The 121896-nt window shown below is 46.3% G+C and overlaps 3 protein-coding genes across 3 annotated transcripts; 1 reads left to right on the plus strand and 2 right to left on the minus strand.

The window, feature by feature from the left end:
• Positions 1-10780: 10780 nt before the first annotated feature.
• On the minus strand, positions 10781-21233 carry LOC127223251 (major histocompatibility complex class I-related gene protein). Its single transcript, XM_051185738.1, is given in 8 exon segments — positions 10781-10878; positions 10881-10955; positions 11997-12275; positions 16094-16136; positions 16139-16240; positions 16242-16266; positions 16854-17115; positions 21224-21233. Coding segments are annotated over 8 exon segments (894 nt in total).
• A 20433-nt stretch (positions 21234-41666) lies between these two features.
• Positions 41667-80315, plus strand: Stx6 (syntaxin 6). The gene is made up of 8 exons (XM_051186004.1): positions 41667-41890; positions 52716-52885; positions 55934-56028; positions 64657-64719; positions 67689-67814; positions 69331-69437; positions 73234-73328; positions 78407-80315. The coding sequence occupies exons 1-8, from the start codon at positions 41856-41858 to the stop codon at positions 78481-78483; spliced, it is 768 nt and encodes a 255-aa protein (XP_051041961.1). The 5' UTR covers positions 41667-41855; the 3' UTR covers positions 78484-80315.
• A 12380-nt stretch (positions 80316-92695) lies between these two features.
• On the minus strand, positions 92696-120965 carry Kiaa1614 (KIAA1614 ortholog). Its single transcript, XM_051186005.1, has 10 exons — positions 120558-120965; positions 117666-118597; positions 116898-116961; positions 110004-110147; positions 103256-104793; positions 102042-102177; positions 100069-100321; positions 97300-97427; positions 96439-96623; positions 92696-92979 (listed from the first exon to the last, which is right to left on the minus strand). Exons 1-10 carry the CDS (start codon positions 120599-120601, stop codon positions 92786-92788), a joined length of 3618 nt encoding a protein of 1205 aa, XP_051041962.1. The 5' UTR covers positions 120602-120965; the 3' UTR covers positions 92696-92785.
• Between the last annotated feature and the right edge of the window lie 931 nt (positions 120966-121896).

Raw genomic sequence — 121896 nt, forward strand, 5'->3', positions numbered from 1 at the left:
CGGCTCAGCAAGGGAGTTACTGATGAGGACCAGGCAAGTAAGGGAAGCAAGAGGAAACTAAAGAATCAAAACTCACTGTCTCAAGAACATCTCACCGCAGTAGCTGCCTGCGGTCCTGGGAGCCCAGTCCAGCTGCTGCAGGGAGGAAGTGACACTCAGCTCTCCACACCCCCCCCTTCCTCATTAGTTCACAGTGTAGTTAAACACGAGCCCCTCCATTTCATGTTCGATAAAGTCTCACCAGCCTGTCTTTTTTAAACATTACCATAAGAACACACAGAGTTGTATTCCTTCTATTGGCCAAACTCCAGGGGTTACCGTTTAAAATAGAAATGCACCAGTTGGCAGTCTCTATGAGTTCCAGGGCAGCCTGGTCTACAGAGTGAATTCTAGGACAGCCAGGGCTACAAGAGAAACCCTGTTTTGAAAAATAAAACAAACAACTGAGCATACCCCTACATGACTTAGGTATCTTGGTACCACTAGCCTGGGGACTATGCTCCAAATACTCAAGCATTTTGGGGGACAAACAACATTTGAACCATAGAAACCTGTGACCTTGTCAAGAAATGTAACCAGGAAAATGGGACAATGGTATCTGCTGACAAATACATGTGTCTCTGAGTATATTTTGCATTGAAACCACCACAGTCTTCTGAATAACCAGCTGTTGCCCCCATGAACCTAACTTAATGCTTTTCTATTTCTTTGTTTTAGCTATCAAATTTCACCTTTGGATTGTAATCTTTAAAAAGTTACATTTATTTATTTATTTATTTAGAGAGTGTGTGTGTGTGTGTGTGTGTGTGTGTGTGTTGACATGCAAGCCACCAGGCATGTATGGGAGGTTAGAGGACAATTTGCAAGTTTGTTTTGTTTTCTTCTACCATATGGATCTGGATCCTGGGGATCAAACTCATGGTGTCAGACTTGGTGGGAAGTACCTTTCCCCACCGGGCCATCTTGCTGGCCCTGAATGTATTCTTAGAAGGCCAATAGTTTCCATCAACCCATAGACAAAGAATGTCATCAGATAACAGAAACCTACAGCTTTGCGGTACCTTCCAGTATGTCTGATGAGTGCCTTGATTTGAGAGTCTTTTGTTGTATGACTACAAGAAATTCAAGCAACCGCCTTGACAGTGGGGAAGATCCACCCAAATCCTTGTTTCTGGGTCATGGCCACTCCTATTTTGGCGTTGAATAAGCTCTTCTATCCCCTTTGAAGTAGCAGCTGTGCTACTTTTGTTCCACACCATTTTCTGGCTCCCAGGAGGCTTTACAGCAACTCACTGTCAATATGCATGTGTACAGAGTACCTTTCTTGTCCCAGACACTGGACTCCTAGGCTTCACAGAACCTGCATTTTATGAATGGCTGAGAACTAATGAAGGCCATCAGAATATCAATAACTGTGGCACATTAAGGAATTGGAATAAACAACTGTGGCGCTTTAATGAGCCAGACTGCCTCCATCTTAAACTTGAAAACCATTTTATAGTAAAGACTAGGCTCATTCCTGTTTATGATTAAATCTCTGTTTCTCAAGGATTGGGTTATGCTCCATCTATAACCTTAACTACAAATGGTTCTGTACTGCCTGTTCCAGGAAATGGCAACCATATCTTTCTTTTAAAAAGTTGTAATGACCATCTTGCAACCCTACCTTTGCTTCAAAGGCTTGTTCTGACTACCTGTTGTTTTGACCTCCTTGTTAGGTTCTGCTTCTGTAACCCCACCCATTTGCCCACCAAATCCCCCATTTGGAAACCCCATACCCCAGCCAATAAAAACCTTGTCTTTCTCATATCCAAGGCTTCTAGAGAGAGACTTTAGTTAATTAATTCCTCACTTTAATGAATTTGGCTATGAGGATTTGGGTTGGTGGTCTTTCTCCTCAAATCTTTGGGATTAACAATATTGTGCTATGAACAGTGCTAGTGAGAAACTAATTATTCCTTGTGGTAGGAATTCATCTTCCTGGAACTCACGGGGCTGGCATTGAACTCACAGATCACAGAGATCCACCTGCCTCTGCTTCTCATGTGATGAAATTAAAAGTGTGCACCACCATGTCTAGCTAAAGTCTTTGATGTTTGATTTCAGTTTCACTTGGAAAGGCCAAATTGGATTAAAGCAGCTTGCTTTTTCCCTTTGGGGATCCACAGGGACCAATGACTAATTCCGTTAGTTTTTAAGTAGGGCCAAAGGCAACCCATGGACTCAGCCTCTGGGCCTTTGTCTGGTTTGACAACTTCCTGTTGTGGGTAATACACAGATTATATATCCATAGCTGTCTTGTGAGTAATGAGCAGAGCCTGTGCTTAGGTATGTTTCAGCAGCGGATGCAACTCCAAATGATTGCGTTTTGTTATTACAACCCCTTAAAATTTCCCAGAATTGTCACCTCTTAGAGCATGTTTCTTCTCAGAGTGTTCCTGAAATTCTCTATTTATTCTACTGTCGTGTTGCTCAGGGGAAAAGGAGAGAAACAAGAAACAACCATGAGCTTTTTTTTGAGTTTAACATTTTTATTTCAAATTCAGGCTTGGTGGCAAGCACCTCCACCAGTTATTCAATTCCCTGGCCCTTAATTACTTTTTTCTTTTTAAATTATTATTATTATTTTTATTTTACATGTCTCCCTCCCTCTTACCCTCTTTCCCCCCTCACATGCACCCCTCCCACCCTCCCCTCCCACCCCCCACCCCCATTCCACATGTAGGGCTATGCTATCCAGGTGGAGTCCTGTTAATCTGTCAAGTCATTTGAAGTAGGGACTAGGACTTCTCTCCTGTCTCTAGATTAAGGCAGTTATCCCTCCATGGGGAATGTGTCCACAAGGTCCTTTTGTGCACCAGGAATACATCCTGGTTCCACTCTCTGAGGTCCCTTAGACAACCATGAGCTTTTACTCAGTTCCGGTAACCATAGCTTCCACCCTGATACCCAAGAAGGAAAAAGACTGCTCTAGCTCCGGTCTGTGCACCTTATTTCCCATCGGGTAATACTTCTTTTTTCATTCTGGTGGCTTTTGGTCTCATCCAGTAGGCTCCACTCCTTGACTGTATTTTCTGTAGGCGAGCTTGGTCTCAAAAACCTCCTCCCTTGCTCCCTCTCTCACGGCTTTTGCTTCTCCGAGGTCTGGCTGCTGCCCCCACACTTGCCTCAGACCCAGACTCTCCTAGCCAGGGGCTCCAGGCCAGTGCAGCCTTCCAGCTGCCACTCTGTCATTCAGCCCCTCAGCGCCAAGACTCAGAACCTTCACACCCAGCCCCCACAAAGGGACACATGCAGAGGCCCCTGCTGGGTTCGGTTAACCCTGAGAGGGGGGAAGAAGGAGAAGAAAAGAGCAATGCTCTCGAAGGAGCAGTTTCCCATAGTTACTCCCGGACCCGCGTGGATGAGAATTGAAATGTTCCGCTTGGGCATATAGCTCAGAGGCAGAGCCCTTGCCCAGTATGCTTGAGGTCCTAAATCCAATCCCCAGGAACTCACCGGGTTGTGGGGAAGAGAGAGGGAACATTGATGATGAAAGGTTTGGTCTGGAGTAACTCACAAATCTAGAACTATGGATTGTTGTCTTTCATCCTCTCCATTACCCTCTCTTGTCACTCTTCCCTCCTTCGTTTAGATCTCTTCCTCTCCCTCTGTCTCCCTTCTACTGTCCTGTCCTTTATATTTGTGTTTTTATCCAGATTTTGCATATGAAAGAAAGTATGTGATATTTTCCTTCTGAGTCTGGTCAAGCACCTCTTACAGCATTCATGAAGAGCAGTGCCTTGGGAAGATTGAGTTTGAGGCTGGCCTGGGCTACATGAGACCTTGTGTCAGAGAAAATGAGAGTGCAAACCTTATTCCTTATTGGGCATGGGGACACATACCTAAGGATATTGCAAGTTCGAGGCAGCTTGGACTAACCCTGTCTCAGAAAAACAGAGAGAGAGAGAGAGAGGAGAGAGAGAGAGAGAGAGAGAGAAAGAGAGAGAGAGAGAGAGAAGAAAAGATATCACCGCAAGGTCTGTCCCTGTCTTTAGTATGTTTACCATGGAGGAGGGTAAAAGTTGGTAGAATCTTTGGAATCTAATCTAATCTCATAGACAGGGCACAATCTAGATAAGATTGTGACTGGAGTGACGCCTGCAAGACCAGCCCAGAAGTTGAGGCAACAGGAGCAAGTCTGGGCTACATTGTATAATTTGGAGGTGGGGGAGCGTGTCATATTGAAGTTTTTTGTTGTTGTTGTTTTGGTTGTTGTTGTTGTTGTTGTTGTGGAAGACAGGGTTTCTCTGTATTGCTTTGGAGCCTATTCTGGAACTAGCTCTGTAGACCAGGCTGGCCTAGAACTCACAAAGATCCACCTGCTTCTGCCTCCCAAATGCTAGGATTAAAAGCATGTGCCACCAACGCCCAACTCATATTAAAGTTTATTAAACAAAGAATGTTGAGCTTACAAGACAATTCACCAGGCAAAGGCACTTGCTACCAAGGATAACAGCCTGAGTCTGATCTAGATGGTAAAGAGGACCAAACCGTTAGTTTAGCCTTTCACATGGACATCATGGCGTGCACCTGCCCTGCCCCCACCCCACTCATATAAAAACCAGTGGCTATAATTTTTAAACAAGTTAGTGTTGTTGAAATCCATCAAGAATTCAGATGAAGCCGTGGCCTGTTGAACTGCAGGCACTGGGGTGGCTCAGGCTATTTCTCCTTTCTGACTTCAGCTGTAAGATGACACTGTTCTTTTGATTCAGTACATGAAGGCTAGCTAATCAAAATACTGTATTGACTCACTTGAGAAGCATTTACTGAGTTTCTACTACATACAAGGCATCATGCAGGCAGACCTGAAGTGTTATATAAAGATTTTAAAAATAGACTGTTAGAGATAAACACTGTGATTATGTAAAATGGTTGGAATAATTTTGGCTGGATGAACTAAGGAGGTCATTCACTTCTATCCTGTCAGGTGGACTGACATTTTTATTCCCACCAGCACTCCTCCCTTCCAAATGAATTGGATTACTTCCATGTTGAGTCTGTTTGGTTTCCAATGGTTCGGTGAGTTGCTGGGTAAAGAGCAGCTTGCATAGGGATCCCCCACCCAAAGGGCAAATGAGGTCAAAGCCCACTCTGTGTTTGAGAGGACAGACCACGTGACCTGATCTGGCTGGTTTTATGTCAACTGGACACAGCTAGAATCACCTGAAGAGAGGGAACCTCAATAGAGAAAATGTCTCCATGAGATATAACTGCAAAGCAGTTTCTTAATTGTGATTGATGGGGGAGGGCCCAGCCCATGGTTGGTGGTCCTGGGTCCTATAAGAAAGCAGGCGAATAGCCTGGTGGTGGTGGTGGTGGTGCACACCTTTAATCCCAGCACACAGGAGGCAGAGGCAGGCAGATCTCTGTGAGTTTGAGGCCAGCCTGGTCTTCAGAGAGAGTTCCAGGACAGCCAGGACTACACAGAGAAATCCTGTCTCAAGGAAAAGGAAGAAAGAATGAGAGAGAGAGAGAGAGAGAGAGAGAGAGTGAGAGAGAGAGAGAGAGAGAAAGGAAGGAAGGAAAAGAAACGAAACCAGGCTGAGCAAGCCATGAGGAACAAGCCACTAAGCGGCATCCTCCATCAGTTCCTGCTCCAGGTTCCTGCCCTAACTTCCTGTTCTGACTTCCTTCAGCGATAAACTATGATGTAGAAGTATAACTCAAACAAACCCTTTCCTCCCCAAGTTGCTTTTAGTCATGGCGTTTCATCATACTAACAATAACCCTAACTAAGACATTTGGACAGGGTCTTGACCACAATTATCCTTTAAGGGTTAGCTGTGGCTCTGCTGGTTCACAAGACAGAAACCAAAAAGCTGGGCAAAGTTTTGTGTTTTAATCCAACAAGACCTACAACAAACTTTTAGTGGCAAATACAGACAGCTTCTCTTTCTACATGAAAAGCTACTAGTGTATATGTTGCATTTTCTTTCAGCCCTGCTAGCTGTGGGAAGAGGGGGACTGGACAAAGGAGTCCACAATGAAAGCCTCAATATGTTCCCTTGGTTCAGGGAGCCTACACTCTTTCCAGAAACCTCATACCCAGGGCATCTAAGAACCCTAGGGTCCTAGCTCATTTAACCCACTGGCAGGCATCACCATTTGCCCTCCTTGACCTTCATGTTCCAGGCAAGGAAGGAGGCACCAGAGACTTGAGGCTAGCAAAGCCTGTTAGGCAAATAGCAACCCCTGTCTACATGCGCTCTTCAAAATGTTACTTTAACAATCTTCCCACTGAGTGTCAGGCTCCTCTGTGCCTCTTCACCTTGAAACTGAGCAGGCTGCAGTTACTTTCTTAGCCAACTAAGAGTATGTCAAAAGTGATACCAGGTGAGGGGAGTTTACTACCACCTTCAGAATGATTGCTCCAAGGCCACCAAGTTGTGAGGAAGCTCAAACTAACACACATAGGAAGTCAGCACAGTTCCTGTAGCAGAAAGTTTTATTGTTATTAATAATAAAAACTTAAGAGTTAGATGGTGGGGTTAATGCTGAAGATCAGAGAAGCAAATCATTCAGTCACTAGAGAGTTCTTACCTCTACGTGGTCAGACCAAAGGGTGATCCTGCCCTCAGACTGCACTGTTCCTCAGACTACATCTCTCTCTCTCTCTTGTCTCCTCCTGTTTATATGCCTCTCTCTGCCCAGCCACATCATTCTGTTTCCACCTCCTTAGTTCTGGGATTAAGCAGATGGGATCCCAAGTACTAGGATCCCCTTTATGTGAGCTCTGTTTCTCTTTTAGACTGGATCAATCTCTTGTAGCTCAGGGTGGCCTTGAACTAACAGAGATCCGTCTGCCTCTGTCTGCCAAATGTTGGGACTAAAGGTGTGTGCCACCACTGCCTGGCCTCTATGGCTAACTAGTGTGTTTAGCTTTGCACTCTGATCTTCAGGCAAACTTTACTTGTTAGATCATAAACAAAATATCACCACAAGTTCCCTCCTCCACACCCCCCCCCCCCGGGAGGGATAGGGCAAAGCTTGCCTTAGAGACAGGCAACCTGTTGTACCCACAGCTTCCCTAGTCCTTCACTGCTTTACTTCTAGCCACTGATTGTCTAGAATTCCATGAAAGGCTACAAGCCAGCATTGCCTACCCAGGTTCTACCCAAATCCCTCACCTATAGAAGCCATGAAAGATCCTGGAATGACTGCTGTGTTAAGCAACTATGTTTGGGGGTTTGTTATATCGCCTGTGGGTTTGGAAGCTAGAAGGACTGTGAAGAAAGGGAGCCCAAAGTGAAAGGGAGCTGCAGAGATTTTTACAAGGAGATAAAGCTTAAATGAGGGCAAGCATCTGAGGAGAGGTGCTTTGGAAGGGCCAACAGAGGTTATCATCTAAAGATGGTAATGCTGCCAAGTGAATGGGGAAGACTCAGGTTTGGAGATGACACCCTGAGTTCCTTTCTGGCCTTTGCTGTCCACTGTTTGTGGCTTGAGATAAACCCCTTCTCCCAAGAGGACATTCTAGGAATTAATATATTGTTATGGAAATATAGGCGGTAAAAGAATGTGTCCCTGGGCCCCCAGGAGACCCCTTTCTGTGATGTGCTTGTTCTCATGTGAACCCTCCCACTAGAAGTTGTACTGCTTGGTTGGAACTAGTCCCTGACCCATTTGGCAGTTCTGCTCCTGACAGCAAATAAGTGCATTGGCATTTGGCATTCCTCCTAATGCATCCATCTGATTCCCTCATGGGGATACTTGACCTGCACATATGAGGACAAAGCCTCAGACTAGGGTGACCAAAATATGACTTCCTCATGGGACCCTGCCAGAAAATGACCAACTAATGGACCTTATGACACAAAGCAAAAACATTCTTCTCCCCATCCAAAAACATGGAGAAGAGGAAAACGCCAGCAATTCCTGTGAGACAAGGGAGGGGTCAGAACATGAAAATTGTTGGAACAAGAAGAGGTAACGGAGGGCATCAAGAAACCTGTCACCACACTGCTTTTATTTTATTATTTTTACAGGGTCTCACATATATCTATCTGGCCTCAAATTCCTTATGTAGCTGAGGATGACTTTGAACCCCTGATCCTCCTGCCTCCATCTCCTAGGTGTTGGGATTACAGGCATGTGTTGTCATGCCCAGTTCTATGTTGCCCTGGGAAATGAACCTAGGGCTTCTAAATGCTGATCCAGCAGTCTGATAACTGAACAATATGCCCAGCACCCACACTGCTCTTCAACTGGTTCCCGTTTGCCATTTTCTGGACAAAACCTTGGTCTGTACATGCTAAAAAGAAGACAGGTAATAAATGTAGTGAGTTTAAAACAAAACCAGTCAAACAGGTCCTTCATGTAGTGTTCTTGATGTAAAATATTCAGCACAGACAATTCAAAGCGAAACCATAGTTGAAGTTGTCTGTCACACTTAGATTATGATGCCACATTGTTCATAGACCTTGGTTGCTGATCATCTATAGTCAGTAAACATGAATTAATTAAATGACAAGTCTACTAGTATCCAGAAAGAATATAATTTTAAACCACAGAAAAAGAATAATATAAAGTTTTAGTTTTTGTTTTTGTTGTTTGTGTGTGTGTGTGTGTGTGTGTGTGAGTGTAAGTGTGAGTGTGTGTGTGTGTTTTGCAGTGCTGAGGATTGACCTCAGGGCCTCATACTTGCTAAGCAAGCTCTCTACCACTGAGCTATAGCCCCAGCTTCCAAAAGTTCAGTTCTAACTTTTGTCTTTTCTGTTGCAATTCAGTCTCCAACACCAGAGAAGGGATGGGGGTGGGAGGAGACAGGGATGACCCTTTATAACATTTATTTATTTATTTATTTATTGTATGTTGTGTGGGGGCACTCACATGGAGGCCAGAGGACAATTTTCAGGAATCAGTTCTCTCTGTCACAGTATAAATCCTGATGGCTGATCTCAGCTGATCAGGCTAGGCAGCAGGCATCTTTACCTACTGAGCCATTCCCAGACAAATACTATTATTTTCACATCCAAATATTGCAAGTGAGTCTAGGTCTCTGTAGTTCCACTGGGGGTGATAATATATCTGGTAATTACTGTTTTTGTTCTGTTAAAGGTTTTTTTTTTTTTTTTTTTTTTTTTTTTTTTTGGTTTTTGTTTTAGATAGGGTTTCATTGTGTATGTAGCTCAAGCTAGTCCCAAACTTATCTGCCTCAGCTTCTTTATTATTGAGCTTATAGGAGTCCCATCACAGTCAGCTTGACAAATTGTTGATCTACTTTCTCACAGAAGTGAGAAAAGTGAAGCCATTACCGAAGACCTAGCCAGACACACCTCCAATATTCCAAGCCATCTGGCAGAGCTGCCAGGAACAGAGTGCTTCTGTTTCCTGTTGGGCCTCGATATGTATTTAATGATTAGTCCATTCACAGGCTGCTGTAGGAACTTGCTGGCTGTCCTTACAGGCTGCGCCAACCCTCCTTACAGACTCACGATAGTCAAAGTTCTTCCACGGCAAACACTCTCACAAGAGAAGATGAAAAAGAAAGGCTGTTTTGTGGTGGAATGGGGTCCCCATGACTGGGGATGCTCAAGTCTATGGCATTATAGGAAGACACCTGCTAGGATGAGGAAGTTCCTTGCAGCTCTAAGACTCTGTAATGTAATCTACTTGTAATCACCACAGAGAAAGAAGATGTTGGGAAGTATTGGGTCATGAGACAGACTGTATTTAAAGCCCACTGTGATAAAGGAGTCCCTCAGGATCCTGAGAGTTGACAGCTCTTTTGGAGCCAAAGAACAAAGACAATTTATAATTCCTGTCTATCACAAATACTCAATTCTCTAATCCCATTGTGTCAGGAGTATGGCTGAGACTTCCGACAACAGACATGTAGGTGCCCTCCTAAGAGGGAAAGCTGCAGTCACTAACTGGAGTGGGGTGGTAGATGACTTCTTTTTGCTCTGAAAATGAAAGTTTTTAGTCAGTTACATGTGTTTTTCCTCACAGCTCAAAAATTACGCAATGTTCAGCAAAATCTGGAAGCAGACACTGACAGTTTTAGCCTTTCTCAAGATTCTCTCAGAACTTGACAAAATTTAATTCAAAATCTACAAACTCCAGAAAATATAAAGCAGGAATTTTCTTCTTGAGATGCATGTATTAATTGGTTTAGGATTCATATTATACTCTATTTATAATGGAAACATTACTCACCCACCCACTATCTGAGCTGATTTTCTAGCAAATGGATTGGTCCTACTGGTACCTAGTACCACACATTTACAGTATCACTTAGATTGGGTTCAAGTTCATGACTGTCAAGAAAAGATAAGCTCCCTGCCCACCCAGCTTCTGAGCTTGATCCAGTTTCGCTGATATTTGCTATGATTTGCTATAGTAACCAGTAAACTAGGGATAGAAAATGATCTTTCAAGACTATGCTGTCAGCTCTATGACATGGGGTCATACCTATCTTTTTCATGGCTGCCTCCCATGAGTTGGTATGGTATTAAAGCACAACAGACATCTGGTACAGGTTTAATGAATGGATTTATTGTTTATGCCATCATATCTCCTGCTTCTCCTCCCCTCTTTCCTTATTTCAAGTCCTTTTATCCAAAGGCACCTACCTACTTTTAAAGATTTCATATTCTGAGAAATGTATTTTTAAGGAGGACATTCATATCATTGGGATAGAAAAATGGCTGTGAAAATGGGAAAATTAACAGACAGTTTCTCTATAGAGGGGGGAAATTGTTCCAGGTCCTCCAACATGAGAGTCGATCCATTGCTAAATGGACTCACATGGCAGATACAGTAAGGAGACCACAGGGATCCCCAACAGCCCTTCATGCCTCTCATGTCCTGACCTTCTTCTCCAGGTCAGAACCCATCTCCAGCCAGGACAATGGTAAGGGTTATGGTTCTAGAGATCACGCTCACCACTGGAAGAATGTTTTCTGATTCTGTAAGCAAAGGATAAAAATCTCCAAATTTCTTCTCCCATCTGCATCAACTGTGTCACTGTGATCATCAGGAAGCGCCACCATCATCTTGGTTCCTTCTCCACATGTTCCTATGCTATCTCCTATTTATTTGCTTATTTAGTCCCAAGACAGGGTTTCTCTGTGTAGCCCTGCCTATCCTGGAATTTGCTCTGTAGACCAGGCTGGCCTCAAACTCAGAGATCTGCCTGCTTCTGCCTCCTGAGCACTGGGATTAAAGGTGTGTACCACCAATTTTTAATACAATAAGCAATTTGTAATATAGTAAGCAGAAACAGGTATGATCTATACAAGTGATAGCTGCTTGAGGTTCTCAGTAATTCCTAAGAGTATGGAAGAACGTGGGTGGGAACTAAACACTGAGAAATACTGATTGAAAAGAACCATGTTGGATCTGGAGAGATAACTCAGCTCACTTAAGAGCAGTTTTTGCTCTTAAAGAGGGCCTGAGTTCAGTTTCCAGCTCCTACTTGGGATAGTTCACAGCCACCTGCAACTCCAGCTCCAAGGGATCTGATGCCCTCTTCTAAACTCCTTTGCACCTACATTCACACACACATACCCACACACAGATACACACATGAATAAAAATAATGAAATAATATTGGGGCTGGATAGATGGCTCAGTGGTTAAGAGCACAAGCTGCTCTTCCAGGGGTCCTAGGTTGGATCCCCAGCACACATGTAGCTAACAACCATTTATCATTCTGGGTTCAGGAGAATTAATATACTTCTGGTCTTTGTGGACACTGAACACATGTGGTGCACCACCATATGTGCAGGCAAAAAAAAAAAACCCATAAAAACAAAACAAACAAACAAAAAAACCACACACATAAAATGAAAAAAATCTTTTCAAATTAAAAATAATTTTTTTTAAATTAAAAAAAAAAGCTGTTGCTATTGTATTGTTCTACCCACCTGGGGCAGTAACCTAGTCTCAGTTCCTTGCAGGATTCACAGCTTCCTACCTCTTTCCTCAGACAGCCATTGCCCACACACTTACCCCAGGAGCCTCAAGAACCATTTGGAGGCCACAGTGCTCCACATGACAAGAATAAACGTCTTTGCTCTGAGAATCCGGGTCAACTGACACCCACATTTGATAGGTTCCATCCGCACTGGGAAGCACACCTCCATAATCCACTTGTTGGACAATTTCTTCCCCATTTTTCATCCACGTCATGGAAATTTCTGGTGGGTAGAAGCCATGAGCTCTGCAGAAGAGAGTTGTAGTCCCTGGCTAAGTTTCCTTCTTACTTGTTCTTACCACTGGAGGCTCTAGAGAGAAGTCGGCACAGATAAGTGGGGGTAGGGGGGTGGGGGAGTCTTGGGTACTGAACACACAGTATTCAAACACAGAACCAAGTGTGTGGGAGTTCATTTTCTTTGTTGCAAGAAATATCTAAAACTGAGAGTGAACCAGAACCCAGATTCAACAGCAAATTTGGATTTTGTAGACTTCCTGCTATGGAATAGGCAAGGGAACCCATGAAGCTGAACCATATTTTGTCCTCTATGGGGAGAAAAGACATATAGTATCAAGTATTTGAAGAGTGTATTAGAATTGTTAACTGTTCATCTTTGAAATACCCTTATGTGTCAAGGAAAAGGAAGTCACAACATGTGTAAATGATTATCTTGATAAGTAATCAAGATATTTCATCAAGAAATTGGAGATTGGAAGACAATAGATTCCAATTCTTTGTTAAATGACAATAAAACACACACAGCTAACTGGGGTTAGTGGGGGGTTCTGAATTGCATCGTACTATCAGATTGTAATCAGATACAAACACATGCCATAGCTCATGTGCCCTCAGAGAAGCTACAGAAATGAATATTACAGAAAGGCTGTAACAATGATGAGAGAGGGAGAGAGGGAGAGGACATCATCTCTATGTCCAAAGATGGCCTTGAGTTGCAGTCTTCCTACCTAAGCCTTCTGAATGTTGGGATGACAGGTATGTACCACCACCATGCCCTCCTCGGGGTTATCCATTGGTGAGCTTGCGTCCTCATGACTTCATACATTCATTTTCCATATGTTGCTGTCTTAACATTTCCAGCACAAACTGGTCATGGAGCCAAATCAAAATCAACCGCACTATCATCTGTGAGACTTACCTCCTCACCTCCACCGTATTGTCTGACATTGTGGACACAGGGGAGAGCCTTCATCTCAGATATGCCTCCCTTGTCTCTTCCCTGAGGCATGTAGCAACAGACTTTGCAACATTCAAAAGAAAATACTGCCAAGAGATTTTTTTTTTAATTTCACTTTATTTAGTATTTATTTATTTTTTACTATGCTTGCAAGAAATGATTCTACCTCCCAAGATATGAGTTTTGACCAAAGGCCGAGACACCACTATGACACTCAAGATAGGAAATGGGAACCACGTACACTTAAGTCAAACTTTCCACTTTCTTCCCACACAACTCAGGTTCCTCCTACTTGATCCAAAGAGCTTTTGAGCCAGGACGAATCAACAGAATTAGCTAGTGACTTCTAACCCTCAATCCTAGCGACTCTGATTGTGTTTTTCTATCTTTGCCCAGTACTGTACTCAGGACAAACATCAGGCCAGGTGACTCGGGGTAAATGCTCCTGGTGCGCTTTGAATATAAAATGTCCCTCACAGGCCTCAAGTGTTAAATCCTTGCTTTCTAGATGTTGGTGTTATTTTGGGAAGTTCTGGGAGGCAGGGCCTAGCTAAAGGAAGTAGGACCCTGTGAGGAATCCCTGGGGGCTGTTATCTTGCCTTTGTCCTTCTCTCTCCCTCTGCTTCCTGTCCACTGTGATGTAAACCGCTTCACCATGCCCTTCCCACCAGGATGGACCCAAACCTCTGAAATTGTGAGCAATTTTTCCTACTTTTAAGTTGTTTTATTCATTCTGTTATAATGATGAAAAAGATAATCAACACAGCTATGTGGCAGACATTCCCAAATCAGAAAGTAAACCCATATTTTCCCCTCTCCTATCTGATGAGACCCAGACTAACATATCTTAGTGGTTAAGGGTGGCCCAGATTGGTCATAGATTTCAACCATATTCAGTCAGGCGGCAGTAATATTTAACATATAAGCAAAGCCCAAAAGCTTAGCAAGCGTTTCATCTATATATTTTCACTAATTTCTATGAAGTAGACACTATTATACTATTTTACTTCACTTTTTCCTGTCAAATAGCTTCATTTTTTCCTGCTAAATAGCAGCTTCTTTTGAGACATGACTCTAACCCTCTATAACATGGGCTCTTATGAAGTATTTACCTTAACTCCTCCTCTTCAGCCATCACTCAAACAGGGTATGTCAGCTAGTGTCTCTTTGTGAGTCCCTAAATCTAGCCTCTGACCCTCTGCGGTTTGCCTAGGCCTTCATACTGTATCTCTAGAACTGCTCTGCCCCTGGTTTCCAGATGTACAGCCTCAGCCAAAGAGCAGCAAGTTGAGTACTGTCCCGGGCCACATTCTTTCACAGTCAGTCACCCCCTCTCATGGTAAAGATCCCCTTTCCACACATCAACTCCTGCTGGGCTCTGCTGGCTAGGTCTTCTCTTCCTGCCCTTCAGCTCATGCTGCTGCAATGGTATTCCTTATCACCCCTTCCTGGATCCCCAATAGACTTTTGTAAAGGATCCCTGTTGAATCTCCTCAGTTAGACCATGTTGGCTGTGCCATTAGTTCTTGGCAGAACTTTGTTGCCCAGTGAAAATCCTTGAAACTTGTTCTGATGGTCTCAGTGGTTAGCTAAAGAGGCCACATACAATCTGACTCAGACCAGTCACAGTTCTTTTGTGATTTATCTATTTAGGCAACAAGTACTCAGAGACAGCAGCAGCCTGACTTGTGGAATGGAGAAGCCATGAAGATGTGACATTTGTGCTGGTAGCTTCAACCCTCCCCCTGCCCCCATGGAGCATTCAATATTGGTTTTGGTTTCTTAGGTCCCCATGAAGTTCTGATTCTTGCTTTCAAGATCCTACTAGAAATGATCTTGTTTGGGCAGTGGTGACACACACCTTTAATCCCAGCACTCAGAGGCAGAGGAAGGTGAATCTCTGTGAGTTCAAGGCCAGCCTGACTTACAGAGTGAATTCCAGGACAGCCAGGACAGTTACACAGAGAAACCCTGTCTTGGGGGGAAAAATCAATTATTAAGAGGTAGAGAGATGGCTCAGAGGTTAAGAGTACTGATTGTTCTTCCAAAGGTCCTGAGTTCAATTCCCAGCAACCACATGGTGGCTCACAACTATCAATAATGAGACTTGGTGCCCTCTTTTGTTGTGATACACAACAGAACACTATATACATAATAAATAAACCCTTTATAAAAAAGGAAAGAAATGGGTTTGTTAATTGCAACCATAGAGCATATGATACTTATTCTGCAAGTAGGGAGGAAAGCCAACGTGAGGCTCTAATCATTGGCCTGCAAACCCTGTACATTTAGACGAACAACATATATTTACAACCATGGTCTAGACCCCTCCTCTCCATCCCGGGCTTGTCACAGCTCTGGAAAGTCCCTCTGGCAGGACATTACTCTTGTGGGAAAAGGTCTACAATGTTCAGGGATTTCCTGAAACATTTGAATCATCTCATCAAACACGAAACATTCTGCTGAAGTTGACTGGTAGGACCATGTATTTATGGCAGAAAATGAGCCATGCACCCAGGAGAATCTCGTGTTAATCCCCAAGTAAGGAAAAGCCAGTCTTCCTAAGCTCCTCTTCACAGACCAGCTTTCCCTCACACTGGGATTGTGTGAACCCTTGCTTCTTAAATAATTTGCAACAACTGTCCCATTCTCAAAAGCTTTTCCCACCCTCTCCCTGACAGGAGATGGAGGACTTTTCTTGATAGAGGTGCCCTTGGAGGCACTACCTTCTGTTAAGACAAGTGGCATTGCTAAGGCTTGTCAAGATGCTGCTAAAAATATAACTAATGAGAGTTCTCTTGGGGGTTTACAGGTCAGAACAATCCAACCAAGACATGGATTTCAACACAGGGTGAATATCCCTGCAGAGAGGAACTTAGATACAAAGAGTGTTTTTCTAGGGATGTGAGAACAAAGTTCTCTCTTCTCTTTACCTGTTCTTTCTGGAGTGTCTTTTCCATCTCCAAGAATCTTTTGGAGAGGGTGTCTTTATTGAAGATGATGAACTCTTGCCCACCATATGCATATTGGAGAAACCCTGCAGTGCTGCCATCTTCTAGCAACTTGCAGCCAATCATTTTTCTGATAAGTGTGAAATCCTGAAACACTGAAAGCAGAGACAGGAGGCTCCTCGGATGATGTAACTGGAGCATGTCTGGAAGACACCACCACACAGGTGGTTTGGGTTCCAGAAGGTTCATGTTTTTCAAACCCACCTACTAATAGACATTGATGGGATACTTATTCCAAGCCAAAGGGTCATGATGATGCCTGCTTTGGTGGAATCAAACTATCTTTGGAATGACTCATTGATAAATTTCCCAGCTATTCTGAATGTAGTATTGGAGCCAGAAATATCTCTGGGACAATTCATATAGTATGTTTCTATGCAGAAATAAGCAAATTAGGATGCCTAACCATCAGAAAATGAGACCTAAGATGGGCAAATTTAGAATGAGAAAGGAGAAAACTGTTGGATGCCAATGGGATAGGAATATGGGGACAAGGGATAATGGGATTTCATAGAAGGCCGGTGTGGAAGAGCCACAGGGAAGACGGTGGGGACTGAACTCCATCCACCTGATTTTCTGGGTTTTGCCAGGGACTACAGAGGATATGAGCAATATTGGCCACAGGCAGCCCAGGGCCTTTCTTCGTGGAGTAGCTAGCAGTGCCCATCTGCTGCAGTCACACCTGAGTGCTTGCAGGTGCTTCTGGAGTTGACTCAGCTCCATCTTGAATGTCTGCTGCCAGCTCCTCAGCAGCTGAGTGTACCTGTCCCACTGATCAGGTCCCAGGCTCTCCGCCATCCATGGAGCCCTTGGCTCCTTCTGTCTAGTGACACTGTCGTATGTAGTGTGATAGGATGTGAGTTCACATACCCAAGAGGTAAATTCATGGACTTCAGGGCCAGGTTCCGAAACAGCCAAACAGAAGTATCTCAGAGAATGAGTCCCTGAGGAGGAAGCAAAGAGAGGTGATGGGAATCACAGGTGACAGAAGATATTAACTGCATTCCACTGAATCCCCATACCAATGTCCTGGGACCATATTCAGTGGCATCCATCGCACTGCTTTCACAAAAACAATACAGTCCTAGGAATTACAATCTGGAAATCCTTCAGTCCTGTGATGGATGATGAAATTTACAGGTTCAACTTGTGAGCAATATGCAGTGTGATGCTCTGGTTTTGGATGAAGGTCCAAAAACCATTCATCAGACTGGAGAGCGGGGATAATGCCTGAAGCCTGAAGAATCTCTGAAGGAGCAAAGACCCTGACAACCCAACCCCCTTGCATTACCACTAAAGCCTCTGGATGATAACCGAGGACTCTCATCCTACCCCTTCTCTCTCTACACAAAGGGCTGCACACCCCTCCTCCTCCTGGATTAGATAGAGCTAGAACAGCTGGCCTTCTAAAATGACACTTCACTATACAGGGATGTGGCTGACAGATGTGAAGTCAGTAATTCAGAAGGGAAGACAGGGGAAGTCCACTCCCCTTCATAGAATGTCAGGCCTTGTAACAACTTGTACCTTACCAGAATATGTTGCCCAGATGTTCAAAGATTTAATATAACTATTAAGGTTGAATCATTTGAAAAGATTAACATTGTTCTACACAAATGGCTATTTTGTACCATTTTCTCTGATCCCTTTCTTTCTCCAATAATTATGAAATCAGGGTTGGTTCTAATGCTCAATCAGCATTAGTCACTTGAGCTGAAATCTATGGTCTAGAATTTGGCCCTTTGTCCAGATGGGCCAGTCAAACTGCTTCTCAGGGGACATTTGCTGCTTATTCACTTCTGCTAGGTATTGATGAAGAACCAATGCAAACCAACAAGCAGCTCTCATACCAGTGCTTGCTGCTTCACTGTCCTGAGCTTTGTCCCTTTAGCTTGATACAGTAGCACTTTGAGAAACATTAAGGAAAGTTACTGGATTACAAAACAATTGAACATGTGTTTTCAGGCATTCATCCATGGAGAAGAATTCTGCTTATTGAATATCTACCATGGACAAAATATAGGGCAAAGTAGAAAGAGAATAATGAATCAGATACCAGTTTTTCCCTCCAGGAATTAACAGTATAACTGGGAAACAAAAAGTTTATAACATAAACAAACGCAAGTGTTGAAACAGGGGCACCAATGGAATTCAGTAGAACAGGAAAGGAACTCTGTACTCACAGAAGTGGTCCATTGAGAAACCCTCCAAGGACCAGGCAGTAGTAGTGCACACCTTTAATTCCAGCACTTAGGAGGCAGAGGCAGGTGGATCTCTTGAGTTCGAGGCAGCCTGGTTTACAGAGTGAGTTCCAGGACACCCGGGGCTACACAGAGAAACTCCGTCTCAAAAAAACAAAAGAAAAACCAAATAAATACAAACAGAAATCTCCAAGGAGATGAAGGCAGATCAGGTGAACTTTCAATGAATCCTAAAGGACAGCAGGTACCTCCATCATAACTATTAGAATTAAATTTATTTGTCGAGCAAGTACCAAGTGTTTGGTATCATACTAATGAGAGACATTGGTTTCATTTGTTCCTCACAATAATTAAACAAAACAAAACAAAACATAGCATGGTCTTGTGTATCCCAGGCTGGCCTCAAACTCTCTATGTAGGCAAGGATGACCTTGAATTTCTGATTCTCCTACTTCTAGTTCCCAAGTTCTGGTGTTGGAGACATGAATCACAAAATCTGATTTTATGTGGCACTGGGGATTGAACCCAGGACTTGGCACAAGCTCAGCAAGTATCTATTGGGCTACCTATCCAGCCCTCCCGATAACCCTTTAAAGTAGATCCCATACTTCCCATTCCACAGATGGAAAGTGCAGAGAGATTAAGTACATTGTTCAGAATTCTGAGGTTGTCCTAATCTAAATTAAGTAAGGACAACCTCAGAAGCCACGATGAAAGAACCCTGAATCAAAATCTGATCTCTCATATAGGAAGCTTCTCTACCCATGACTACCCAACTCTGCTTGAGAGGCACTTCCCCAGTTCAAGACTGTACAGCCTTCTAGACTCTGGATTACCCTGCCCCCTTGTGTCAAACATGTTTCAGTCTCTGATTTTCCAGTCCTGAAGGCCCACATTCCATATCTTCCTCAGGTGGTATAGGTTCAGGTCAGATAATCATGTCAACAAAGATCGTTTTATTGTTACCCTGTTCAAGTAACCCAAATGCCTTAGTAAGGTAAAACTGATTCCTGATGACTACTCTTTGGGATTCCGGGTGTTATGGGAGTGAAGAGAGAAGTAGGTGGTTGTATTTTTAGTTAAAAGAGCTTGTGGACTCTTCTCAAAGTATACAGTAATGTTGAGGGCTCTACATTTAGCTGGAACCATTAATCCTTTTTCCAGGCAACTGTCAAGTGACAGGGTCTTATGGGAAGCCTAAAATGACAAATGTCACAGTCTGACTTCTTAACCACTGTCTTAATTACTTTTTTTGTCTCTTTGGAAAAATATGTGATAGAAATATAAGGAAGGAGAACTTACATTGGCTCACAGTATAAAGGGATACAGTCCATAATGGTGGGAAGAGAAGGTGGCTGGGTTCACTCTGGTCTGGGTTCCCTCATATCTGTCAGGGTCAGGAAGCAGAGGGCTCAGGCTAGAAGTGTGCTGGACTACAGCCCTTAAGTCCTAAGTGTAAGGCCTTACATCTGTTATGTAGGCTCTGCCAAAGGCTGCAGTCTTCTCAAGAGTGCTGCCAGATGAGCACTCAGTGCTTAAATATACAAGTTGGTTACGCATTTATATTCAGACTAAAGCATCGCACCCTGGCCCCAGAGGCTCATGGCCATTTCATAATGCAAGATGCATTTTACTACTGTAAAAAAGTCCCCAAAGTCCTAAGAGTTCCAACACTGATCAAGAGTCCAAAGTCTTGGGGCTGGAGAGATGGCTCAGTAGTTAAGAGCACTTGCTGCTCTTGCTGAGGACCCAAGTCTGGTCCCCAGTATCACAAGACAGTTCAAAACTGTAATTGTAATTCCAGGGGATTCAGTGCCCCTTTCTGGCCTCCCATGGACACAGCACACATGTGATACATACACAAACATGGAGACAATCATTCACCTATAAAATAAAATAAATATGTCTTTTAAGAAAAATCCAAAGTCTGAAAAGAAGTTTCCCAAGAATCAGGCAATCTTTTAACTGTGAACTTCTGTAAAACAACAACACAAACAAAACAAAACAAACAAAAAACCACAAATGTATTTTCAAAGTATGCCGGCATAATTATAGGTTTAAAGATGCTAGAGAAATGTCCAGAGACCTACAAGGATGACCCCAACAATATGAGTGATAGTGGAGAGGCTACCTTAAATGCCCTTCCCTGATAATGAGATTGATGACAACCTTATATGCCATCCTAACGCCTTCATCCAGTAGCTGATAGAAGCAGAAACAGACACCCACAGCTAAACACTGAGCTGAACTCCTGGAATCCAGTTGCAGAGAGGGAGGAGTGATGAGCAAAGGGGTCAAGACCAGGCTGGAGAAACCAACAGAGACAGCTGACCTGAACAAGGGGGAGCTCATGGACCCCAGACTGATAGCTAGGAAACCTGCATAGGACTGACCCAGACCCCCTGAATGTGGGTGTTAGTTAGGAGGATTAGGCAGTCTATGAGGTCTCTGGCACTGGACTAATATTTATCCCTAGTGTGTGAATGGACTTTAAAAGCCCATCCCACATAGAGGGATACTTTCTCAGGGCCTAGGCCCTGCTCCAAATGATATGACAGACTTTGAAGATCCCCCATGGAAGGCCTCACCCTCCCTGGGAAGCAGAAAGGGGAAGGGATGGGGGTTGGGGAGGACAGAAGAGGAGGGGAGGGTGAGGGAACTGGGAATACATTTGTGTTTCCTGGTAACTAGCCTTGAGATTTCAGGCATTGTGGGAAGGAGGAAGTAGATAGTTATTAGTTTTCAGTTCTCTGTCTAGTACCTAGGGGCTGTGGTAACGTCATTTGTGTTCCAGCAGGTTTGGGGAGTCCAACCTGTACAGCTCTTCTGTCAGCGGTATGCTTGGGCTCACTCTTGCCCATGGTGCTTACAACTTTCTAAAGTGGATGTTCTTCAGTCATTCAACATCCTGGGATCTTCATTGCATCTTAGGCTTTACCCTCACTGGTCCCATACATAGTCCACTCAGAAGCTCCGTGCAGGAATCCTCCCCTTCTACACAATGCCTAGCATCAGTGGCTTTCTAGGACCTTGGTGCAAGCCTCTTTAACCTGATTACTATTAAATTGTGCCTGCTTGCAAAGCCAGCACCACATGGATGCTGTTGCTAAGTTCTGCTACTAGCTTGAGATGTCTCCCTTTCAACATAGTTTTAGTGGCATCTAAGCACCTGCATAGCTGAACCTGAGAAAAGAACATAAATGGTCCTGTTGGAATGGGGTGGATGGAACCTTTGATGAGTGAGATCTTGCCTTCAAGAAATCTTACCATTTCTATTGGCCTTATGCAGAATGTGAGATTTTCTTTAATTGTGCTAATGCCTTTATTAACTATCCTAGCTTTTCCACGGTTGCTTTTAGCCACAACTGTACTTATGTCTCTTTACTTGTCAAAGTATACACTTTTCAAATATTTCTTCTCTACTTTGTGCTGTCTATCACTGTAAAATGGCTAAAAGCATGGGATAGTAACTGCCATAGTCTGAATGCTGTGCTGACTAGAAATTCTCTTCACCAACAAATTGGTATGTTACTTTTTAATTCAGCCTCATCTCGACTTTCAGGACACAGGAAGAACATAGATTCTTTGCCTGAATGTAACACAAATGTCCTCTAGTCCAATTCCTGATAAAGTCCTGTTGCTGTCTGAAACTCATAAGCAAATATCCCTTGTCCTCACTTATATCAGCATCTGGTCTTCCACATTCCTGCCAGAACATCCCATGAAGCTCTATTTAGAGTGTTCCAAGGTTCTGCTAGCCCACAGCTCCAAACCTTTTCATATTACTCTTTCACACCACTCCCAAAGCCCTACAAACTGCACAGCTAGGTCTAATGACTCCACCTCTGGTACCCATATTCTGTATGAGTACCTTTTCTCATTGCTTGATTGGCAGAAACAACTTAAGGCAGGAAGGGTTTATTTGTGTATCAGTTTAAGGGGATACAGTATAATACAGTAGAGGAGGCATGGCAGCTGGGATTATCTGGTTAGGGAGGGAGGACCTCCAGAACACTATTCACACACTATAAAGTCAGGAAGTACTGGGCTTGGGATAGAAGCAGGGTCAACTCTTATACCTACATTCTCAACTCTTGCCTCTACAGCAAGCTAAGTTCCATGTCCAAAAACTCTACAATATCCCAACAGTGCCACCATCTGGAAACCAAAGGTTCAAACACATAAGCCTGTGAGGAATACCTATTGAAACCATAATAGCTACTCTTTCATGGCTACTTATCTTAGTTAGGGTTTTTATTGCTTCTATGAAACACCATGACCCAAAAGCAAATTGGGGAGAAAAGGGTTTATTTGACTTACACTTCAGCATTGCTGTTCATCACTAAAGGAAGTCAGGACAGGAACTCAAGCAGGGCTGCATCTTGGAGGCAGGAGCTGATGCAGAGGCCATGGAGGGGTGCTGCTTACTGACTTGCTCCCCATGGTTTTTCTAAGCCTACTTTCTTATAGAACCCAGAACCACCTGTCCAGAGATTGGCACCACCCACCATGGGCTAGGCACTCCCCCATCGATCACTAAATGAGAAATGACTTATAGCTGGATCTCATGGAGGCATTTCCTCAACTAAGACTCCTTCCTCTCTGATGACTCTAGCTTGTGTCAAGTTGACACACAAAAACAGCTAGTATACTACCCTTTCAAAAGTCACCAAGATCTCATTTCACATAAGTATTATCCTCTGAGATAATTTCTAGAAGGGATATTGCCAATCAACAAATATATAATACAAGGTCAAATGGTAATAAATTATATAAAGAAAACTAAAGCAGAGAAAGGCAATGATGTGGAGAGGGTCAATATGTTAAAGGGAGTGGAAAAAGCTCCTATGACCAAATAATATTGAGCAGATATGTCATTAGTGAAGGAGGAGTACCTGGGCAAAGACCCTTCCAGACAGCTAAGCCTAAATCCTTGAGGGTGCATGTTTTCCATACTGGAGGATCACCACGAAGACTGCTGTCATGCTCTGTGGAGGGAAGGAATGAGTGAGATGATATGCTTTTTTCCTTCCATACACCCCTGGTACAATAATGACCACATGTCTTGTAGTTCCCATAAGAGTCTCAATTTATTATTATTATTATTGTTGTTGTTGTTGTTGTTATTATTATTATTGGTTTTTTATTATGTATTTATTTGTTTTTTCAAGACAGAGTTTCTCTGTGTAGACTTGACTGTCCTAGAACTCTTTCTGTAGACCAGACTGGCCTGGGACTCAGGGATTCACCTGCTCTTGCCTCAGGAATGCTGGAATTTAATCCCTGTGCCACCACTGCCTGGCTTATTGTTGTTTTTTGTTTGTTTGTTTGTTTTGTTTTGTTTTGTTTGAAACAGTTTCTCTGTGTAGCCCTGGCTGTCCTGGAACTTCCTCCAGAGATCAGGCTGGCCTTGACCTCACAGAAATCTGCCTCCTGAGTCCTGGGATTAAAGGCATATACCTGGTGAATCTTATTCTTCAAAGGATTCATTGAAGTTGTAATAAAATGTGATTTGACACATATATTCTTAAAAGATTGTCTCTAATATAAACTTAGATGTCAGAAATAATGTTCTTTGTCATCTATCTCAATTTGGGCTTCATAAAATAAAAGCATTTAAAGAATTATGTGTTTGATCTTTAATCTAGACCTCTTCCCTCCAATTTTCAGCAATCCTCTGGAGGAAGAGGACTGTGGTCAAGCAAGAATAGACAGCTGTTCTGTCTAGTTAAAAGAAAAATCTATAAAATAGTTGAATTTATCAAATTTAGATACATTCAATGTCACCTATGAAGAAGATGTCCTTAGGGCAGTGAAATATTGACTTGGAGAAATTTCTCCTGCATGGACCTGGGCAAGAACTCCATGGAAACAGACTGACATCAAGTAAGGTTTTTAGCAAATGACTATATTTTCTCATGTTAACTCTTTGTACTCAAGATTATTTCTAAGAAGATAGTCTACAAGCCTATCTTCTAACACTAACACAACTGGCTTATCTGTGACCAGTCCTTGTCTCTGAAGCATTCATAAAGTAGATTGCTGTAGCGGGCTGACACATCTATTAAATTATTAATAACATCAAGAGACTCACTGTGATTATATCAAAATGAAACACACATACCATACATGGCCATACGATGGAAATCCCATGCACGATGTCCCCAATTTGAGTGCAGCGACACACATCATCAGTTCAGTTTCACACCAGGTGAAGTGAAGAGCAAGAAGGGCTGGAAAAGCACAAAGCACTCACTTTTACATAAATTCTGCCACTACAGTAGACCGAGGTTTTAAACTCGAGGTCATTGTCATTGTCTAATCTCACTGTAACTCAGGCAGGTGATTTCAATGTTTCAGGAGTGTGATTTTGAAGTAGGAGGCCTTGCAGGAGCATTTACACGCCTGTTGGGAACTTGATAGGGTCACAGAAGCAAAAGGAAAATGGTGCTGTCTCTTCCTGCCTTTAAGGGGAACAGCTCAGGGAAGAGTCTGAGGAAAGAGACAAAGGACAAGGAAGAAACAGGGGCAGACACTTGTGGGCTATGCAGCTTAAGAGACTGACATGCTGGCAGTAAGAAGGGAATTATCTTAACATTTCTTCTGGTTTTTCTTCCCCATATCCTCTATTTATCTATAGCATAAAAGTATCTATTTATATGGGTAACACTGGGAGCAAATACCAAGTAGACCTTAAGCTATTTTCCATAAATCCGAAATCCCTTCATTGTCCTCAAAGCTCATTTAGTGAGAGTCACAACAGGAAACAGCCTTCACCAGATAGGTCCCATGGAGAGACAGTAATGAAGCAACTATAAAAAAACCACTTTCACCCCTAAGATCGAAGGGAAATGAACACTAAATAAGAGTTACTGAAGCCCATAAAACTGCAGAGAAGAAGGATTTTCAGGAAAAGGAAAACAAAACCAACCTACCTTGCAGAGAGCTATCACTACCGCCAGAGATTCAATGACCATCGAGGCACACTCCAATCTCTTCTCTCTGTGTTCTGGTCGCTCTCTAGTGTCTCCTACCAAGTGAACCAACACAGAAAACAATCTGCAAAATCAGCGCTATAGCCTGTGGCAGTCAGCCTCCAGAATGCAAGCAAGCAACAGGGCAGAAAGTCACCCAAGGAGTCAAAAGACAAACAGTGACAGCACAAAGTGACATCCCATCTTATAATTTCCCACCGAATATTCAGAAGTCCTGTGGCGTCACAGAAAAGGCCTGAACTGAAGGTGAAAGACCTTGATTGCTGTGTGAGCTCTGCCAATCTCCTTAAGCCAGAGAAAATACTTTATTGTCTTTATTGCGCTCTCTCTCTCTCTCTCTCTCTCTCTCTCTCTCTCTCTCTCTCTCTCTCTCTCACTTTCCCTTGCTTTCTTTTAGGTAGGGTGTCATGCTGCTCAAACTGGCCCCAAACTCACTGTGTCCCTCCCCCAAGCCTCTAGAGTAGCTAGGATTGCAAGTATGCATTACCAGCTCCAGCTGTTGTATTCCTCAGATCATCTAGCACATTCCAAGCTATCAACCACTATTTGTAGAGTTAATACACAGATGATTTGAAAGAGCTCCTTCCTGGCATGCCCATCAGTCAGCAGCTGAGGTAGTCTGGTCTGAGTTCTGGAACTCTCCAAACCTTTAGAAGCACCAGTACCAGTTAGAAAGCAGATGCTTAGGCAGAGAAAACAGGCAGCTGCTGGCAACACAAGCTCCATAAACTGCGAAGAAGTTTTGGGGTTTTGTTTATTTTTTAATTTTAACTTTTATTTATTTTTATGCACATTGGTGTTTTCCCTACATGTATGTCTATATGAGGGTGTTGGATCCCCTGGAACTGGAAGTACAGACCCTTGTGAGCTGCTGCCATATGGGTGCTGGGAACTGAACCCGGGTGCTCTGAGAGAGCAGCCAATGCACTTAACCCTGAACCATCTCTCCAGTCCCATCAACCCTACATAAAGTCTTTTTCTTTCTAGACCCCTTTACTTTGGATAGAGATAGTCCCGACCTATACTCTGCTAGGCTTACCGGAAATTTGGTAATTGAGAAATATGAAGGCTTTCTCCAATAAGAACTGGAAAGGTATCTTGTATCATCAGTTGCTAGGTTGTATAGACACCTGCCAATTGAAAGCAATGCAATTTAACCCCTTGTTGGACTCAGACACTGCTTGCTCCAATTGGTCAGCTTCTTCCCACCCAGTTCCCAGCTGTTGCACAATTACTTGTAAGGCATACAGAAACAAAGATTAATAACTCAGATTATTGCCTTTGGTTCTTTCTTGAAGTTTAGACTTTTTAACCAAGTAACAAAGAAAATGACACCTGGTTTCCAGGATTTGGAACTCTCTGCTCAGTCTGATTTCCTCATCTGTCTCGAACAGCATGTATCGTTTAACCTGTCATGTAATTTTTACTTATGTCTGTCTTCCCTCTCCTTTTTCACCTAGAACAATGGACCCCAAACGTGTCTGGTGAAGTGGGAAAAGAAAAGGCTTTGTGGGGGAGATTCAGAAGGGTTGACGATCCTCTTGCAAGGAAAGCAATCTCCAAGACCAAGCTGGAGTCACACTGTCATTGGAAGCTCGGGGCAAGTTAGGGAACAGCAGCTGAAGTTGGGAACAGGTCTAGACATGAAAGAGGAAGTACAACAGAATGAAGAAGAATGGAGGCAAGGCAGTGAGGCAGGCAGGCTTTGGCTTGGGGCCAGGCTTTGGACCTGGGTTTGCTTGTTTGTTTGTTTTTGATTCTGCAAAGGTCTTTACTGAACTGTTCCTTCCAGGATGAGGGGACCTAGCCACAGGGCCACAGCCAGGCACCCTACACACCTCCCCAACATCTCAGCTTGAATTCAGCATGCTAGCCTGTCCATGGCCAGCAGAGGAGGCGGGTAAGCTCCAGCAGTCATTTCTCTAGGGGAGCATGGTTAAGTAGCTTTTCAATCAGGTCCACATGTGCTAGCAGCATGCAGCGGCAGCAGTAGCGCTTCAGGCCCAGAGCATCCAGGGCATCCCCTTCCGTGCACTCGGCCTGCAGCAGACCCAGGTAGGTTTCCCATTTGTTGCCGAAGGTGAAGCAGTGCACCGGGATGATCATGGTGGCTCTGGCGTCTGGACCTGGGTTTGATATCAGCTCTCTGACATGGGGCAGAATCTCAAATTGCACCAAGATTGGGTATCTTCCACTTTAAAAGGAATCTGGCATGCATTCCACAGGACTGCTGGAAGACTTGGTGAGGCTGTTTATTATGCACATGAGGGGTAGTAGAATCAAACGCCCTGGTTCCCTTAAGGGCTGGGAGTGATGGCTCACAACCTGTGAATAGAGCAGCATGTTACACCGCAAAAGGCACTTTCAGATGTAACTGAATTAAAGACACTGAGGTGGAGAGATGATCCTAGAGTATCTAGTAGACACAGTATAGTCATGGGGTTTTTTTTGTTTTAAAAAACATAATTCTTTATTGATTTTTTGAGAATTTCATATCATGCACCTCAATCCCACTCACCTCCAGTCCCTCTATATCCTCCCCTCACCCCTGCAGCATACCCTTCGTCTTTCCAACACTTTGTTATTCATCCTGGCATGGGGAGCTGCAGTGTGTCACCAAGTATACCCTTGTGTCCAATCAGCTCCACCCATAAAATGTTCATTGCAATGAACTGGTCTGATTCAAGTCCCCTGGCACATCATCATCACTTGACTCTCACCAAAACTCCTCTTGGATATCCTAGTATTGCCCCAGGTCATGGAGATCCTGTGGTTATCATTCCACAGGACTAATCCCTTCATGTACTCCAGCAGGTCATAGATAGGGTAGATGTTAGGGTGGGCCAACCCAAGGCCCAGGTTGTGGGTCTGGGTTGCAGTTGAACTGGTAGGTCGAGGTCACTGGAACTATCGCCTCAGACAAGGGGTAGAGCCAGCTCTCCTAGGCCCATGCCATTGGGGACCAGCTCTCCCATACCTGTGGTGAGGATGGGGCCATCTCTCCCAGTTTCGGGTGGGGGGAGATTGACATCTCTCCCATGGGGGGCAATGTCACTAGAGGGTTCTTATTACTGGAGGCAAAGGGTCAGAATCTGAGAAGCAGCTGTGACAGCAGAAGTAGAGATGGCAACAGTGCATTGCTGAAGTGGGCGTATCAGGAATACAGGTGGCTGATGGGAGATGTCATTCTGTAAATATGTTTCTCTTAGTGGTTAATGAATAAAGCACTGTTGACCAATAGGAAAGCAAGATGGGTGGGACTAGGAGAGAAGGAGGTTTTGGGGAGAGGTAGACAGAGATTCAACATGTAGGACAGAGAGAGAACTCCGGACCCTCTCTCCAGTAATATAAGACCACATGGGAATACTTAATTAATAGAAATGGGTTAATATTTAAGACAAAGCTAGCCAATAAGAAACACTAAAACAGGCCAACAGCTTTATATCTAATACAGCATCTCTGTGTGTTATATGGGGCTGGCATGGCTGTGGGTCCTGGCTGCCAGGAAAAACCTGATCATAACAGGTGGCCCCCCAGTCCTGGAATGATAAGGCACAGACTCTACCCTAGGACATTTATAGAGAATGCATGTGTTAACATTTGATTTTCTTTTGCTTGTAAATCCTGTCTTCAGAACCTTGGTATCCTGAATTATAAGGGAGAAAATTCATACTGTTTTCAGCAACTTATTTTTTTTTTTGTTTGTTTGTTTTATTTTTATTTTTTGAGACAGGATTTCTCTGTGTGGCCCTGGCTGTCCTGGAACTAGCTCTGTAGACCAGGCTGGCCTTGAACTCACAGAGATCTGCCTGCCTCTGCCTCCTGAGTGTTGGGATTAAAGGCGTGAGCCACCATTGCCTGGTTTAGCTACCTAATTTTTGCTTTTCACATACATAGGGCACTGTTAGCTATGTCTTTCTTTCCCCACAAAGGGCCAAATGAAATTATTTGAAGACTACTCCTTGGGTGCATATAATTCGTCCTTCCTTTCCTTCTTCCTCCCCCTGCCCCTGCTTGGTCATCCATCTAGAAAATATAGATACCCATGTTCCTCTTCCAGAGACCTCCATTGGTGCTTGAGTTCCATGCCAATGTATTTGTTCCCCCCCTCCATTAATAGCTTGCTCTCCAAATGCATACTGTACTCTTTAAAAAGAAGCATATAAAGCATAGGTAGATTAAAATCATTTTATTCCAATTGCAAATTAGTGAAAGATAGGAAGGGTCATTCAACAGAGAATACCATTCCTGATCTATTTTAGTATTTGATTCATTGATGACTTTGCTGTGGATATCCATGTAGGTGCATATATATATATATATATATATATATATATATATATATATGTGTGTGTGTGTGTGTGTGTGTGTGTGTGTGTGTGTGTGTGTGTTTCTCTTTTTAAAAGGGGTTTCTGTGTTGTAATCCTATTTTATAAATTGTTTCTCAAATTTCTGTTTCCCAGGACTGATATACTGGGATTAATGACATAACTTTAATAGTTCTTATATTTTTTCCTTTTATTAGTTTTGAGATTATAAATTGATTACATCATTTCTCCCTTCCCTTTCCTCCCTCCAACTCTCCCATATACCCCCTCCCTGCACTTCTTCAAATGTATGCCTTATTTTTTGTATTGTTACCACATGCATATATTATATATGTATATACACACATGTATAATACTAAATATAACCTGTTCAGTCTATATAATATTACCTCTATTCATAGTTTCAGGGATGACTATTTGGCAATGGACAGCCTACTGGTGTGCTCTTTCCTGAGTAAGGTCACCTCTCCCATTCCCAGCCTTCCACAGTTGCTTATAGTTCTTTGTGTAAAGTTGAGACTTCATGGCCTTTTCTCCATCCAGTTTGGCATGTTCTTTGATGTCCTCCTTATTCACTTCACATTTGGGCAGTATAGTGGTTTGAATGATATTGGCTCCACAGGCTCATATATTTGCTTGCTTAGTCCCCATCTGGTGAATTGTTTAAGAAGGATTAGGAGGTTTACCCTGTTGAAGTAGGTGTGGCCTTGTGGGAGGAAGTGTGTCACTGGGGGTGGGCTTTGAGGTTTCAAAAGCCCATGCCAAGTTCAGTGTCACTCTCTGGCCATTGCCTGTGGATCAAGATGTAAAGCTCTCAGCCATAGATCCAGTGCCATTCCTGTCTGTTTCCCACCATGATGATAATGGACTACCTTCTGAGACTGCAAGCAAGTTCTCAGTTAAATGCTTCCTTTTATAAGAGTTGCCTTGGTCATGGTGTCTCTTCACAACAATAGAACAGTAACTAAAACAAGATGATATCAGAAGTGAGGGTATTGCTGTGACAGGCCTGACCATGGTGCTATTTGGAGGAATACAGAAGACTTTAATACTTTGGACTAGAAAAGTGGTTGGTTGCTTTAGACAGTGATGCTGAGAGCCATGTTTAATGTGAAGGGCCAGCTCAAGAGATTTCAGAGGGGAAGAATATTATGACTGGCTTAGAGATCATCCTTGTGACATTTTGACAAAGAATGTGGTTGCTTTTTGCCCTAGTCCTTAAAAAAAAAAAAAAAAAAAAAGTGCCTGAGGCAAAACTGAAGAGTTTTTGAATAAATAGCTTTGGCAGAGGAGACTTCAAGACAGCCTAGTATCGGCTGTGTCATATGGTTAATAGTGATCACTCTTATGCAGCTCTACAATAAAAATGAACAAGCAGGGCACCAGGAATAGTGAGACCCTGTCTCAAACAAACAAAACCAAAAGCAAAACAAAACAGTCCAGGCATGGTGCCTTTAATCCCAGCACTGGGGAGTCAGAGGCAGGCAGATCTGTGAGTTTGAGGCCAGCCTGGTCTACATATTGAGTTTCAGGACAACCAGGGCTACATACTGAGGTGCTGTTAAAAACAAATCAAAACAAAAACATCAACGAAGAGTTCTTGAAAGTGTTGGTACCAAGTCTTGTGTTCAAGGAGATAAAAAGTTTAAAGAAAAGCATAATGTTAAATAGAACAAAGGGAGTGGTGACTTCAGGGCAAGACCCCACCCAGCTATGCTTCCAACTTGTGAAAAGGAATTAAAGGAAAGCTTAAGCAGCAAAGGAAATCAACAACAATAGAAAGCTTATGCAAATGAAAGTCAGGGAGAGGCCCTGGTTCCAGTCCCAGCAAGCAGAAGAACTTGGCAGCTTCAAGGAGATGGTTATGGTTTTATCAAGAAAGAAGAAAGGGGTTATAGTCTCTTCCCCTCCCCGATGGTTAAGGAAGGCAGCTGAGGCCAGGTATTTGGCAAGACAGTCCCTGAATGGAGGCTTGGAGAAGCCCTTGCATGAAACTGAAGGCTAAGCCTGGATTGATTTGGAGACCCCAAGATGGAGATGCCAGAGCTGTGAGGGGATGCCTGCTAAAGAGAGCTGGTAAAGAACCAGCCTGGAGAGGGAAGGAGAGAGGGAGAGAGCCAGAGCCAGGGCCAGCGTCAAAGACAGAGAGTAGTAGTAGTAAACAAAAATGCTGGAAGGAGTTGGAGTTCTGGGAGCTTTGACATTGGAAATGGAGAAACAGATTTTGGAGTTTGTCCTGCTGGGTTTTGTTCCTGTTTTGGTCTAGTGTTCCTCACTATGTCCTCCTTTCTCTCTTTTGGAATGGAGTAGATGTGGCCTTGTTAAAGGAAGTGTGTCACTGGGGGTGGGCTTTGAGGTTTCAAAAGCTCACACCAAGCCCAATGTTGCTCTCTCTGCCTGCTGCCTGTGAATCAGGATGTAAAGTTCTTAACTACTCCTCCATCACTATGCCTGGCTGTGTCATGTCATGATGACAATGGACTAACCTTCTGAAACTGTAAGCAAGTGTCCAATCAAATGCTTCCTTTTGTAAGGGTCACCTTGCCTTGCAGTGCTGGCACATCCCAGCACTCAGGAGGCAGAGGCAGGTGGATCTTAGTGCTTTCAAGGCCAGTCAGGTCTACAGAGAGAGTGCCAGGACAGGCTCCAAAGCTACCCAGAGAAACCTGTATCGGAAAAAATAAGAGTTGCCTTGGGGGACTGGAGAGATGGTTCAGGGGTTAAGAACATTGGCTGCTTTTCCAGAGGACTCAGGTTCAATTCCCAGCATCCACATGGCAGTTCACAACTCTCTGTAACTCCATTTCCATGGGATCTTGCATCATCACACCAATGAACATAAAATAAAGTTAAATGCATTAAAAAAAAAAAATTGCCTTGGCTGTGGTGTCTCTTCACAGCAATAGTACAGATAGTCATGTTGGTGAGACTCTTATGTGTAAGACCCTCAGAATGAGGAGTCTTCCAGGTTCAGTCGATACCCCAAGAACTCAATGTCCAGTCCAGCTGCTGCAAACGCAAGAGGCTTTAATGAACAGGAAACGTTTGCGCAAACGGGCTCCTCCAGCATGCAGGCTAGAGAGAAGCCTTCTCCCCTGGGCCCAGGTGTTTTTAAAGGCAAACCCACAAGCTTAGGGAGGGGGTGGGACCCTTGGAGGCCAGATGGTCTGCTATTAGGGTCAACAGACCTTAGGGCCTCAGGGTGTGCTAATTAATTTTGTCTGGGCATACCAGAGTTGCAGCTATCTCTTTGTTTCCTAAGGACCCTATTCACCACCTGTTGACTCACAGGAAAGGAGGGGCAGAAAGGAGGGGCAGTGTGAATTCTTGTTATCTCAGGGCCTTGTGAGAGGAAGTTAGCAAATTCCAAGGAACAGATATTGGTTAGCTTTCCAGGTCAGACCGTCCTTTATTAACTTCACTTTTTGGTCTTTCATTCCCCCTTTTTCTCTTGTCAATTAAGAAGCAGCCTCCTCTTGGCTCCAGAGGCTCCTGTACTGCTATCTAAGCACCAATCTGGACAGCACTCATAACAAAAGTAACTGTTTTTCCAACAGTAAGCATTAATAGAGGAATAAAAATGGGCAGTTGTAAGAGGCTGTCCCTGGGTCCTATAACCTGGTGTGGCGTGTCCACGCTCACTGTCTCACCCATTCGAGCACCTTAAGCCTAGCAAACAGAGGCTTAAGAATGGGCATAGCTTCTAATATTACCAGGAGACACAATATCATAGTCAACTTCCTAATCATTTGACTCTTATGATCTTTCTGCCCTCTCTTCTCCAATGTTCTTTGAGTGTGGGGTGTGGGTGTGTCTTATAGATATATCTATTGGGACTGAGCGCCATAATTCTACATTTTGGTTGGTTGTAGTTTTCTGTAATGGTCTCTACCTATTGCAAAGAGAAGTTTTCAAATGGGGTGGTGGCACACACACATACACACACCTTTAATCCCAGCACTTAGGAGGCAGAAGCAGGAGGATCTCTGTGAGTTTGAAACCAGCCTGGTCTACAAAGTGAGCTCCAGGACAGCCAGGGCTATTACACAAGAGAAACCCTGTCTCTAGAAACAAAAACATATCAAAGAGAAGTTTTTTTTTGTTGTGGGGTGAAGACTTTTCAGATATCCTTATTGTTATTTTACTTCCTTCCCCTCCCCTCCCCTCAAGAGCCCACCTTTTCCCATTTCTCCTATCACATATGTATGTCTTGATATTTCCTTTTACACTCTATGATAGTTTGGAAGAAAATGGGCCCCAAATGGAGGCATGGGCACAAGTAAGAGGTGTGGCTTTGTTGGAGTGGGTGTGGCCTTGTTGGAGGAAGTATATCACTGTGGAGGCTGGCTTTCAAGCCTCATCCAATGTCTCAATTCACTTCCTATTGCCTGCAAGGACCATGTCTGCCTGCATGCCACTATGCTCCACTGTTGTAGGATAATCTTTTTATACACTGTGAAGGTGTCTCTGCCAAAGTACCTTCTGATTGGTTTAATAAAGAGCTAAATGGCCAATAGCTAGGCAGGAGAGGATAGGTGGGACTTTCAGAGAGAGAGAGAGAGAGACAGAGAGAGAGAGTGTGTGTGTGTAAGGATGGAAAAATTTAGCCTAATTTTCCCTAGACTCTGTCCCCTATCAGTGAGTAGGCAAAAGGTCATTCTTGAATGTTGACGACAGGGCGGATGTACAACAGCACCTGTGAGTGAATGAGAACAGGAAATGAGCCTTGTCCCACTACCCAGAAGCCCTAGTGAAAGCAGACTTCCTGGGCTAAGCGCAGGCTTGGATAGTTTAAATTGATTGGTCTGCACTGGATGCTATGAAATGATTGGTTTGTGATGCATGGGCTTTGTTGTAACCCTATAAAAGCTGTCTGAACCCTGTACCCAGGGTTCCCAGTCCTCTACCCCACGTGGAGTATGGCTGTGGACCCAGGTGTGCTGGAACATAAAGACCTCCTGCTTTTGCATCAAGACCGCTTCTTGTGAGTGATTTGTGGGGGCCACCTTTCTTGAGTCGAGGCGTGAGTGTCCATGCCCTCCGCGGGTCTTTGAAGGGGAACTCTGGGAAGAATCTGAAGCAAAACGTGAGCTGTGGAGCAAGTCATGCACACAGTATGAAGAAGAGGTAACAAGCCATGTGGCAGAGTGTAGATAATATAAACAGGTTAATTTAAGTTATAACAGTGGGGAACAAGCCTAAACTAAGACCATGCTTTCATAATTAATAAGAAGTCTCCATGCCTGCTGTTCACATAAAGTCCAACTATATCCCACCATCATAATAATGGTCTGGACCTCTGAACTGTAAGTGAGAAATGGTATAGTCACTATGAAAATAATCCCTCCAAAGTTAAAAAAAAAGATTTACCATATAATCCAGCAACATTTAGTTATTAATAGATAAATGCAGAGTGTTGAAGAAATATCTATACATTTGCACTCAAAGCATCATTATTCACAAACACCAAAACTTGAAAGCAATCCACTTGTCCCATGATGGGTGAATGGACAAATGAGAGGCAGCAAATAGCAGTAGAATGCCATTGGCTTTGATAGTGGAACTCTGAAATTCATTACAACATGAGTATACCTTGATGACACTATGCCTGGAGGAACAGAATGCTCTGGAATAATCCTCTTGTGTACTGTGAACATGTGTTGCTCTCATTGGTTTAATGAAGAGTCAACTGGCCAATAGTTAGGCAGGAAGAGGATGGGAGAACCAGACTGAGAGAACACTGGGAAGAAGGGCAGAGTCAGCAGCCAGACTCAGAGGAAGCAGGGGATGAACTTGCTATGCTAAAAAAATGGTACTGAACATGTGGTTGAACATTAAAAAAAAAAAAAAAAGTTAATTTAAATTGTAAGAGCTAGTTAGTAACAAGCCTAAGCTATAAACTGTCTGTGTGGTTATTTGGGAGCTGGCTGGCAGAACAGAGAGAAAGTCCACTTACAACAGAAAATCACAGATCCTGAGTCCACTCATTGGAGGTGCCTGGAGCAGTCAATTCAAAGACATAGGAAGTAGGGTGGTTGATGTCAGAGACTAGGGGCATCATTTCACGGGTACAAGATCATAGTATTTCTAGAGCTGGGTTGGGTTGGACCACTCTACACTTCAAAATGTCTGTGAGAAAAGCTAGAGAGTTGACTTAGTTGGTTAAGCACTTACTGTGCAAGCATGAAGGTTTGAACCCAGAACACGTGTGGTGGCATGTGCTTATGATCCTAGAGCTGAGAAGGCAGAGGCAGGCAGACTCCTGGAGGTTGAAGGCCAGCTGGCCTAGTCTAATTGTCAAGGTCCAGGCTGGTAAGAGACCCAGTCTCAGGAAACAGGTGGACAATACCTGAGGAAGGACACAAGCTTGTCTATTGATCTCTATGTGCACTTGTATTAATATGTACACATGGACCACTGAACACACAAAAACATTCATACACACATTTAAAAAGATAGATTTTATGTTTTAAGCATTTTTATCACAATTAAAAAGTAATATTAAAAATGAATGTGGATGTTCTCCAGGGTTTCATACTTTGTAAAATGCATTCATGTATATGGGCACATTAGATATTTACAACAAAGTATAAGGGAGAGGGCTAAATGTTATAACTTCCCTTCCACAGGAATTGGGATATTTTAAAGAGACATTTTCATCCCTCCCTTTGGTTCTCAGACTATGGAAACAACAATTTCCCAAGCAGTAGGAATTTCCCCTGGCATTTCATGCTGAAAGAAGGAGAAGGCTGAAACCTGGTGCCAGTTGCAGGAGGTTGTTTCCAGGAAAGAGATTTCATATGGTCTGACAATGTATCAGACCATCTTGTAGGAAAGGTTGAGCTGAGACAATGATGGGATCAGGGATGCACAAGGCTACACTTTGAAGATGACTACTTAGCTATGCACACCTCCGGCCTTGTGTTTAAACCTCGGTGCTGGTATCTGTGGTGGTTATGAGTCATGATCTCCCCTGATCTTCATCCCCTCAGCTCTGTGCCACTGACACCTGCCCCCTATGGTTTGCATTGTCATATCTTTATTTCTACACACCCTATCTTGCAGGGCCCAGTGAGCTCTCCCCACTGTTCACTCTCCTAACTTTGGAGACCTACTCAGGGACTAGAGTTTCCCTGGGAAATTTTCTCAAGGGCTCCATACAAAATGGAGTTAGCATGTTAGCCTCCCTCAGCAACCTGAACAGACTTTTAGTGTCTTGGTTGGGTGAATTCTGAGAAATGCATTCACCCATACTCCACACCTTGTCAAAACACAGAGTAATTTCTAGCAACCCAGAAAGTTTGCCACTCTACCCCAAAGCATCTACCTCCCCTCTGGGTCTTTTACTTATGTGAAATCTTCCTTGTTTTGGAAAGGGTGGGGGCAGGACTGGGAGTGTGGCAGGAGGTGCCTATTTGCTGAGCATTGTCCCTAAGCTATTGTTCTCACCCAGGACCTGGGACCTGCTAAATGGGGGTGGGAGCACAGAAACACAGAAAACAAAGAAATAACTTCCTCTCATTCTCACATCTGACCAAAACTTCCCTTTCCTTGGATAGTGGAGGCCAAGTTCTAGTTTGTGAGAGGGTGAAGGAGAACAACCCCCACCCCACACACACAAAGCTTTCTCAGTCCTCCACTATTTCCATTACTAGTACTTTTCTCAGACCCTAATTACTAAGCTTCCTTAAGTGTCTGTCCTCTATCCTCTGTTTCCACTTGTAAGACTCTTATGTCTTTATAGTTCAATTAATAAATCCATAAGCTGGATACCAGGGGTCTGCGCTAGCCCTTAATATGGTAATAACATTTACATAGTACCCAGACCCTCCAGGAGTTTACAGTTTGGTGGGAAAGACCAACATACATGAAGCTAATGTATACATACCCTAAATCAGGTCACCTGGAACTAGTTCTGTAGACCAGGTTGAACTTACAGAGATTCACCTGCCTCTGCCTCCAGAGTGCTGGGATTAAAGGCTTGCAATACCTGGCTGACTCTCTTTCTTTAAAAAAAAAAAAAATTAGCAGTTTCTATTAGCATATATTAGACATAATTTGTTTCATTGTGACATTTTTATATATGCAGATAATGTACTTTGATCATATTCCTCACTCTCCCATTAGCCCCCTTTGTCCCCTACTTGCTCCCACTGATTGCCTCATTTTCCCAAATAATATAAGTCTCTTTCTTGGTAATGCAACTAACTACCAACCACTTACTGGCAGCTCCAAACCCTGCAAGCTTTCTCCCTGGCCTCTTCATGCTCTTTTTTACCACCTTCTCTGCATCAGGAAACAACCATGTCAATCTCTGTGGTCTCCATTCCTCTTCTGAAATGCATCCTCCCTCCATGTCTTCATTTTCACATTGGCTCATGACTTCTCATCCACCTTCTGGACTGACTTTCTAGCTACTGCAACATCTGTCTCAATGCCAGTGTCTCAGTTACTTTTTTTATTGCTATGAAGAGACACCATGAACAAAGCAACTTATAAAAGAGAGCATTTAATTTGGGGCTCACAGTTCCAGAGGATATAGAGTCCATGATCATGGTGGGGAGCACAGCAGCAGGCATGTAAGAATGGTGCTAGAGTAGTAGCTGCGAGCTTACATGTTGAGACAACAGCAGACACAAACACACACACACACACACACACACACACACACACAGAGAGAGAGAGAGAGAGAGAGAGAGAGAGAGAGAGAGAGAGAGAACTGGGATAGTGTGGGCTTTAAAATTCAAAGTTCACACATCTCCAACAAGGCCATACTTCTTAATCCTTCCCAAACAGTTCCATCAACTGGAGAATAAGCCTTCAAATGTATCAGCCTATGGGGGCCATTCTCATTCAAATCACCATAGTCAGTGTGACCCAGCCATTTCTCTCAGTTCCTAGGCCTATAGGACAGAGCACACAGCACTCAACATTCCTACCCAGCTAGTCCTGTGTATCTGCAGCCTTGGCTCCTGCTGCCTGTTCCTTCTGAGGCATCGCAGAAATACAAAGGAAATTCATGGATCATTGGAGAAAGACTCTCTCTACCCTGGGATCTAGTTTGCCTTTCCTGCTGACAGAATCAAAGAACTTCAACACAAAGGATAAGAGAATTACCTACAATGATGATGTGTGTTTTCTTAAACATATCTCAATACAGATGTTAAAAACAGCAAATGAACTAGTCTGTTAATTTTAATTTTGTTAGTTTAAAATTTACATGTGTGTATGTACTTGAGCATACACATAGCACAGTGAATATGTGATGGTCTGCTGTGGAGTATCAGTTGAAGATGTGTTACATTCATTCATGCTGTGGAATATTTGTTTAATGATGCAAAGATGTGTTACATTCTTTTGTGTTGCATTTGTTTAACTTGGTAAAGCTATGTTACTTTGCCTGAATGGTCTAATAAAGAGCTGAATGGCCACTAGCAAGGCAGGGGAAAGGATAGGCAGGGCTGGCAGGCAGAGAGAATAAATAGAAGAACAAGATGAGAGAGGAGCAGAAAAGGAGGAGAGGAGGAAGCCAGAGGCCAGCTACCCAGCCACACAACCAGCCATGGAGTAAGAAAGAAAAAGTGGTATATAGAATAGAGAAAGGTAAAAACCCAGAGGCAAAAGATAGACTGGATAATTTAAGTTAAGAAAAGTTGGCTAGAAATAAGCCAAGCTAAGGCCAGGAATTCATAAGGAAGAATAAGTCTCCATGTGTTTATTTGGGAACTGGGTGGCAGGCTCCCTAGTTAACTTTTAAACTTTAAATTTTAGACTTTGCTTAATCTTTAAACCCTGTAAATTACAACCAGAGAGAAGTTCAAACTTGTTAAAGTCACAAAATCATCCATATAGACATCCAAGTGTGACAGACTCTGGGAGAGCCCACATTCATGTCTGGAGATTGTGCCTGCTTTTTTCCTGTACTAACTTGATTTCACTACATTTCATTCTGAAAAATCTTTCCAAGGTATAGTTAAGATTTGGTCTATGCCTGAGTGGAGGTCCCAAACATCAAATGGAATGAGTCAGGCTGCTGGTAGGCACCGTGTGGGGCTGTGTCTCCCTGATATAACGACACTTCTATCTCAGCAATCCTCTTTGCTCTGGCTCCAAGAGGCTGCTCTTCTGGTCTACACCACTGACCCCTCCTGCCCTTAGTCACTGTTTAGGAAAATCCCATACCAGCCCCGACACACCCACAAATACACTGGTATCTAGGCTCTGTTCTCTGGCTAGCGTATTTCTCTGATTATCTGTGTCCTATCTTATTATCTGTAACCGAATGCTCCTCCCCCCAAGCCTGAGAGTTCCTTGAAGGCTAGGGTATTCATCTCTAAATCTTCCTTGAACAGAGAATAAGCTCCAGTGTGCCAGGCTTTGTCCAAAGACCTTTTCACATATCACCTCAGGCCTTGAGATGCTGTAGGAGAAAGACGTTACTATGGTGTTCATTCACAGTAACTACAGTGAGCAGTTAGGAACTTCCCTCAAACATGGCTGCTGAGAGTAGCAGAGCTAAGGTTTTAAGCTCAAGGATCAGGCTTCAAGTCACTTGTAATCCCTGGGCTCATCTGCCCTTCCACTTACCTGTCATCTCCCCACCTCGGTATGTAGGTAACCAAAGCTTGCAACTCTCCCAGCAGCCCCCTTTCTCTACATCTGCCATCCACAGCTCCTTCGGTTCAGCGAAGCTTGGGATCTTCTACTTTCACTTCTCTCTTCTCTCCTCATCCCTTCTCCCATTATGTCCAGGCACTATGCTTTGGATTCCAAGGGAAACATCTATCACATTCACTCCTTTCCCTTCATTCTCTCTTGCTGTCATCTGGTCAACAGCTTCCTTCAGGTGTCTCTGACTAGATTGTCTCTTTTTGGGGACCACAGAGTTTACATACCAACACAAGAGCTAGATATTGTTTACCTCTCCCCCTACCCCACAGAGTTGCTTTGTGTAGCCTTGGCTGTCCTATAATTAGCTCTGTGGATGAGGCTGGCCTTGAACTTATAGAGAATTGAGAGATTAAAGGTGTGTGCCACTACTGCCTGGATTGTTTACATCTTAAAGATGAGGAGTTGATCGAGGGACTACAGGTTCAAAAGAGATTTGTTTGATGCAAGCTCCAAAGAGACTAGAGCCTTTGGGCAAGTCACTTAACCTCACAGAATCTCAGGAAGTTCATTAATAAAATGCAGCAATCACCTTACTGAAGATAGTGAAGTCACTTAGAACCCTGCCCCACACACCTCGGTAGTTACTGGCAGTGAAAGGTCACAGTATTTAACTATGAAAGAGATGTATAGTGCATCAAGTTTTCAGTTCACTAACTGTGTCAAATAAAATGCTTTCTGGACGTTTTGGAATCATAGTTAAGAGGAAGTTACCCTGCCTGGTTCCATTGCCTTTCAACTCTCTGCTGGGAAGTTCATTTTCAGAATGTATTTCAAAAGATAATTCTGTCCATTTTGGGGAAAGTGCCCAGAATCTGTGGTTCTGTGATGTCTGGATCGTGAGACCCTGTACAAGAAAGATAGAAGCCTCTCACAAAATAGAAAACAGTAGGCTCGTCCCCCAAAGAGTATTGATGTTTATACACCATTTACATACTACATGACTTAAGACTTTACCATAATCAGCTTATTTGAGAATCCTACAGTACAAGTCGAGGATGTGATAGGCACGTAAGTCACATGGCGTTGAAAGCAAGTCTTAAACGTTGAGGAAAGGTAAGAGGTCTAAGCAAACAGACCCAGCAACTGCTAAAATGCCCATAGCCTTCTCCCAGCAGAGGCAGAAGACATCGCCTACCTCCCAGAGCCCGCCTCTCCGCCCAGTGACGCTAGCCCAAGCCCCGCCCCTCCCAGGCCCAGAGCCTGAGCGATCGGAGTCACGTGAGCGTGAGTGCGGAAGTGGAGCTGAGATACGCATTCTTGATTGGTCGCAGAGAATGTCTTGGGGGCGGGGCCAGGCGCCGGAGGTGCCGGGGGAGGAGGCTGCCGTGGGGGCCGGCTTGGAGTGGGATTCGGCCCACGGCGCTGACCGAGTGCTGGACCGGCGGCCGTCCGGCACCCAGGTCTGCACGCACCGCTGCTCCTGGTCACTCGGCCGAGGCGCTGGCCACGGGAGCCATCAGGGAGGGCTCGGGCTGCCGGGCCGGGCGCCATGTCCATGGAGGACCCCTTCTTTGTGGTGAAAGGGTGAGTGTGGGCCGAGGACTCTCGCCGCAGGGGTAAGGGAGGGAAATCGAGGCAGGGCGGCACAGCCTCTGCGCCCCGACACCGCGTGTCCTCCGGGGCTGGGTCCCCGAGAGTCCTCCTTTCGGCCCGCACGGCCACTTCGTCGGGGTTGCGCGCCGCAGGTGGGGAGCGAAGCGCTGGAGAGGGCGGACAGCATCTGGGCAGGAAAAGGGAAATGGCACTCCTGGAGTGGGCGTGCGCGGGGGCGAGCTCCATTGTGGAGTCGGGAGCTAGCCCGGGACAGTCACCCCGCGGCTTGCCCAGAGGCGTCCAGCCGGTGCGGGAGCCGGGTGCGGGAGGACGCGCGGATTCCCGGGGGAGGAAAAGTCCTCCAGGCCCGGTACTGATGTTGGAAGAAAAACAAGATACAATCAGCCAAACCAAACTTTCCGAGTCTTTCTGTGAGCCACCGGGATTTTCCCACCGTGTCGAAGGAAATTGTTTCTTTTGAACTCCTTGGTTTCATCCTGGGTGCTTGACAGGTTTTCCTCGCTTCACGTTCTGTCTTTCAGAAGCCAACTGCCCTCTTTTTGCAAGGGAGCTGTCCTGACTCCATCTTTGATTGTCTGTTGGGAGATGGAAACATCAGTTGCACTTCTATGTATCAACTTTGTAGCCATTACACAAATGCAAGAACGCACAATTACGATGTCGCAACTTATTTCTAATAACATGCCAGCTTTATGCTTTGAATGTCAGAGAAATGTCAAAAATCTGAGAACTGCAAAGACAGGATAAGTTCTACTGACTGTGAAGTGTTCCTTGTTTTTCACTAGTTGCTACTTGCATCTTATTTGTGGAGTGGCAAAAGCTGAGCAGTTGTGTGGGCGTTTGTTTTTACACTAAGGGTACTGGGAATATTTAAATGGTATTTTAGATGAGATACTTAATAAAAGGGTTTTTCTTTTACATTGCTTTAATTTAGATGGGAGAATAGGAAGGTATAGATTTAACAGTAAAACTTAACCTATATGGAAAATATATTATTTATTAGGGAACTGATTTAGGGTGTTTTGTTTTTTAATTTAGAATTGTATACTTTTCCCTTGAATGGACGGCTTTTTTTTTTTTTTTTAATTCTCTCTCTCTCTCTCTCTGGTGTGTGTGTGTGTGTGTGTGTGCTTGTATGCTGTGACACACATATGGAAGTCAGAGGACAACTCTCAGGAGTCCCTTCTCACCTTCTGCTATTTGTGTTTCAAACTCAAGTTTTTAAACTTGGCAGCAGGCACTTTTTTTTCTATGCCTGCTGAGCCATCTCATCAGCCCCAGAATTGAAGTTTTTAACACTCAAGTTGCAAAAGTTATCTCTGGCAGTGAGTAGATGCTGGTAAAAGCCAGAAAATGTTTATGTGTTTGCCTTTGAGTGGAATTTTTGACAATTTTTCATTGCTCGGCCATAAAGATATCCACCCCCCCCCCCACATATTCTGCCAGCACTAGATGTTACTACTTTATTAGAACACTGCTGTAGGTCTTTAAGGTGCCTGAAGTAAGAGTAGTTGTCTGTACTTTATCCAAGAGGAAAGTGAAGTTAGCCACATAGGTGTTTCCAGATGTGTGTTAGCATTTTCATGCATGCCCATTTGTTAACAGTATTGAGGGCCAGTGAGATATCTTAGTAGATAGGGGCACATGCAGCCAAGCCTGATGAACCCACATAGCAGAAGGAGTCCTGCTTTGTTGTCCTCTGACCTCCACATGCAGGAATTTACACACACACACACACACACACACACACACACACATACAATGGAAAAGTTTAAAAATCAAGATTATTGAAAATATTACAAATAGGAAAAGTAAAGATGTCTCAAGTATGACATTTTTTTCTCCCGTTGGGTTTTTGGATTTTCCTGACAGGGTTTCTCTATATAACAGCCCTAGATATCCTGGAACTTGTTTTGTAGACCAGATTGGCCTCAGACTCACAGAGATCCTCCTGCTTCTGCCTCCTGAGTGCTGGGATTAAAGATAAGTGCTACCTAGCAACCTAGTCAATGTCTTTGTTAATAGATGCAAAATAATACTGCCAGCTGTGATTTTTTTCTATTTTCTTCTTCTTCTTCTTCTTTTTTTTTTTTTTGGAAATAGGGTCTTGTTATGTAGAATTTGCTGGCCTGGTACTTACAGTGCAGCTCAGGCTAGCCTGAAACTCAGCAGTCACTGCTCAGTCTTCTGAGAGCTGAGATGGTAGGCATGCACTTGGCTTCAATGTGCAGTTAAAGATTATTTGTATTAAGTCTTCAAAATTTGTCATTTTAAACTTCTAGCTCATTTCAATTTGACTATTAAAAATTTGAACATATTGTCCTATATTTAGAATTCTTTAAACTTACAGTTCAAAAGATATATTCAAAGTCTGGGTTGGTAGGGAACACTTATAATCTCAGTACCTGGAAGTTAGAGAGAGGTACCGGGAACAGATGTTCAAAAGCTAGCCTCATAATTGGTTTGAAATTAGCCTGGGCTACATGAGATCCTGTCTCAAAGAAGAAAAAAGAAAAGAAGGAAAAAATTCATATACCCTAATTGCTCCAAACATAATACCACTTCTTTTGGCAGTGTACCAGTTTTTAAAATAATTAAATGTTAGTTTCTCAGTGACACCACTTTTAAAGACCTTAGTCATGCCTGAATAGTCACATGTGAATTTTATATTGGACAGCACAATATAGCCCTTCAAGGCCCGAGTGGGTGTAACCTACTCAATCATTTAGGCTGCCCATTGCCTAAAGAATAAAATGCAAAAATCAGAACATTCTTCACTTAGTCTTCCTGACAACCAAATTCAGAAAAGGTCTCCACTTAGTTATCTATGGTTATAGACATTTGACCCTAACTCACTGTCTCACACTCACTGTCGCACACTCACTGTCCATTACTATAAACAAATACTAGAGAGAGAGAACAAGAGAGGAAAGACCCATTTCTGCCTCAGGATCTCAGAAGGCTCACTCCACGGTCTTTTGAGCTCACATGCTTGGGCAGAACATGATGTCAACAGGAGAGTGTGACAGAGGGGAGGAGTTCATGCATGGCAGGCAGCAGCAGAGAAAGTGAGGCAGGAAAGGCCAAGGTTCCCCAAGAACACACACACACACACACACACACACACACACACACACACACACAGTGACTTACTTCTTCCACCAGACCCTCCCTGCTAAAGTCTTGAGAACTTCCAAACAGCACCACTAGCTGAGGCCCAGCTGTGGATACAAGGGCCTCTTGAGGTGGCCCTTCATATCCAAAACACAGCATGCTGCTCCCATAATGCCCCTTGGTAGGCCTGACACCATTGACACTGCAGGTTGGGTCAGGAGTGAATCTGACTTGTCCTTCCTTCAATTTACTTGACTCTAGACCCATCACACATACTTCCTTGGAACAGCTTTTGTTTCTGTGGCCTGGTGCTTTTCTAGGATACACCATTTTCCCTTTCTCCACTTAGTCCCAGCATTCCTCAGGGTTCTTGTACAGCTTCTGGGTGCTTACCAGCATTCGGGGGTTCAGAGTACCTCTTGTAAGCTGATGACTTTCCAGCTGTGTTTCCAACCCTAACTAACCACTTATCCAAGGTTAACGCTGTTCTTGTTAGCCACCTACCGAACAGCACCTGTTGGAGCACCTTCTTTGAGTCTGTACTCACTCTGCTCCCCTTTGCTTCCATGCTCCAGCTTGCCAGTCCAGTCTGTCACTGCTACAACACAAGGTGCTCTTACTTCACAAACAGCTACACTGCCTATTTACACACTCAGCATCTCTGAGTCACTGTGAGCATCTCCAGGGCCTCCAGGAAGGGCTTCTCTTGGGGACTGTCATTCATTATTATGCTACTACTTCTCCATGTCTAAGTAGACAGTGAGTAAAGGGTTGGACTGTTCTTTTGTTTTTGTTTTTCTGTATTTCTGGCCTAGTACCTTAAAGCACAGACAGATGCTAGCATGCACTTTTTACTGGTGGTGGTGTGGGTAGAGGTAGGATACTTCGTGGAAGACAGCATCATCAGTGGAGGTCCTGGAAGGGGGCAGGGCACTGTGTTTAGAAATGTGCCAGGGTGTCTTAATAGGCCTATTTCATTAATCATTTACTAGTACATAAATTCAGGACTAATTTGCTGGGTGAAAAAAAAATACACTATAGGAACTTAGTATTTGATGAGTTAATTCAGTTAAGTTTTCAGTTCTACACACATACACACACACACACACACACACACACACACACACACACACACACACAATTACCAAGCTTTCAGAATTAGCTTTTTTGAAATTTCAACTTCTGGTGAAACAAGACACCAAGAAAACCACAAAATTGAGCATGTTGAGATATGTCAATATAGTCACGCGTTGCTTAGTGATTGGGCTACAGTCTGAGAAATGCCTTATTAGACAATGTTGTCATTGTGAGGTAACACAGATGTACTTACAAGAACTAAGAAGGCTATACCACTAGGCCATAATTGTATTTATTTTGTGTCCATGTGGAAATCAGATTGTGGGAGTCAGTCCTCTCCTTCACCATATGTTTCCCAAGGAAAGCAGCCTCTTCCACCACTGAGCCTTCTTCTAGGCCCTGCTTTTGGTCTTGGAGACAGTTTCACTGTATTGCTCAAGATGGTCTGAAATTCAATATGCAGCCTAGGCTGACCTCAAAACCATGACAATCCTCTGACCCACGTTCTGTGATTACAGGCACATACCAACCACATCTTGCTTAGGAGGGGTTTTTGTTGTCGCTGTTGTTCATTTTTTCTGTTTGTTTGTTTTGCTATCCTCCCTCACTGGGTCAAGGAAGCTTTTGTGCTATGTTAAGATCAATTTTTTTATTTTATGTATATGAGTGCTGTGCTCCCATGCATACCTGGTTCCCATGGAGGTCAGAAGATGGCATTGATTCCCCTGGAACTGGAGTTATGGACAGCTGTAAGCTGTTATATGGGTTCTGAGAATTGAGCCTGGTTTCTCAGCAAGAAAAAGTGCTCTTCACCTCTGAGCCATCTCTCCAGCCGCCAGCGGGTGGTTAGAGAGAAGTTCCTGTTCACTAACTTAAAGTCACCTTTGCAAGGGCTCAGACTCAGATCTTGTGGTTCCATAAGGAAAGCAGATTTGTCTGGAGGCTGAGATTAAACGGCTGTAGTAGTGGAATGCTTTCATCCTCAAGGTCAACAGAGTTGAGGCAAGCAGCCAAAATGCTTGTGTTCTGGATCTCTTTAGCTGTTCGTGGGTGAAGGCTCGGTTATCTTGAAAGTTCCTTACAGGTCTGAAAACTCAGTGGTTGACTTAGTGCAGGCTGTACAAGATGAGAAGTGAAGCAGGGGGCCAGTGACTCACACCTAGAAGGTTTCCAGGCTTGTGAAGTGGTGGCACTGTTGGCTGCCCTAAGAGTTAGAGAAGGAAGTAGGCTTTCTTTTTAGTCTATCTTGGCTTGCTTGTTTGAATACTTGCTTTTTCTGCAGGAGGTATAAAGACATTTAGTCTTAGCAATGGGAATGTTCCTCGGTAGCTATCAATGTAGGGGCTGACCTTGGATAAGTGGTTAGTTAGGGTTGGAAACACAGCTGGAAAGTCATCAGCTTACAAGAGGTACTCTGAACCCCCGAATGCTGGTAAGCACCCAGAAGCTGTACAAGAACCCTGAGGAATGCTGGGACTAAGTGGAGAAAGGGAAAATGGTGTATCCTAGAAAAGCACCAGGCCACAGAAACAAAAGCTGTTCCAAGGAAGTATGTGTGATGGGTCTAGAGTCAAGTAAATTGAAGGAAGGACAAGTCAGATTCACTCCTGACCCAACCTGCAGTGTCAATGGTGTCAGGCCTACCAAGGGGCATTATGGGAGCAGCATGCTGTGTTTTGGATATGAAGGGCCACCTCAAGAGGCCCTTGTATCCACAGCTGGGCCTCAGCTAGTGGTGCTGTTTGGAAGTTCTCAAGACTTTAGCAGGGAGGGTCTGGTGGAAGAAGTAAGTCACTGTGTGTGTGTGTGTGTGTGTGTGTGTGTGTGTTCTTGGGGAACCTTGGCCTTTCCTGCCTCACTTTCTCTGCTGCTGCCTGCCATGCATGAACTCCTCCCCTCTGTCACACTCTCCTGTTGACATCATGTTCTGCCCAAGCATGTGAGCTCAAAAGACCGTGGAGTGAGCCTTCTGAGATCCTGAGGCAGAAATGGGTCTTTCCTCTCTTGTTCTCTCTCTCTAGTATTTGTTTATAGTAATGGACAGTGAGTGTGCGACAGTGAGTGTGAGACAGTGAGTTAGGGTCAAATGTCTATAACCATAGATAACTAAGTGGAGACCTTTTCTGAATTTGGTTGTCAGGAAGACTAAGTGAAGAGTATTCTGATTTTCCCTTAAATGCAAAGGATATGTGTAGAAGTCAAGCTATGGGAAGAGCTCCTCTTTTATCCGTGATTGGCGGTAGAGTGAAGTGTGTGGGGTGCAGGGCAGGAGGGAGCTTGGGGAGTGTGGGTGGTGGGTGAGTAAAGTGTTTGCTGAGGCTTGCAAGCTTGCAGCTTGTGTCTTTGAGGTTGCACCTCTGGATCAGACTGTTGTTGCCTTTTCTAGTCTCTTGTATGTTGTTGAACCAGAAAGTTCTCATTAAGTCCTTACAGGAAGTTTGCTGTCCCAAACACAGAGTGCACCAGTGTATGCATTGTCCCATTTCTTCTTAAATTGGGAAGCTGGCATTCATTTCTTTCGGTTAGTAATTCATGCTTCCTGTGTTACACCTGGCCAGACCTTTGTAACTGCCTTGACTAATAGGACGAAGTGACACTGATTTCTGAAGTTCTTCAGCTAGTGCAGCTTCCTCTGGGTCATCTTCACTTAGGACACAAGCTTAGGGTGCCTCAGCTGACACATAGGAAGTCAGCTGCACTGAAGCCACTCCACCAGAGGGATGCGGAGAGACCTCAGAGAACTTGAGAGAAGTGACTGGGAAGCCCCGGTTTTTAGCATTCTTCAGTTCAGACCTGAGATGTTGTGGACCTGGAACAGGTCATCCTTGTTGTGTCTGATTGCTTGTCCACAGAGACTGTGAGCACAACAAATACTATTTTACAAGGAGTTGGGGAGTAATGTTGCACAAGCACAGTTAAGAGGAACAGTTGCCAACCCAGAGTCTGTGTACATGGTAAAAGAAGCAAGGCAAAATCCAAAGGGAAGTTGGAACTGCAATTGTGCAGTTTCTTAACATAGCCTAATAGCAGCTACTAAGAAACAAAACCCTTTTCTGTTGGTGTAAGGCAATAACCAAGGCTGGATACTTTGTAAAAAGAAGAGGTTTATTTGGCTCATGGAAAGTCTAAGACTGGGCCCTGTAGAGAGAGGCCCCTGGGCTGCATCACACCATCATCAGTCATCTGTGAGAGGGACAGATGCTGTGGAGGTGGGAAGCCAGAGATCAAGGAGGGGCAAGCTCTGTCTTTTGTAGAAATTTTCTTTCAGGAGCTAACTGGGATCCCACAAGAACTACTTTTATGACTTGAGTGCCATGACCCAATAACCTAATCACCTCCATCTGGGACATGCCTCTTAAGGCTTTCAACACCTCTACTCTGTCATACTGAGGGCCAAGCCACCAACATGCACATACCCATAGAGACACACTCCAACCATAGCTATTAGCTGAGCTATTCCTCATTTCTTTTCATACTTGGCAAACTTTCTTTTTCTTTTCAAGATGGGACCTCATTAGACCAAGCTAGTCTCACAGTCACAAAGATCCTTCTCCTTCTGCCTTCAGAGCACTGAGATTAAAGGCATGTGCCACCATACCTAGCCTACACTTGGCAAATTTAATTAGATACAAGTAAGAAAATGTGATTTATTTTGGGAGAGTGATATTTGGGAATATTCTCTGTAGCCCTCCTAAGCTAGAGTGGTTGGGGTGGTGACCCCTTTACTATGGTTTAACAGATTGGAATGGTGTATGGAAGAGGCTTTAAAATCAATAGCAACTGGTCAGCATTGAGTTAGCTTCTAAAGGTTAGTCCTGTGGCTGTGAAGTTTCGTTTAAAGGGGGTAAAAGAATCTTGTTTGAAAAGTTTGCAGGAAAAAAGTGCTCTGTTACAAGTGGTCCTGTGGCCATGTAGTAGGTTGGTGTTAGAGTCTATTTGTCTGTGGTTATGAGAGCTTGTCAGGTCCTAGGGTTTTGACAGTCCCAGGGTTTTCCAAGTTTTACTAACACAGTGCTTTGTTGCCTGTGACATGGTATGTAAGACTGACTCTGAAAGCTATGAGCAGAAAACTTCCCTGGCTCACAAGGAGATACTTATTTTTCTTCATCAGTGACTTGATCAAGGCATCAGGAGCTCCAGTTCATAGAACATAGTGAGTTTGGATTGAAATGCCAGATACCATTCCAATGCTATCGGTGAGCCAACTGTTACTTTCCAAGAAGCTTGCTTAGCCGAACCCTGAGAAGTCACAGTGTACCTTTACTCTTAAATATCCTTTAATTATTACCATTGCATATTTGAAAGAAAACCTGAAAATAGCTAAGCTAGACTGTCCAAATAAAGGTATGTTTTTTGGTCACAACTGTTCATTCAATACAGGGCTCGCTGTGTAGGGCAGGCAGTTTCTTGGACGCCCTTCCTCAGCTGGTTTGATTGAGGCCCCTCCCTTTCCTTTCCTGGGAAATCTGAGAAGGATAAAGGGGCATTTACTTTTCCTTCTGCTATCCAGGATGGCAAATGGATGGGTGGCAGGATTATATACTGCTGGGGTTTATGGGTTGACCCAGTTGAAATGCTAGGTACTCCTCTGTGTTTATTGCTAAGTGATTCTGTGCAATTTTGAGTGGGGAGGGTGTCCTTGTTGGTTTTGTGTGTTATTAGAGTGCCTTGTGGCTCTTGGCACTATATAGAAATTCAAGTTCTTTGGGAAGTTCTGAATAGTGTTTCCAAAAGTTTCTTGCAAGGCATAGTTGCTTATGCCTACAATAAGCTCAGCCTTCAGGAAGCTTAGGCAGGAGGATTATACATTCAAGTTTAACCTAGGTTGCATAAAATATTGAGACTCTTTGAATATCTACCACCAGCTAGGCGTGGTGGCTCACTCCTTTAATCTGAGCTCTTGGGAGGCAAAGGCAGGTGAATCTCTAGGATTACCAGTGCTACACAAAGAGACTATATCTTGAAAAACAACAATCAAACCAAAAAACCCTACTATCATTAGAAAACTTGGTTGTGACCCACATTATTACCTATTACTTATTCATGCCTGGAAAATGTTACTAGCAGCAGGTTGGGCTCTTGGGAGCTCTGGCTTTTCTTTCAAGGTCTGAGCCATTGATGACAGTACCTACCTTTGGGTCTCTTGAGACATCTGTTATAGAAATGATTATTTTACCTTTCTTCTTGTTTTGTTTTGTTTTTCTAGACAGGGCTTTTCTGTGTAACTGCTCTGACTGTCCTGGGACTCACTTTGTAGACCAGGCTGGCCTTGAACTCTGAGATCTGCCTGCCTTTGCCTCCTTAGTGTTGTGATTGTGGTGTAAGTCAGGGTTTCCCTGTGTAGCCTTGGCTGTCCTAGAACTTGCTCTGAAGACTAGGCTGGTCTCAAACTCAGAGATTTGCTTGCATCTGCTTCCTGGCTGGGGTTAAAGGCATGCACCACTACACCTGAATTTCTTTTCTTTTTTTTTTTTTTCTTTCTTTTCTTTTTTTTTTTTTTTTTTTTTTTTGTTTACCTATATTAAAATCCACCCCTTTTTGTGTCTGCTTCTGTATAATTACATGGATTTGTGGGTGTGCAATTACTGTAGTTAGGATACCAGACATGGCTATGGAGACCGTTCACTTGGTAAAGCGCTTGCTAGGCAAACATGAGGACCTCAGTTAGCTCTCCAGCAGCCACAACTTGTTATCCCAGCTTGGTTAGGTGGAGACAGGGAGATTCTTGGGGCTTGCTCCCTAACCAGCTCAGCTTCATTAATGAGCTCCAAGCCAATGAGAGACACAGTCTCAAAAAACAGAGTGGATAGCTGCTGAGCAATAGCGCTGGAGGTTACTGTTTGGCCTTGGCATGCATGTGCACATATGTACATCTACATATTGATTTTTTGGTACAGTAGTTTCAGGATATAATGTTACAGTGAGATTTAAGCTCTGTGATAGTGAGGGGTATTCATAGACCCTTTTAACCACATCTGCAAGGTGGCCTGATCCCATACTCTAAACAAGAAAAGCATTAGACTGTTACACAGTGTTGCTTAATCTAGGGAAGCGGATACTAGCAAGTCTGAAATGTTTACAAATCTTCCAGTGAGATTTTGAGTTTAAAATGTGTCAGGTTAAAATCTTTTATAAAACACAAGCCATGGGAGAGTAGTTCTCCACACCTCCTCCCCAAGAAAAGAAAGATTGACTATCACACCTAATGAAAGCTAAATGAATGTGAAGGACCCTTTAGTTAATTTATAGGATCACTTCTTTGTGTCACTTTAGTATTGTCTGTTTAAAAAAAAACAGAACTGTCTTCCTCAAACAAATGTGATGTTAAAGTTGCTTAAATAATGGCCAATTTATTCTGCATCTGCTGGGAACAAAATAGTCTGTGTGTTTGGGCCTTGTTCAATGCTACTGTTTGGGCTTTGTTCAGTGTGACAGGGTTGTGAGGGTGTGATGGAGTTGTGAGGGTGGTGATGGGGTTGTGAGGGTGATGTGTGGTCATGTGACAGGGTTATGAGGGTGGTATGTGGTGCTGTTGCCTTAAGTCCTGCTCTCATTCACAGAATGAGTAATGTGTGACCTTGCCTTCCTTTCCCCTTGATTACAGAGAGGTACAGAAAGCAGTCAACACTGCCCAAGGATTGTTTCAGAGATGGACAGAACTCCTTCAGGGTCCCTCTGCAGCAACAAGGGAGGAAATCGACTGGACCACCAATGAGCTGAGGAACAACCTCCGCAGCATAGAGTGGGATCTGGAGGACCTTGATGAAACCATCAATATCCTTTCTTCTCTGTGATGTCTGGGTGTAGGGACTCAGAGCATAGGCAAGAGGACAGTCTGTCCAGACCTTGAGCCATCAGTAAGAGGTCTGCTTTTACAGTAATTGATCTGGCTCCTGTTTGTACTGTGACACATTTGAGGTCTGCCCAGTGAGCTCAGGTAGGACAGCCTTGTTCTTCCATGGATAGCGAATCCTGCATTATCCAGGCTGCATAGAGCAGTGATCATCACTTAGGACACTGGAGTCAATCAGTTGATGGTCAGCTTCTCACTCTACCATTGTAAAAGTAAAAGTAAACTTATTCCTCGTACACAGTAAAATACTAGTACTTGTGATATCTGTGCAGATTTCCCTCACACACCAATCTGTTCTCCAGCAGACACCAGCTAAGTGTCCTACAGTTTTGACACTATTTACCTGGAGATAGCATGATGGTATGTTGTAGCATTCACAGCTCCCACATCAGATGCCACATACCAACCCCAGGTTCTGGCCTGTGCTTCAGAGCCATATCCTGTTTGTTTAATTTTCAAGAGCAGCTTGTAGAGCTCAGGAAAATGCATTGCTTAGGTTAAAGTCTGGGTGTGGGAGAGGAGTGCAGGAGATATATGGCAGAAAAGTGTGTGTGGCCTCCAGGAATGCTGTCCTATGGCACTCCACAGTGGCCTGTCCACCTCAGGGTTAGGAGAGCTTCATCACAGAAATGTTATTGATTAGGTCATTAGCTAGTAGTGTTTAGCTCAGCCTTTAGTCCCTCCTCCTCCAAGGGGTAATTGTGGGTAATTAGTTCTTATCACTAATTGTAATGTTGGTTTGGTGATCAGAGGAGCTGTGTAGCAATTATCTGCCATCTACTAGCAATAGCAATAGAATCTAGAGATTCCAAGGGCCGTGGGAACTCTGGGCCAGGGTGTTGAATATATATTTGATAATAGTGTCACAATAATAGTGAGTGGCTTTGCCCACATTAGTAAGCTTCTCTGTGCTTTAGTTTCCTCTTCAGAAGAACACTAGGACGATGAGAGTGCCCAACTTACAGTGTCAAGAGAGTTAGATGTATCAAGAGCTAGAATGGTACCTTCCCAGAGTTATTAGCTGTAAAGGATTATCAGTTGTGCTGGGCATGCTGCTTGGTAATATAGCACTTGACTAACCTAACACACAAGGACCAGGGTTCTGGCCCTGGAGAAACATATGTGTGAGTGTGTACACCACACAAGCAGTCATTGCTGTATAATGGAATATAGAGAACAGTGCTGCAGCTTGCTAGTTAGAAGAAAATCTCTTCAAAGATTCCACTTCCCCTTAAAGGGGGATTTTAAACTGCCACTGTCCATCAAAGAGCTACCTGTATCATGAGAACTATTTGGTGAGAGCTGATTCAATATGCTGATCTATGCAGTTGATGCTGGGGGAAAGGCCTGACTGATAAACTAGAGATCTGTCGGAGCTGAATTGTGCAGCATTCTGTTTTCAGCCAGAAAATCTCCAGAACCAAAATTTTAGTTAGTTTGAAAGTACGCCAGTTCTGTGTCTGACTTCTGGTTTGTGTTTTTCTTTAAAATAACACATCAAAGAAAGCGGCTTCTACAAGGTGCACTCACCAGGCAGCATGGGTTTATAGGAAGTTGATAAGCAGAATGTTTTATCGCTATTCTAGTGTCCATGATAGTTTTTCTTCATTAATTTTTTTTCATGATACCTTTTAAGTCACTAAAAAACAAGTAAAATGTGAGGGGACAGGATTACAAGCAATTTCAAGGACTATTGCTTCCTTTGAGACAGATTGGGGGGCATGAATTGTGAGGCACAAGAACAGAAGGGCAGTGGAGGGCCATGAGCAAAGTGTAATGGTACAGATGTGTGGCATGCTGCAGAGAAGCCATTGCTTCTCATGTTAACTAGATTTTAAAAAGGCTACACAGATAAATAAAATTGTAAAACCTATAAGACAGAAGGTTTTAAAAGCTGTTAGTGCTAGGCATGGCGATGTTCATCTGCAAACCTAGCACTCTGAAGGATGAGGCAGGAGAATCACAAATCAAATGCCAGCCTGGACTTTAGGGCTATATGGTGAATTCTAGGCTGGCCTTGGTTACATAGCCTGCCCTTGTCTCAAACCATGAGATAAAGGACAAAAGTTTTGGTATTTATCATTCATTCACAATCATTTATTGAGTATTTTATGTACCAAACATTTTCTTGGTTTTCAAGATTAGGTCAAATGAAACTAACTACTAGGCCTCATGGAATTAGGGTTGGGAACAGATAATAAATAATAACACAGATAATGTAATTAGAGGCTATGAGAGAGACCACAAATTTTTCTAGTATCTGTCCTAAGGAATTGAACCAGGCCTAAAGATAAGGGGAGCAAAGGCAGTTCCCTGATCTCTTTAGGTTGAGGAAGAGGATTACCATGTTGGCATAAGGAAAACAATTTTGGAATTATGATTTGAAAAGGTTTGCAGAAGCTAGCTGAGGTGACTCTATGATCCAGAACTAGGGAGGTTGAGGCAGTGCTATCATTACAGGTTCAAAGCCTGGCTATGTAGTGACTTCCAGGCCACTCTGGGTTTCCTGTGTCAACTAATCAATAGGCAAAAAAGAATAGACACAAGTGTTGGCAAGCATCAGGAAGATCCTAGCTGACCTGTGGCGAGACAGCCACGAATCTATGGGGAGCCCCACAGCTCTTTTCTACCCCTCTTACCCTTTCCCTTCCTTCCTTCCACCCCAGCTTCATTCCTTGCTCCTGGTTTTTGAGACACAGCTTGGCCTGGAACTCAGGATCCCCTGCTAAGTGCTAGGATTACAGGTGTGCTCCATTATGCCTAGCTAGCAGAGGCTATTTTTAACTTGCCAGGTCGTCTCTGTCTTGGGACAGAGCTGTGGTTGGAGAGAAAGTTTAGAGATGTTTATGTAAGGTTGGGTGTTTCCAGGAGGTTTGGGCTGTTTGATTTTCATTTCAGTGTCCTGTGGTTTAACAAGATGCTTATAGCTTCTGATGGTGCATTTGTTTTACCTTAACTTTTTGGTTCACGCATAGTTGAAGCAAATCCTAGAAAATTCAACCTGGATGCAACAGAATTGAGCATAAGAAAAGCCTTCATCACAAGTACTCGGCAAATTGTCAGGGTAAGGCTCACTCCTTATGGTATAAGCTGTATAGGAGATAAGCACACTTCTCAAAATCCACCCTCAATCACAGACTAACAGGCTGACTCTGAAATAGCCTGTTAGCATGAACTCAATGTGAATGTTCCATATACAACTTCTCTGGCTCAGCAGAGGTGAGGTGATGGGGTGGTGGTGGTGTCTACTTTTAATATGATCTGGTTTATTACACTGAACATGAGACAATAAGCTGCTGGCTAAAAGGTTATCATAACAGCATGATCTCACTTGCCTGTATCTCCTATTTCTGTAAAGTAGTGATTTAAAAAAAATCTAATGTGCTTTATTTCTGGACAAAAGGAAAGTCTCTTATAGAAGCAATTTGGTTTCCTGATTGACTGGTAATCATGTGCATTGTTGAAGAGTGGCTCTTCCTGGGTTTGGCTGGTGGCCCTCTCTACCATCTGAGTTGCTTCTGGAACTCCTAACACTCATGCTATTACTGTTGCCTATACAACTGCTTGACAACCTCTTAGGAATTGCCCAGAGCAGGCAAGCCAAGGTGGCTTGTAAAAATAAGCCATCAAGCAGACATATCTTTAGTACTAAATTATTTAGAACACTACCCACTAGTAAAGTATAAAAAAGAAAATATAGTTTAGGTACAACCTTGTGTCATTCAGATATATTTTGTATTTTGAAACTGTAGGGCTAAGCCATTTGATTAGCATAACTGGATGTAAGAGAAGCAGCTGCCATTAACATATGTCCTCGAAAGTAGTTTCCTTGAAGAAAAAGACTTGGGATCAGACCAGTGCTGACATATGGCAGGAACCTTGCTGTGTGCTTGCCAGAGACTTTCATCATGTGATTTCCTCTTGAAAAGATCTGAAATGGTAGATTATCATGAACTTTATACACCCTTGTTTCTTGTTTCACTCAGTAGTTGGCCTTTCCCGGTACTTATAATTGAATTGTGTGTATAACTCTCATATGTTGTAGAGCAGAGATCTTTTTCACTTTAGGTGCCCTTTGGAGACATTGGTATTTGGATTCAACATTCTGACTTTCTAGTTGTAAATGTTGCTCTGCTAAGACACTGTTGGGTGACATCTTTTGTGTGTAATTCCCTCAATTATTTTATTTACTTATTTAGACAAGATTTCACTCTGTAGCCCACACTGGCCTCAGACCCATGGTGATTTCCTTGCCTGAGCCTCCAAGTACTAGCCTTGTAAACCACTGCATCTGGCTGTCTGAGCCTACCAGCGTGTGCACCTGAACCAAATCAGGGACAGCAGCAGGTGCTGGTAACTGCTGAGCCACCTCCCGACCTCATTTATCTCTTACATACAGTTCGCTTTCCTTCTCTCCCTCCCTCTCTTCTGTCTCGTGCTCTTTTCTTTGTTTCTCCTCTCTTTTCTTCCCTTCCTTCCTTTGTTAATACTGGCTTTTCTGAGGGATGCTACTGTTGACCCTGATATTTTATGGTGCCTTGCTGTAAAGTATACATTCTTTTATCAATGCATTTATTTTTTTCTGTAAGGTAGTATTTGTGAGTTTTGAAAATTGGAATTCCAAGATCTCAGTATATTGAAAATTAAATTGGTATAACTATGACTGGAGGTAGATACCAAAGTTCATTTTCTTAATATTTGAAAATCTGTTTAAAGTATATCTTAGAGTTATTTTAATTTTAAAGATTTATTTATTTTATGTTTATGAGTGCTCTCTTGACTTTATGCTAGAAGAAGGAATCAGATCCCATTATAGATAGTGGTAAGCTACCATGTGGTTGCTGAGAATTGAACATAAGACCCCTGGTAGAGCAGCCAGCGCTCTTAACCACTGAGCCATTTCTCTAGCATCCTTAGAATTTTTTAAATCATGGAAGTACATCGGAATTTTACTATCCTTAGAGAGTGTGAGATCTGAACCACACTCAGCTGTGCTTTCAACAGAATAAGTGATAGACTTTTAGTTTTAATTTACCCTTCCCCCCATTTTGGGAAACTGTTAGTAATTGCCAGGTTTACTAACAGTAACTACACCTGAACTTTTGCAGATTTGGTTTTAATAACCTTTAATTGACAGTTTTATGGAAAAGAAGAAAATAGGAGTCACCTTCGCTAAAAACAAAAAGTTCCCTGGCAATGGTGGCACATGCCTTTCACAAAACAACCCCAAACAGTTGCATGTATTGACTTCAGTTGTTCTGTATTCAGCTGAAGAGATCTCTGGCTCTTGGTAGAAACTGTGGAGAAGGGACAGGGAGGTAGCAGATTTGGGAAATGGGACAAGACAAAGTTTACACAAAGACTTTGAAACCACAGGCTCAGGTAGCACTAATCCTAGTAACCACCATTCACTTAGTAGTGCCCTACTTTTTTTTTTTTTTCTTCATGTTTTAACTTTTTAAATGTTTTTAGAATTTCATATATAAGTGCTGTATTTCCATCATTTCTATTCTCTTCTCTCCTTTCAACTCATTTGTCCTCCTCATTTCTCTCAAATTTGTGACCTCTTTGTTCATTATATTGTTTTACATACATACATACACACACACACACAGACACACACAGACCACGTATTATGTATGTACATACATATATGCATTTATAAATATTACCTGTTGTTACTGTTTAGTGTTGTTTGTATATATATTTATGTAGATCTGACCACTTGGGATTGGGTAGCCTGTCACAGGCTTGTCCCTGGAGAAGACTGACTCTCCCTCCAGCAGCCATTCATAGTCTATATAGGAGTGGACCCTGTGACATTTCCTCATCCATGTTAGGATGTCAACTGGTGTTGTCATTGTGCAGGTCTTGTTTAGATGACTATTGTTAAAATTCCTTGGATGCATTTCCCTGTCATATATGGGAGACAGTGTCTCACAGGAGACTTCCCATCCTCTGGTCTCCAGTCTTCCCAGCCCCCCTTCTGTGATTTCCATGAACCTTCACTGTAGGGTTGTGTTGTAGATTTATCAGCTGGGGCTGTGACCCCACAGTCACTTGTTCTCTGCATTTTGACCAGTTGTGGTTGCTGTAATGGTCTCCCCCAGCTGCAGAGGAAGCTTCTGTGATTGGAGTGAGAGCTGTGTGTGTGTGTGTGTGTGTGTGTGTGTGTGTGTGTGTGTGTGTGTGTGATAAGGATGAGCACTTAGAATGCAGTTGGGAGTTACTCTTGTTTAGAAAAGTCTTTACCATATGTATACACACACACACACATATATATGTATATGTATATGAATATATGGATACACACATACACACACACACACACAGAGTCTCATTACATAGCCCTGGCTGGCCTTAAACTCATAGAGATCAGCCTGCTTCTGTCTCCCAAATGCTGGGATTAAAGGTATGTGGTACCACATCAATTCCATCTGCTTTCTTTTTATTTAGTTTTGGTTTTTCAAGACAGGGTTTCTCTGTGTAGCCCTGGCTGTCCTGGAATTTGCTTTGTAGACCAAGCTGGCCTTGAACTCAGAGATCTGTCTGCCTCTGCCTCTGCCTCCCAAATGCTGGGACTAAAGTCACCATCTGGTTTCTAGAGCATATGTTTACTTGATTGTGTCACTCTTTGTCAGACAGAGGGCTCAAAGATATATAGTAATTTTTATGTGAAGAAGCAAATCTTTCTCCTGTATGATTTGTGTGTGTGCGATTTGTGCATGCTAAACAAGCACTCCCAAGTGACTTTCTGATTAATAATAATTGGCCACACACTTTATACTCTTCCCTTGTTTGAAGAGTTTTGTGTTATGTTTTTCTAAGCATCTTATAAGGCTGTCCAATTTTTATTAACTTTTCATCGTAAGTTTTAGCTGAAAAAATCAATTTTGGTTTTCATGTAATATAGCCCCTTCACCCCCTCCTTTTCTTTTGGCATAGTGCTGGAGATCAAACTGAGGCCCTCATGCGTACTAGATAAGCACTCTAGCACTGAGCTACATCTTGGCTCATTTATATTCAGGTAATATTATTACATTGTGGAATCATCTATTCGCTACTCAAGGCTTCACATGGGAAAGTTTTGTTGTGTAAATATATCCTGCAAGTAACTTTGGATTACTCCAGCGATTCAGTGCATTTACTTTTGCAGCATATACCAGAAGAACAGTAAGACCCCAAGAAACCTGACTTGTTGGTTAAGCTCTACCTTAATAGATTTTCATGAGAAACCATAAGCCTCCCTGAACTTCCATTTTCATCTAGAAACAGTCTTCACTAACATTCTATGATTTTAACTTTGGGAGAAAAATCAGAACTACACCTGCACCCTGTTTCCCAACACCCAACAGTCCACAATATGTTTTTACCCAAGAACTGTTTGCCATCAGTTAGAGCTGCCATCAGTTAGAACAGAAGTGACTTTGGGTTAGTCTCACAGGTTAAGATAAGTACGGGTACACAAATAGCTTTGGGACAAGGGGCTCGTGAGTGGGAGGTGTTGCCATTGACAGTGTCTCATTCATTCAGCTTGGAAACAGTTGAAAACAGGAACATAAATAACCAGGACATTTGTTGTTCTTTTGGCAGATGGATCATGTTTTATTGGGACTAACTGCTGATCCTAAGCTTCATGTGTTAGAAAGATGATGAGTAATTATGTTTTTGGCATGATAGATTGTTACAAGATGTTTAAAACTGTTTTGTAACACAGCTTAAAATTCCATATCCCAGTGTGAAGGTAATCTGCTGTGTGGTGTCTGGTGACCAGCCTACATATATAAAATGCCATCCACACGTGAATGCTGTGCTCCCCACAGCTGTGAGCATGTATAGGGTACACACCACCACACAGCCATTAAGAGAATGTACCCATCAGCACTCTGTCTCTCTAAAATCTAAGATTAAAGCATATTTTGTTCAACTACTGCATGTTTATTAAAGAAAATTAGAGTAGCCTTTTAACAAGATGAGAAAAAAAGACCCCTATAACTCAAAATAATCCCTGATCCAGTACTGTGTTGTAGTTTCCTCTTGATGAATAGCTGGAACCCTGTTGTTAATCAAGTGCATGTTTATGTCTTAAGAATACTCTCAGCCTGGTGTGGTGGTGCACACCTTTAATTCCAGCACTCAAGAGGCAGAGGCAGGCAGATCTCTGTGAGTTTGAGGCCAGCCAGGTCTACAGAGTAAGTGCCAGGACAGCCAGGGTTGTCACACAAAGAAACCCTGTGTGAAAAAAACAAAACTCTCTGCTTGCTGTTTTTTAAATGTAAATAATTCTGTTTGAAAGGGGAAAATGCCCCTCCATTCTGTAATTTACTGTCTAGAAATAACCATTTTCCAGGGCTGGAGTTTAGTCCTCTTCCAGAGGACTTAGAGAATTGTCTGTAAGTACAGTCCCAAGGGATCTGACACCTTCTGCCTTGCTCAGGCACCAGGCACACACAGTGCACAGACATACAAGCAGACAAAACACCCAAACACATTAAAGAAGTATGTAAGTAAATACTTTTTAAAAATAACTATTTTCTGTCTGTTTTCTGGTATAGGGACACACAAATCCTTAGAAAGAAATGATATGATATCCTGTAATTTTTTTTTTTCTATGAAGAGTTTTATTTTAGAGCTTACCTAGTATGTGTGATATCCTGGGTTCAATCTCTGGACCCATCCGAGAGTGAGGAGAGTCAAGAAGAGGGGAGAAAGTGTGTTTGTGACTTGAACCTGGTGCCTTAGCATTTGAGAGGTAAAGGCAGGAGGATCATGAGTTCAAAACTAATCTGGGCTACATAGTGAAAACTGTCTCAAAACAACAACAAAATACATGTGTGTAAATACAGATAGATGTAGAATGGTTCTGTCTAGTTAAAATACAGTTAACCATTTATGACTAGTACCCTCATTAAAAAAAAGTTTGTTTAATATACTTTATTTAACTTAATATATTTAAAAAGTTATCATTTGAACATACAACCAATATAAGAAATATTAGAGGTTAAAGTTGTTTTAACTTGTTACAGTAAAAACTAAATTTTTAGTTTATGTGAAATTTTTATTAAAAATAACAGCCTTTGCTAGGCAGCGGTAGTAAATGCCTTTAATCCTGGCTCTCGGGAGGCAGAGTTTGAGGCCATGCTGGTCTACAGTGAGTTTCAGGACAACCAGGGCTATACAGAGAAACCCTGTCTCAAAAGACCAAAAAAAGAAAATAATAGTCTTCCTTTAAATTTTATAAAACTTGCAATTGAAAAATAGATTTACACACTCAACTTTTTGTGGCCATGCTTGAAAGTGTACCAATGACAGAATTTACATTTTAGTTAATTAAAATAATGTACTGACCTTGCTTGCCTGTGTGGCCCCTGTGTTGGAGAAGGCAAAATTTGATAATCCTTTTCAATGGCTGCATACTTATATACGTGTCCATTTCAGTGGTCACTGTTAATCACCACAGTGGCCTTGTGAGTTACTGAAAAAATGGAAATTTAGCAACTGCCTAACTTAGCCCAGCCACCCATTGCTAGGTCTTGAACTCAGCTCGTCTTTCCTGGTCTAACTGGGAAAATGCCTGTAGCTTTGCTCTGGTCACTGGTGGGCTGGTGCCTCTTTCCATGCTCGATTGTCTATTGTCTGCTTTTGGAAAGGAGGCTTCTGATGAGTGTGATGAGTATCCGCAGTACTGTAGTGCATAGGTTTACGGTTCTTTCCCCTTATTTGGACATAGTCCTTCTACTTTTATATTGTAAATGATACTGCAGAAAAATTTTTACACATCCATTTTGGTTAATTCCTTTCCATAAATTGCTACACTTTTTTTTTTTTTTTTTTTTTTTTTTTTTTTTAAAGACAGGGTTTCTTTGTGTAGCCCTGGCTGTCCTGGAACTCCCTCTGTAGATCTGACTGGCCTTGAACTCAGAGAGATCCACTTGCCTCTGCCTACCAAGAGCTGAGATCAAAGATGTGTGCCACTACTTCCCAGTTGGCAGTAAATATTCTTAAGTTGTTTGGAACAAAACAACCGAATTCATTTTCCAAGAGTTTGTCCTGTTACCATCCATCATATGGGAGCAGTATTCATTTATTTATTGACATACAACAATATAGAAAAAGTCCTTCTGTAGTCTAGGTTGGCCTCAAACTCACAGAGATCTGCTGCCCCTGCCTCCCAAGCACTCAAGGGCATGCATCACCATCTCCTGGTTCAAGCTTCAGTCTTCAGAGACTTGTTAATAAAGACTTGCCATAAAGAACCTGTGGCATAGGTCACAGGGACTGAGAGAAGTGCATTTTTAGTAATGTCTTGGATGTCTGAGTCGGGCACTTCACTATGTGAGCTCCAAGGGAGCAGAGAACTAAACCATGCCGCCTGCTGCATGCTTGGTACATGTCAGATGTCAGTAAATACTTGCTGAATGAATGATCCGGTCTTTGAAAGTTGAAGCAAGGTGGTTTTTCAGAATTAACTGTAGTAGGAATTGTAAAGCCAGGGCATGCCCAATCTAGCATTTGATTGTCACAGGTCTTGATACCTAGCAGGGTGTGATGGTGCACACCCTAATCCCAGCACAGGGAAACAGAGGTATGCAGATCTCCGATTTCAGGATTAGCTTGGTCTACACAGTGAGTTTCATGTCACTCAGGGCTACAGAGTAAGACCCTATTTACAATAATGAAAGTTGAGTACCATAATATTTGCATCTGTAAGAATAAGTCCACTTGAAATTTCAGAAAATTCAGAAGAAAAATGCAGAAAAACAGAAAATTCCAAAGTATCTTGACCAATTTTTTTAAAGAAAGAAAATTGTACTTTAGATTTTTTTTTTTTTTTTTTTGGTTTGGTTTTTTTGAGACAGGGTTTCTCTGCCTGACATACATTGTGTGTGTGTGTTCCATTGTAGTTAAATGTAAGCATTAAAGTGACTCATTTATTTAATGAAGTTTTGCTTAAGATTAAATAACATGTCCCCTGATTTTTTATAATACTTTAGAATCACTCTGTTGTTAGAAATAGTCTGTACTGCTGGGCTTTGGTGGCACATGTCTTTAATCCCAGCACTCAGGAGGCAGAGGCAGGCAGATCTCTATGAGTTTGAGGCCAGTCTGGACTATAGGGTCCAAAGCCACAGAGAAACCCTGTCTCAAAAATCCAAACCAAAACAAACAAAAACAAAACAAAGAAGTCTGTACTGTGAAGGAATGCAGCTCAGCAGTAAGTCACACGTAAGGGTTTCTAGGTATTAATGGTAGGTGCACTTTAAGAAGAGCAGATTTTACATGTGTTCTAAAGGATGCTAGTCCTGAGCACAGGCTCCACAGGCTTTTTACCTTCACACTGACCTGTTGGCTGAAAGACTCTGAGATCAGTTTTTCTGGACCCAGGGCCCCTTCACCTGAAAACCAAAATCACAGCTCATTCAAATCCAGGAAAGTTTGAGAGAGCCCTGATTCGGTATGGTAGTTGCCGCCTTCTTTGTAGTTAAATTTAGTGTCTGTATTACCTGTTTTTAAGGAAAGATCTTTCCAATTCCCCTTATGTTTGAAATGGAAAATAAAAGCCAAAGAAGGCTGTCTTTTTTGCTTAAAGATAAGACAATCAATTGTGCATTTTGCTGATATGGGAAATACTAGCCATGATTTTCTTTAAGGGTATTTTCCCCTTTATTTTCTGTCGTTTCTGTCTGATTAGGACATGAAGGATCAGATGTCAACTTCATCCGTTCAGGCACTGACTGAAAGGAAAAACAGACAGGTGAGAAAGCATCCAAATGTAAGTGTCCATTAATGAAAATATGTGTTTAGATACTTGGGATTTGAAATTGTTGGCCATCCCTGGATCATGGTTCAAGAATACCCATGTACACTGGCCCTGGGGAGACAGGGTAAGTATGGTGACTGCCTTTTGTTTGTTAGTGCCTGTTCTTATTACTTGCCACTGTAACAAACTTTGGCTCATTGGCAGGTTTTACCCATGATTGGTTAGCCCCAGTGCTTTTGGGTATGTGACAAGACATGGTGACAGCAGGACACAAAACCCACTAATTGCACTTCTTTAAAAAATTTTCATACAATATATTTTGTTCATATTGTTTGCTGAAAGATCACAGAAGCAGAGCAGCCAGCCACTAGTCCTTATCTCCCCCTCAGACTGAAAGGGCACTTATGTCTCTAGGAATCTTTGGACTGAATGCTGTGAGTTCCTGTTTCCTCCTGCCCTGTATTCCCCTCTCAGCCCTGCCATATCCCTTCCTGTCTCCACCTTCCTGGTGCTGGGATTAAAGGCTTGTGGCCCCCAAGTACTAGGATTAAAGGTGTGAGTCATCACTGCCTGGCTCTGTTTCTCTTTTAAACTGGATCAATCTTGTGTAACCCAGAATGACATTGAACTCACAGAAATGTGTCTGCCTCTGCCTCCCAAGTGCTGGGATTAAAGGCGTGTGCCACCTCTGCCTGGCTAACTAGTATGGCTATCTCTGAACTCTGATTTCCAGACAAGCTTGTTAGAGCACCAACAAAATATCACCATACCCCAACTCTTTCCAGCTTTCCCCTCCTTACCTACTCCATTTCATATTCTTTCTTTTTCTTAAAAAAGCAAAACCAACAACATGTAGTTCCTTTTGTATTGATGAAGTCTTCCTGAGCATGTGGCCTCCCAAGATTGTGGTTAAAAACGCCCAGTGTCACGCCTTTGAAGAGAACAGATTTTCACTCCTCCAGCATCATTTAGTGGCAACTAGCCTACTTCCTCATCTCCATGCTGGGATTTTGTCCAGTTTGAACCTACCTGTGCAGGGCTTGTCCATGCTGTCAAAGTCACTGTAAGTTCATATGTACATCAGTTCTGTTTGTCTAGAAAAATGCTATCTCCTTGGAGTTGCCCACTATTTTTGGCTCTTACCATCTTTCTACCTCCTCTTCTCTGTAGATCCCTGAGCCTTGAGGGGAGGGTGTGATGCAGACAGTTAGGACTGAGTGCTCCAAAGTCTTTGACTCTGCCTGATGTCCAGTTGTGGTCTCTACGTTAGTTCCCATCTACTGCAAGAGGAAGCTTCTCTGTTGAGGGTCCGTCTATGTAGTGATCGATGGTATTAGCTATACGTCTAAAAGATTCCATCACCTTTCAGGGTGCCACAAGTTAGGGCCAAAGGCTTTGCTACCTGGCCTTCAGTAGACATTTAGACAAACATTTAGCTTCTAGACAGCTTTCCTCAATACTGCCAGTCCCCACCCCCAATTTCCCTGCTCCTGCCAATGGACCCACACTACCTTCTGCTCCTCCAGCACCTTCTGTGAGCCAAACATCTGCTAAAGACTCTTAATAACTTACTGTCTTTTTACAGGACTCCAGGCTCCTTGATAATGGCATGGTTGTGTTTGAATTTTGATGTAGCCAGGAGGTTGCTTGTGCCCCTAAGATGTCCACAATTTCAAGGCCAGTCAGGTCCACATAGTGTGAGCTCAGCACCAGCCTGGGTTATATAGTGAGATTTTGTCTCAAAACAAATAAATAAATGAAATTAATGTAGATATTTGAATAATTATTAACATGTTTCAAATTTATTTTTGCTTTTTTGAGGCAAAGTCTCTACATAGTTGATTGTCCTGGAACTCACTATGTAGACCAGGCTGACCCTGAACTCACAGAGATCCACCTGCGTCTTGCTTCCCAGGTGCAGGGATTAAAGGCATGGGCTACCACGTCAGGCTGCACATTTCAAATTAAATCTCTTCATTTAAAAATGTTGGTTATTGATTTTGGGGAGGGGACTTTTTTGTTTGTTTTGAGACAGGGTTTTGCCATGCATGTAGCTATGGATGGCCTATGTAGCCCAGGTTGTCCTGAAACTCAAAACAATCTTTCTGCCCTAACTTTCTGAGTGCTGGGATTACAGACCTGAGTCATCATGCCTGGTTGTTGATAGTATTTTAAGAAATGGCACACTTTTGTATAAAAGAAACTCCTCTGGGGGCTGGAGAGATGGCTCTGTGATTCCAAGCACTTGCTGTTCTTCCAGAGGACTGAGATTTGCATCCAGCTTTTGATACCTGTAACCCCAGCTCCAGGGGATTCAGTGCTTTCATTCATATGCACATAGCCACATATAGACACACACTAACACAGAATTTTGATTGTTAAAGCAATCCTTAAAATATATACAGCTACCGCCTAGAATTTAATCTTGAATTTAAGTTCAATTTTGTTTGAGCTTCTTTTGGTGAGGTAGAGTATTCCTTCAAGTCTGTTTTTCTTGTTTGCTTGGGTTTGTTTATATTGGTGTTTTTGTTTGTTTTGATTGTTCTTATCTACTTATCTACCTCTCTTGTGGTTTTTTTTTTTTTTTTTTTTTTTTTGGGAACTATAACTAGGAAAAGCTTTTGGTCAGCTTGTCCCATCTGCCTTGAACTGTTCAAAGAAGCTCGTGAGTGGCCTTTACCTCACGGGCCTTTGGCAGACACTTAACTAGACCTTAGGCAGCCTGCCCTAATGCTGCTCCCCACTGCTCCTTCTCATCTTCCCCTGGCTGCTCTCTTTTTTGGAGCAGAGTATATCTGTGAGGTCTTGGAGACAGAGAGCCCTTCCTGGTTTTGCTCAAACCATTTCACCAGGCAGCAGCTGGCACTGCCACATCAAAGCCTGGTCCAGGTTTGAGGACCGTTTAAGTTACTCAGCAATAGCTCCTGAGTATTTCTCCCGACTGATTGTCCCTGTCCACACAGGCACTGCTAGGAGACAGCAGCAGTCAGAACTGGAATACTGGAGTAACGGATCGATACGGGCGCCTTGATCGAGAGCTGCAGCTAGCCAACTCCCATTTCATTGAGGAGCAGCAGGCACAGCAGCAGGTACCTGAGAACGGCCAGTCAAGGACAGGGTAGCAGACAGGGTGCCTCCCCTGACTCTTCTGCTAGCCACAGGCTTATTACTTAATGACAAGCAGGTTAGACCTGAGCGAATCCTATGCTTGGTTGTCTGGGTGCAATGATTGTATGCATTGTTTAAAGTCTTGAGAGCATGGGGTCCCAAAGAACTAGACTTGATCAGATCTCAGGAAGTGTAGAGCTGACATCAAAACTGACAAGGCCAAGGGTTTATGCAGGTTTTGTTTTAGTTGCTGTTTTGAGATGGGTTCTTACTGAATAGCTTCGGTTGGCAGGCTGGCCTCCCATCACGGAGATTTGCCTGCTTCTGCCTTCCAGGTGCAGAGTTTAAAATGTATGCTACCCTCAAATAAAGCCAAGGATTAAAACAAAACAAAACAAAACAAAACAAAACAAAACAATCCTTCTTCCCCTTTGTACATTCAGGTTTTGTTTATTAACAAAGATATTTTCAGAAACACTGAGTTCTTGTTTTTTCCATTGAAAGTTGTTAATTTGTTCCATTATATATACATATGGAACCAGTTGCTTTGATGGAGGTTGAGGTATAGAAAGAAAATGAACTTGTCTCCATGTTATTACATCTTTTATGTATTTATTTTTATTGTTTTATTGAGGTAGAGTCATGCTGTGTAGTCCAGGCTGGCCTTGAACTCATGGTTGTTCTGACTCTGCTTCATGTGTGTTGAGCTCTTAGGCCTGGACCACCATGCCAGTGTGTGTTCTTGCTTTAAGGATAGTAATGCTAGTAAAAGAAAGCTAACAATTACATTACTTATCAGGATGTGAGAATCACCTGTCCATTGAAACTTTGGTTCATAAATACCGTGTTTCATGTATATATGTAGATTGTGTTATTTTGTTCTATTTGCATTATCACATTAGCCTAACTAGTTATCTGCTCTCAGAATGTTACGATGAAGCCAATTTTTTAACAGAGAGTAAGGGAAGCAGGCACAATTGACAGTCTGTTTTTGTCAGCCAGCAGTTGTCATTGAGGTAATTATTGTCCTTGAAGAGAAGGAGACGGACTCTGTGCAGTCCTCCCACATCCAGGGATTTGCTAGGCTCGCTTTCACTGTTGCTGTGGCAATGTGTTGTGGACTGAAACCTTGATCTTGGCAGTGGGCTTCCTCTTCCTCACCAACTCGTGATGTGGTGGTCATATGCTTGTGTGCTTTCGGCCATTGTCTGTTCCCTTACTGGACCTCAGCCAAGCAGAGTAAATTTATCTCTCTTGGTGGTTTCAAGCCCTGCTGACTGTTCACAAGTTGGATCAGCAGGCAATATGGGTAGCTTGACAATCCAGTCTTTGGAGCAGTGTGTTCTCAGAGGCAGTGGTCTGGTTCTTTGATTCTGGGCTTTGCTTTTGAAAGTGAATTGTCCCAAGCTGGCAAAGAAACTAGCAGCTGCTGGAGTGCTGGGCTTGGAACCAGGTAAGATGGATTTTAATTGCTTATTTCCGTTTCCCTGGCACCAGTTGATTGTGGAACAGCAGGATGAGCAGTTGGAGCTGGTCTCTGGCAGCATCGGGGTGCTGAAGAACATGTCCCAGCGCATCGGAGGGGAGCTGGAGGAACAGGCAGTGTGAGTAGTGAGATGCCCTTGTCTGCAGTGAGGATGAGGGGGGAAAGCCATCCTATGAGACCCTGAAGGCCTAACTGGGAATTACATGACTGGTAAAGAGAAAAGGCAACTTAATTTAGAGCTACAGTTTTTACTTTGTTGCACAGATTAGCTCCCACAAATCTACCAGATAAAATTCACAATGGTGGTTTAGGCATAGCTGTTACTTTAATAGCCATTTAAAAGCTAGACAAATTTCTTTGAGCAGATTTTTTTGTTTGTTTGTCTGTCTGTATGTCTATGTATATGATTTGACAGGGTTTCTCTGTGTAGTTCTAGCTGCTGTGGAACTCACTCTGTAGATCAGGCTGGCCTTGAAATCATTGAGAGAGAGAGCCTCCTGCCTCTGCCCCTGGAGTGCTGGGATTAAAGATCTGTGCCAGCACAGCCTGGCTGTCTTAGTAGATTCTTTAGGCATAGCAGACAGAGCTGTAGACTCTGGAGACAGTGCTCTGAAGAGGGTAACAGGCATGAAGGGAGCCATGTGGAGGTGGCATAGGGCTCTCAGCTGTCATCCCTAGACACTCTTCTACAGTAAACACAAACGATCATCTCTGCCCCCTTCTCCTGCTCCCCATTATAAGCTTATAAAAAATTTAAATTGGATTTTAACTACCGAAAACAATCTTCCCCTCAAAACAAAGAAAAAAAGAAAACAAAATCTAACTCTTAAAAGTTGCTTTTGCTTAAGAACCTGGTCTTTCACACTCTAAAAGTATGATAAGCAAAGAACGCTTTCTTGAGTGCTGCCAATATGATGTCATTCTTTTTTTTTTTTTTTTTCCTGGGCGGGTGGGGTGTCTACTAAGATGTTTCAGAAACTACCCATTCCTAATGTTCATGGTCACACATGCTCACTATCAGTTTCTCCTGGGCCCTTGTTCTGCACCAGGCTGTCTGGGAGCTCAAGGGACCGGAGTGAGCAGAATAGACTGCCAGCCATTCAGAAAGTTTGCCATTCCCATAGTACAAATGAAGTACTCCCGTGGAGGTGGTGGGGACAGAGCCACTATCGCTGTGATAGATCAGTTCAGCTGGCTGGAAAACCCCATCTCTTCCAAGAAAGGGTGAGCAGACAGCTGTGGGATGTTTGCAAGGTGGGTGGTGAGTGAGAGAGAGCCTGTGACTGCAGAGATGTCAGCAGGGATGCCGAGGGAGCTTCAGAGGTACAGGTGTGCACAGAACAAGGTAGAGGGGCAGGGCGTCAGGGGACAGCAGGAAGGGCCTTGTCAGTGTGATGAGAAGGCAGGACTTTGACTTTTCAGTGTGATGGGAGGGCAGGGAGACAGAGTTTGGAGAGATGGCATATGAGCAGGCTCTGGGATTGGGATGTTAACCCAGAGTGGAGTGGAGTGGGGAGGGTGTGGAATCTAGAGTAACAGGAACCCAAACGCCCAGGGTGGTTTCTATTTAAAATGGAAAGGGGCTTGAGCCACTTTGTTGGTGAGGCAGCTTGAGAGTGGAGACAACCTGAGAGATAGCTAGTTAAAGTGAGAAAAGTCTGTAGCTCCATTCCCTTCAAAGTCACCAGAGCCGTAACAGAAATGGTTTTTTGTTTTGTTTTGTTTTATTTTTGCAAAGATATAAACACTCTGGAGAACACATAACAGGAGACATCAGTTATACCAATTTAGATGATGGACAGCGGGCAGGCAGCTGGTTGTGGATTCAATAGGTCAGAGAAAGCTGAGCTCTGAGCCAGTGGGGTGTGAGCCAGAAGCAGTGTGAGTCCTACCACACACCTCTCAGCTGTGACTAGCCTGCATTTAGGTGACTTAATGTTGAATATTGACCTAATGCAGTTGTGACACAACTGTATCAACAAAGTGGGAAGGATTCAGGGATGAGAATGACATGGACTAGGGCCAAATCCTAATCTAACAGTGCTGCACCATCAATGAAGTCTGAGGACAAAAGTCAGCATCGTGGAGAAAGTACCAGAAGAAGCTGAAGTGGTGGGAACAGAGAGAACTTTAGTTTAACATAAAATCCTTGTCAGCCTATTTCCTACTTAAAGAGGGTGTTCATGTATCTGGTAAAAATAAGAGGGACAAGGTATGGGCTTTGAGCTGATCAATATATATGCTATATAGGAAACTAGCCACCAACCTCATGTACCTACTGAGCATGTGGAATGTGGCCAGACTGAGCTAAGACGTGCTGTGAGCGGAAAGTGAATGCTACAGTTTGAACATTGTTAAAAATGAATTTCAGAGGCGGAGGGGGATGTAGCTCGGTTGGTGTAATGCTTGACTAGTGTGCACTAAACCCCGCAGGCAGTGCCCAGCAGTGCATTAGCCAGGCATGCAGGTTCACACATTTGTGGGGTAGAAGCAGGAGATCAGAAGTTCAGGAGCATCCTTGTAAGTTTGAGACCAGCCTGAACTACAAGAGAGATTCTGGCTCAGTGTAAACCCTTTTAAAAGCACAGCTGCCAGAAAATGCAAAGTGTCATTGTGACCTGCATGTTCTTTCTGTTGGGCAGAACCTTGGCTGTGGCTGTGCTTGGCTGAAGATTGAGTGGCATGCCTGTTTTAGCTTTAGCAAGAAAAGTTACGCCCAGCACATACAAGTAGCCCTTGTTTTTCAGTGCTTGGCCTGGAGATGCCTGCCAGTTTCCGAGATGAGCTAAACATGTTTTAATTTGAAAACTCAGGTATAGAACAAAGACTTATTTATTTAGTTGTTAATGTGGACTTTGAGTTAATGAGCGTTTGGTGGCTTCAGGTCCTGAGGGACTGTCGTGTGTCCTTTGTGGACTTGCACCCAGACCAATGGTTTATAGCCTCCAGTGACACGGTAAATAAAGTCTTTGTAGGAAGGCCCTGGTACTAATTGGTGTGTTAATTTTAACCTCAAGCTAATCATGTTCTAGTCAGAAGTTGAAATCTGGAATGTGCTGTAACTTATGAAATAAGGGTTCCTAGAATACAAGTACAGTATTCAGTGTTGTGTTTTCCAGCAGATGCTGGGTAACAGGTAGTGGAGGTCTCCTCAGCTGCTTCTCCACTTCTCCTTGGAGAAACCCCTGCTTGTCTGAAGAGATGGCATGTCTCCCTCTCTCTCACACACACCATCCATACCTTACCCCATACCCCATCAGTGATGTCAGGCCTCTGGCTCTTAACTTACAATAAGAGAGTGTTTTAAAGGAGAATCTGACTGATACAAGTCCATTCCTTAACTCACATTGACATAAAATACTTCTGTATGTTATGAGGTTCCTCTCAACAGGAATTGGGTTGGTAGAGTCACCTATTTAAGAGGCAACAAAAGAGTCTCAAAGAATTGTATAGGCTGGCTCTCTGACTGCACTGTGCCAGAGTTGGGAGTGTCATATAGTCAGAGCCTTACCTTGTCTGCCACTCTGAAATCTACAAATCTTAAGTGTTTAATTTGCAGCAGACTCATGTGATAGAACCCCTCAGCTAAATTAACTGAAGCTGTGATTCCTCGTGGGTTCTGCAGAAATACAGGCATGCTTGATTTTGGTGATTCCCCCAGACCTTGCTAAGGGGTGTTAACTAATCTATAGCACATGTAACATACTTTAAAATCAATCAAACAAACAAACAAAAAAAAAACCCATAGATTTCCCAATTATAAAAATGCAAGTTGTCCAAGGACTGGGGGTAATAGAATGCAATCCTGAGTCCCAGAGACCCCTTTTTGTCTTTACGGAGACAGAGGCCCTGACCCACCATAACCCACAGCAGATACAATGCCCTGCTTACCACCTACTTTCTCCTCCTCTCAGCATGCTAGATGATTTCTCTCATGAGTTGGAGAGCACTCAGTCTCGACTGGACAATGTGATGAAGAAACTTGCAAAAGTGTCTCACATGACCAGCGGTATGTATGTGTGACTCTTGGGAGCTCTTACTTAAATCTCTTCCTGTGACATTCCCTTGCCTGTGCTAGTGTAGGGTCAAGAGAATGGAATGTGTAGAGAACATTATTTCTGCTCATGATCAAACTTTGGAGAAGGGTCTTGTACCTAACACTTGTTGATTATTCTCCTGGTGCAGAAACTTCCTTGCAATTACAAAATCCAGCCCCCCCCCACCCCCACTCCACCCCCCCACCCCCACCCCCCCCACCCCCACCCCCGTTTTCTGGTTTTCTGTTTCTCTTGTCTCTTGCCATATTAGAGAACTTAAATTTTTTTCTTTTGGTATTTTTTTTTTTTTAATTTTAGCGTGTGTATGTATGTAGGTGCACACTTACCACATGGCAGTAGGCACTTTTGTCCACCAAGCCATCTCACTAGCCCTAAGGAACTTACTTAAAGCCATACATAAGTTGCTCCTTTCTTTGAACTATCTTCCTTTCATCATTAGAAAAACACCTACTACTTCAACTATAATAGCCTAAAGTGTGTGGGGATGGAGAAGTAAGTTTTCAGGTCAGTTTCTTGTGTGTGAGGATGTTTTCCAATGAATATGTATGTATGTATGTATGTATGTATGTATGTATGAATATATTACTACAAATTGCCTCCCTTGTCAGACAGGAAATGACACATTTTAAGTCAATACCCAGTATCTCCTCTTTATCTGGAAGGGATTGTTTGGTCCAGGGAAGAACCGAGATGATTTGAGTACTTTGGGGCCATAGGGTGCCTCTCTCATTAAAAGATCTCCCCCGTCTCCTGCTATCTCCTTCCTTGGTTGATTTTCTGCTGTCAGGTACATGTGACATGGGAGATGAAAGTGGAAATGCCTGTGTACACTGACATGGGAGATGAAAGTAGAATGTGCTCTTTAGCAGTTTACATTCCAGCTCAGTTACAGAACAGTCTCTGGGGCTTCATTTCTTCACTAAATAATCAAGGGTAGCGCACTTGATCAGGTGTGGGTGAGGCCCCGTGTTCTACGCTAAGCACCACAGAAGGGTGAGCATTGAGTGAAAAATAATGCAAAGGTGTTTAACAGTGTATGCATACTCTGTAAATTACCTTCAAGTATTGCAAGGTATAAAAAACAAACCCAAAAGAAGCACACATCTCCAGTTATTTCTTTCTGTCTAGGCCAAATGCCTTTATGCTTTAAGCAGGTATGAAGCTCAGTGTATCTTCCCCATGATTAGAGAATGCTCTGAAATTTATTTTCTGGTTCCCTATGTTCTCTCTTCTACCTGTGTAGTCCTCTACTTTATTTATATATCTATTTCTAAATGGTATGTCTCTGTGTATGTGGATACACATGTGTGTACATGTGTTTTTGCAGGTGTGTGCATGTGTGGAGACCAGATGTCATTTTAATTTTACTATTAATTTATTTATTTATTGTGTGTATGCATGCATGTATAGGTCAGAAGACAGTTTGAGGAAGTTGGTTGTGGGTTCTGGAGCTCTAACTCAGGTTGTCCGCTCGGCACCTTTCTCCACTTGGCTGTCTTGCCAACCTCTCAGCCTTACTTTTTTGAAACTGAGTCTCTCATTAACCTGAACCTCACCATTTCAGCTAGATGGCTGGCTAACCAGTGTGAGCCCCTGATTTCTGTCTCCACCCCCTTGCACTCCCCTACCCCAGCACTGGGGTTACTGGCACATACTGTTGTACTGGGGTTTTACATGATGTGGGGATCTAAACTCAGGCTTTCATGCTTAACCCGGCAGACACCATACCCATAGAGTCATCTTCTCAATACCTTTGTATTAAAAAAAAAAAAAAGGTTGTCTTAAGGCAATATCACATAAAAAGTTTAAACAGCAGCCTCTCCCTGGTGTGTGAGCTGCACTGTCAAGGAGCTGTGTCAGCATCTCTTCTGTCAGGGAAGTGGGTGAGCAATGGTGGCCTGTGTCTTTTATTTTCTAGCATTCTGGGTGTGAATAGTTTAGGAAAGCCCTGGCAGTGTGTTTGTAACACTGAGGATTTCTTATCCTTTATTCTACTTTTTCTGGAAAGGAAAGTTTAGGGAACAACAGGAGATGCTTGGTCATATTTGTATACAGAAAAGAGCCAGGTAACAGCCGTTAGCATCCTTCATTTTCATTTTTGCTTGCTACCGAAGAACTACTGCTACCAAAGATACTTGCTTCGGTTTGTTGCCCAGGCAGTTTGTAATTATTTCTTTTCTCTCCCATAACTTTTGGCTAATTAAGTTCATTGCTTTGTTATCAAACCTTGTATAAAAACAGTCTGAAAATAGCAGAGTTTGATCGAGCAGGCCTGAGCACACATCAGCAGCCCCTGAGAGCCAAGCCCTCCTGTCCATTCTTGGCTGGCCACTTCTTGTGAGAAATGGGCCAAGACTCCACACTCACTTTTGTAAGTGACCCAAGGGAGACAATAATTTGCTTTCTCCTACCCAGAGAAAAATTCTCTTTTGAATAAAGCCAAGATCCCCTCCCCGATCAACAGTCTGTGATTCATCTTTTTCTCTCAAGACAGGAAAATATTTCTAGAAGGAAACTACCATTGGAGTTCTTTTGTCCTGCTCAACAGAAGTATGCTCTGTGCTGTAGGTGTAGCTCATCGGTGGAGCACAGGCTTAGCTCAGAGTTACTGCCTGATACTGCAGTTAGGACCCATTCCTGGTGTGCTTGAAGCCACACAGAAAGAGCTCAGTTGCTGGCCAGGGTAGTAGCTCCCTAGGGTTGCCTAGTTCATGCCTAGTAGAAGCAATTTACCACTTCAAAGGGAAATAGCCTTGGAAGTGCAGGCCTGGGCTGTGTTAGCTCCTGTGGTGGTCACTTGATTAGTGCCTCTGGGCTCTGTCAAGTTGCTCAAGAGAAAGCCATTGGCGAAATACAGAATTTGGACTGTCCGAGGCAGAGTGGGTCTAGGAAATCTGGCATTTAGAATGGTGGGATGCTGGAGGGGGAGGGGCAGGAAGAATGGGTGAGGTTGTGGAAGAGGAAGGAGAAAGCAATTACCTTTTCTGGGTGTCAGTTTTTAATAAAAGTGATTTATTATTTCATTTTTATCTTAATAAGCTTACTGCTTTTCTTCTTCTTCTTCCTCCTCCTCTTCTTTTTGTCTATTTTTTGAGTCAGGGTCTCTACAGAGCCCTGGCTATTTTGGAACTCACAGAGATCCACCTGCCTCTGTCTCCCAAGTGCTGGGATTAAAGGCGTGAGCCACCACACCTGGCCTAGATGATGTAGATGATTCTTCTCCTCCTTGTTTGTTTTTGAGGCAGGGTGTCATTGTGCAACTTGCTCTGTAGACCAGGTTGGCCTCCAGCTCAAAGAGATCTGCCTGCATGTGCCTCCCAGTGCTAGGATTAAAGGCATGCACCACACCAGGCCTATTGTATGGGTTTTGACAAAAATATATCTATCATCATCCCATCATACAGGAGAGCCTTGCTTCTCTCTAAAAATTTCTGGCTAATTTAATTTTTAGAATTAACACATAGTATTTGTACAGATTAATGAACTACAGTGTGATGTTTTGATCCTTGTGTCCATTCACTAGTGATCAAGTGAGGAAAATGGCATATACAGCACTTTACTATGTTCCCATTTCTCCCATATTCCCTGACAGGCCAGTTGAGCTTCTGAAGTAAAGCTTGCCAGTGTTGGGCCTCCCTTTTACTGGCAATATCTTAGACTTGTCCACAGGGGCTCCTCAGCCGCTAGTCGGTTATAGCTCATGGTCCCAGCACCACGCTGGCTCTAGTGGTGGTTACTGTTGGGGTATATGTGCATGTGGAGGGTAGAGGTTGACTGTGAGTGTCTTCCTCCATCACTTTCCTGTATTGCTTTTAGTTTCTGAGATCTAAAACTTGTAATGTTTGCTGTAATGGCTGGTCAGCAAAGGCCCAAGGACTCTGCTCCTCTCCAGCCTCTGGCTCCAGGTCATGCTGCCATGCCTCATTCTTACCTGAGTTCAGGGAGCTGGAACTCAGGTCCTCATGCCCGTGCACTGGACGGTTTGCATATGCAGCCATCCCCACATTGTTCTTTGCTTTTTGTTTATTAACAGAATTTGTATAGCTCTGGCTGATTTGGTACTTGTGTAGTGCAGGCCAGCTGCCAACTTATGGGAATCCTCCTGTGTCAGCCTCCCTAGTGCTGACTTAACAGGCATACCCAGCATGCCTAGCTCCTTAATGACATTCTTTTGTAGCTTCCTTTGTGGAGGACACTGGGATTTGCCAATGGAAATGCCACTCATGTGGTCCACATCTCTCCAAGTTACTCATATGTCCCAATGGTCAAGCTTGGGCCCTGCACAGCCTGTGATTCAGTTGTTACTTAACCCTCACAAGGGCCCTGTGGGGCAGCTGTTATATAGACGACCAGGACTGTGGGCTGCAGCAGGCATCCCTGGGCCTATCTGTCCTTCTGTCTTGGAGAGGGCTTCCCTGCTGTCATCCACACAGAGGACAATCTAGCCTCTCTGTTTCCTGTGCCAATCATTCACAACTGTTGGTAGGGCTGAAAGTTTCAGAAGACATTGCCCTTATTCACAGATACACTGTAGAAGTCATTTGAACACATTTACTGTTTAAATCATCTCACCTGACTAAGCGTGACGTGAAGTTAATCATTCCCTGTCATGGTCGCTTGCCTATTCACTGTTCATTCCTCAAGTGACCAGCCCTGGCTTTTATCTCCTTCCCACTCTCCCAGCACTCCTAAGAGCAGAGCCTGGGCACTGCTGAATTACAGTTCTTTGGTGGGAGATTAAAGCAGGTGGGCTTTGATCTGCCACACTAGTGCCAGCAGCCTTTTCACTGTCCCACAGACCACCAGCAGCAAGCCAAGATCCCTGGCCTTCACGAAGGGCTTGGACTCACAGCCTGTCCTTAATGACTGCCTTGCACACATGCTTGAGTGCTTGAAGTGTAGCCCCAGGCAGTCCAGCATGGGGCCTGGTGCCTGGGCTGGGGCAGAATCCACTCTGCCCCTCCTAGCTTCAGTCTCAGGGAGGGAATGCCTAATTCTGGGAGGGTCATCTCTGTGTCCTGCCTTCCAGATCGGCGACAGTGGTGTGCCATAGCCATCCTCTTCGCAGTCTTGTTGGTCGTGCTGATCCTCTTCCTGGTGCTGTGATGCCCCCCCCCCCCTTCCAGGCCCTTCTGCACAGGGACTCAGGGGAGAGGAGAAGCAAGCACTCGGCCACTTACATTCCTCTCCCAGAAACACGCCTCTGCCCTGCTTCCTCCGTGTGACGCCGCCACTGAGACAGCTCTCTCTCCCAGCGCTGGAAGGGCAAGGCTGGAAGAGGAAAGAGGTCACCACACTTGCAGCTGGAGAGCAGAAGACCTGGCAGCCCATCCTTCCGAGGACAGCTAGCCACTGCTTTGCCTTACTGGACCTTGCTCCTGGAGGAAGACTCAGAGTCATCAGAGGAAATAAGAGCCCCACTTACTCTGTTGCTCATTCTGTTGGTCTCTGGCAGCTCCTTCCCTCTGCTCAGACCCTTTCGCTGCTTAGATGGGTGGCATTGTCCCTTCAAAAGAAACCTGGCAGAAATGGGGCGTTTGGGGGTGGACGTTTCCCACTGCATTGTATTTTTTAGCCCCCAAGAGCTGGCTGTTGAGGAGGACAGAAGGCTCAGAAACACTTTGTGACAGAAATGCAGTGTTTTCATTTTGTTGGGTAAGAGCTGAGATTAAATTGCTTTTCCAGGTGTGTTTGTGGCAGGGCTAAGCAGTAGGAAACAATGAAATCCCTGGGGGCTTGGGAGTGCCGAGGACAAATGGCTTTAATGGACAGGGGCAGTTGAGAGCAACAGCACCAGTGTTGTTCAGCTTGATGAAGGGCTGGTGATGTCTGCAGAGGCCGGGCCAGCCCTGCTGACTGTCTGTCCCAGGGATTTCTCCCCAGAGGTGCAGCTGCATTCTTAGAGCACCCCTCCACACAGTGTTGAACAGCACTCAGTTGGGTGGGGCATGCCTTCTCCTCTGGTGCCTATTCCAATGGCACTCTGAGTGAGGTGGAATGTCAGACATATATTGCATTTATGCAGAAGCTGTCCTGACACAAACAGGCTGGTCCTGGATCAGACATCCCTTACTCTGTGAGTAATAACTTGGTGGGTAAGAGAACTTGATTCTTTGTTCTCTGAGATGACACCTTGACTCCATCATGCATTTGAATAGCTGAGCCGGTCCAAATCCACTGACAGATGGTCTATTGGGTTGAAGCAGCTGAGAGCTGCTGACACTAAACTTCAGGCTTCGGGTAGCTTTTTAGATGCTTCGGTTTGCTCATATCCAGAGGATTTTTTATAACGTCCCTGATGTATAACCTGGTATTAAAGTAGCTGTCAGGCCCAGAGCTAGCCCTTCACAAAGGAGGCTGCTGCCACTCCGTTGTCTTCCGTGCTGGGAAGAGCAGCAGCTGGACAGAGTTTGACCTTTGACCTCTTGCTTTGCCTTTCTGTGCATTCCTTAGCATACCAACTTTAAAAAAAAAAAAAAAAAGAAAGAAAGAAAGAAAGAAATCCTGGGTTGTTCATATTCCTTGGGATTTGATTTAGGATCCCTTTTTTGTTTTGTTTCCCAATGATGTGCTTGCCCAGCTGACTTTTAAATTGCACTTTTAAATAAATATTTGTAACAATTTTTAAAAGAAGGATATTTTATCTCATTTAGGATCATGATAAGTAAGGTAATCTACCTGTTGGTGAAAGCTAAAAGAAGATTTGTAAAACCAGAAGGGTCGGCACCACGTTTACATTCTGCCCTGGTGTTTGATAGAGAGATGTTATTTCTTTTCAGATTGGAGAAAAATGTGAATATTACAAAGGGCTTCAATGTAGGGTCTGTGTTATTTATGTTTCACGGAATTTTAAGGTTTTGAATAGTCTTCTGTGAACTTAGGCCACAGATAGTTCTTAGATTTGCATTAAAATATAGAAGCCTTTTGTTAAAAATCAATGTGGGCCTTGTCTGAGTACGGTAACCCACACTCCACATTACACAGCCATGAGCAGTCAAAGAATTAAAATTACCCTAGTTACAGCCGTGTTCTTCTGCTGTTAGAAGAGTGTCAGTCTGACCCCTTCAGAAACGCCCACTACTTTAGCAAGATTCCCCCATCAGTTTAGGGAGGAAGTTTGTGACCCTGGGCCTAATTGTGTTGGCTCTGTTTTTGAATTGGTACGCCGACCTCACTGATTTACTTGCTGAACAGTGTTGTAAGCCTGAGACAGGCTGGAGCTGTGTGTGGAGTGTGTAGAGAGAAAGTCAACTTCATATTCAGGTGTTCCCTCCCTGGAGCACATCGTCCTCAGCAACTGGCTTAGCCCAGATCCATCCTTTTGTGCCTGGGCAGCCACTTCAGAGCTAGGGCTCCTTTGAAATTGTGGCGGACATGGCTTTCTTCCTTAGTGACCCAGAGAGCTGAAGAGGTCCTAGAACAGGGGGGGAAGCAGGTGCACCACACCGCTCAGGGGTGTCTCTCGAAGATCCCCGCCCCCCCTCCAGGCTTCTGCACTTGGTGGCACATCCGTCACATTTAAAGAACTGGCAGAACATGCTAGATAACAGAAAGCTCAGCTTGTTTACTGGAAGAACACTTTACTTAACTGCTTGGGGGTGAGATGGAGAATGATCCATTGAGAGCATTTGCCAGAGTGTAGATCTAACTGAAAAACCAAGTTACCTTTAGTTTGCGGCCCACGTTTTGGGTCTTATCTTTGTTTGGACTCGGAAATCCCAATGCTATGCATGCTCTGGACAGTAAGGCAAAGGGAATTGTCATGTGTGCCTGAGTGCTTTCCTTGTATTTTCTTCAATTTCAGAATTCAAGCTTTCAAGCTAGAGCTGAAGCAGGGAAATTTGGTAACTTGCCCATTATTCTCTGCTTTTAGCCAGAGTTAAACAGACTGATGGGTCTGCTAGCCAACAACTTGGCAACTCCCATGCCTTCTCACCTCGTGCGAGTAAGGGCTGTGAAGAGAAATCCAGTCCGACTCCAGCAGGAGTCTGTCTCTGTTAGTGTTGTACCTTCTGTAAGGAAAGGTGCTGAAGCCAAGGTTTTCCTTTTGGTAGTCTCTGCCCACAAAGTAAGGCCAGAGGGGCATTCACAGCATCTGCAGATCCAAAGCTCAAGGGAGGAATGAGTTCACCTCAGTGGACGTGGTTTGGTTTGGCTTCACCTTATGCCATAAAGTGAATTTGTAAACAAAGTAGAAATAGAAGATCTGGAAATCGAGTTATAAAATGTGGAGTACAGCACCTGTCATTTCCCTCTGCCTTTCTCTCACTGCATAGCCTTCCTGGCCAAATTTGTAGGGATGATGGATTTTTGTTTATTTTTAAAATGTGTACTTTGCCCATTAAAAACAGAGAGAAGGCAGAATCAGAATTCCCAAATGCATCAGCTCTCCATCACTGTTCCCGCCTTCCACAGTCAGCTCCTGAATGTCAGGCTCCCCAACAAGAGGCCTTACTAGGCCTCCGGGGACCCGGCCACAGAATCCTCCCTGGACCTTCGCTTCCAAGAGGGCCTGGTAAGACAGGAAGTGGTCCATCCGAAACGCCCAGCCGCCTACACTCAACTCCCTACCTTCAAAACCATGCTAACCCTGACAATGGTCTCTCGAGAGTGCAGCAGTGGGGACCGGTGAGATGGGAAAGGCAACCTGCTGCCAAGCCAGGCGACCTGGCTTTGTCCCCCAGAACCCACAGCTGTCCTCTGACTTCTACGTTCATGATGTATTGTGGGTGCGTGTGCACACACACACAGATAAATTAAGTATATAAACGCACTTTTTAAACCCCCGAGACAGGGTTTCTCTGTGTAGCTTTGTAGTCCAGGCTGGCCTTGAACTCAGAGATACGCCTGTCTCTGACTCCCAAGTGCTGGGACTAAAGGCGTGTACCACCACTACCCGGCTTAAACGCACATTTAAAAAAAAAAAAAAAAAAAAAAAAAAAAAAAAGGATGACATTGGTCTGTAGTATATAAATGTGGATGCCACTGTCACCCATCTTACTGAAGCTTACTGGGCAGCTTTGCTGTCTGGTTTTAAATCCAGAAAAGTGTGAGTTTGGAGCGAAACAGCTCCTGTGACCTGAGCAGCAGGGCTGTGACCCAGGCCAGGAACAAAGCTGTGAAAGAGCCACCTCTATATCACAGTGTTGAGACCAGAGCCACTACAGGCAGTGCTTAGCCATTGCTAGTCCAGGTACTGTTAGGACCAGTCAAGACACTTGAAGCTGGCCTTGGTACTCAACTCCTCACCATGGGTGTTTGCCCTGGGACAAACACTGGAGCTCTCAGAGTTGCATGGTGCCTGCTCAGGTGGCTGCTGACTGGCTGCATTTGGAGGTTCTTCTCCATATGTTACAGCCTGTCAAAGTCAGCTGTCAGGGCAAGGTGAGAAAGGAAGAAAAAAGCGTGTGCATGAGTGTCCGTGCACGTATGCATGGTGCGTGTTCATGTGTCTGTTGTGTGCGTGCGCGCACACTCGTCCCTGCTGTCAGCTAACATGTTGGTGCTATTTTTCTTCTGACTTCAATCCAGAAATGCTCTTCCCCTGGCTGTGCATACTAGCCGCTCAGACAGCACCCACCCCACTGCTGGGGTTCCACAACATTTCATGGACCTGGTTGCCAATTGCGGCCAGAGCTTTATGAGAAAGTATATTTTACAGTTTGCTTTCTTATGGTTATGAATTGCTTACCGCAAGGCCACTTGGTCCCCGGGGGCCGTTAGAAATGAGACCACCCAGCTTCGGGCCCTTTCTTCTTGTCTTGATGGAAGCCCAACCCCGTGCTCCATCTGAGCTTTTCATTCCACCTCAGCGGAATGTAGATTCAGCTGGAATCAATTAGTGAACAGCAAGTGTGACCCTGAAGCTGAGGTCTGTCCGGGAGAGGCAGGTGTCTTTATTCCAGGGGAAGGCAGGGTACCTGTGCCCTGGATGCCTGGAGTGAGGGCAGCCAGCCACCCACTGATGAGGCTTTGGAGTCTCTTTTTATATTGTTGTGCTCTTTGTGGGTTTTGCTATTGGCGTGGCCCGGGATTGAACCCAGGACCTTGCACATACAGCACACTGAGTATCACTGCGTCATACCCCGGCTTTGACAAGAGTTTTCAGCTCCTGCTGACTTTTCCCTAAATGGCACCGGCTGGAATTAGCCCTCAATGTGCTAGCAGATATGAGGGCCATCTAGGAAAAGGCCAGGGGAACCATGCTGTGCATGAGGTAGATTTGAGTTGTATATGTGGAAGTGGCTTCCCTGGCTCATTTCAAACCGAGATTGGTATAATGTAAGTGATAAAATAGTGGGGAATAAACCCTTATATATTTTTCCAAGGATGAATAGCTTTACTGGGCTTTACTTTCAAAGAATAGGATGCACACAGTGACATGGGGTCAGGATCAGAACTTTATCTGGTGACTTCCAGGTCATGCTTCCTCATAGTGTGGCAGGAGTGAGCCGGATCCCTGGGACTAGAGTTGTGTCATCTCTGTCACAGGTAGATTTATATGGTAGCTCTCCCAGGTTAGGAAGCTTGTTAGAGCCAGGCAGTAGTGGCATGTGGCTTTAATCCCAGCACTTGGGAGGCAGAGGCAGGTAGATCTCCATGAGTTTAAGGCTAGCCTGGTCTACAGAGTGAGTTCCAGGACAGGCAGAGCTACATAGTGAGACCCTGTCTTGAAAAACAAAGAAGACGTTTATTAGAGATGCATTTTCTGTGGAATCCTGGAAATGAGGCCAGTGCCTCCTCTCCCCCACCCCCCAGGTTCCAATGCATGCCATTGAGGACCACTGCTGCACTGTGGGAAACAAACATTCCTCAAAGTCATCCCTGCTTTGATAATCCTTTGGTAATCCTAAAATTCAATGGCATCACACACTTGAGAACATCTAAAACATACTGTAAGATACCTAGCCATCCATACAGTGATGTTCTTATTTCTTGAAGTCTATTGCTCACATTTCTTCTGCTCTTGAAGTTGTTTTGCGGCCATGTAAAAGACTTCTGTATTAAAGCGAGATGAAGAGATAAGAGCTTTGTCCTGGGTGTTTCTTTCTCCCTTTTGTTTTTTGTTTTTTTTTAAATGGAGGCTTGAGCTTAGGTCACCACCCATGCTAGGCAGGCACTCTACCACATCCCTGGCCTCTCTCTGGTTCTTGTTTTTGTCTTTTCGCACTTCATTACAGGTTATTACTCCTTCCCCTGTGCACCAGTTAATAGAGCATGTGGAGGCTGGGGAGGCAGCTGTGGAGAAGAGCACTTACTGTGTAGGCATGAGCACCCTCGAGTTCAGTTCTTCGGTTCTCACATAAAAGCGGGATGTGTCTGGGTGCTCATGTCTGAGGGTCAGTATTGAGGCTGGGAGGCATCACTGGCACTAGCTGGTCAACCTAGCTGAAAAGCAGCAAGCGCTAAACCCAGTGAGAGACTGTGTAGAGGAGATCAAGGAGACTGGTAGAGGAGGACACACATACCGCAGGCACACAACACATATACTTAAAAATTACCAACATATAAAGGAAGCTATTTGCAGTTGATACCTGCTGGGTATCAGGAAAAACCACTTTTCTTCTATGGAGTGGTAATGTGTTTATTATCTACACTCTCAGGCAACCCCCATGCCCAGGAGTAGTTGGCCAACACAAAATGAACTCCATATTGTTTGATTTTTTAAAAAAAAGATTTTATTTATTATTTATTATGTATACAGTGTTCTGCCTGCATGTATGCCTGCACACCAAATCTCATGAAAGATGGTTGTGAGTCACCATGTGGTTGCTGGGAATTGAACTCAGGACCTCTGCAAGAGCAGCCAGTGCTCTCTCAACCTCTGAGCCATCTCTCCTGCCCGTTGTATGTGATTCTTGGTTTGTTTTGTTTTGTCTGTTTTATTTTTTTCCCTCCTCTTTCTAGTTTGTTTGGCTTTTTTGTTTTTTGTTTAGTAGGGAGGAAGTGGGGAAGCTCTGGGAGAAATTGGGGGAGAGGAATTGTATGATCAAAATAGATGAAAAAAAATCCCTAAATAAAAGAACTTGGAAATGTTGACATAGACATCTGCCTGGGAAAGAGAAAGCTGACTGCTGCTAGAAGATGAGAATTATGAATTGTGGGAGCTAAAGATGTAGAGAGGTTAGTGGAGAGCTTGCCTAGCTGACTTCTTGAGCTCCTGAACCAGAATTATTATTTTGGGTATCCCAGGCTGGCCCTGATCTCACCTGGATCTGATCCTCAGCCTCCTGAGTGGCTGGGATTACAGGCCTATGCAACCATGCCCGGTCTCAGTCCTCCTGCCTCGGCTTCCTCGGTAGCTTGGATTACAGGCCTCTGCCTGCAGACTGCATTGAAGCTACTAAGAAATGCACCCACATGGGGCTGGAGAGAGGAGGGCCCAGCAGTGAGAGCACTTGCTCTTGCAGAGATCTGGTTTCTCTTCCTAGCACCCACGTGGAGGCCAACAACTGCCTATAGTTCATTTTCAGGGGATCCGACCTGGGCACCAGGTATGAACAGGTGTGCATACATACAAACATACATACATACACACACACATGCGGAGATTCACATCTATACATAAAATAAATAAACTTTTTTTTTCCATGACAGGGTTTCTCTGTGTAGCCCTGGATGTCTCATTCACTTTGTAGACCATGCGGGCTTTGAACTCACAGCGATCCACCTGCCTCTGCCTCCCTTCTGAATACTGGGATTAAAGTCGTGTACCACTATCTCCTGGCACACAAAATAAATCTTAAAAAAGAAATTAGCCACAGTCTAGTGTCAAAAGCCTATAATTCCCAGCTATTGCAAAGACTGAGGCAGGAGGATTTAAGGATGAAGACCAGCCTAAGCCACATCAGTGAGACCTTACTCCCTCCCCCCCCCAAAAAAAAAAATGAAAGAAAGAAGTATGAAATGGTGCTTGCCATCAAGCCTGTGAGCCCTCTCAGTGGAAGGAGAGGTGGTGGCACATGCCTTTAATCCCAGCACTAGGGAGGCTGATCTCTCTGGGTTTGAGGTCAGCCTGATCTACAGAGCTAGTTCCAGGACAGCCAAGGCTGTTACACAGTGAAACCCTGTCTCAGGTAGGGGAGGCTGGTAGATGCCTGGCTACTGTGTGTGAGAGACCAAGTTCAACCTCCAGTACTGAGAAAAATCCATTCAAGGATACAGCTGGAGCCGAGTCTGCCTGGACTACAGGCTTTGCTTTAGGGGAAAGCTGCCAGTCAGAGCTCAGTGATGGCAAACAGGTGCTCACTAAGCTGTCTCTAACCTGACACCAACATGGATGCCAGCCAGCCACGTTGGTGTTGGAAGCAAGGTCTCCAGCTGGGGCTTGGTCAGCCAGCAAACTCAGAGCTCCTCCCACCTCTGCCCTCTCAGCTCTGGGGTTGCAAGCATCCAGTCACCATCGCTGGCTTTTTAAAAACTGTGGGTACTGGGACTCAGGTCCTCACAATTTACATGACACTCTACGGATGGAGCCACTTCCCAGCTCCTAAAGCACCGAACCCCTCAGTGCCTAAGGTGAGTGGATGTCAGTTGCTTTGGTCTTGACTGTGCCTCAGAACCTTAAATTCTACTGTTATTGTCAGGAAATCTGATCTAAGCCCGGGCATGGTTGCATAGGCCTGTAATCCCAGCCACTCAGGAGGCTGAGGATCAGATCCAGGTGAGATCAGGGCCAGCCTCGGATACCCAAAATAATAATTCTGGTTCAGGAGCTCAAGAAGTCAGCTTCAGTGGTTATGTGGCTAGTCTATGTCAACTTGACACACAGACTAGAGTTACCTAAAAGGAGGGAAACTTAATTGAGAAAATTTGCCTCCATAAGATCTGGCTGTAGGGCTTTTCTTAATTAGTGATTGATGCAGGAGGGAGGGCCCAGCCCATTGTGGGTGGTGCCATTCCTGGGTTCTATAAGAAAGCAGCCTGAGCAAGCCATGAGGATCAAGTCCTAAGCAGCACCCCTGGTGGCCTCTGCATCAGCTCCTGCCTCCAGGTTCCTGCCCTGTTTGAGCTCCTGCCCTTCAGTGATGAACAACAATATGGAAGTGTAAACCAAAAACACCCTTTCCTCCCCAGCTTCCTTTTGGACATGCTGTGTTCAATGCCTCAATAGCAACCCTAAGACTCTGGTATTTGGATCTTGTTTATAAGAAAGCTGAACCCAACTGCTTACAGTAACCCAAGAAACCCTGGAGACCGATGTGTTCATGAGGGCAATGGTAGCACCACAGCAACATTTCTTCCTCCAGACTGAGCCCCAGAGCTGGATGGAGGCTGGTGAACTTGGAAATCACAGGGCCAAAGCCAGAAGCCTTTGTGGCCCCCTGGGGGGAATGGACCCCCTGCCTTGGGGTCTCTTGTAGCCCATGGCATGCTGTTTTGCCTTATCTCACAGTTATAGCTGATTCCATTGTGGAGGTGTTGGTATCCCAAAGGGCAGGGCAACTGGCCAGAGCCCCAAGGGTAGCCCCATGCTGTCATAGAGGCCTGGAGCCCAGATTTCAGAAGGACAAGACAAAGGCAGGCCTCCAGGTGGCTGGGCATCTGCAGAACAGCCCTGGGTACCCTCCAGGATGGGCAAGGGCAGCTGTTGAGCCCTGGCTCCAGGGGCACTGTATTTGAGCCAGTCCCAGCAATCCCCATCCTCGGGCCCAGCACAGGGACCTGGCCAAACCCACAGCCTTTGAAAGCTGGGCAGAGCTTGCCAAGGAAGGCTGCTGCCATTTCTGAGCAGGTGCTGTGGCTCATAGGAAAGAGATGCCACAGAGCATGGTGGGAAGGGACTCGGGGATAGTAGGGCTTTTGAATAGTTTCAGAATGAGCCTGAGGACGCAGTAGGGCGGAGCAGTTGCCAGGTAAGTCTGAAGGATAAGCCAACACAAGTATGCCACAATCTGAAGTCCCTGATTGCACGATCGTGAGAATTAAAGGAGGCAACCAACACCAGCATGCAGTGTCATGTTTGCTCCCCAGGACGGAGACACCTCTCTAGTCCTTGGAAAGGTTGCCAGGCAGTGGGTAGGTGGGAGAGCGGTCCAGCAAAGGCCACAGATAAACAGAATGAGAGGGTAAATGAGTGTGTGGGGCTGGAGCCCCATGAAAGGGCAGCCGGCATCCAGAGCCTTGTCCCGGATCCCCACAGTGGTTAGCCCCCTCCCTGGGGCCAGTCAAGGGCCCGGAAGTCCAGCTGCATTTACACATCTGCTTCTAGGTGTCTGTCTTGGCGACTTGGGTTTAGAACCAAAGATGTCCTTCTCTAAAGACTGCACCTGGGTTCCATCAGTTCTACCAACTCAACCCAAGGTGGTAGAGAATTTGTCATTGTCCTGTGGGAGGCACTCTGCTTCCCAGCCCTTCCCCCAACACACAATACATTCCACTTTCTGACAGACACTGCCAGGGTTGGGTGGTAGCCCAGCCTTTAATCCTAGCACTCAGAGGCAGAGGCAGGTGGATCTCTGAGTTCCAGGCCAGCCTGGTCTACAGAGAGTTCCAGAACAGGCTCCAAAGCAATACAGAGAAACCCTGTCTTAAAAATCAAACAACAATAAACCAACAACAACAAACCAAAACAAAAAGGAAAGGAAGACCATCTCTCCTGCAGGTGGAGGGAGGCTGGACCTCAAAGTTTAAAGTACAGCACCCTCCCCTATAAAGGTCAGTAGAATGGGCTGGTGCCTCTGCCTGCCCCTGTCCCCCAGCTAACTTCAAACTGTAAGCCATGCCTCCTGTGGCTCCCCATCATGCTTGAGATCTGGGGACCCTGCACACTTGGGCCCAGGGTGTGCAGCCCAGCATTTGCCCTGTGTCAGCTTCAGCCAGCACCCCCGCCCTCCACTGCATTGTCCTCGAGAGCAGACTTGGATCTTCATCCAGGTCAGTGAACACAAGGTTGTGGTGTTCTCAGTTTGGCAGGAGCAAGCCCTCTGGGACTTCCCTCAATGGCCAGTGGCCTTGAAGGTGCAGCTGACAGCTAGCCTGTGGCCTGCCCAGACCCTCAGGGACTTGCACCTCTACTCTTTTGTCTTAGGATGTGTGTGAGTGTTGCAACAAAGATGCTTCTGGCTGGCTGGCAGAGTGACAGTTACCTATTGGCCTCAAGGCCTACAGTACACTTTCTACTCTCCAAGGTGAATCCCATACCCACAGTGCCTAGCGTTGGGAATCCTGCTCTCGGTTCCTGCCAGCTTCTGTGTTACCTCAGAGGCACACTTTAGGGGTTACCAGTGTCCTCTTACTGGACGCAGAAGCAAGGCTTGATTTATAATAGTGCCTTCTGAGGTCCTCTCCAACCTCCACTCTTCCCTGCCCCACAGCCCCCTCAGGAGACTGGCTTGTTTGAGACCAAACTGGGCACTTGTTCTGTGGTCCCCAACTCCAGCTGCCATCTGTGAGCTTAAGGGACACAGGTTACTCAGGGGGAAACCCACGTCTTTGCACAAGGTGTGTATTTTCTTTTTTCTGAGACAGGGTTTCTCTGTGTAGCCCTATATGTTCTGGAACTCTCTCTGTAGACCAGGTTGGCCTCGAACTCAGAGATCTGCCTGCCTCTGCCTCCCAAGTGCTGGGATTAAAGGCATGGGCCTCCACCACCTGGCCGTGGTGTGTTTCTTTAATGGCCGAGTATCCTTGCTCTCACTTCACCACACCCTGCTTGGGCGCTCTGGGTCCCTCCCCATCTATCACCAGTCCTCTCTGGCTGTGTACCAGGCTGTCAGGCTCTCAGCCACACTGCCTGGTGGTGTGGTGCACTTGCCCCTTGCACTGTGCTCATGGAGTCTTCCTCATTTTCCCAGGCCCCCCTGGCCTTCACCAGGTCTTGCTTATGGTTATTAACTAAGTTCTAGAAGTTTCTGGTGCTTTGGTATTTGGAGAAGGGCTGGACCGGGCCTTCTAGGTCAGCAGCTCTCCAGGTAAAGCAGATGATGAAGATCAGAGAAGATGCCGGGGAGAACAACCCCTCCCCCCATGTACACAGGTCAGGGACCTCAGCATTGCTTTACCCCAGGCAAGAGCAGAGGCCACAATCGGTACCTCAGATCCAGGTCACAGGCTGCAGAGCCATTATTGCCCTGGATCTGTCCTTTCCTGGCACTGGGGGAGGAAAACTAGGGGAAGGCTAGAGAGTGACACATAGATCGCACAGCAGGCAGACACCTGTACTGGCACTGGCCTGGGTTTCCCACCCCGGAAAGGACAGGAAGCAGGGTGTTCCTGGTAGGACCTTTAAAGACTAAGTAGGATATGCCTAGCCAGTGCCTGCCAGGACTGCCCACCCCACCCCACTCCCTCCCAGCCCCAGGCCCTCGATACACTTCTCCAGAAGCCAAGTGACCTAGAAAACAGGTGACGTTCTCTACTGATGCTTTTTCCAAGGTGAAGTTTTTCCAGCTGCAGCTCCAGGCCAGGAAATAGCCTGCAGGGGCTGCCAGGTTCCCCAGAGCTGTAGTTTCCTGCTAGGGGTGCTGTTTCTTTAGGGAAGGGGTCGAGGGGGGCAGGGTGTCTCTGGGGTGCCCCAGTACTCTCCTTACTCCATGAAGCTTCATGCACTTGCTTTACTTTCTCCAGCCTGGGGTGGCCCTAGCCAACCTCTCCTGCACTCTTGGGGCTCTGAAACATGCCCCCCAACTTCTCTCCCTCTCCTGCCCCCTGTCTCCTCAGCCTCTGGGGCCGAGGTTTTTAAATGATTTCTGCTGAGAAGGTCCCATCTCCTGGCCTCACAGACTGAGGCCACACTGTCACCTCTCCACAGGCCCATGCCTCCCTCAGTGTCTTCCTTGTCCCATGAAAGCTGCCTGTGACACACCTAGTTTGGATGAAAGTGGGTTTTGTTTTGGTTTTTTGTAATCTTTTCATTTTTATTTCATGTGTATTTGTGGTTTGCTTGCATGTATGTCTAAGTGATGGTGTTGAATCCCCTGAAACTGGAGTTGCATGCAGTTAAGAGGCACCATGTTGGTGCTGGGGATTGAACCCAGGTCCTCTGGAAGAGCTGCCAGTGCTCTTAAGCACTGAGCCATCTCTCCAGCTCCTGTTTTGGTTTTTTAACCATAGTTAGTACCATGGCAAATTTCAAATTAATAGTGAGCTCTACCCCTCCATGCACCTAGTCAACATTCTTAGCTGTTCTCGCCCATGCAAAGGCTCCTCTCTTTACTCAAGGACTACAGACCTTCTCCATCTACCCTGGCTCTGACCCTACCCCTGCAGCCTCCCCACCTGCCCCCACCCAGTGTCCTCTTGCCATACCTGTACCCTTCTGCCCCTGCCCAGCCCCAGGCCTCTTAGGGCTCACAAAGGTCAAGAGAACACAGAATCCAGCAACTCCAATGGAAGCAGCTTTGCTTTGGCTTTGTATTTTAAGAATTTAAGGCTGACACCTGTCCATGCATCTATAGGGTCCTGAGCCCCTGGGCAGGCTCTAAGGCGAGCAGGCTGTGGCTAGGTGGGATGGCCACCCCCAGCACACAGCCTCCCTGCCTGCTGCCCACCCACAGCTGCCACCAGGGAGGTCTGGACAGGAATTCTGCAGCTGGGGGACAGCCAGACACCAGCTGCAGTCCTGTCTCCAAGCTGGACAAGAGAACAAAGACCAAGGCCCGCCCAGGCCAGGCTGCAACAGCCACGGGGCCCTCTAAGCAGGGGTGGAGGCAAAGGGCTGGCTGAGCTGGCCTCCACCCCTGCACCCTTAGTATCACTGCCACACTTACTGAAAATGGCAATAGTCTCATTTTTTTTTCAACATTTGAGTTGATCATAAAAATTTCCTAGAAATTCTTAACATTCTGGCTCCCAGAAGCTCTCTGATGTTGCCATCCCAGAAGGGGATAAGCTCTCCTCACAGGCCATACTTCCCAGTGCCTGGTTTGGAATGTGCACTCTTGGCTGTCGGGCTCTGCCAAGACACTGAACCGCTACTGGATCAGGAGCGAGGGTGTGGTCACATGGAAACCAGGCAAAGCCTCAGCTGAAAGAGACAGGCACAAGGCCAGTGCAGCCACTTTGCCTTTGGTGTGCTGGGGGCTGGGGAGGTTTCCAGTGAGTGTGACCAGGCGGTGAGGCCAGCTCTCAGGGACCAACTCAAGGATCTAGTCAGTGGCTGTCCCCTCCCTCCAACAAAGAGACACATCCTGTTGCCACCACTTCTGTCATGGAAGAAGACCATTATTTTCTTTCCCCAGATCTGCATAAACTAGTGACCTTAACTGAAACACAGGCTCTTCGTCTCTCCCTGCAGGTGGCCAAATAAAACAGCTCTGCCACATCCCAGGCAACTAGATGCCACCCTGATCTGTGAATTGCATTTTCCATCCACAAATTATCTCTGAGCGGTATATTTCAGCCCCTTTTGCTGTGTGGGAGTTGGGGCTTCTAAGGGAGTACCAGTGAGAGCAACAATACATCCGGGTCACTGGGGAACAGGTCTCTGTCTCAAGACACGAACCGACAAGCTCTCCACACGAGCCAGGAGCTTATTGATGTGAGCCAAACCCAGCCCAGCAACTTTGGCCCCGTTCACCTCCAGGATCTCATCCCCCACCCCAAGCAGCCCCGAGTACAGCTTGGCAGTATCCAGGTCAGCCATGGCCTGCACATAGAGTCCTGCAAAGGAGAAGAGGAGGGGGTATGAGAAATCACCCAGGACGACGTGACACACACCCCTCACAGCTGGCTTCAGAGAAACATGTCACTGGCTCCTCCTGCCCGCCTCCCCGTGCATTCTCTGTAGCCTCTTTCAGAACAGGACAATCCGTGCAAATGATGCTTGAAGACGTTATTCATCTACAGTTTAGTAAGGATAAACCAGCCTACCTTTTTCTGATAGCAGCTTTTAGCATAGAAAGGAAGTCATTTTAAAAAGGAAGACCAATGTCTGCTCTATGTCCTGCCTATGTTGCTCAGGACTCAAATAGATGTAGTTGATGGCTCAAAAGTCCCAGACTCAGCCCAATGGCCAAGGTGGGGGACAGTGTCACTAAAGTGTTAGATGTAGCTGAGACCAAATTTGCTTTACAGTACTGTCCAGGACTTGCCCTGGCCTCAGCCTCACTCAGGATTTGGGGGCATTGGGGCCAAGGTCCAGAAAAAGAAACATTCTGCCCACATTTATGGTTTACTTGTCCCATTTTCTTGCACCCTTTCATCTCTACCACTCCAAAAGACTTGGCCTAGCCAGCACAATCATTCCTTGGGTTGTGAAATGTACAGACCAAGCCTCTATTGGGGACTTGTGGCTAACTCTCAGGAAACCAATGTTGTGGGAGAGGCTATGGAGGCCTGGGCCTCCAGCCACTGCTGCCACAGGTCAGGAGTGTCCAGCTGAGAGCCCGACACCTCTCAAGTTCTCTGTCAGCTGCCCCCATCTGACAGAGTATACTGGCAGGTTCCTCTGGAGAAAAATGAAGCCCACTGCCATGTTCTGCTGTGTGAGCATAGCCAGCCTGCTGGAAGACAGTGGGGAACAGCCTTTGTGGGTGACTTTCCTGCATCCGATAATACAGTGGGATTTGGGGACAGTCTTGACCCCTTCACCAGCTGGGCTGAGAAACACAGCAAGCACCTACATGATAGGTTCTCCATGGCCTTCAGTCAGTAGCTCAGCACAGACTGGGCAGGATGTCTGTTCTGGTGCCTCCTTCTCTGGCTTGAAGCACCATGGACTGTGCAGAATGGTACTTTGGCTCATGGACCAGGAGGAACGCCTTCATTGCAGCCTCTGGTCCCCAGAGAACCCAGACTCTAAATACAGCTTTACTCTACAACTTCACCAAGGCATCTAAAAGTTTGCTGCCATTTGGCCAATCTGAGCTGCATACACACTTCCTCTCCTGTGTGGGGTGTGGACATCCCTTTCTGTGCTTCTTGGCCAAGATAGTCTTTCCAGTGATGCTCAGTCTCTAAGTGACCAAGTGTATACCACCCTTTGGCAGAAGGCTTTTCCACTGGGGCCCTGCCCTATCCTTGAGCTCCTTTCTCTGATGCTTGAACAACTTACCTGCTGGGTATACACACTGTTAGCATGGAGAGAGGAAGCCACCCCCTACCTCCCCACATGAACCCACAGAAGTGTTTGGTGTGCAGGAGGAGAGGCAGGTGGGGAGGAATGACAAAACCCAAAAGAATGTAGCCAAGCCAGACCAGACACTGACGTCACTCCAGCCATTTTGGGGAGACTTGGGTAGGCTTCCCAGCTGAAATCGTGACTGCAAGGCAGCTCTGGCATTTGTGGTCTGCTGGAGACAGCCTTTGTTGAGGATGTTAGATGTCTGTGGTGTAGCCAGTTAGAAGCCAGAGCCAGGGCCTGCTGTTTTCGTAGGTGTGGTGTCAGATGGGACACATGCTGGCACCCTGACTGATCTTAGTAAGGACCCAGAGCAGCCCCAGGCCGTGGCTCCTCTGAGGTTCAGGGGAAGTGTCCCTAAGCAGCTAGAGGAGGGCATGCGGTGGGGGCAGCAACAGCCACCGCACTGCCCAGTGTGAGATCTCTGGGTGACATCTGGTGGCTAAAAACAGCCACAAGCGCTTGACACCAACTGGACAGGACCATCCAAACGAGGGACACGGAGACAGCCTGGATGACACTGTTTCCCCAAATGTCAGTTCCCTGAGTGCACTGGCATGTGACTCTCCCTAGGCAAACTGGGGGAGGCCTACCCCATTCCCAGTCTCCCTCCACCCCAAGAAGTTCAGGTCACACTAATTGTAAACCAGCCAGATTAAAGCCTCTCCTCACCCCAGTACCACCTGCCATTCTGTCTGTCTCCTGAACTATGGCAATCAGTGCAGTGCCTGTCCTTGTCCCACAGTGAAATCTCCACACAGCTGGCATCACCCATCTGCTTTAACATCTCTCTCGGGGTAGACGGTTCCTGTCCTACTCCATGAGGAACCCCAAGTCCCTCAGGACAGCATAGCCTGCAGCCTCTCTCTGAGCTCAGCTCTAGCCTGACGGACAAACATCATGGCTCTTTAGGACCTTTGTCCTTGAAACACATCTCCCTTCTTCGTCCCATATCCATTCATGTCTACTCAAGTGGGTCTACATGGCACCTGCCACACCTGCTTTATTTACATTTGCTTCCTGGTGCCTTTCACTATGTCACACCCACAATACAAAACATGTAAGTCAGGTTGTAGAGCTGGCCCGGCCGGGCACCCTAGTTCATGAGGTCAGAGGTCTGTGTGCTCCACGCGGAGCTGTCACCCACAGTACTGATGAGTCGGAACCTGGAAGATGCTGAGTGATGAACAAGTCAGGTGCAAGAGCACAAGCTGTGCTGCAAACCCCACCACCAGGAGGGCTTTCTCAATTAAATAGCCTTGACCTTGGAGACTCAAGAGCAGGGCAGTTACTCCGCCTCTGCTGGACCCAGGAGCACTGCCTGGGCTTGCCTTTCCAAAGCCACCCCTCCCTCCCTACCTCTGCCTGCCCTCCCTTCCTCTGTCCTTTCTCAGCATACCTCCCAATCTTCCCTACTTAGCATAGCCTGTGCATAGGTTTCAAGATCTCTTGTACCCAAATGCATTCTGGACCACAAGCTTTGGCCTGGGCAAGTCAGGTGTCTATGAAGGACCCACGGATGTAAAGGGACCAAGAACTGGTCAGAATTCAGTGACAGTGGGATTGAGTTAGGACACAAAAGGCAACCCAGAAAGGCGCCTGGAGCCAGAATCCATCTGAACAAAGCCCCCAGGAGCTGGTGGGGGTGGTGGTGGACAAGACTGCAGACAGGCAGGCCCACTCCACATGCCCAGACACACCAGCAGCTGGAGGACAGGAACCGTTGAAATACATCAACCACATCAAAGGAATAGCCGAGAACTGGCAAGCGCAGACACACAGTTTTCCTTTGCCTCTCTGAAAAAGCCTCGAGGACTCTGATTTCAAGATGTTACAGGACAGCAGGGGGACAGTACAGTCAAATCTGCCAGTTCAACCCCCACAGCAGCAGGGGCTCCTGAGAGCCGGTGCCCAGTAAAAGTTTTTGGAGGGAAGGAAGCGCTTCTCCATTGCTCAGCCAGACACAACGGGGGACTCTGCTGAGGATCCCAAGGGCCTACCTGAATCTCGACGGCCATTGCCGTAGGCCACACAGAAACCAAAAGTGCCCTCTGGGGGTCGCTGCAGCTGCAGCTGACTCGTGCCATCTGGGAACACCTCCACCACACGGCCCACGGTGCGAGCCAGGCTAGGAGCACTCACATCTTCCACACTGAGTGCCCGATGGGGAAAGGCCTTGGCCGGCCTACAAGGAGACCAAAGACAGTAAAGGCAGGGCCAGGCACCAGGGCTGGCCCTGAGGCGACCCGTGCCTCTGACACAGGAACCTGACGCTAGGGGTTGGGGGTTCTCTGATCTCAGCCAGGGTGAAGATGGGAGTTTCCCCATTGGTTTGCAGCTCCTCATGGCAAAGTGACTTGAAGTAAGGACTCTGGTTTCTAACTTTTTTTTTTTGGAAGAGATCTCTGAGGGTTAGAGGGAAGCTATAATTTATACAGTGTTTTCAAGAGTTAACCCTTTCCCTCCATCCCAAAGTCCTTCCACGAAGCCCTGGGTAAAAGCAGATAGGCAAGAGAACCTGGGCAGGGGCCAGGAAGCAAGGGCCTCTTGGGGTTCTCTTCTCCGGGTGTTTAAAGGGATCTTTATCTGTGATAAAGAACTCTGAACATCGATTTTAGGATGTCACGGCACAGCCAAGGGAGAGAGGCTTCGAGCTTCCCAATGCCATCTCCAGCAAACCTGCACCTCTCAGGGCTCACCCGCACAAGGCAAGGGCAGAGGTCACTTGTCTCTCATCTGCCTCGCTTCCTTTTAATGGGACAGACTAGCTCACAGCTGTGGTGCCCAGGGAAGAATGGACTAAGTGTCTAGCTCCATTGGCCACTCTGAGTTTGTCCTTCAGGTTCTTGTGCCCCGTTTACCTGCTCGGTGTACTGGAGTCCTCTGACCCCTCTACCAAGTAGAGGCTGGACCGGTCTCCCTTGCCCCCTAGCAGAGAATGGAGGTTCTGAAAGGAAGTTGCTTTCCGATGCTGATGAGAGGGCGACACCTAGTGGGAAAGATCCAATATTGCAGGTGAGAAAAGCAGCCCAACAGAGGATTTGAAGTCACTCTAAGAAAGCAATGTACAGGTTTTGGTCAGCATGTCCAGTCAGCAAACCTGCTCCAAGAGATGGGACTGCACAGGCATCCAAAGCCATAACACCTTAGCATTATGCTAGCTCTTACCTCACTATGAAAGTCTATCTACCCAGCACTCAGAGGCAGGAGGACCAAGTAACATAGGCAACCTTGTCCAAACGGGAGGGCTTGGGGGTGTGGCTCACTGGTAGCATACCTGATGATGTGACACACCTTTGGAGCAGGGATGAGTGTGGGTACCCGATAGCTCCAGGAGCTTGTATCAAGTTCCTTGAGCAGAGACGTTTTGGTCCAGAAGATATGGGGACAGAAGAAGAGCACTGGAGTCAGGCTGAGGGCAAGAGCTCTCCAGCTGAAAGGAGGGGCACAGGAATCCAGGCCCCCAAAAGACAGTATGAGGCCTAGGGACATGATAGGGGACATGGGGACATCAGAGAAGGCATGGGGACATGAGAGGGGGCATGGGGACATGAGGGAAAGCATAGGGACATGAGAGGGGGCATGGGGACATCAGAGAAGGCATGGGGACATGAGGGAAAGTACAGGGACATGAGGGAGGGCATAGGGACAGGAGAGGGGGCATGGGGACATGAGAGGGGGCATGGGGACATCAGAGAAGGCATGGGGACATGAGAGGGGGCATGGGGACATGAGAGGGGGCATGGGGACATCAGAGAAGGCATGGGGACATCAGAGAAGGCATGGGGACATGAGGGAAAGTACAGGGACATGAGGGAGGGCATAGGGACATGAGAGGGGGCATGGGGACATCAGAGAAGGCATGGGGGCATGAGACAGGGCATAGAGACATGAGAGAGGGCATGGTACGTGCTTGTGTGTGCTTGGTGAGGGACAGATGCTCAGGCATTTGCACTGGGAGAGACTGGTTTCTTTCAGCTTCTTGAATGTTTCTTTTCTTCTTCTTTTTTTTTTTTCAGTTCTTGAGAGGTCCTGCACCATCCTTTCTGCATGTCCCATCCTTTCTTAGCCAGGCTGCTCTCTACCTTTAGCCACCTGGCTTACACTGCAGCAAGACCTCTGAGACACACGTGGCATTGTCATTTCCCTTGAGGGCTTTCTGGAGACAAATGCAAGTGCTACAGCCCAACACCAGACAAGTTTAACCTGAGACACTGTCCAAGGTGCAATGACACCATGCTGTCTTCCTTCCCAGCTCACCCTCTGCTTCTTCTTCCCATCTCTACTCATCCAGCCAGTAGACACTTACTACATGTGGGTCTCTGCTCCTAGGGACTGTCCTGAGTGACAGAAGTCCATGAACTGTCAGTTACCCTGCATTCTCTTCCCACCTCTGCCTTTGAAATGAGCCTCCAACAGCCCAAACCATGGCTCTCTACCTTATTCTGCACAGAGGAGGAGGCGGAGGACAGAATAAACAGAATACCCACATGCTCCTAGAACAGAGAAAGGTTCCTGGTCAAGGCTTGTGTGCTGGGGTGATTTGCTAAACACATTGAGAGGGAGATGTCTGCCTTGTGTTCACTTGGTGTGAACTGGATCCTACTGAGACAGGTATTGGGAATATAGACACCATACTCCAGTGAGGGAGAGAGACATGGGTGAGAGGGCAAACAGAGCAGAAGACCTTGGCTAGAGGACTGAGATGGCTTCTAAAAGAGACACACCTGGGGTGTTGAGAAAATAGCAGGTGTCAGCAGGTGAGACACATTTGGGTGGAGATTCAGTCAGACTATGTGGTCTGACTGGAGAAGGGTGGGCAGGTCTGTCCAGTGGAGGTCGAGAGTGTTCTGGAAGTGATGAGAAATAAAAGCAGCTGGGCCACAGATCCTCTCACAGCACTAAGTAGTCTCAACTCTATCCTGAACATGATAAATAATGGATGCATTCTCGGCAAGGGACAGGTGGTTTGGCCAGGTTTATGCACCCTCAGAAATACCACGATAGAAGCCACATGGAGGAAGACCAGACAGACAGGCCAGTCAAGGCTTGCTGTGAAAATACAGGCGGAAATTAATTGTATTGGGGGGGGGAGATGCCTCAATGGTTAAGAGCACTGACTGCTCTTCCAGAGGACCCAGGATCAATCTCCAGCACCCACATAGCAGCTCATTACTGTTTATAACCCCAGTCTTAGGGGATCCAACACCCTCTTCTGGCTTCTGTGGGTACACATGGTACACAGACATACATGCAGGCAAAAATATACACAGAAAATTATTCTTTTTTAAAAGAAAGCAAGAAATTATGTTTGGACTAAAAGAGTCTCCGTGGCCAAGGATAAGGTTAAAGAAACCAGGCCATGAACTCTCCAGAAAGTAGAAGCAACAAATTTAAGGAAGAGGGAGAAAGAACACACAGTAGGTGGTGGGTAGAAGAGTAGAATTAAGGGGTACTGCAAACACAGTGAGCACAAGTCCTGTGGCTCGGGTGTGCAGACACCAGCAGGTCTCCAGTCGTGTGCTGTGGGCTACAGGCAAGGGCCCTCAACACTGCCTTTTTCCACCCTTCATTCCAATAGCCTGCAATACTGGGGCCACACCCCACTGTCCAAGGCCCTGGGGACTTACCAGATGCAGGATTTGTAATGACGGGGCTCTCTTCACTTTGGAGGTACTGCTATGGGGAGCCAGTGCTGAGGGTTGCAGCTGTTCTACACTGTAGCTTCGGGATGTGCCAAGTCTGGGCCGGGGGCTGTGGCCCAAGGCTGAGAGGAGTTTTTTGAGGCCCAGGGTGGAGGTGATACTACTCCTCCTTTTCTTGTTCCCATCAGAATGGGCAGAAGAGGGCAGCTTGTGCCCTGCACTGGCCTCGGGTGATACTCTGAAACACAAAGGGGTGAGGCATAATGTGGCTGGAGATGGCTGAGGAGCTGGCAAGAGCTGGCTGCATCCTGCATCCCAGATGGACCAGTGCCGATGTCCCCAGCAAGGCACTATCAGGCTATAGCAAGGGGAACCATGTGAAAGCAGCTGCAGGATAGCCCCTGCCACAGCACACAGCATGAGTCCAGGATACCCCTGCCACAGCACACAGCCATGGGCTCATCATCCATTCACTCCACTCTGTTGGGATGTTGCATGGGCCTCCTATCTGCCCTTAGCTAAGGTTGTATAGAACCTTATCGACAACATACTAATACATGAAGGGGGAAAACCATTCACAGTGGTGTGTGGAGTGAAGCAGAGTGTGACAGGCACTTGTTTTAAATAGTTCCCAGGGAAGGTCTCTTTGGGAAGAAGACAATCTTTATGCCAAGGGCCAATGACAGGCAGGAGTCAGGCCATTAACCCTGGAAGTGAGTGCCACAGGCACACAGAGCAGCTGGGTGTCTGCCAGAGCAGAAACAAGTCAGGTGTATTCAACAACAGCAGCCAGGTAGTGAGAAAGGCTGGAAGGGGCGTGATATGAGGCCAGGCAGGCAGGCCCACCACACTGCCAAGCTCTGTCAACCCCAGGAAGAGAAGAAGAGGGACTACTGTGGGCCTTTAAGTAGGACAATGATTCCATTTAATTGGGTTTTTAAAAATATTCCCTCGTGCAGCTAAGAAGTAAGGCGGCTTGGAGCAGATAGTAGAAAGGGCTGGGGCTGGAGAGGGTTGCCAGAGGGTGGAAGTGGGGAGCAGGAGGAGGCACATACAGGGTTAAGCCCTGTGTGGATAGCAGTATGGCTGCCAGGAACGGGGCACGGGGAAAGCAGCTGTTCAGCTTTTCTTGAGGGGACAGCTAGATGCCTGGGAGAGGTGTCCGGGAGAAACTGGCCAGACAGACCTTGCATTCTGGCAATCACCCAGGCCTGACTGGGTCATAGGAAGGCTGTGTGCTGCTGTGTGGAAGTAAGTGCCAGGTTCATCAAGGCTTTGGAGGTCCCTAGCAAGGCCTCACATGTCTAACCCCAGCTGAAGCAAAGGAGGGAAAGAGTTTGCACCCTAGAATCACCCTAAGGCCTGTGGCTCTCAGTTGTAGCATTAATAGCTGGGTCTCAAGGGTGGGCAGATAACTCAGTGGCTCCACAAGGTCTGTCAGCTAAAGAGAACTGGGAAAGGTAGGGCTGGAGGTACATAAAGTGCTTAGCACACAAACATGAGGACCCGAGTTCAGATCCCAGCACCCATTTAAAAGCCAGGCACATGGCAGAGCATGTTCATAACTCCAGTTCTGGGAGGCAGACACAAGTGGATCCCTGGGGATCAAAAAACAAGGTGCAGAGCAACTGTCAACTAAGTGTCACTCAGTGACAACATCTGGCCTGTACACATACTCACATCCATGTGTCCCCAGACATATGTACCCCCATGAACACATATGTAACACACGTGCACGCACACACACACACACACACACACACACACGCACGCACAGAGAGAGAGAGAAAGAGAGAGGGGAGTAGTAAAAAGGATGGAGAATGGTGAGTTGGGGAGCCAGGACATGGTTTAGGAGACCCTCAGGGTCTGGGAGAGAAAGGTTAGCGATGCTACCACTCCGAGTGGGATTTCCCCATCCAACACGCTCACTGTAGTCAGGGTTTGTTTCTGCCACTCACCCAGTGGGCATGTGGCCTCCAGAGCTGGATTCTGTCCTGTGTAGCTCTCCTCCCAGCTCCGGGCTGCACTCAGGCTCCTCTGAGGTGAGGGAGAGGGTGAAGGCATCTGCTGACTGGAGAGAGTCCTGGGGTGTTCCTGTAACAACAGCACAGCGCCCCCTACCGCCACCAGCCCCAGTCTTAGGGACAGGAGACAATGGGGCAGGTGGGAGCACGGGAGCAGAGGCAGGGGAGTCCCGGGAGGCAGTCAGTGATGGTGGCCAGGGCCCATCCTTGAGTACCCTCTAAACTGGAAACTGTTTGAGGACTGACAAGTATTTGTTAAGTGACAAGTCATTTGTTATATGTCAAGGGACACAGTCAGAAGCAGGGCAAACACATCTAAAGCTGTCACAGCTTTGGCAGCCGCTCCCATCTTGGGAGCACTGCATGCATTGGGTGATGCTGAGCCCTGCATAGGTTTGACCTTGTGGCCATGGCACAGGCCCTGTTTTAACCCTTACTTCCTGGATAAGACAACATGAGCACACAGAGAAGAAGTGATCCTCAGGGGCCCTGTCACTAACAAGATAATCCTTGCCATGCTTCCAAGGAGGTACAGACCCAGGCTCCCCAGAAAGGTCACTAGATCTCAGAAGCCCCGCAGAAGCGGCTAGATGCAAGCCAGCCACAGACACGTGTGGCCACAGGACCCTGTTTATGTCATTTTCAATGCATTTCCCACCGTTCCCAGGACAGGTCGAAGTATGCACAGGTGTTAGCAGTAAATGGAAGAGTGCCAGGCACAAGAGAAAGATGGTGGAAGGGAGGGTGATTAGAGAATAGTTAGTTTCTAAGCAATAGTGGATTCCAGGGCTGCTGACTTCTTCATACTTTACAGGAGTCAAATCCTCACAAAGCCTGGCCTCCAGCAGCTGTGGACAGGAGCTTCCCTACACATCACCTTCCCAGCAAAAAGAGGGTACCTTCCTCATCTTGCCCATGGTCCAAGCCCTGCCTCCCCAAGCACAGAAAACTGGCTAACTTGCTCCATGCTAATGCTGAATCCTGAATCTGGCCCACATCGCATCCCCCACCTCCCTGACACGTGCTGCTGATGTGAGGGATCCACAGGGATGCTGGGGGTGGTGTGTGGACTTACCATATGGAGATCAAGATAGAGAGCAAGTGAATGCCACAGACCAGGGCTGAACAAGGAGGACAGCAATCCTTACCATCTCTATCACTCTCCAGGGGCAGTCCAGGCTCCTGGCTGTGGTGGTCCATCTCAGCTCTACTCTTGTGGGAAGTTGCTCCCCAGGGCTCCTGTAGCCCCAGAGGGACACTGCTGTTGTAGTTGTAGTTGTTGGTGGACAAGCCCAGCAGTGGATGCTTGACACGGGGGCTGCAGGGCTGGGGTGGTGTGAGAACCAAAGTTCTTGAAGGGGACAGAGGCAGGGGGGTATCCATATGTTCCACCGGATGTTCCTGCCCATGATGTCCAGTCCAGGTTGACTTCTTCGGAGGCACTGGACAGAGGGATTTCCTTGAAGAGGGAGGGGTTGGCACCCAGCCTTCAAGGGAGAGGGGCAAAGTTGGCTGGAGGGCTGGGTGAGGGGCAGAGGGCTCTTCGTGGCTCTGTTGGATGGAAGAAGTGCATACAGTTTCCGGAGACTCGTGGATTTCAGCAACTTGGTCTGGTTGGCCTGACCCTGAGGACCCAAGTTTCTTGGAAAACGACACAGCATAAGCTGTCTTGCATGGAGTCCAAGAGGTTTCAGGGTGGGCCCAGTGATTTCCTAACTGTGCTCCAAGTTGCCCCTGGGACCAAGGCCCCTTAGATTCCAAGGCAGGTTTAGGCACAGCATCTTCATTTACCAATGAAGTCCCTTGTGGTATGTGTCCTGTGGCTCCTTTTACCTCCCCTGCCACAACCACATCACCAACCTCATGTAGGTGAGGCCAGGCCTGAATGCCCCAGGGCAGCTCCACCTCAGCCTTTCTGGACCACCTGGGGCCTTCCCGAGGCTTAGAGCCATGCTGCCACTGTTGGGGGCTGCTGCCTTGGGCCTGCCCACCTGCCCTGCTGGGCTGAGAGGTCCTGGCATCCTTACTGTCAGTCCAGCTGTCTGAACCATTGGTGCTGTCCAGGGCAGAGTTCCTCTCCTCTGGATGTGTGGCAATAGTGTCTGTGATGTGTGTTTCCTGGATCCATTCTGTGTGGAGCCCTGGGAATGGCGAGTTCAAGCTGTGGGAATTACAGGGCCCCAGGAGCAATGCCTCTGCCTCACAGGCTGCCTGGAGACCCTGGAGGACCCTCAGGTCAGGGGCTGCTCTCCTCTCAGCAGGATAACGCTCCTCAAGACAGCTGCCACAGGCTGGGCACTTCCTCTCACTGCCCCATGTAGACGGTGGTACAGGGAAGTTACTGTGGTCCAGGGAGCCCACAGGCCTGTGGCATGAGCTGTTGCCCATGTTACCATTAATGTAGTTGTTCAGGTCAGGCTTGGAGCTCAGAGGTCCCTGGCCCACAGCATGTAGCACTGTGCTTAACCCCTGACGCTGGCGCCGCCGTAGCCGTTCGAGGTACCGGAACTCAGCCTCATGGGCAGACTCATCTTCAAAACGGACATGAGACAGGGGCATTCCCTGCTTGGGCCATTGCCCATCACCAGACTCTACACTGGAGGAGTCACTCCGGTCCCCATTCTGGAGGCTCTCTCTGGAGGCAGAGGCTCTCCTGACATCCAGAACTGGGCTTCTTTGGCCATTTCTAGTGAGGAGACAGGAAAGAGGTCACAAGCAAGAAAGTGGTGAGGAAGGGAAACATGGCCCTGGATGTGCTCTGGCCCAGGCCTCATCCACAATGGGTACACCCAGGCAAGCTCCTGGGAAGTCAGACGCAAACCCCAGGCCCACCCTGTGCATTCTGTAGAATGTCCACATCCCAAGTACATCCTAATACACCCTGTTCAACAAAACAGATGCAATCTCCTTGACTTTTAACTTGCTTTCTGTTGCTGGGGTCAGTATGAGTTCACAAGAAAAGCTACTAAACTAGGGAAGGCACAAAGGAAGGTAGCAGAGCTTATATGTGCACTCTGTGTGTGCACGCACGCGTGTGTGTACACAGTGTATGTGCACTCTGTGTGTGCACATGTGTGTGTTCCGGTGGTTTGACTTGGCAGGGATGAGTTGCAGAAACATATGCAACTCAGTCATGTGTGAGTGGGCTCCACATCTAGAGAGTCCAATCATGTAATAAAAATATTTGAAAATAAAATCCCGTATCTATACTGAACATGCAGGGATCTCATTCTCCTTGTCATCCCCTAAAAACAACAATATACCAACCATTGTAAAGTACTTCCATGATGTTAAAGGTTGTGGGTAGTCTAGGGATGGCTTAATATGTACAGGAGGATGCTTGACCATTCGTGGGCTCTGGTACCCAAGGGGGTGGGTCCTAGAACCAGTCCCCTGTGAACACCAAAGAGCAGTTCTAAGTGCTGCAAGGCCATCGTGGGTATTCTGTGAGCCTGGAAGTCTGAACGCCAGCATTCTTGACCTCACAATCCCACTCAGGATTCCTCAGGTCTTGCTAGGATGAACTGCATACCAGTTCCCCCAGGTGCTTCCCTTAGATAGCCCCAAAGCCGCTGCCCCCCATCCCACCTCCACACCCACATCTGTCTTCAGATGTGCATGGCTGTGATGGAGAATCTTCCTATCTTTTATTAGCTTTGGCTCTGGAAAACACTGGCTGATAGCCAAGTCCTACTCAGATCCATACAAGCTAACAGAATTATGCAAATGGGCCCAGGTCCAAGGCCCATACATCTTCCTGTTCCCACTGGGGCCTTCCCCACTGATCTATGGGCTGTCTTTGAGGCTGACTGAGTTTCTCCCACTCATTATTTTATCTCACAGAGCAGTGGCCTCTTAGCCTGTTTCCTTCGCACCTCCTGACTTGTTTCCTCATGGAGCATAGTTGGCATCTCATCACATTACCAACCAGGGGCATAAGTGATAGCCTTTGGGGTAAGCATATAGGGCCACCACCTCTGCCCTCTCCAGCTCTGCTCCTACCCACTGAACAGTGGAACTTCAAAGGCCACAAAATCCCACACATAACTACTGCTGGGATACTTAAATATGTACCTTTCTTGACGTCTCTTTGAGCATGTGCCACCTCTGTTTAATAAGCTCCAGTTTGCTTCATGAAGACGTATCCTAAAATTCTTTTCTACAGAGTTAGTCAAGAGCTTGGCTGTACCAGAGTGGAGATCTCTGAGAAGTCCTCAGATTTTGGGGTGGGGGAGGTGTGGTAGGCTGGGGGTGGGTTGGGGGTGGTGGGGGGTGGGAGGTAGCACCTCCCACGGCTGGTAACAAGGTGGTTAATCTAATGTTAACACGGTAGGCCCACAACCTAAATGCTCAATCATTATTCTGGATGTTACCACACAGAGGCTTTTTGTTATTGTTTTTGTTTTTTTTTTTAAAGACAAAATTAACATTTAAGATGACAGATTTTGAACAAAGATCATTACCTTCCACTATGTGGTGGCTTCATCCTGTCAGTTAAAGGCCTGAGGAAAACCAAGGCTGGTCTCCCTGGGGCAAAAAGGCATTCTGTCTACAGGCTGTCTTTGGAATTGAGCTGGCCGGCCTAGACTTCGGGTTCAGGATTTACCAGGCTTCTACCAGTCTGCAAGCCAACTCCTCACAGTAACCCTCTCCTTCTACAGATACATCCCTATTGGTTGTGCTTCTCTGGAGTAAATAACCTGCATGATCTATTCTTGCATTGAACACCTGGACCACCCTTTTACTGTCCTGGAGGAGCTACTGAGCAACAGCAAACAAGTGCGACCTCATCAGGCACAAGTTCTAAGCCCAGCACAGAGGTGGGACAGGCGGGCAGCCAGGTCTGTACTGCACAAGTGTGGTTCACTGGCTCAGAGCCACCCTTCCACCTCCTGGGCTCCAGGGCCAGCACCCTGTTCCCTTGGAAAGGTGTGAGTCCTGGTAAGGAAAAAAAAAATGAATCTGTTTTCAGGGCAGTACAGTAATAGTCTGTGTCACATGAGCTACAGCCCTAGCCTTAAGTTTACACACAGATCAGGTGAACTGAGCCATCTTAAATTCACTCCAAGGAGAGAAATACAATTTTTGTTTTAAAAGAAAAACAAAAGCTGGGTATGGTAACACATATCTCTAATCCTAGCATTCAAGAGGCTGAGGCAGGAGGATTCTGAGTTCAAGGAATGCTAGACTACAGAATGAGATCCCATCTCAAAAACAAGAACTTGATGGATATGGTGGTGTACACCTTTAATTCCAACACTTCGGTGAAGGGGGCAGGCAGAGACATGTATGTCTACAAATTCAAGATCAACCTAGTCTACAAAGTGAGTTCTAGGCTAGCTAGGACCACACAGTGAGACTCTGTCTCAAACAAAACAAAACAACAACAAAACCCCCACAAAACCAAATCGTTGTCATAATAAGTAGAATAAAATAAAGAACTAATCATGTAAGCATCAATGCAATTATTCAGATGTCAAGGCTCCAAGCAGCAACACAGACAACAGCACAGGGAAGCAGGGACCTAGGCAGACACACATGAGGCAGCTAAGCCAAAAGCAAATCCCAGAGCTGCTTTGCCTCCCAAGGTGATGCCCCTCAAGGACAGGGTTCCAGCCAAGCTCAGAGCCTCTGCTGAAGTTGTGTGCACTTTGGGGAGGCGAGTCCCTTTCCATAGCCTCACTTTCTAACATTGCTATCCTCACTTTCTATGACAATACTATCCAATTGATGTGATATTTGCAAGCTCTGCAGTCTCACACAGAACAAAACTTCCCAGGGTGCAGCCTGCTGACATGACCTATCCTTTTGTGATTAAGTGACATGTCCTATGCTCTTGCCTATCCCAAGTGGCAATAGCTTCTGCTGCCAGGAACTGCTTAATTTCTATGTGGACTGACTTCCAGACAACACACCTGTCTCCACCTCTTCCTGCCTGGGCAAGGCCTGCATCCAGGCTCACCTGGCTGCCTCTAGGTAGACCTGGGCTAAAGAGGGCCTTCTGCAGATTGCTCTGCCTGCCCCTACTCTTTGGGGCTGGGGGGGGGGCACCTCCTGCTTCCAGCTGAGTCCTGGGACCTGCATGGCATCATTATGTTAGCTCTGCCTACCCTCCAGGGTGATCTGCTGGAGCATAACCTTTCAAAGCAGCTGCAGCAAGCCATCTGGTATGGATTTTTCAGCTCTGCCCTCTGAGGATTCACCAGCGCTGCCAAGTCATAGAAATTCTTTCCTGGACATAGCAGCTGCTGAAGTAGGTCACCTTGCATTCTTATAGCATTTTTATGGCCAAGACAGGGGAAACCTACTTTACAAGAGCTATTGGATGCTAAAACCAGGTGTAATGAACTAGAGACAAAGCACACGCATGTTTTGCAGTCTTGTCTATGTGTGCCTCCCCACTCTGATGTAATTCCTATAGAAAACTGCAGGAGTGCCTTGGCTGTCTAAAGCATCTCTCTGCACATGTGGGGAACAACTAGGACACCTAAAAGAAGCCATGTCATTCCAGTGAGTACTCTGTAGTGAGGCATACATGTAGGAATGAGTGATCTGATGGGCACAGTTTACTAGGATTTGGGGTCTCTTGTGCCCCTGTCCTAAGGGTCACAGTGACATTGAGTCCTCTGACTGCAACAGAGTCATGGCAGTGGTTCTGTAAATGGCCAGGACCTTTAGTGAACAGATACACCATGCCCCATCAAATCAAAGAGCACATAGTTCCCTTCTACTAAGAATCCTCATTCCCCCTGGTACCACATGATGACTACAAAGATGAGCAAACCCAGTGTGTCCATCATGCCTGTGGAGCCTCAGGCCTTGTCAATTACAGAGGTGGGCCTGCATGGCCTGACAGTTTGGAGCATGATGAGGGTCTGCGTCTCTGTGCTGGAGAGTTCCACGCGTAAGTAACTCTTTAAGGTGTGCCATAAAAAGAACAAGCACAATGCTGGGGACAGGCATGTGGTTCGGGCAGTCACATAATGATATGCTAGTCCAAGAGCTCCCAGCCCTCTTTTCAGCTCCACACCCTGGATGCTCCCTCTTGCAGCTCCAGCACGACGAACTCACCATGGTACCCACATCTCCTGTTCTGGCCTCACCTCTAATGATCCTGTATCCAGCTGTTCACCGGGCATCTCCAGTGGCTGCTTTAGGAGTCCTCCTCCTAAAGCCTGCCCCTGAACCTAGGCATCCCCTTTGGCTAGGGGCCCATTCGCACACTAATATAACCCTAACCCTGTTTAACCTACCTGTTTACCCATCTTGGTGGTCCCATACCAGTACAGGGACTTATAAGCCTGGCGTTCAACAGGCCTGGAGTTCCTCCACGGCCGATCTCTATGCAGGTCTCTAGACTTCATGCTACACTTGATAGATTCTCTCTTTCTGGCTGACTGTGCTTCCTCTCACAGCTCCCATCCCTTAGAATAGTGTCCCTTCCTCCCTGCATCTGCCCGGTGAACATTCACAGTCCCTGTAAACCCCATCTGGGAAGCCACACCCATTTGAGAGCTTCACCTGTCCCTTCCAGGTGGAGCTACATGTCGCCAGCTCTGCACACATGCTTTTCCTCTCCTCCACTATAACCCACGGAACTGATTAGGTGTTTGGTTGTCTCTCTCCCTGGAGACTGTGATTGCTATGCCCCCGGAGAGCTCAGGTCACATGTTATATCTCAGTTTATGACACCTTGGGTAATGGTGTGCTGACTGATCACAGCAAATGCCTAACACAGGAAACATATGCACACGTGCACACATACAGAGAGAGAGAGAGAGAGAGAGAGAGAGAGAGAGAGAACAAAAGCATTTTAGCTATATTTGAACTAGTTTTGCTGTTGACCCTTCCCTGCCACAAGCCCTCCCAGGCCAGCCTGGCTTAGGCCCCACTCACCCACAGTGCTGAGCAGTGGCGGGCACAATATCATGGCTGGCTCGGAGCGGTTGGGTCCTGGCCTTCATGCGAGCACGCTGTATCAGATGCTTGGTTCCCTCATACCTGGCACTCAGCGCAGGCTCCAGCTTGGGAACAAAGGTCCTGCAGGGTAGCACAGGCCAGGATGGACAGTGCGGGGATTAAAAGAAAATAACAGGGCTTAGGAGGCTTTAATGGTATTAAGCCCAGCTCTGCAAAAAAAAAAAAAAAGAAAAGAAAAAGCCTCGTATACACAACCTTCCCCTTCTAACTCTCACACAGGGTTTCCTCCTCCCCACTCCACCCCAACCCCTGAGGCCTGGAAACACCCTGAGCTCAGACGGGAGCTGGGGAGCCAACCTGACCTTGGACATCTGCCGGGAGGGGCTGGAAAAGGGGCAGGGGAGTCTGGCCATCCTATTGTCCCTCCCTGGGCAGAAGCAGCAGCTTTTGGAGAGAGGAAAAGGGAAGGCCCCAGGGTTATGGATCTGGGCCTGTGCCCAGACAGATGGTCTTTCCATGCATGGCCTCCCTGTCTAGTTCTGTCTCTCAATGCCCACACACCCACACCCACCAGAGCCCACACAGGACTGTCCCCAGCTCCCACCACAAACACAGGGCCAAGGCGCTGCCTGTCACAGTCTTGGTCCTTTGGGGGATAATGTTTTATAAACCCTGGTGTTTTCTTGTCATAGTCTCAATCCAGACCAGTCAGGGGTCAATTCGGGGCTCAGAGACTCAGGGCAGAGGGAAACTAAGCTGGATTCAAAGCAGTCAGCACATGGCTCCATCTTCACAATAATAAGGGTCCCCTGCTGGAGAACCACCAACCAGATGTGCTGCCTCCCTGGCCAGTCCAGAGCTGCAGGGATGACAGACACCTCTTCCCAAAGCTGTCTTCGAGCCAGCGACACACCACCTGTTCTGGGTTATGGAAGTAAGAGTAGCCCACACTTCCCTATGACAAGATGGCTTTCTCTGCACAGTTTGCTTTTCACAGCCAGGCTGGACAAGGGCAGGTGTTCCCGAGCTTGACAGATAAGGGTGTCTGGACCAGAGAGGAATATTGACACATTGCTCAAGGTCGAACATCAATTGTGAGCTGAGCAGAGTGATGCAGCTGACAGCCAGCCCCAGTCTCTAGCCTCATTCCACACCCTGCCCTCTTCCTCCATGGACACCAGATGAGCAAGGATGCCCACAACTGAGGTCAGACACTCACATATGCTTGGCTCTGCTCACAGGAAGGGTCCCCAGAAAGAGAATTTAGCCAAAGGCTCAGCAGGGCTTAAAAATCTCACACCTGGGACACCCCTAATTCCGTCCATATGCTGCATGGGGGAAAGAGCCTCACCCTGACCTCAGGAAGTACTAGGGACTCTCATGACAGGAGTGGACAAAGGCCTCCAGGACAAGGGCTCCTTGGGACACCCTTGAACTGGCTCTGAGCAGATGATGGCTTTTTGTTTTCTTCTTGTCATGTGCTCTGAACACTGCTTTGGGGCAGAGGGGGAAAGGCTGCTAGCATAAAGGGACCATCTGTGCCATGAGTTCTGGCAGGGCGAGGCCGGGCTTGGAGAGAGAGCTTCATCAGAACGATGCAAAAAAAAAAAAAAAGTTCTTCCCCAGGCCTGCGGCCTGATGCCCCATGAGGCCTCCGTTGGCAGGCGAGGCTCCCCTGACATGGCTTCCAGAGCAGGCAGCTCCCAAAACCGCAGCTGAGAGCAGCTGTGCTCCCGGGGGCTCCAGTTTCCAACGGCAGAGATAATGAGGATACCGGGCACAGAGGTTCTCCTGCAGCCGCGGGCCTCTGGCTGCCAGCCGGCATGCTCACAGCCTTCCGGTGACAGCTGTGCTTCTGTGACTGTCGGAGGGCATTTGTCACAAGGCCTGGTGGGCAGGCACGAGAGGGCCCTCGGCAGCTGGCTGGATGCTGCTTCGATCAGCCTTGCCCACAGGTTTCTAAGCCATTTCCAGCTTTGCTGTTTCCTTTTTGGGACAGCTGTCCACCTCCCTGCCTCCTCCAGCAACTGCCCCGTTTCAGTCTGGCAGACAAAGCTAGTTTCTCCACTGATTAGAAAGGCAGGCTTTCTGGCCGCCTGAAGGCATCTATGCAGCAACACTGCAAGCAGGGAGGAGAGTGGCAGCCACCTTCACAGACTGCAGCCAAGGTCAGCAAAGCAAGGACGTCATTGTGTACCCTGGAGATGGAGGCTCTGGCAGCTCAGGAAAAGTGGGTGGTCTTTCTCTCCCAGGCGGAGGAGCCAGCAGGTACCACACACACCAAGCAGGTATCACCACACCAGAGGTGACCCTCCATTCCAGAAAGATAGGTTCAAGCTTCCAGCTGAGGAAGACTCCTTTCTCATTTGATCCTGGACCAGAGAGAGACACGTAGCCCCAGAGCCAACCCTTCCTAACATGAATTAAAACCCACAATCCCAGTTCTTCCAATTCCTTTGGAAATTTCCTGGCAAAGCCAGGCAGTGTGCAGCCAGGCATAGGCAATACTAGCTACAAACAAACTGCATTCATCACCACCTTGAAGCCTGAGTTTCTGAAGCTCATTGGGCGTAGGAAGAGGCGGCTGAGTGCTTTTCCTGCAGGGTCTCAGTTCCCATCAGAAAGCATGAGCCTTTATAAAGGAGAGGGAGGGCTCACACTGCCACCCTGAGTCTGGGTCTTTGGCCAGACAGGCTTTGGTGGGGCGGGAGTCCTGAGGTTCCCACCTAGGGGGCATTTGGACCACAGGACTGGCTCTTGTCCAGTGGTCGTCCAAGGACTACTTATTGGGAAAGCTAGAGGTCCACAGGTGTGAGTTCCCACCTTTGCCTCTAACCCTCACACCACCTGCATCCTGAGGACAAAGGGAGCCTGTGAGCTTTGCCCTCTGCTCTAGACCAGGTTCTTGGAGAGGGGACAAGTTAAGCAGTGGCTTTAGCACCCTTCCAGCTTGGCAGGTCAGGAGAGTCTTACCTCTCACAGGCAGGAAAGCCAAGGGGGAGAGAGATACATTTCTCTGCAGCTATCATGCTCCTGGATTACAATGTTAGACTCCAGCATGCCTGCAGTTAACCCCTTCATCTCAGGAACATGAATCAGGAAATAAGGAATAGACTCTAGGATGCAAACGGTGGAGGGAAAGCATGGAGCATGCTGAGCCTGTCTAAAGCCTTTGTTTTATCTTGCTCCATTTGTGTATATTAAAGTCTTTGATAGCCAAGGACAGAGGTCTTTACTACTGCTTCAAAGGGAAGGAGGGAGGAGGGAGGGAGGCAGGGGAGAAGGGAGGGAGGGGAGGAGGGAGGGGAGGAAGGTGGAGGGAGGAAGGAAGGGAAGAGGGGCAGACAGCGGGAAGGAGTAAAGGAGGGAAGGGAGGAGGGAGGGAAGAAGGGAGGGGAGAAGGGAAGTAGGGGAGGAGGGGGTGGGGAGGAGGGGGGAGGAGGAAAGGGAGCAGGGAGGGAGGGAAGGAGGGGGAGGGGTGCAGGGAGGGAGGGGAGGAGGGGGGAGGGGAGGAAGGGGAAAGGAGGGAGGGGACAGGGAGGGGGAAGGAGGGGAGGGGCAGGGAGGGGAGGATTCTGTGGGGGGGGGGTGAATGTGAGTATGGTGACCAGTGTGGCACGGGACAGTGCACCTGAAGGTTCCAAAGCTGATTAAGCATTAAAGGCTTGGTGTGTTGCTCTGCTGGTTTTTCTTTTCCTTTGAGTCCCTTGGGACTGCAAGTGCACAGCTTTCTTTGTGTCTGTATCTATGTGGTGGGCACAGGATAACGGTAAGCAAGCCACTTGGGGCTCAACCACTTTCAGTGACATCAACCTCTATGGCCCAAAGAATGCTGGAGCTGACCAGTGTCCGTGCACAAGTCTATCTACATGACTCCTTGCTGCTCTAGGCCCAGAAGAAAAAAAAAAAAAATCAAACGCTCTTCCCAGGCTGGATGATCTCAGCCCACAGGACTCACACCAGGAGATAAGGGCCTCCTCCTATGCAGGGGGAGGCAGTGGGAGCAGGAAGGAGACCACTGAATGAATGCCTCTGCACTCAGATGAGATCTCAATTCCAGGCTCTCCCCGGGCGGGCGGGGCAGACGGCTACCTCTACGGATCATCACACATTCCACCTCAGATGCTCCCAAGCGTTTCTAAAGCCTCTCCCATCTGGAATGCTCCTTCTGCTTCCAACCAGACCCTTGCAAGCCCACACAGGCTCCAGCTGTCAGGGAGCCCTCAATCAGCTCTTTCCTGCCTGCCTTTGCCAGGCATTTTATGAACACCTGTCCCAGAATGGCACAGTTCCTGCCTCCAGGAACTCGAGGAGAAACACCAGTAATAGCATTGGTGGCAGTAGGGGCAGGCAGTTCCTGTAGGCAGTGACAATGGTAAAGAGCCGGCGATTCCTTCTGAAAGCACACTGACACACACTCTGGCCCATACACCTCTCTTCCCACAGCAGACAATACACCAGGCTGGAGGGAGGTAGAAGACCCTAGATCCCCAGCCCAAGGGTTGCTTATCCAAGGGATGGCCTGTCGAGGCATAGAAAGGACAGCTCAAGGCAGTGCCCCATAAGCAGTCAGAGCATAAGCCCTGGAGCCAGAGTTCAAATCCTAACTCCAAGCCCTGGGCAAGTCACTTGGCCTCCTCTAGAGACCTCTGCCTGCAAAGCAGGAACAATAGCTACAGTCTGCCCAACGGACAAAGTGAGATGCAGTAACAGCGCCTGCACAGCACCTGGTATATAACCAGAGGGGGAAATGGCAGTTTCTGGCCTGCTCTTTCAACTGGCCACTAGTATGTTTTAGCCCTATAGGACACAGCAAAAGCCTGGCCCTTAATAGAGAATAACCCTGGACAGGCACAGGGGACAGAGGTCTCCTGCAGGATTTGAGGTCCTGAATCTTTAGGTGGCTCACCTCCATGGCTGACTCCTTAAGACCACCTTGCAACAAGCTGGTCTGGATACACGAGACTCAAGCACAGAGCTTCGCAATCAATGTCATTCCATGAGCTTGCCTTACCACCTTGTAGAGCAGTAACAAATAGGAGCATGATATGCTGGGTTAACCTGGTTTGATATGCCAGGCACTCTAAGGGGACATTTTACTAGTCTTTGAACAGGGCCCTAAAACAAGTTTGTCAGTCTTTCTCTCTGTGTGTATATGCCCTCCCACAACACACAAATATATATGTGAATCATACAATACACATGCACACATGTCATACCTGAGATCTGTTTGTCTGTCTCTTTTTTAGACAATGTTTTACTCTGTAGCCCAGGTGGGCATGGGACTTACGATTCTGTTGCCTCAGCCTCCCAAGAGATGGGATGCCAGCTATGTGCCATCACATCCAACTCTCATGCTTGAATCCTGCTAAAGATGGTCTGTCAGGTTAAACTAAACTAGGAGTCTAGTCCTGAGAGTGTGTGAAAATCCTTCCCTTCCCTGGCTGAGTGGCTCCTTTATGAGAAGCAGGGTTTGTAATAAGAACTTATTACAGTGCAAGCCAGGGGCTGCCTTCATTCTGCAAGGACCTCTAAGCAAACCCCCAGCAGTTGCACTTCCTTTGAGGGAACTAGGGTGGGCTGGAGGGCTGAGTGGGAGAGGGCAGCAGCCGCAGGGAAAGTGGTTCTGTCTCCACAGTAAGCAGATACCTTTCCCCAGGCTTTCTCAGAGGGCTCCACAGGGATGAAGCTAGAGAGAGGACAGGAGCAGAGTAGAGGTCCACAGGGGCAGGGCCAGATAAGGATGTGATGGGAGGCTGAGGACAGCAGTCAGGAAGGCAGAAGAGACCAGGCATAAATACAGAGGGACTAAAGAGCCAGGCATCCTTCTTTCCACACGCCAGCCCACCCCCACTGCACACAACCCAGATAACTTGACTCTGGGTACCTCATCTTGCTAAAGTAGAAGCAGAGATGGGCTGTTTCCCAAAATTCATATATTGAAATCTCACCCCCAAAGGGATGAGATTAGGGGGTGGGATTAGGAAATGGGGGCTGATTACCACTTTTGAACTGCAAGAATGGCATTCCTGTGGTTTGCAAGTTACCTGCTGTGTCAGTTATAAGGCAGAGGTCTTACCCATGCTCTGGGGAGGACAATGGGACACACAGGGAGCAGCCTGATCAATAAAAACAAAGCTGTGGACAGACATCATGGGACTCTTCAGAGACTGATGTCATGTGCAGCTGTAGAAATGGGAGCAGTCCCAGGGCCTAGCTCAGCCTGGGGTGCCAACATCCCAGCAAAGGCTGAGGCTGAGGTCAGCCTCTTAGTGGACACCAGCAGAGGCTCAGACCTCCACATGGCTCCCACCACACCTCTCTTTCCACTCTTCCAGGCTCAGGACACTGCCTCACTCCCCCGCTGTACTCTGGACACCAGCTTCCCCAAACAGCAATGGAAGGACTAGAAAACAACCTGTGGGAAACCCGAGATCCTGAGCCCAGCATATTCCTCTGATTAGGACAAGAACAGATGGGGTTAAAGTTTTGGGTTCCTATACTTTCCCTATGGAGTTTCACATCCATTTCCTTTAGCTTCACAACAACCCATGCAAACTAATCAGACAGCTGTGACTTCTCAGTTTCTCCTGCTTGAAAGAGACAGAAGCCTAGGCAGGGGAAATGACCTCCAGGACACAGAGCAGGTAATTGGAAGAAGGCTTGTTGCAGACCTCTACACCCAGTGGCTTTGTTCAAATGACAGGCAGGCAGCAGCCTAGTACCTTCTACAGGAGCTCAAGGACAATGGTTGGCAGTGGCCACTATCCACCGGTGAAGTTTTGGCTTTCTCTCCTCTGGCCTTTGCAAGGTTTCCTATTATTCTGGTGCAGAGTATGTGGAGGAATGGTGGTAAGGAAGAGCCCTTACCTGCTCTGACCTGAGTCTTGCAGGGGGGTGCCCGAGTCCCAGTCCACGTCTCCAGCTGGTCGCTCTAGGGCCCAGAGCAGAAGCAGAGATCAGGACAGAGCCACCAACTGGGCTCTCAACTGCTACTTGGTGAACAGAGGAGAGATGCTCTACTCCCTATGTGAGCTGAATGTCTATGTTCCCCAAATTCACACACTGAAATCTAATCTCCGGTACAATGGGACTAGAAAGTAGGGACTGGGACCCATGTTCTGGGCTGAGGAGTGGAGGCACCAGCTGCCACAAAGATTGAGTAAACCCAGAGTAGGTGAAAAGGACCCCATACACGCCCTCAGGTAAGGTAATAAGAAAGCTCAAGAAAGGATGTCTTTTGGAGTCTGAGCACACACCTCCAACAGTGTTCCTGTGGTGCTCTCTGCCCAACCTCTGCAGGGAGGTGCTCCTGCCTGCCAGCCCACCAGAGAGTGCAAAGCACAGTGGGGATGACATCATCAATGGGGGCAACGTCATTCGAGGGAGTACATGAGGGCACTCTACAAGGCATAGGGAAGAGTCACATGGCCTCTGTCCCCAAGTACAAAGGATGTCCTCCTACTGATACGGAGGACCACAGGGTTTGTGGCAGTTAAGGCTGCCTGTGAGGTATAAAGGACTTCATGTCGCAGCTGGAAGTGACCATTTGAATGACATTATGGTGTTCTCCCCTTTTTTCCAGCTTCCATACCACTTCCCATTTGCTCCAACCCAGACCTGCAAAATAAGGCTCACCTGACACAGCCCTGACCCAGGGAGGAGTCCAGTCTGGGCTTTCCACCTTGGGAGGACTCTGTCTGGAAGCCTTCAGCATCTCCTGCAGCAGGAGGCGGTTCCTTTCCACCTGGTCAGACAGGGACAAAGCATGTGTCCCAGTGCCCAGCGCCTCCAGGCCACTAGCTCTCTGGAGCATCTCTTGCAGGTCCGTTCTGGGCACTGAGTCCTCCTTGGAGGTCAGGGCTGTGCTGTCCAGACCTCCCTCGGTGATCACACCATCTCCAAGTGTGTATGGTCTTCTCTTCTTCCGGCTGCTCAAGTGGGCGGTTTTAGAGGTACCAGGCCCCCGTGGCTGGCCTGAAGAAATATGGCTGTTGGGTCTCTCTTGTAAAGAGCCAGGTCCTGGTGTTGGGCCTTCCTCATGATCAGCCATCATCCACATTTCTTCTGGGGACCACAGACTTTGCCCATTCCAGCTCTCAAGGCCAGGGGTAGATGGTCTGGATCCACCATTCCTGGCAGGTTTCTTCTTATTAACACTGCCGTCTAGCTGCCCACCTATCTGGTTCTGAACATGGGGGATCACCAGGGCATCTGAGAGAGGAGAGCCCTCAGGTAGGTTCCAGACTGCTTCAAGCTTGACTTGCTGGCACTTGGATCTTGTGGGGGATGGACACTCAGAGGAAGTGGGACAAGGATTTTCCCCTTGTTTCCTTGCCATCATTTTCTCCTTCAAGGCCTTCACCTTGGACTCGAGCACAGAAGGGCCTTGGAGCTGCAGTGGCCATGCCCCAGAAGGTTTGGGAACCATCAGGCTAGGTGGTTGGTCTTCCTGGGGGCAGAGCATGGGTCTTGGGAGGGGTCCACGGTCTGGCTGCTCAGGACCATTTCTGGCTTCAGCTGGAGTTACATGCATGGGGCTGGTTGTTCTGCTTCCTGACCTGGATGCTCTGCAGGAAAAAGGAGAAGCTGAAACCCTGTACCTGGATGGCTCCAGTAACCAGTGTGGTCCCCAGAGTGCTCTGATGTGGACTCCTGTTCAGACATCTCAAGACAGAGCAGAAGGGTGTCCTCTACATAGTGTGGACACACACTGGAAAGGACAAGTCAAAGGGCATTATGAACAAGTTACTACTGAGCTTATTCCCTCCTGGCATGAGTAATGTTCTCTCATGTGTGAGGAGGGGACAGGGGTGCTTACTGGAACATGGGCAATTTACCAGTATTTATACCATTAAAGAGAGTGATCCCGGGCACTTCCTCAGCAACCACTAACTGCCAATAGTCCCTCAGAGGGTCTGGGGCCTCATTGTGCTGTGTCCCTAGCTTTTCTAACCCCATTTTACAGGTGAGAGAAACAAGGCTTCAAACAATTAATCCTGTGTCCAATGTGGAGGACAGTGAAAAGCAGTGTGGTTTCCCAATCCTGGGCTAATGGATGGCCTCAGAGCATGTCAGTGTTGGCTAATGGCCAACATACTCTTCCTTGTGGATGAAGGACCTGTGCTTCCGGTAGAAGGCAGGGCCTGCCAGCCTCATCCCAACCACAGTGGCAAAAGCCATAGACTCAAAAGGAGAGAGTGACAGTCATAAACTATCAGCCATCTGCTCTATGCCAGGCAGAGACCTTTCAAACACTTCAACGTTCTCTAAAGTAATTCTGACATGTCTGTGCTAGAATGTTATTAGTACCCTCTTTTTAACAGGTGGGGAAACGGAGGCATACAGAAATTATACCACATGGATGTCATGGTGGAGTTCACTTTGTAACCAAAAGCTTTCATCCCAAGCCCAGGGCTCTTCCAGAACCGTGATCAATTAACCACACCCCCTTATTCTTAGGTAAGACCTGAGTCCATGGTAGTCACAAGCCTCACCAGTGTTACACAGCTCCTTGGTGGCTGGACTGATTTCAATGGCTTTACAGAGAAGGACAGTATCAAGTAGTTTACTCACTGTATAAGCTACTGTGTCTTACCCATTACTCTGTTAGACTACTCTGAGAAATCATCCTATGTTTATGTATGTCCCATCTGAAGTAAACTCAGTGTATAAGATCCATGCATAAAAGACAGATTAGGAGTTAATTACTCTCTTCTTAAAATAAGGGTCCACCAGAAGATGTCCTTAAAGGGTTAAGTTCCTCTACAATCACTTATTACAATTCAATATATATGCTTTTCAGGGACATGCATATTTTATAAAGCAAGATACACCTACAACACAACATGTCATAGCAGTAAATCCGTGAAGTTTAAGGATTATCTTTATGACAGAAGTCATTTCTAGAGCAGTGGTTCTTAACCTATGTGTAGAGACCCCTTTGGGGGTCTAAAGACCCTTTCACAGAGGTTGCCTAAGACCATCGGAAAATAGATATTTACCTTATGATTCCTAACAGTAGAAAATTACAATCGTGAAGTAGCAACGAAAATGATTGTATGGTTGGGGGTCACCACAATAGGGGGAACTGTACTAAAGGGTCACACAGGGTTAGGAAGGTTGAGAACAGGTAATCTAGACTACACTAGGCTACTCTCTTTGCAGCCCATCTACCTCTTCTCTTCTGAGGTCCAAACCAGAAGCCAGGGTTGGAATTGTAACATGAATCCTTTCAGTAAAATCCAAAGAATTCCAGAACCTGTAAACTCTGGAACTGTGCTCCAGACAACCTTGTCTGCAGACCTTAAAAAATGAGACCCTCCTCTGAAGGCCTCCTGACGCCTTCCTGGAAGACAGTTACCGAGCCCTCCACTCCTAGCACCGAAGGAAGCTCTTAACTCAGGAAAACTAGAACGAAAATGGACGTGAAGAGCGGGCCTCCTCAACTCTTCCGGAGGTGGGACGTCGGGTCCGGAGGCCCAGATCCCCTCTGCGCCCCCCACCCCGCCCGCTCCTCTCCGTACTCACTGAGAGCGGCGCGCAGGCTTCGCTGCCGCCTCCATCCCCTCCATCCCTCGGAGAGGCGAGGCCCCGGCCCACGCTCCCCGTCCCGGACCGCAGCAGAGTCCCGGGAAGGACTCGCCCTAAATCCGGGCAGGCGGGAGTGTGGCCCGCAGGCCTCGCCCCTGGGATGGCGTCCGGCCCCGGGGTCTGCGAGGCGAGGTCGGGCTGGCGGGAGTGCGCGCGGCGCCCCAGGCCTCCTCAACGCCCGCTACTTCACGGCTTTGCTTGAAGGTGAAAGGCCCAGCCGGCGGCCTCTGGGGCCGGCCCGGGAAGAGTGGGCGAGGAAGGCGAGAGGAGGGGCAGCGGAAGGGGCTGGAGGAGCCGCGACCTCGGCTGTCCCCACCCCCAGCCTCCCGAGTCCTCCTGGGGTCGTGGCCGCTCAACGGGGCGCACGCTGGGAGCTGGGAGTCCCGAGCAGCAGCGGCTCCACTCTCCTCCTGCCCAGACGGCCGGGGGATGCGCCCTGAGTATGGGGCGCACGGGCTGCACCCGGCCGTGTCCCGGACGCCGACCAAATCCCTCCCTGGGGACGCGGGGGCGAAGGCGGAGGAGAGCCGGAGTGACTGTGGGGCGCAGCGGGAGTGCCGGAGGCGCCACGCTTCAGCCGACTACACCAGCTTCATTGGAGGGAAAAGCCGAAGAAGGCTGGGTGTAGATAACGTTTCGGGATGAGTCGGTGGACTTCCTCGCAGGGCCGACCCCATTGCCCTTGGGCGTCCTCCCAGGTCAAGGTCATTGGCCACAATGTAGAGGCTCCAAGGCAAGCCGGAGAGCACCGCACACCCCGTCCACCAAAAGTGGGGTCTGCATTGCCAGCCGCTCTGGGAAGGGACCGGTTCGCAGGGCGCTGAGGATGCCTGAGCAGACCTGGGTTCAGGCCTTGGCTGAAGGAGCCACAGAGGGCTGGCAACAGATCCGTGGAGCTTTCTCATCTAACAAGAGGGAGGTGACCGAGTCTCTCCAATGTCCAAACACATTTTTTGAGGGGGCGGGAAAGGACAGTAAAAGGAACCGGGATATTTAAAAAACCTCTGAAAAGAGAAAGTCCTCGTTAATGGTTCCTTTACCAAGTTGTACCTCAAGCTAGAGTACTTAACCTTTTGTGCCTGTCAGCTGCTAGATGGCAGGTGCAGCTACAGAAAGAGTTGCACAGAGCTAAGGGTCTGAGCACTGCACATAGGGGAAACAACAGCCCCTTGTGCTGGTGTGTGTGTGGGCCTGTAATCTCAGTTTATCTGGGGACTGAAGCAGGAGGATCTGCTAGTTCAAGGCCAACCTACTCAAATTTGTGAGACCCTTTCTC

This window comes from Phodopus roborovskii, unplaced genomic scaffold, assembly GCF_943737965.1.
Source record: "Phodopus roborovskii unplaced genomic scaffold, PHOROB, whole genome shotgun sequence".
Classification (NCBI taxonomy): Eukaryota; Metazoa; Chordata; class Mammalia; order Rodentia; family Cricetidae; genus Phodopus; species Phodopus roborovskii.

What these genes read in the sequence shown, in the direction of transcription:
- Stx6 (XM_051186004.1), top strand. Translation starts at nt 41,856, where the DNA reads ATGTCCATGGAGGACCCCTTCTTTGTGGTGAAAGG. An exon ending in GTACTCGGCAAATTGTCAGG is followed by an intron (nt 56,029 to 64,656) that starts GTAAGGCTCACT and finishes CTGTCTGATTAG; the next exon opens with GACATGAAGGATCAGATGTC. An exon ending in CTGAAAGGAAAAACAGACAG is followed by an intron (nt 64,720 to 67,688) that starts GTGAGAAAGCAT and finishes CTGTCCACACAG; the next exon opens with GCACTGCTAGGAGACAGCAG.
- Kiaa1614 (XM_051186005.1), bottom strand. Translation starts at nt 120,601, where the DNA reads ATGGAGGGGATGGAGGCGGCAGCGAAGCCTGCGCGCCGCTCTCA. An exon ending in CTGGGTCAGGGCTGTGTCAG is followed by an intron (nt 116,962 to 117,665) that starts GTGAGCCTTATT and finishes TCTGGGCCCTAG; the next exon opens with AGCGACCAGCTGGAGACGTG. An exon ending in CAAGACTCAGGTCAGAGCAG is followed by an intron (nt 110,148 to 116,897) that starts GTAAGGGCTCTT and finishes GCTACCCTGCAG; the next exon opens with GACCTTTGTTCCCAAGCTGG.